Raw genomic sequence first — 144179 nt, 5'->3', positions numbered from 1 at the left:
CATCTTTGACAAGAGTAGGCACGTATAACCCTGATGATCTTTTTGGGTAATTGTATTCTGTCTACCTACATTTTCCCTGTAGTTCATCTAAATACTGTAGTCCAGATACTGAACTTCAGCTGAGCTGTGCTCAGCAGCACAGCTCAGGAGTGGGATAAAGATGGATTTTTGTCTGCCAGATTAGTCCTAGGGGCAGCTACACTGGCTGTCTGTGGTTCTAAGGAGCCATTCTGGCAACTGGGAGTCACTAGGGCTTGAGGACCACCTGACTAAGCCTCCCCGCTCCCCACATCAGGAGCTGAGAGGGGGTTGGCATCGGAACCACTACCGTACTTCTGAGCCACCCAGAGATTCCCCTACACACGTGGCAGGATCTGCCAGTTTTAATATTGCTTTACGCTGCTGGAGCACTGTAATACAGCCTGCTAGGATCAGAGGATCCAGCCCTGTATTCTTCCTCCGCTAAACTGTTGTGTGGTGTTACTCTGCACTGTTGAATAACTTCTGTGTTCCATTCAAGACACAGCTGCATTTCATATATTGGGTAATTTGTATAAAACACAGGTATTCTTTGGGATGAAAGGTGCTATGCTACAGCTGTGGTGCTAATGACAGCTACAGTTAAGGTTGCCTAAAGATGTACTCTCTAAGCTCCAGTTTTGAGTTTCTCATAACTTTGTGAAATTTCCATCTGTTGGACAGAAGGTCTCCAGGCCTGGTGTCTGCCGGAAGAGAAAGTAGCGAGAACAAGAAAGATGTATTGGTTAAGTGCTCAAAAGTCAGGCCATATGCAGCCTGAAGCTTGCCCCCAGTAGGTATGCAAAATAAATATACAGCTTTAGTTAAATGGTCACATTCTATATTTCAAGTAATACAACATATCAGACAATTCTTTCTGCAGCCAGCTGTATCCTGTAAAAAGCTTGCCTCATTCACTGTGAATACGGCAAAGGCTCAGTATTCACTGCATATCTTGTATGTAAAACATTTTCATAATCTCTTTTGTTTGACATATATACTATACTAGAAAAATGCTATGTGTATCTTAAGGCTATAGAAAAATGTGTGCTATTATAGTACTTGAAAATAGTATGTGATCAGGTATTTAAAGACTATCAAAATGAACACATGCAGAGGGAAAGAGTTCTGATTGCACATGCAACCTTAACTTTGGCACTGTCTGAGTGCTTAATCTTGTGGCTTCTTAATGTTCTCTTATTAACTTAGCTTTTTAATTAATGGAGTAAATATAATAATGACAACATGGAATACATTATCTTGCTCCATTAATTTTGTATTTTTTCTTAATTACCTTAATTGTTTAAGAACACAATATATGAGAGAACACCTTGTTTGTAGATAATAATGCAATAAATAGCTGTCAGGTATATTATGTGACTAGAGTATGTTTATTTTGGGTTCCAAAGGCATTATTAGAATCCAAGAAACAGTAATATTTATGCCTGATCTTGCATTTTCTTGTAGGAGATATATTGCCTCCAAAGAATTACTGAGGATGTGTGGATATACAGAATCTTTGGTTCCTTATAGTTCTTGAAAATTGCTTTTTACATTTCTCTCAAAAAACATACTAAGCCTGATTTTCAGGTGTGCTGAGCAACCACAACTCCAGTTGAAGTAAATGGGAGCTGCAAGTGCTCACGCAGCACCTCTGTAAATCAGGCCCATTACGTGCTGGCCTTCAGCTGTTATTTGGCAGGAGAAATAGCACTGAATGTCTTGCTAACTAAAAACACCACTATCTAAATGATAATTTAGCTGAAACACTAGACTCCCAAAAGCTAGCATTAAACCTTGTTACGTGACTGAGAATCCTGCAGAAGGTAATATTAATCTTATTTACAACATCTGACATTTATTGTAACTATTGTTTAGAGAGGTTGGTCAAAGAATTTGGTTTATGATCAGCTGTTCCCAACATAAATTACTCATCAGATAATGCTATTCACAGTTACTAAAAGAGTAGATGCGGATGCAGGTAAATTAATAGGAAGCTCACTGTGTGAATTGTCACCCTCATCTACCTTTGTAATGGTGGGTTTACCAAAAAGCAGACAATCATTCAATAAGAACTTGTGCTAGGTACAGACCTTTAGGAAAATTCACAAGTATGCAAGTGGTTCCTCAGAAGGGCACTATAGGTCCTTTTGGGTTTTGTACTTTTTAATTATAATACTTTGTACTGGTGTCTGTAATGTGCTGGAGGGGGGGTGGGTTCTGGTGGCTCATGCAAGCACCTTGAAAAATATTCTGGACCACCAAACTGAAAAGAAGGTTGGATGATTTCCTTGTGTTAGAGGTGCCCATCCCTTCTCTGGACTTTGCTAACACATCTCGGTGGGCTTGTAAAACTACTCCTGGAAAGCACTTTTTTTTTTTTTTTTAATGTGGAACAGACCAGGCTTCACCAAATGGCAGGTACTATTAAAACACTTCCCAGGGAGGGGTAGACTCATGCCACCCCTAAACTTCTTCATCCCCACACCCTACATCAAATTGTTGTGCAAACTGGACACCGTTTTATAATCAATATACGATCAAAATATTTCAGGAGCGATGCATAAACGTTCCCATCAAAGTGCTGCCTACTGTTTGTTTGGCAAGTGGCATTGCCTCCTTCCTCGGCTCAAGTTAAAAGAAAGCATTTTTGTTTGTGAGATAACAAATGAATAGATGCCTGTTCCCTCACATTTCCTTTCTGTAAGCACATGCATCCTTGGTGCACAGCCTCTAGGGGACATTTTTGTGGGAGCTCTTTGTTAAAACATTGGGATCACAACATGACTATATGAATCACTTTTCAAGCAATATTAAACATATGAGTGAAACCGCACCACATTCCTGTGGGATAATACTCATTTAACAGTGTCTTTATTTGGAGTTCTGGGTGCTCAGAACTTTTGAAGATCAGGCTTCAAGTTGGTCACTGAAAATCTTTGGCACCCAAAATTCTGGCCACTGAAAATTTGTGGCTCGTGACTTGCCCAAAGTCATACAGCAAATCATTGGCAGAGTTGTAAACAACATCCAGTACTTCTGAGTCCCAGGGCCAGCTCCTCAGCTGGTGTCAATCAGAGTAGCTCTATGAACCTTAATTGAGCTATGTGGATTTACATCAGGGGAGCAGCTGAGCCCCTGTTCTTTTCTCGGACCACTATCTTTAATTCCTTTATTTCTGTATCTATACCTGTACCACATTAATCGCTCTTATTGATCTAGTCTAGCATTTTGTTCTGTCTTGTTCCTTTTGTCATAAATATTTCTCTTAGTCATCTGTGAATTATATTCAAGATGGGCACTAAACAAGCTCATCTTATTTCTAAATAAAGCAATTTGACCAAGGTCTCTCAAGTATATTTAGTTCTGTTGCATAATTCTTGAGGTCATTTATTCACACTGTCCTTTTTAAATAATTCTTTTTAATTTTTAGTGGAGTTAGTAATTATCTGTCTCCCTATAAATATTGCATTGAGCTGGCATTTAAATTGCTCATTACAATCACTGAATCTTAAAGTGCTTTGCAAAGCAATAATTTATATACTCCACATTAGCTAAATGCCTTTTCCACACCAACTTTATAACAGGAGAAGAGAGAGAAAGGGGAGAGAGGAGGCACGGTTTAAATTAATACCTTGCTCTGGGTCTCTTAGCATGCTCTGTATTTACCCTGGAAATGAAAAGTATTCACATTGGCATTCAATTAATGGAGCTAAGGTTGATGCAGAAGTACTCTTGAGTTGGAATCAGAAGAATGTCAATGAGAGAAAATTTTACTTAGCTACATACTTCCCAGCAATGGACCAGATCAATCTATTGATCTTTCTAATCTAGACAAGGACAAAGACTGTACATTCCATGGGGCAGAGGCTCCTTATCTGGGTCCTGTACAGGGCCAAATACACTGTTGGTACTTAAGTAATAATATGAGTAATTTTAAAAATATTTTGGGGGAGTAGCATATGGCTTGAGGCCTGGTAACTGAACAAAGACTTTAATCTCTAGGTCACAGGTTAGAATTCAGCCTAGTACTGTCGTGACCAAAAACTGTTAACAGTTACTGGTTTATGGGAAATGAGTCAATGTTTACAATCCATTCCCTAATGGATAGATGTCCACATCACCAAAACCTCACTCCTGAGTGGGCCACTAACCCACTTGTTGGTAGTTTCAGCAAATAAGTCAAAGATTACCTGGACATGATACAATTAGGTACATCCCCTGACAGGGAGGGGGCACATTAGCACTGTCAAGGAAACTTGCATTGCTAATTTCTGTGATCTCCTTCTTTTGTGGTTACAGAGGATTTCACGCTAGGGCACAGAATCTGGGACAGTTCACCAGAGCTAAATTCACAAAAGAGAAAACTTTAGAGAAGTGTGTGCACTTCAGGGTGATGTTACTGCCCAGCTGTGAGCGGATGTATCATGTACACCGTGCTCATTGCTGTGCTCTCTGAGCCTTCGTGCAGCAACGTCATTGCTGACAGTGTTACTTCCGAAAAGTGATTGTTCTGGGAATTATGTTGCTGAATCAGCCAAGCTGCAGCAGCATCCTTTTCAGAAGTAACCTGCTGGAAGTAGTACTTCTAAAGTGAAAAGGACAAGCAATGCCGAAGGCAGGAGTGGCATTTGTAGTAAAAGAGCCTCTTTCAGTCTCTGAATGTTTCCCTGTTTTGACTGACCTGTTCGCCCTATACCAAGTTTCTATTAATTGTTTAATTTCGTGGATCTATATTCTGTGCTTTAATGAAATGAGAGGACAAGAACCACTGACGTTGCACTACTGTCTTTTATTTATTAAAATGCTTTGTGTGTAGGTCAACTTTCAGTATATACAGGTGTGTGTGTGTGTGTGTGTGTGTGTGTGTGAGAGAGAGAGAGAGAGAGAGAGAGAGAGAGAGAATTTTAGTGCTCCTGGACAGAACTGTATCAGTCTTAAGTTCTTTATTTTGCATAGATACAGTATGGCACAAATAGACAGTAACAGTGCAAGCTTCCCCAGCAATGCATTGTACTTCAAACCTGAGCTGGAGGGACTGCCCTGCAAATGAATTTGAAACTCATTTCACATAGGCTGCCAAGCACCCATCAGACGGGGGGCTTCATTCAAACCATTTATTATTATTTTTAACCTGCCTTTAAATGTAGATTGCAAGCTCTTGGGCAGGGATGGTCTCTCATTCCTTATACATCTGTACAGAGCAGAGAACAATGGGGACCCAAGCTTGGTTGAGGCCTGTAGGTGCTATAAAAATGCATTGAAAAAAGGTTCCGCAGCTTTCATTGTAAGTTTGTTTGTACCATCTACTGAAGTCTTGGTTTATCATTTCTTAGAGAAGCCCTCTCAGCAAATTACACGCTCCCTGTGTCCTGCGAGCAGCAGAGCAGCAGAGGAGCTATGTATTTCAGTCTCCAGTTGTGGAAGCACAACACTGTAACTAGAGGTTGTAGTCTACATCTGCAGTCTCGCTTTTCTAATACTGAGATAAACAGAGCCTGAACATTTGGCTTTGAGCAGGTCTACACTACCACTTATGTTGATATAACTTACGTTGCTCAGGAGTGTGAAAAAGCCACCACCTGAGCTATGCAAGTTACACCGACCTAAGTACCGGTGTGGACAGTGCCATGTCGGCGCGGTGGGAGACACTCTCCCATGTCCCACCGACATAGCTACTGTCTCTTGCGAAGGTAGAGTAATTTACGCCAATGGGAGAACTCTCTCCCGTCAGCATAGAGTGTCTTCACTAGATGTGCTACAGCTTCTAGCATAGACTAGCCCTGTGTCTTCACTGCAAAAGAAGGTGTATGTTTTACACTGAGATAACTAATCTGAGATAGCTATCAGTGTAAAATCCTAGTGGAGCCAAGACACTATCATTAATTTGATGTAGCTAGTGGATGTTAATCCCAGATGGGGCGAGTATAGTGTTGACCCTGACTAACTACATCAGGGGGGAAAAATCCTCTTTGCAATGAATACATAGCCATAGCGGCCACATTTAAGATGGTTAAAAATATCAAATGTAATAAAATCACAAGTAACCAAGTGAAAACATTGTACTTAGCTAACTGGAACTTGTCGTCTGAGCACAGGACTGTGACCTAGGAACTCAGCTCTGACACTGGCTTTCTCTGTGACCTTTGTCACGTCATTTAATTGCTGTCTCCATTTCCCCATTAATGAAACAAGGACACACAGTAATGCTTCCTCTCCAATAGAAGTGTTATGAGGATTAATTATAGTTAATGTGTGCAAAGCAGCTTGAAAATGAAAAGCATTAAGCATTATCATTAACAAAGATCCAGTAACTGGGTAATTGGTCTTTTAGGTGCATCTAGTTCTATAAATTGCAAATTAATTTCTCTTTAAACGCTCAACTTGCTTGCTAATTTCAATATGTACAAGATTCGCCAAAGTAAATGAATTCTCTCTGGCTGTTTTAGCCATATCAGCCAGACTTTGTAGCTCTACAGTTTAGATGTTAGACAGGGTCAAATCAGAGAAGCGAGCACCTCAGCAAACTTTCAAAAAAAAATACTATGGCAAAATTCATGTTATTTGCCTTTGCCATCAGATTTTCAAAAGCATTTTTACAGTGAATCAGTTCTGGGTTCATTTTGACACTGATATTCACACAAATTAGAATGAATAACATTGTCTATGGCATTTACATACTGCCCAGGTTGGCATCTTTCAATTGCTATGTTTTGTATCTGGATCTTCTTCTGGTTCACAACCCAAAAATCATTTTTAGTTTTTTGTAAGTCATGCAAACAGACAGAGTTGTGGATAATCTAAGGCCTCGTCTACACTGGTAAGTTTCTGCGCAGTAAAGCAACTTTCTGTGCTGTAACTCCCGAGGTGTACACACTGCAAGCACTTAGTGCGCAGAAACTGCGCAGTTGCAGTGCTGTAAAAAACCCACCTTGACGAGAGGTGTAGAGCGTTCTGCGCCGGGGATACAGCACTGCGGTGCCAGTGTAGAGACCCTGGTTGATTACAGTGCTGCGATTGGCCTCTGGGAGGTGCCCCACAATGCCTGTTCTTGCCTCTCTGGTCATTGGTTTGAACTCTACTGCCCTGCTGCAGGGGACCATCCAACATCCCCATCCTGTAAATTCCTTTCAAATTTTGAAAGCCCCCTTCCTGTTTGCTCAGTGACATGTGCAGTGGTCTCAGCACATATTTCCAGGTGACTATGCCTGCTCCACACACCCTGGTGATCCTCCACTAGGAGCAGTGCGAGCTGCTGGACCTCATCAGCATTTGGGAAAAGGAGGCTGTCCAGTACTAGCTGTGCTCCAGACGTAGGAATTATGAAACCTACGGACAGATTTCAAGATGCATGACAGAAATGGGCCATAACCGGGACACACTGCAGTGCAGAGTCAAAGTGAAGGAGCTGTGGAATGCCTACCACAAGGCGCTGGAAACAAACCACTGCTCTGGTGCTGCGCCCACGAGCTGCCGGTTCTACAAAGAGCTGGATGCAATACTCGGTGGAAATCCCACCTCCACTGCGAAGAGCATTGTGGATACTTTGGTGGCTTGCGTGCCAGTCGAGAGTGGACCGAGCCAGGAGGAGGAAATCTTGGACGAGGATGTGGAGGGGGTGGGGGACCCAGAGGCAGAGGATGACTTGGAGGTCAGAGATGCATGCAGCCAGGAACTCTTTTCTACGCCGGAGTAGGCTAGCCAGTCACAGTTGTCAGATGTTGGCGAAGCACAAACAGGAGAGGAGGCCCCTGCTAAGTGGATTTCATGTTGGGAATCGCTGAAGCGAGTTTTTGTGGGCAGGAGGGTTGCAGAAAGCAGGTTTGTGTCTGTATGATGCACGTACCACCACATGCCTAGTCTGACCAGCGGAACAGGGTGTTGATTGACTCCCTCACTTCCCAGGAATCTGCCTCAGATCTCCACGAAACTCTCATGGAGATACTGGGCAATCCACTGCCACAGGTTCTTTGGCAGAGCTGCTTTGTTTCTTGCCCCATTAACGGTAACTTTCCCACACCACTACGCCGGCACTGGGTGGGGAGGGGTAACCATTGCTGCATACAGGTGAGCTATTTAAAGGCCAGGGCGGAAGCCGCAGTCTTGGAGAAGACCTTCCTTTGATTCCCTGCTCACCCTCAGCAGTGAGATATATTCTATAATAAACACAGCCTGTGGAAAATGTGGAGACAGGAATGATTATAAATTGCTGGCTCTCCCCACGTGCTCAGTAGACAGTACAGTCCTGAAACACTGATTTCCCCTGCCCCTGCAGTGTCTCACCATTTTGGGGGTCTTGTGGCTCATGTGTGCTTGCCTGGGGTCAGCCAGTTAGTGACAGGTGTGTGAATACTGGCTGTGTTTTAAATCACTGAATCAGTGGTCTGTGTGTTGCAACCAGTACTGCTTCTGCAAAATGTTGCATTTTGGCTTCACAGATATGACCTTGGGAGCCCAGCCTCCCTCTTTGTTATCGCCGGCTGAGTGGCTGCACAGAATTAGAAAGTGGCAACAAAAACCAAAGAGGACTTCCTGCATGATGTCAGGCCGCGGCCGAAAAACAAGAATTGAAGGAGTGGCAGGACAGTGAGAAGAGGGACCAAAAGGAGAATGCAGGGCGCCAGAACGAAGCCATGGAGCGGCTCTTAAAAGTTATGGAGCTCCAAGTGGACATGCTCCAGGTGCTACTAGCACTACAAACTGAGCAGCTGCATGCCTGTTCTCCCCTGCAGCCACTGTCACAAAACTCTTTCCCATGCGCCCCCCACACACTGCCAACACACTCTTGTCAACCTCCTGGCTTGTCAGTACCCGCTGCATTCCACTCCTGCCCTGTCACAGTCCAGCCTTGCGGACTCCCAGTACCACTGCACTCAACACCCGTACCTCTGCAGTTTAGCCCTACTGAAATACAGTACCTGCTGCACTGTACTCCAAAGGACAAGGTTGTATGTGATACCTGGACATACACAAATCTTTAACCATCCCGGGACCCCACCTCCTCCTGGGACCCTCTATTCCCCCATCCCCCACAGTGCTGATGTGTTTTTTTTGTTTTTCTTTCTCCTCCGGTTTATGTTTTTTAATAAAATAATTGTTTTGGTTGGAAAGCAATCTTTATTCCACTAATTGAAAGCAAACAGGGCCCTGCAAAGCGATAGGCAATTTTCTCAAACCTTCATAGTGCATCATCTGCACCAATCACAATCACTTCCTAGCATTATAAGTGCTTCACTCCCGAGCATAGCAACAAATATTAGTGGATTGCAGCTTCAAATTGTTGCCTCAAGGCCTCCCTAATCCTTATGGCCTCATGCTGCGCCCCTCTAATAGCCCTGGTCACTGGTTGTTCAAATTCAGCCTCCAGGCGCTGAGCCTCAGCAGTGCAGCTATCAGTGAAGCTTTCACCCTTCCTTTCACAAATATTATAAAGCATACAGCATGCAACTATAAGCATAGGAATATTCTCATTGGCCAGGTCCAGCCTCCCATATAGGCAGCGCCAGCGGGCCTTTAAGAGCCAAAAGCACACTCAACAGTCATTCTGCACTTGCTCAGCCTATTGTTGAACCACTCCTTGTGCTGTCAAGATGCCCCATGTATGGCTTTATAAGCCATGGCATTAAGGGGTAGGCAGGGTCTCCCAGGATCACAATAGGCATTTTGACTTCCCCTACTGTGATCTTTTGGTCCGGGAAGAAAGTCCCTGCTTGCAGCTTCCTGAACAGGCCAATGTTCTGAAAGATGTGTGCATCATGCACCTTTCAGGACCAGCTTGCGTTAGTGTCCGTGAAACGCCCACAGTGATCCACAAGCGCCTGGAGACCCATAAAGAAATACCCCTTCCGATTAATGTACTTGGTGGTTAGATGGTCTGGTGCCAGAATTGGAATATGCGTGCCATCTGTCGCCCCTCTATAGTTAGGGAAGCCCATTTGTGCAAACCATTCACAATGTCACACACGTTGCCCAGAGTAACGGTCTTTCAGAGCAGGATGTGATTAATGGCCCTGCACACTCTGTCAACACGCATCCAACGGTCAACTTTCTCATTCCGAACTGGTTAGCGACTGATCAGTAGCAGTCTGGAGTATCCAGCTTCCACAGTGCAATCGCCACACGCTTCTCCAATGACAAGGCAGCTCTCATTCTAGTGCCCTTGCACCGCAGTGCTGGGATGAGCTCATCACACAGTCCCATGAATGTGGCTCTCCTCATCTGAAAGTTCTGCAGCCACTGCTCGTCATCCCAGATGTGCATGACGATGTGATCCCACCACTCAGTGCTTGTTTCCTGAGCCCCAAAACAGCGTTCCACTGTGGTCAGCACCACCGTGAATGCCACAAGCAATCTCGTGTCGTAGCTAGTACGCATGGCGAGATCAATGTCGCCCTCCTCTTGCCTTTGTAGTTTAAGGAATAACTCCACTGCCACTCGTGACGTGTTAGTGAGAGCGAGCAGCATATTGGTCAGCAGTGCGGGATCCATTCCTACAGACTGAAGAGGCAGAGCGCGCAGTACATATACCATCCGGGCCGGTGCAAGGATGTTTTGCGCCCTAGGCAAAACTTCCATCTTGCGCCCTCCCGCCCCCCGGACTCCCGCCCTGAGGCGCCTTCCCTGCGGCGCCTTCCCTGCGGCAGCTCCGCCCTGAGGCACCTTCCCCCCGCAGCAGCTTCCCCCCTCCGCCCTGAGGCACCCCCCCGTCCCAGCTCACCCCTGCTCCGTCTCCACCCTGAGCACGCCGTCACTGCTTCATTTCTCCCGCCTCCTAGGCTTGGGGCACCAATCAGCTTAGGCGCCGCAAGCCTGGGAGGCGGGAGAAGTGAAGCAGCCACGGTATGCTCGGGGAGGAGGCGGGGCAGGGGTGAGCTGGGGCAGGGAGTTCCCCTGCGTGCCGCCCCCTCCCTTACTTGCTGCAGGCTGCCCTCCCCGCGCTCCCCTGCCACAGCTCCCTCCACCTAAATGCTGGCGGCGACCGGGGTGGCCGAAGATATGGCCGCCACGGTCGCTGCTGAAGAAAATGGCGCTACCCCAAATCCTAGCATCGGCGGTCGCCTAAATGGTTGCACCGGCCCTGTATACCGTTGAAAAATGGCGCCAAATGCGGACAGAAGCACAGGGATTGCCGGGATGTGAAGCAATGCATCACAGGACATTGGGACAAGACCCAGGATGCCCTGCAACCCCCTCTACCTTCCCACAACTCTTAGCAGCAGAAGAGGAAGAGATGCTCTGTGGTATAGCTGCCTAGAGTGCACCGCTTCGAATATCAATGCAAGCGCCACAAGTGTGAACATGCTGTTGCGCAGGCAGCTGACAGTGTGAACACACAACAACACTTTCCCTTCAGCGCTCTCTGAGCGGCGATGTAACTGCTGGCGATGTAACTCTGCCAGTGTAGACATATCCTAAATGTCCTCTGCGCTGCTAAAACTCCCTGCTACCTTGGCTAAGTGCCTTGTCCATTTAGGATACAAAGTTATAGCATTGTTCAAATGGATGGGGGAATTTCCAGCCTGATTCCACCTTTTTTTTTTTTCCTGGCCTCTCCTCTCTGGACCTTGACCTCTCTTCCTCAGACCCTTCCCCTGTTTTCAACCAGCAGCAATGAATAAGTGTGGCTATAACATAGCCCTCGGCACCCAGCACCGACCAGTTCAAGCACTGGATTAAAAAAAAAAAGTAGCTGGTGGTCAAGACTGAGACAACTAACAAGCAAGGAGAAAAAAATCACTCTTGAGTGCGGTTGTATGCTTCCCATGCCATATAGTCACAGTGAGACAAAGACATTTAGGGGCACATCCATCCCTTATGTAATTCCACTGACTTTGAGCTACACCAGGGATGAATTTGGCCCTTATAGTCTCTGCAGCCAGACAAAAAATTTGCTAATAACAATTGGAGAGGTCATGGCCCATTTGTGCATGCTAGTGTCACAGTGGTGGATGAGCAGATTTAATCCCTTTATCAGATGTCTCATTGTTCTGGCTAAAATTAGAATAAAAACGTGCAGTTTTGCAGTGTTCAAAAACCCAGATTGTTTTTATTTCTGCCACTTTTTTTTTAAGAGTGCAAAGAGTCCTCTTATTTCCACCCCCTTACTTCTTCGCCTCATCTGACGTGTATAGTTTACTAAGCCAAGAAACGATGATATCATGGCAGACAAGTACTTCCAGCACTTTTGATGCTGAAAATATACATCACATTTGCGCCTCTCTTCTCTCTAGCGTATTTTTGCGCTCTTGATGAAAACAATGAATGGTCCCTAATGCACAAGGAAAATGCCTAGCTTATCAATCTAAACATGCACTTGTTATGGGGATGCACCTGTGAACTTTGCAGGGAGATGAGTTGTGGAAATTGCTGTCCGCCAACCAATGTATTTTTCTTGTGGAGGGTGCTCTGCCCTTACCTTCTTTGATCAATGGCACAGGCTGAGACTAAGGGCCCCCTCAGTTCTAGCTAGCTCAGGGACACATTGGCAGCTTATCAATACTCTGAAGGTCTGCATCTAAGGCCTTGTCTACACTACAAGACTATTTCGAATCAACTTAGTTCGAATTTGTGGATTCGACCTTATGAAGTCGAATTTGTGTATCCATACTAAATACACTAATTCGAATTTCTGAGTCCACATTCACGGGGCCAGCGTCGACTTTGGAAGCGGTGCACTGTGGGAAGCTATCCCACAGTTCCCGCAGTCCCCGCTGCCCATTGGAATGCTGGGTAGAGCCCCCAATGCCTGCTGGGGGGAGAAATGTGTCGAGGGTGGTTTTGGGTAAGTGTCGTCATTGAACCGTCAATCACAACCTCCCTCCCTCCCTCCTTGAAAGCGCCTGCGGGCAATCTGTTCGTGCACTTTTCTGGTCAGTGACAGCGCGGACGCCACAGCACTGCAAGCATGGAGCCCGCTGCGATCATCGCCGTTTTCTCCTCCTCGCACTTTATCGTCCACCTCTTCCACAGTCAGCTGATGAGAAATTGGGCTACTTTTCAATGGTGCTGCAAGCACTAGGGACGTTTTACAAACATCAACGTCGGGTGGCCGGGCAAGGTTCATGATGCGTGTGTTTTCAGGAACTGTGGGCTGCTCAGACGCCTGCAGGAAGGTAGTTTCTTCCCGGACCACGAAATAACTGTTGTGGATGTGCAGATGCCTATAGTCATCCTCGGGGACCCAGCCTGCCCGCTAATGCACTTGCTCATGAAGCCCTATACAGGCGCCTGGGACAGCGACAAGGAACTCTTCAAATACCAGCGAGCAGCGAGCAGCGTGACCTGTGACTGTTCAGTTTCTTTACAGAGAAGCTGAACCTGCCCCTGTTTCTTTACCCAGTTACTGTTGACTCTCCTCTTCGGTTACATACCCCGTTCACCCCGTTACCCCCACTTCCAGCACACGTGTAAAAATAAAATACATGTCCCATTATTACTTAACAAAGGTTTCTTTATTCATGACTTTTCGTGAAAGGGTTGAAACTGGGACGCAGACTGTGCTGGGTAGGGTGTGCGGTGATGTAAAGACCGCCTCTAAACTCAAGGAATGACAGGCTTCTGCTCCTAGAGCGGTCCGCAGTGCCGGAATGCTTCTTTCAACGGAGCCTGCCATCCCTCTTTATGGAATTCTGTGTGCGGGCGGATATGTGACCTTGTGGTGGAGGAGGACGGATACAGATTCCTCAGCTGCGTGACTCAGCGGTCCAGGACAAGGACCGCTGTATAAGATCTGTAACCGCCCTCCCCCGCTGCAAAGTCACATCTCCCCCGCCCACACAGATCCTGGAAAACACCTCCCATACCGACCAGGGTGCCTACTGACTGCACCGTGTGTGTGACTCGCTGCTGATCCTGCCCCCGTGTCTGTACCCTGGGAAAGGTGACTGTCCTATGCAATTAACCACCCCCTTCCCCACGCCCCCCATTCAAACACAGTCTTCTTTGAAAAAACATAACGGAAACAGTAATTAACAGCAAAGCATTTTTATTAATTAAGTAGACAGTTAGGGGATGGGACTGGGATTGGGACTACTGTGAGTCTGGAAGTGAAGGACTTTGGCAAATGTAGGGTATGAGAGCTTTTGGGTACTTGAGCACTGTGCTGTGGTGCAGTGACAGTATTCACGTCCCTGGCCGCCCCTCCTCCTGATTATTTTCGGTGAGGGGGGTATGGGACTTTGTGGCGGGGGAGTGCAGTTGCAGATACACTGCAGGGTGTCTCTGTCCTCCTGCGGTCCTGCAGAACATCCACAAGGCGCCTGAGCATGTCCGTTTGCTCCCTCACTAGTCCAAGCAGCGTTTCAGTCGCCTGCTTGTCTTCCTCACGCCACCTCTCCTCCCGTTCGCTGTGTGAGCGCTGGCACAGAGAGACGGTCTCCCTCCACTGGCTCTGCTGGTCTGCCTCTGCTAGGTAGCAGCCCATACGTTCCTCGAACATCTTGTCCCTTGTCTTTTTCTTTCGCCGCCTAATCTTTGCCAGCCTCTGCAAGGGGGATGCTGTGTCAGGTCTGGAGACAGTGGAAGCTGTGAGATGGGAAACAGGGAGTGAATTCCTTGCAAAGATACATTTTTGCGAACAATTAACTGAGTCTAGGCTGTCTCTGTGAATTCTGGGTTGAGACCCCTGTGCCTGCTGGGGCACAAATCATTTTCGCGGTGGATTCTGGGTAAATGTCGCCAGTCATTACTTCCTCCGGGAAAGCAACGGCAGACAATCATTTCAAGCCCGTTTTCCCAGAATTGCCCTGGCATACGCCATAGCGTGGCAACCATGGACACTGTTTTGCCTTTTGTGTATGTCACCGTATGTGTACTAGATGCCGCTGACAGAGGCGGGCCAGCAGCGCTACACAGCAGCATGCTTTTGCTTTTGCATGACAGCAGAGATGGTTACCAGCCATATTGTACCATCTACCATACCATAAATTGGTAATAAGATGGTAATAAGATGGACATGGTTACCTGTCCTTTTGCACTGCACCATTTGGTGCTGTCATAAGTGCCCCTGGCCAAGCAGCCAGGGGCGCAAAAGCAAAAATTGGGAATGACTCCCTGAGTCAATCCCTCCTTTTTGGTATCTAAAAATAGAATCAGTCCTGCCTAGATTATGGGCAAGTGTACTAGAGAACCACTGTATCATAGAACCAGAGAGCACAGCTGCTCTGTGTCCAATCCTGCATAAATTTGGAGCTGTATGCTATTCACAGGGGATGCTCCTGCAACAACACCACCTGTTCATTCCGGCCTTCCCACAGCCTTCCTGGGCTACCATACCATTGTCCCACCACTTGTGTGATGAAGTAATAAAGAATGCAGGAATAAGACACAGTGACTTGTTTGTGAGAAATGAGTGGAAGGAAGCCTCCAGCTGCAATGATAGTCCAGGCAGGACATTAATTACTGTGGATGAAGGAGCCCATCATCCCTCTGCTAGTCCAGGGGCAATTCAATCTTTTCTTTACACAGGAAGGGTGGGGGCTGATGGAGCTCAGCCCCCTGTTGCAATGATGAGGACGGTTACCAGCCATACTGCACCATCTACCATGAAAAATTAGGGCCAGGCGCCCTTGATCGACCTCACAGATGCTAGTACGCATGGTTACCAGTCCTTTTGCACTGCCCCATGTGCCAATAGGCTGATGATGAGGACGGATACCAGTCTTTTTGTACCATCAGCCATCCATAGCGTGGGGGGAGCAAGGATGTTGGTGTTGAGTGCTGAACCATCGCGTCTATCTGCAGCATTCAGTAAAGATAGGGTGACATGTAAAAGAGTCAACAGAGGATTGTTTTCACTTCTGGTGGTGGGTGGGGTGTGTGCGCAAATTGCCGAACTATGCCCTGACCCACCGCAGACACTGTGTTTGACCCTAGAAGCATTTGGAGCTTATCCAAGAATGCAAATACTTTTTGGAGACAGCAGGAACTGTGGGATACCTTGCGTCCTCATTCCCCCCTCCCTCCATGAGCGTCCATTATATTCTTTGGCTTTCCGTTACGCTCGTCACGCAGCTGCGTGCTGAGTCTGTGCTATGCCGTCTGTCCGTAGATTTTTTAAAAATACTTTGGACCAGGCGTAAAATTACAGTAATTACCCTAATTAGATGCAGGAGTCTCCGAGCGAGATCACCCTGAGGAGGGTCACTGAAGGAGATAGAGAGCGCATGCTGCGTGAAAGCTAGCACGAACCAGGGCCCAATGCAGCTGTGCTCGGGGAGGCAGTGCTCCCTGAGTACCTCATGAAAGCCTTGCGCGGAAAAGTGTGCTACCACGGAGCACCCAATAAGGCAGCTCTCCCCAGGAACCTACTGCTGATGCTTTTCGATTAACGCAAGGAGAGCTTCGTGGAGATCTCCAAGGATGATTTCTGTTCTATCCCCATATATAGAGAGCCCTCCTTTTCACACAGTTAAGATTCCTGTTATATTAAGAATAAAAGTTAACATGGTTAAAGCACTTACCGACTGCTCCTTCCCCTGATTCAGGATCCGGGTTCATGGCCGGGGAGGGTTGGTAGGGGATCTCCGTGACGGTGATGAATAGATCCTGGCTGTCGGGGAAACCAGCGTTGTAAGCGCTCTCGCCTGCCTCGTCCTCCACAAACCCTTCCTCATCTTCCCCGTCCGCGAACATCGCCAAGGAACTGGCCGTCGACACTGTCCCATCGTCAGAGTCCACGGTCACTGGTGGGGCAGTGGTGGCAGGCTCCGTAGCGTCCGTTTGCTGCTTTGATTTTTTGGTAGCCTTGTCTGGGGTCCTTGATTTTCACGCGGCGCTGCGTTGCATCCCGCCTGTATCCTCTGTCTCTCATGGCTTTGGAGACCTTCTCGTAGGTCTTTGCATTCCGTGTTTTGGAGCGCAGCTCCGAAAGCACAGACTCCTCGCCCCACACACCGATCAGATCGAAGAGTTCCCAGTCAGTCTATGCTGGGTCCCTCTTTCTATTCACAGATAACATGAACTCCTCTGCTGGAGAGCTCTGCATCGTTGCAGGTGCTGCGGAGCTCGCCCCGATGTCCAGCCAGGACGTCAGATTCAAAGTGCCCAGACAGGAAAATGAATTCAAATTTTCCCGGGTCATTTCCTGTGTGACTGGTCAGAGAATCCAAGCTCCGACTGCTGCCCAGAGCGTCAACAGAGTGGTGCACTGTGGGATAGCTCCCGGAGCTACTAAGTTCGATTTGCATCCACACCTAGCCTAATTCGAGCTAGCCATGTCGAATTTAGCATTACTCCACCTGTCAGGGTGGAGTACCGAATTCGAACTAAAGAGCCCTCTAGTTCGAATTAAATGGCTTCCTGGTGTGGACGGTTGAGCGGTTAGTTCGAATTAACGCTGCTAAATTCGAATTAAAGTCCTAGTGTAGACCAGGCCTAATAGTCATCAAATAGAACAGAATATAACTACCCCCATGTTTAACGGAGAGGTGGATCTCACAAAGACAGTGCAATACCCTCCCTTATTTTGAGCAGATTTCCATTCACATCAAGGAGAATGCCAGAGGTTGGAGCTTCTAGGGTCACCCCTCCTTATTAAAGAGGGGGACAGCCATATTCTAGCACTGTAATGGTCTTATTTATTAATTTCAACAGAAAAACTGCAATATGAAAATACTGAGGGGCAGATGGTGCCTTCCCCTTGCATAAGTGTGAGTAGAGGCTGAGTGTAAGGAACCTTCCCCCTACTTGTGCTCCCACCTACCCAAGGCCCTGCCCCAACTGTAGTGCTGGAGCACCCCAGAACACACAGGGACCTTCCTCTGCTAGTACCTGCTGGGTATCTAGCCACAGAACCACTGTCTCAGCACCAGATACGTGGGGGAGAGCATACTGTGCTGTCCTAAAGGGTGACACAGCATGCACACTCCCCTTGCACACTGATGACAAAAGATACCTGACATACAAGGACTCACGGCTCTCACCCTGGAACTGGGTGCCCTTAAAGACACAATCTGGCCATAAGATTGCACAGTTAAATGGTCAAAAGTCAGGAAATGACAAAGTGAAGGTGACAGACAGATTTGGCCTGGCTGCCCCATGCTTTGTGTGTAATCTTGCCAGTGGCAGCTCTAATGCACATAGCTGCAACTGGTCTGAATTGCTCACAATAATGGTCTGCTAGCCAATGTCAAAGTTACAAGTGATTAGAGCCTGAATTATGCCCCACGTATTTTTATTTATGGTGAGTGTCAGTTTCTGCCTGGTAACAAGCCTTTATTTTACATGACAACTGAATTCAATGTCGGCAGTATTGTGGCTGAGTTGGTCCCAGGATATTAGAGAGACAAGATGGGTGAGGTAATATTTTTTATTAGATCAACTTCTGTTGCTGAAAGAGACAAGCTTTCAAGCTACACAGAGCTCTTCTCCAGCTCTGGGAATTCAATGAATTCAGTGGGAGTTTTGCCAAGTAAGGAAAGCAGAATCAGGCTTTTTATTATTTTGTGTTCAAAGAGGATTGGTTTCACAAATAAGAGTTCCTGAATGCTTTTAGCAGGAGGCTATTTCAGGATATTAAATATGGTTTCAAAGACTTTAAATCATATTTGAGGCCATGTGTTACTGCAGAGATGGGCATTTCCTAGGTTCAAGCAGAGAGGCAGCTTTACCTCACTTTACACCATTCACCCATAGTAATTGCTAGCACACTGTGCCTATGGGGTCTGACTGTAAGGCTGAACTCTGAACTTGATGTATGTACAACTGAAAAAATACCTGTAAGAAAGCAAGAATCGGAGGGATTCAGACTTCTGCAGTTCCTCCTTTGGGCAGCTGACTTCCAAAGATGCAGAAGTTTCATTTTAAATGGCTGTAATACTTATATTTTTATCATGTACCAGAGTTCCATCTCCTTCTGGTTGTCAGTATCAGTTCTGAATGTGAAGTCTATTGAGTATGTACTCCTGTATAGTCCAGGAGTTACAGTAATGTACATAAAGTACATAACATTACATTTTCTAGGAAAATATTCCCCAATGACTTTTTGTTTCGAGGTATACTACTAGCTAATTCAGATACTAGAGAATGTGTATATGTTATAGTGCCATACATGACAGTAATGTAATATGTAAGCTTTAGGGAAGAATGTTAGGAATCATTAAAAGATAGATAAGACAGAAAATATCATATTGCCTCTCTATAAATCCATGGTACGACCACATTTTGAATACTGTGTGCAGATGTGGTCGCCCCATCTCAAAAGATTTATATTGGAATTGGAAAAGGTTCAGACAAGGGCAACAAAAATGATTAGGGGTATGGAACAGCTTCCATATGAGGAGAGATTAATAAGACTGGGACTTTTCAGCTTGGAAAAGAGAGGACAAAGGGGGGATACGATAGAGGTCTATAAAATCATGAAAGTAAATAAGGAAGTATTATTTTCTCCTCATAACACAAGAACTAGGGTCACCAAATGAAATTAATAGGCAGCAGGTTTAAAACAAACAAAAGGAAGTATTTCTTCACACAACAACATAGTCAACCTGTGGAATTCTTTGCCAGAGGATGTTGTGAAGGCCAAGACTATAACAGGGTTCAAAAAAAAACTAGATAAATTCATGGAGGATAGGTCCATCAATGGCTACTAGCCAGGATGGGCAGGGATGGTGTCTCTAGCCTCTGTTTGCCAGAAGCTGGGAATGAGCGATAGGGGATGGATCATTTGATGATTACCTGTTCTGTTTATTCCCTCTGGGTCACCTGGCATTGGCCACTGTCAGAAGACAGGATACGGTGCTAGATGGACCTTTGGTCTGACCCAGTATGTTCTTATGCATGAAGTCTTGTATGAATACTGGTGTTCAGTAGGTTCACTGTATTTTTAAAATCCATTGCAACACACTTAAATGAAGTAAAATATTTCACGGGGTTAATAGCAATATTGTTTAATCTGTATAAGGGACAAGTTACACTTCAGCAACATCATGTTTTCTGATATTTGCTAATATTTCCAAAGATGTTCAATTAAAAAAAAGCTTGACTAACCACAAAAAGAAACACACACACATACACACACACACAGATTATATCTAGGGCTTGTCTTCATGGGGAAATTTACCAGCATAACTATACTGATACAATTATACTGCTATAGTTACACTGGTATAATTCCCCATGTGGACACCAGTGTGGGTGAGGTAAAAATTTTTTATTGGACTAATTTTCTGGTTAGTTTGTTCTGGAATAGGAGTGTCCACACAAATTTATACTGGTATAACTATATCAGTAAGTTTCCCTGTGTAGGGACAGATATAATGGTGTGTTTACAGATGCTCCCCGACTTATTCAAGCGTTCCATTCTGGAACGCCTTGTGTAACTCAAATTATGCATAAGTCGGAAACATATACCCGACCATTACTAAAAAAAAAAAAAAACAACCCCCCCCTCCTATTTCTAGCTTATGGAACTTTTTCTGTAAGTGCGGATTTGCGTAAATCGGGTTTGCATAACCCAGGGGCGTCTGTATATGAGGGAGATGATAGAGGGCACTTGCTAATGAACTGCACCATTAGTTACAAAAACCACTGTAGGCATCATATTAATGCCTACTGTTTGGAAAATGATAGGTTTCATTTACTGAAACAACCTAACTGGTGGAATATAAATAAATGGATTGCATTAAAAATACAAAGTTCACCAATTCATTCGATTTACTATGTGAAAATAATGAGGTCTGTTTTAAACTACACAAACATGGTATCTGCTTACAAGCAATCTGCTTTGCATACAAGGTTCCCATACTGTTGTGTGTTTGAAGTCTGCACTTTGGATGGCTGGAGTTTGGATTCCCACTATAATTTCAGCTGGATGTGGCCTTGTCTTCACTCACTGGATTCTAATATTGCATAGGGTAGATGTGCATTTTACACAATTGTGGATATTGTAATTCAGTGGTGGGTGAAATGATTACTATATATGTCTGTGCTTTCAGTTAGTTGTGTGGGAGTTATCTGGATGGCAGACAGTACTTTACATATTATGTGAATTACATGGTGGTGTGAAACAGGACTATAAGGAAAAATATATAGTGACCATTTCATACAATAATATGCCTGTACCCAACACACTTTGCAGAGCTAAATCATACAAGCACTGAGTGATCATTGGGCTACTATAAATTATGGGAAGATGTTCCTGTATGATAATAAATGAAAGCATCCAACCATCTGAGCAATAACAGGGGGAAAAGAGAAACTGAAGTAACATAGGCAAAGGAGCAAAGATCTCCTCTAATTCAAGATCAATAATGAGTCTGAGGCCCTGTCTACACTGGCAACTTTCTGCACAGTAAAGCAACTTTCTGCATTGTAACTCCCGAGGTGTGCCACTTAGTGCACAGAAACTGTGCAGTTGCAGCACTGTAAAAAAAACCACCTCAGCGAGAGGGATACAGCTTTCTGCACCAGGGCTACAGCGCCGCAGTGCCAGTGTAGAGACCCTGGTTGATTACAGCGCTGCAATTGGCCTCTGGGAGGTGTCCCATAATGCCTGTTCTTGCCCCTCTGGTCATCGATTTGAACTCTACTGCCCTGCCCTCAGGTGACTAACCGTCATCCCCACCCCGTAAATTCCTTTGGAATTTTGAAAGTCCCCTTCCTGTTTGCTCAGTGATGCGTGCAGTGGTCTCAGCACATCTTTCCAGGTGGCCAGGTCTGCTCCATGCACCAGGTGATTCCCCACTTAATAATTGGAGATATACCAATCTCCTAGAACTGGAAGGGACCTCGAAAGATCATCAAGTCCAGCCCCCTGCCTTCACTAGCAGGACCAATTTTTGCCCCAGATCCCTAAGTGGCCCCCTCAAGGATTGAACTCACAACCCTGGGTTTAGCAGACCAATGCTCAAACCACTAAGCTATCCCTCCCTGGAGCAGTGCCGAGCTGCTTGACATCATCAGCATTTCGGGAGAGGAAGCTGTCCAGTCCCAGCTGTGCTGCAGCCGTAGGAATTATGATATCCACAGACAGATTTCATGATGCATGACAGAAAGGGGCCATGACTGACGTGCAGGGCCAAAGGGAAGGAGGAATGCTTACCACAAGGTGTGGGAGGCAAGCCGCCACTCCGGTGTTGCACCCACAAGCTGCTGGTTCTACAAAGAGCTGAACGTGATACTTGGTGGTGACCCCACCTCCACTGCAAAGGCCACTGTGGATGCTTCAGTGGCTTGCGTGCCAGTCGAGAATGGACTGAGTCAGGAGGAGAAAATCTTGGATGGGAATGTGGATGGGGAGTGGGATCCAGCAGCAAAGGATGACTCTGACATCAGAGATGCATGCAGCCAGGAGCTCTTTTCTATGCCAGAGGAGGCTAGCCAGTCACAGCTGTCAGAACTTCACGAAATGCAAACATGAGAGGAGCCCCCTGGTAAGTGGATTTGATTATGGGAATCGCTGAAGCGAGTTGTTGTGGGCAGGAGGGTTGCAGAAAGATGTTTGTGTCTGTATGATGCGTGTACCAGCACATGCCTAGTCTGAGTGGTGGAACAGGTGTTGATTGACTCCCTCACTTCATGGAAATCTGCCTCAGATCTCCAGGAAACTCTCATAGAGATACTGGGTAACCTGCTGCTGCAGATTCTTTGGCAGAGCTGCTTTGTTTCTTGCCCCATTAACGGTAACTTTTCCGTGCCACTCTGGCATCACTGTGGGGGGGGACGGGACCATTGCTGCACACAGGCAAGCTGTGTAAGGGCCTGGGTGGAAACTGCAGTCTTGGAGAAGACCCTCCCCTTGATTCCCTGCTTACTCTCAGCAGCGAGGTATAATGATCACATCCTGTGGAAAATATGGGGACAGGAATGATTATCAGCTCCTCCCTATCTCTACAATGCTGGCTCTCCCCAAGAGCCACATGCCCAGTGTACAGTAGGGACGAGGAATACTGATTTCCTCTGCCCCTTCCACAAGTCCCTGGAGAACCATTGAGAAATACCCCTTGCAATTAATGTACTCAGTGGCTAGGTGGTCTGGTGCCAGAACTGGAATATGCTGCCATCTATCGTCCCTCCGCAGTTAGGGAAGCTCATTTGTGCAAAGCCATCCACAATGTCATGCATGTTGCCCAGAGTAATGGTCTTTTGGAGCAGGATGCAATTAATGGCCCTGAACACTTCCATCAACACGAGTCCAACGGTCGACTTTCCCACTCCGAACTGGTTAGTGACCGATCGGTAGCAGTCTGGAGTAGCCAGCTTCCACAGTGCAATCGCCATGCGCTTCTCCAGTGGCAGGGCAGCTCTCATTCTTGGGTCCTTCCGCTGCATGGCTGGGGCGAACTCATCACACAGTCCCATGAATGTGGCTTTCCTCATCTGAAAGTTCTGCAGCCACTGCTCCTCATCCCAGATGTGCAGGATGATGTGATCCCACCACTTGGTGCTTGTTTCCTGAGCCCAAAAGCAGCATTCCGCTGTGGTCAGCACCTCTGTGAATGCCACAAGCAATTTCATGTTGTAGCTACTACACATGGCAAGATCAAGGTCACACTCCTCTTGCCTTTGTAGGTTAAGGAATAACTCCACTGCCACTCGTGACGTGTTAGTGAGAGCAAACAGCATATTGGTCAACAGTTTGGGATCCGCTCCTGCAGACCGAAGAGGCAGAGCGCGCAGTACACAAACCGTTGAAAGATGGTGCCAAATGTGGACAGAAGCACAGGGATTGCTGGGATGCGAAGCAATGCATCACGGGGCATTGGGACAGGACCCAGGATGCCCAGTGACCCCCTCTGCCTTTCTACAACTCTTAGCGGCAGAAGAGGAAGAGATGCTCTGTGGGATAGCTGCCCAGAGTGTACCATTCTGGATACCGCTCCAAGTGCCGCAAGTGTAAACATGCTATTGTGCAGGCAGCTGACAGTGTGAACACACAACAGTGGTTTCCCTTCAGCGCTCTCTGCCAGTGTAGACCTACCCTGAGATGGAGAATGAATGATTTAAGAATCAACATCGAAGGAAAAAACACTCTGTAACCTGAATGTAATCAATCATTGCAAAATCCTCTGCTCCAGACACAAACACACAAGCAATTATTGTAAAAGCAGCAAAGAGGGTTTTTTGCTGCAGGATGGCCACCTTAAGATCTGCTATTGTGTGGCCAGAGAGGCTGAAGTGTTCTCCTACAGGTTTTTGTATATTGCCATTCCTAATATCTAATTTGTGTCCATTTATCCTTTTCCGTAGAGACTGTCCAGTTTGGCCGATGTACATAGCAGAGGGGCATTGCTGGCATATGATGGCGTATATTACATTGGTGGACGTACAGGTGAATGAACCGGTGATGGTGTGGCTGATCTGGTTAGGTCCTGTGATGGTATCGCTGGTGTAGATATGTGAGCAGAGTTGGTATCGAAATTTGTTGCATGGATTGGTTCCTGAGTTAGAGTTACTATGGTGCGGTGTGCAGTTACTGGTGAGAATATGCTTCAGGTTGGCAGGTTGTCTGTGGGCGAGGACTGGCCTACCACCCAAGGCCTGTGAAAGTGTGGGGTCATTGTCCAGGATAGGTTGTAGATCCCTGATGATGCATTGGAGGGGTTTTAGCTGGGGACTGTATGTGATGGCCAGTGGAGACCTGTTGGTTTCTTTCTTGGGTTTGTCTTGCAGTAGGAGGCTTCTTGGTACACGTCTGGCTCTGTTGATCTGTTTCCTTATTTCCTCGTGCGGGTATTGTAGTTTTGAGAATGCTTGGTGAAGATTTTGTAGGTGTTGGTCTCTGTCTGAGGGGCTAGAGCAGATGAGACAGAGACCAACACCTACAAATCTCCACCAAGCATTCTCAAAACTACAATACCCGCACGAGGAAATAAGGAAACAGATCAATATAAATTAGGAAACACACAATAGCAGATCTTAAGGCGGCCATCCTGCAGCAAAAAAACTTCAGGACCAGACTTCAAAGAGAAACTGCTAAACTTCAGTTTATCTGCAAATTAGACACCATCAGCTCAGGATTAAACAAAGACTGTGAATGGCTTGCCAACTACAAAACCAGTTTCTCCTCCCTTGGTTTTCACACCTCAACTGCTAGAAAAGGGCCTCATCCTCCCTGATTGAACTAACCTTGTTATCTCTAGCCTGCTTCTTGCTTGCATATATATTCCTGCCCCTGGAAATTTCCACTACATGCATCCGACGAAGTGGGTATTCACCCACGAAAGCTCATTCTCCAAAACGTCTGTTAGTCTATAAGGTGCCACAGGACTCTTTGCTGCTTTTACAGATCCAGACTAACACGGCTACCCCTCTGATACTTTAAGCAATTATTGGTTAGTTATATCTTTTGTATAACATATAAGAGGTGTTTGGGATGGCCATTCAGTTGCATTATGCTATGAAATTACTGCCATTGGGACTATCTGGCATCTCTCTGCTGGAGACAGATGAGAATTTGATATCTCAGAAGGTTAGGTTTATTTTAGGACTGACAGAAGTGCTGATCATAGATAGTGGCTGCAGAGAAAAACTGCATTCTCTAGCAAGTTCCTGTGAGTGACTTTTTTCATAGAGATCACACCTCGCAATAGGGTGATCACTTTTTTAGAGTCCAGATCATGATTGAATGCCCTGTTAACACCATCACTTGGCATTGACACCACAGGCTGGTGTAATGCACACCTCACCTTAATGGTGTCAGGTCAAATTTGACCCATCATTTAGGTTTTGTAAAATTAAGCTTTACCAAAACTTAAATCCAATGGAAACATGTCTGAGAACATTTACATTTTAATTGCAATAGAAATCACATCGTTAGGATTTTTGTAAATAAATGTTCTGTAATTTTTGTGACCGACATTAGCACTGCATGTCATGTCAGACTGTGGAACTGATTAGAAATCAAAGTGGAACTCATCTATTTGTATTGTCCAAGCTCAGATATTGTATAAAAAATAAACAAACAGCATAAGCAGGAAAAGCAAAATATATTGTTAAAAGTACAAAACAAAATTGAAAACTGAACATTCTGGTACATTTAAGGAATATTTTTTAATATATGGGCCAAATCCTGAGGTCTTTTCTCAGGAAAAACTCCAACTGATTTCAATAGGAGTTTTGGCTGTGTAAGAACTGAATAAAAAGAGAGTAAACACCTCAGAATTTGGCCCAGAGATTTTTTTTTTTAATCAGGCAGTGTCTCTTTAAACAAACTTTTATCAACTGAACTGCTCTCTAGTTGCAAACATAAAAAGAACACACTTTGCAACTGCCTCAGAAATAGCTATAAATGACTGAAATGCCTAAAAATACAATTGCATTCTACAATGATTTAATACACTGTTGTAGGCTGTAGAATACTATAGTACTTTTAATAAGGGAATGAAATATGTTCTGTTTATCTCATGGATCAGAGCTCAGTCCAGGTTTGTGTGAGCTGCTTCAATTGCTCTCCTCTGATATAGTGAAATTCTATTTCCCCATGGCATGAATTCACTGTAAGATGGTTTCGTGGTGCTCAGGGTTTTCCACTTAGGGCTTGGCTACACTTACAAATTTGCAGCGCTGCAGCAGGGTGTGAAAACACACCCTCTCCAGCGCGGCAAATTGCGGCGCTGCAAAGCGCCAGTGTAGTCAAAGCCCCAGCGCTGGGAGCGCGGCTCCCAGCGCTGTCCGTTATTCCCCACAGGGAGGTGGAGTACGGACAGCGCTGGGAGAAAGCTCTCCCAGCGCTGGTGCTTTGACTACACTTAGCGCTTCAAAGCGCTGCCGTGGCAGCGCTGCCGCGGCAGCGCTTTGAAGTGTAAGTGTAGCCAAAGCCTTAGAGTAAAATCAGGTTAAGCAACTGACCCATTCTTGGTTTGGCACTGGTAGCCCACATAAGTATTACTAATTAATTTAGATTAAAGCTCAAAAATCTCTTGTCATGTCAATAGGGAGATTTTTAATGATAATTTCACCATGGCCTTGCTGTTTCTACAATAAACTCAATTTGATTCTAATTTCCGAAGTCGTCCAACGTGAGTCAGATCTGGTCAAGCCAAATTAAGATCTGGACTCGTTCCCAAAGGATGGAAAAAATGAGTCAGTTTACAGACTCTTAAGCAAGTAGAGATAGCTGTCATAGGCTCAATGGAACCATATAAAGCTCCATGGTTGCTGGAGAGAGAAGGCCTATCCCCTGAGTCAAGGTCAAGTGTAAGAGGATGACAAGGCTCTTTATGACTCGCTTTGTTAGCAGGCATTGGAGGTCTTGGAGGGAAACTCTAGTTGTCACAATGAGTTTGGTCCCTTTTAGAGGGATCAGGTCAAAGTCCCCTCAGCAAAACCCATCCCCCACTCAGAAACTCCTCCTAGACGGGTTAACATAATCCTTTTTTTTAAGGTCAGGGCTTGTGATTAATTTATCCTTACAGTTATGTAAATTGAAGAATGACTTCACAGCCACCAATCTCAGAAAGGTTTTAACTTGACCCATAACAAAGTTTCACCCAGCTTTCCACTCAGCATAACAACACCCCCCACCTCAGCTTTGCCCATCATCTCAATGAAGCCTAAAATGGTAACAACTGGTACGACCCAGTTAAAAGTAACAAATTAAATATGATACAAGGTTAACTATACATAGGTACAGTGTCCTTCTGTCAAGATATTTTCACAGCACAAACCCAAATTGAGTTTTTTACTTCCACCCCAAACCTCTGTAGGATTTTTCACTCCCTGATGGACTTTCTTTCAACCAGCAGGGAAGGGCCCTTTTCAATCAGCTCCTGAGCAATGCCTATTGTTTCTGTGCAATTTAGTGTTTGAAAAAGCAGACCCTGCACATTCTGTTTGAATGGGGGATGATTCAGCTCCATAACAACTTTTCCAGCCTCAATTTACACAGCTACATTCTCAGATTGGGTGGGGCGGAGAGATGTCAGAAACATTCAGCAAAGAAACAGAGATCAGTTCTTCAGATCCACAAGAGCTTTAGCAGCTAAGAGTCCCCCAAGACCTAGATCTCAAAACAGGATTCCACCACTCCATATCTTTTCCTTGCTGAAAAGCTACCATAGCATGTAGCGGTTAAATGGTTCCTGCCCCTGGAGGCAGGACAACTCATTCATTGCAAACAAATTGCCTATAAACCATGTGTTTCACCTGGGCCATATCTTTGAAGGGAATTTCTACAGACTGAATTTGTAAGACACCTTTCCTGGCATTGATTACACCGTTGTTATTATTAGCCATAATGAAATCCAAGCCAATTATGAACTCATCCACTATTTCAACCAACCCAATTTCTTCCTCAAGTTCCAGAGATCCAATTTTCAAATCCAATTTTCGGACAGGTGCCCTTGTCAGTCACTATCTCAATCTGAGATCAATTAGGTGGTTCAGTTCTGAATCCTTGATTCCCTAGCCTTTTTAGCATGCCTGGTTTAATAAATGTTATATTTGAGCCAGTGTCAATCACTGCTGTGCATTTCAAAGACCCTATTACACACTCAATAGCCAAACTCCCGTTACTGTCCAGATCAAAATGAAACCTGTGGGGCTGATTCTTGTACCGCCAAGATATGCTCCTTCAGCTTGGTGTTTCCCCGTTTCCCAAACTAGCTTTTACTAGACCCTTATGACAGTCTGTCTTGGCCTGTCTTAAATATATAAAAATCCTTTTTGTGGCCAGTTTTGTCACAGGACTGGCATTTAATTGAACTGTTTCCTTTAATATTTGCATTATTGCCAATTTCCCTTGTTTTACAAACCAAATTTATCTGCTTTTCTAATCATTCAGTATGCTCAGGAACCAGATTAGCATGCTCTATTTCATCATACATACCAGGGGCAGCTCTAGGAATTGCGCCGCCCCAAGCAGGACGGCACGCTGCGGGGGGCGTTCTGGCGGTCGCCGGTCCCGCGGCTCCGGTGGACCTCCCGCAGGCACGCCTGCGGATGCTCCACCGAAGTCGCGGGACCAACGGACCCTCCGCAGGCACATCTGCGGGAGGTCCACCGGAGCCGCCTGCCGCCCTCCCGTGGCACGCCACCCCAAGCGCGCGCTTGGCGCGCTGGGGTCTGGAGCCGGCCCTGATACATACAGTATTAGATGCAGAGCTGTACTTATGGGGCTCATGGTGATCAGCTTTCATCTTCCTCCCTAGCAGCTGCTTCCTTTTCTGGTGCACTGCTGCAAGAAAAAGATTCAAGTTCTGTGGCAAATTGCACAGCCTCTTGGAGTGTCTTTCCCATCCATTTGCTGATTATTCATATGCAAGTCCAAGTCTAGCTGAACATCTATAAATTGGTCCATTGGCAGTTTACCCTGGAAGGCCTTGTTGGCATCTGACTATACCAGGAACATAACTCTCTGCAGGTCCTCTACCAGTTCGGGTAGGGTTTCGTCCTTCCCCTCCTTCCAGCTCTTAGCAGTGTCGTGGCCAGCTCAGATTGATGGCTAGCTCCAAACCGCATGTCAAGGGCTTGTACCATGTCTGGATAACTCAGTCTCTTCTCTGGGATTAAATTCTGCAACACCATCAGACCTGCTAATAACTCCCCTTTCTGTCCATCATACCAGCCATTCATTTGAGCTATGATGTTGAACTGATGTTGAAATAAGCCTTCTGAGGAGTTTTTGCCTCAAGACACTGGGCTTTTCATCATTTGACCTGGGGTAGGCCAACCTTTCCCCTCTTGGCTTCTATGGGTTAACAACAGGAGAGAAAACTCTTGCAAGTGTCTAGTCTTACCCACGTCCACTGACTGGTCTAATTCCAGCTGCTTTCCACTGTGGCCTGTGACCCTTTGATTTCCTTCTGCAGCTGAATTTTTAGCTCCATAAGTCCTTGCTGCAGCTCATCTCAGTTAGCAAGTTCTAAACTGGTCAAAGTCTGTTTAGTGTCTGCTGTTTCATAGGAGAACTTCTGGTCTGTGGCAGTCAGTTTGCTGGTTACCTTTTAACCATACCAGCCTGGGTGTTTTGCAGCTGGGTTTCTCAATCCCTCTGGGCACTTCATTGTTGCCGCTCTAAAATGGTAAGTCTACACTGCAGTTAGACGTTCACGGTCATGGCTGAACTATGCCAAGTGAATTGGACTCTCGGGGCTAGGGCTAAGGGGCCATTTAACTGCAGTGTAGACTTTCAGGCTCGGGGTGGAGCCCAGGCTGTAGGACCCTGTGAGGTAGGAGGGTCCCAGAGCTCAGGCTGCAGCCTGAGCCAGAACAGCAACACTGCAATTAAACAGCCCGTTAGCCCGAGCCCCCACAAGCCAAAGTCAGCTGGCACAGGCCAGCTGTGGGTTTTTAATTGCAGTTTAGGCATACCCAAAGGGATCTCATCTCAACCTGCAAGTCACCGCTGAGCCCTTTCTGGGAAACCTCCAGCTCGTGTTTTATATCTTGACTTAATTCCTTTTGCAAAGTCTCCAGTGCCTGTTTTAGATTCTTTTTTAATTCCTGCTGGCCATTTCTGATTTCTGCAAGGACCCCCATTGTTTGTTCCATCTTGGTTCAACAGGAGTGCCAGGCTCACAATCTCTTTTCCGGGAAACTGGGTCCCACCGCTAACACAATTGTTGCCCCTTTTCAATCTGAGCAGCTAGTGCAATTTTGGGGCCTGGAGCATGTTCCAGTTGGAAGTAGAAATTGATAAGAGCCTGGTATTTTCTTTGATGCAATCTTATTTCTTTACCAGGAATGTTCAAAGTCCTGCTTCTCCAGAAACAGGGGAACCAAGAAAAAAAACAAAGAGCAATTTCTTAGCCTACAGCCCCCAAAGCTCTCTTTAGCTTTTTCCAGGTTCACACTGTCCTTATAAGCAACTGCTTGGCTTTCTCGCTTTCTGCCTCTCTCTGGGTGCTTGTCTGTTCTCAGTTTTTTGTGTTCTGCCTGCACATATTCACATCCATCAATCTCAGCGAGGTCTTAACTTGACCCATAACAAGGTTTCACCCAGCTCATAACTAGTATAATGGGCTATGGGAGATCCGCCGACAAAGAGACCTAGGAGGACTTGCTAATGCAGTGACACAGCAGAACCTTGTTAGAACCTGCCTAGTACCTGACAACCAGCCCTATTTACCAGACATTTCAAAACAGAGCATACTCACTCACAGCACTGAGTGTTGTATGTGGAGTCAGCTGTGTTACAGTCTGATTACAACATTTGGTAGAAATCTATAATGCAAAGACAGATCCTCAATTATAACTTTAATTTTCAATCTGGTTTATTCTAAAACAAAATCTATTGCTTGTAGCACTCTTCACCTCACTTATATCCATCCCATTGTTGCCACATCATTACTTACTGCTATTCTTCACTAATGCAATAAATCTGATGACATAACAGTACATAAATCCCTTTGAGGATGGCATTGACTTTTTAAATATTCATTTCTATGCAGATCAGGGACATCCCAGTCTGGCTGTAATCAAAGGAGGAGGAACAGAGACAAATAATCTCAGAACATGACTGTTCAGGGAGCAATTTCTGTTAGAGAAATAATCAAGAGTGGGTCTTAGGAACACTCGGTACTATCAGCAGCACAGTGGGTACAAGCTTCAGGGACAGGGGCACCCTAGCACAAGTGAGAATGATGTGGGCTTCTATTCCCACAATTGTATAACCACTCCCTGCCATCTCTTCATCTTCCAAACAGCGGCTTCTCCCCTGCAATGCTGAAATGCCAGTTGTTTCTCCCTGCTAACTGCTGAGTAATGTAGTGTGAAAGGTGCCAGACTGACAGCACTGGGAAATGCACTTGTCTGTTTATACTCACAGCACAGGTACAGCACAAGCTCCTTGTCAGCAATATGCTTTAGCCCTGACCTGCAGGGACAGACCCCAGGGGTGGGAACTTCCAGGGCTATTATTCAGTACTTGGCTGCTCTGCCGGGTGTCAATTAGTGCCAGCCATGGTGGTGAGTTTTGAAATGTCGAAAAGCAATATGTACCTGGGCTTCCAGCTGACAGTCAGAGCAAGGTCAATCACGTAGCCTAGTTTTTACTCAGAATAGAAAAGACCTATGTATGTACAATGCAATCTTCTCCCAGTGAATCCATGCCCCTCAGAATTGGACTGATACTACCAAACTTTTCTCATCCTGGCTACTGAAGAGCCATCTGCTAGTAAAGTCTCTATCACCCTGGATTCAAAGGTAACTTATAGCTGGATGAAAGGTTCTGTATCCCTTTAGCAACTCCCTGAGCCATTCAACCCTCCTCAAAGGATCTATGCTGTATTCACACAGAGGCAGGAAACTGAAGCCCAGAGTTCTTTGCTTGCCTGACAATGATGCTAATAAAGTTGCTGTCAATCAATGCCACCTCCGAAGTGTGAGCTTCCATTCTTCTTAGCTTAAGAGCAACATGCATCAGGTGGCAAACAACCAGGATTCATCACCGAATTTGGTCTGCTGGCGGGATCATTAGCTTCCCAGGCTTGGGCCGGGTACTGACAGGGAGTGCGACATGACCATGCCCTCCCTCAGCTCCCATTGGTCTGTTTGAAGAGAAACACTTAAAGCATTCATTTTGTTAGTGAAGGGGAGAAATAAAAACGAACAACCCAACCCTTCGCTAAACGCAGGTCTGACCCTATGAGGGGACATGAGAGAGAGGCCAGAAAAGCTCTAAAAAGCTGGCCCTGACAAGCAATGTCACATGAAAGATTAAGGAGAAAAAGAGTGTTGCTTGGATCACATCTGTATGTACGTTACAGTGACTTAAAGCAGGCAAGGCACTGACTAGGCAAAAATAAACCTCTTCAAACGCGCCACATATGTAAGTCAGGAGTTCCATCTCAGGCAGAGAGCTCAAAATATACTTCTGAGAGGACTCATTGTATAGTGCAGCTTCACTAGCTTGGTGCTTCCCTGATGTGACAAGAGCCTGAGCAGTGCAGGCAGCAGCAGTGAAGCTTTGCACATTTGTGGGCTGTCCTACCAATGTCTGCCTATGAAAACTTACTACCCATTTTCCAACAGCAGAGCAGCTCCACTGGTCCTATGCTGCTACCTGAGCTGATCATCTGAATCCTCTGTAGGAGGCAGGGAAGGAATTTTCCAGCATCCAATGCACAGAGGCTGTCCAGTTTATGGAGGATCATACTGCGGCCAGGGTGATGTGCGTAGAGCCCAGGGGTAAGATCAGATGGAGCCTCAGAACTTAGCTGCCTGGCTCAGCCTGCCTCTCTCTCTCTCTCTCTCTCTCTCACACACACACACACACACACACACACCACCCCATTCCCTCAAGTGCAAGGCAAGGAAAGAGCACAAAGCTGGCTTTAAGCAATTCCTCTCTGCCTGGCTGCTTGGGCTTTGCCTGCCTCCATATCGGCCAGGTCCAACTTAGGCCTGGTCAACACTAAAAAGTTAGGTTGACCCAGCAACGTCACTCAGGGTGTGAAAAATTCACTCCCCAGAGTGACATAGGTAAGCTGACCTAACCCTCAGTGTAGACAGCGCTAAGTCAATGAAAGAATTCTTCCATCGACCTAGCTATTGCCTCTTGGGGAGTCGACACTGAAGCACTACAGGTACTGTAGTATCTACATTGAAGTGCTACAGAGGTGTAGCTGCAGCTGTGCCATTTCACATGTAGGTGTTGGAGTGAATTCTGTTTGCTATGGTTTCCCCATTAGCCATCTTGAATTTGTGAAAGGACAATTAGTCCTCCATATCGAGAGCCCCTCCTTCATGGAGCGTTGAGGCCTTTTCCCTCAACGAGCGGGAAAAGTAGGGACACGTGACAGCCTTAATGTGCCTGACAACAGCAGGCTATTTAAGGGTGGTGCAGCTGTCACTCAGGGCGGTCAGTCTCCCACAAAACCAGCCAGCTGGTTAGGCCCAGCCAAACCAGGACTCGTGAGAACCATTCAGGATCCATCTAGTTCCCCAGGACTTACCTGCATGCACCTGTATCAATACCTTAAAGCAATTGTCCACATACCACATGAAGGACAAAGAGAAACACGGCCACTTACCTGAACTGTATCCTGTGCTACTGTTTCTGGTTTCTTGTCCTGTGTTCCTGCTCCCTGTCATTGTCCATACCTGTGCCATCAAGATATGGTACCGTGACTACCATTGTTATTCCCGTTTCTCCTAATGTTTGTAAGGGCTTTGGGTTTTACGCCCCTGACAATCTGTTAACATCCAAACCATTACTTACAGTTGTGTATTTTAGTATTTTAGTTTGGGGTCCTTGCTTGTTATACCTGCTGTATAATAAACCTGTTTTGATTGCATCTTATCCTGCTTATGTTTTAATCACTACTAAATACCACTGATAGATGCAGATAGGGGGCAGAGCTTGCAGATAGCCCATCTTCTAACCAGCCATTCTAGTTTAAATCTGTCTTGGGCTAACATAGGCTTGCCCATAGACTCCTCTGCTTGTGGAAAGAAAGGAAAGAGCTTTGAGCCAATTTTATGTGCTTCTTTTTCCAACTCCCCATGCTTGCCTACATGTCTGGCATCTCTCACTCCCAACCTGCAAGACCAGCAATATTCTCCAGCGAGATTTCAGTTCTTTATGAACTCTGCTTACTGCTCACTCAGTTTGGCAAACCCAAGTTTCCCTGCAATAGCTGCTGCCTATAGAAAAGTGCAGCCACCTGCACACCTTTTAAGAGAAAGTGGAGTGATGTGTCCACCATTCCTCTTTTTGAGGAGGCTGAAGAGGATGGAAAGCAAATCTTCTCTCTGACCCTTTGTCTGCCTTGATGCAGGTGGCAGGATGGGAGCATGCACAAATAATCCAATAAACTCTCCTTTAAGGGGAAGCTGAAGACAAAGATGCAGCTACACACAGGCAGCGACAGAGGTCTAATAAATGCTTCTGGCCATGGGAGCCTTGTCTACGCTAGGGCTACAACCAGTGGTGCTGCACAAGCGACAGCAATGGAAAGAAATTTTTTTAATTAAAAAAAAAACAACCCCACAAATGTGGACAAGGCCTGAGACTGTAAATCACTTGTAGAAAAGCGACATTGTCCTACACAGGAAAAATGCAGATTGCTTCCCCTGAATTTAACAACAGAAGCCCCTGGATTCCCCTTTAGCTTTTGCTTGAAAATCCTTATTGTGTGCTTAGGGTTACACATCACTCTCAATGCAAAGCTATTTGTATGACAAACAGAATGTCAATTGTTTCTAGGCCAATGCCTGGAGATAGCAGTGACTTTAAAGGTTAGCATAACAAGAGAGGTAGAGTATATATGTTTGCTGAAACATTTTTCAGATTCCTTTCCTTCTTTCTTTCCTTCTTTCTTTTTCTTTTTTTGCTAGATTTACTTCTGTTTATGATTGTTTTGTATAATGAGATACAATAAATTATGGATTTAAAATTTCAGGTTATAATAATACAGTGTTCTCAAAGCATAGCCATCCTGTATATAAGAGAGGGTTTTCAAAAGCTTTTGTAGTTGAAAAATAGCCTCTCTCTCTAAAAAGGAAACTTTTTTTGCAAAAATAAAAAATTTTAAAAATTGACAGCACTGAAATTTTCAGTATTTTTGTGAAATTTTCCACAATATTTTAGCACAATTTTTAGTCAACATTTTCAGTCAAGTCATTTTCAAAACCATTATTTAAAATTTTCTCTTTCCAAAAACCTGAAGGTAAATGAACATTTTCAGAAACAATTCAGATAAAACATTACTGCTTTTTAACTCTGCAAAATGGTAACAAATTTGAAATGCCAACATTTTTGCACATTGGTTTTTGGAGTGTATTACTGTTCCTTCTGTTGATAGAGGGACAGGGCAGAAAAGAAGAATCTATTGGTGTCACAGTTTCGGGATAACTGCACCCATACTCCCGCTCTATGGTCCACTCCAGGAGTGCCGTGTCAGGTCAGGTCTCCAGATGTCACCTGTCTGGATAGGGATCCTTGCCCCACTACCTTCTGGCCATGGGTTTTAAGGCTGCCCAGCCCTCTGCCATGATCCGAAGAAGAGTTCTGTGTAAGAGCAAAAGCTTGTCTCTCTCACCAACAAAAGTTGGTCCAATAAAAATTATTACCTCACCCACCTTGTCTCTCTAGTATCCTGGGGACGACCCGGCTAAAATCACACTGCATATTCCCTGCAAGCATAGGTGCCGACTCTGTGGGTGCTCAGGGGCTGGAGCACCCATGGGGAAAATGTGGTGGGTGCTGAGCACCCACCAGCAGCCCCCCTATCAGCTCACCCCCACTCCCCAGTGCCTCCCGCCCACCTGCGTGCCCCATGGAACAGCATCCCACCCTTCCAACACCTCCTGCCCGCCACGAACAGCTGTTTCATGGCATGCAGGAGGCTGGAAGGGAGGGGGGAGGAGTGAGGACACTGTGCTCAGGGGAGGGGGCGGAACTGGGTGGGAAGAGGTGGGGTGGGGTGGGGTGGGGCCTTGGGGGAAGGGGTGAAGTGGGGGGAGGGGCCTGGGTCAGAGCCAGGGACTGAGCACTCCCCAATGCTTTCGAAAGTTGGTGCCTGTCCCTACAAGGGAGTCTGCCTAACTGCTAGTGCCTGTTCATTGCTTTCTCTCTGAGAACAATCAATTACAGTATTTTTACCAGCAGTTACAGGTCACCACACAACTCTCAGTAAGCAAGCATATTTATTCTTAATGTAAAAACATTGCAGAGGAAACCTAATAAAAACAGAGTTAAACATACACTAAACATACTAGGACACACCCATTAGCGTTATGGGGCCCCAGCAGGCCAAGGTATTTCCAACCATTCTGCAAGGATTGGGGGCCCCTTGAACAGAAGGTCCTGTCTATTTGCTGGATCAGAAAGAAAGCCCTTTGTCAGTTCAAGCTCAGCTTTTTATACCAAAAGGCCTTTCTTTGCCTGAATCTCTGGCAAACCCGTCCTGAACCAGTATATGCAACCTCTCCTCACCCACCAGGGGGGTTGTGCTTCTCTGGAGTTACACTCCCTGGGGTAATAACCCCCCACTGGTTTTAGTTCCTGTAGGTGAGGTGGTAACCCTCCCCCATGGAGTAGGACACAATCATACATAAACCAGTCATAAATTCAATGTAATGGTCCCCAGAGATACCACACAGGGTTATAATATTTCTCACAATTGTCTCCTTGTATCTTCCACCCATGCAGGTGTCAGTCATTCTGTGGATGAGGCCATTTTTATGGTGGTTCATGGGCTCAGGTATAAATAGGGTTGCCAGTTCTGGTTGGACGAATTCCTGGAGGTTCCATCACATGACATAATCTTTAATTAAAGATTAATCTTTAATTCGTGGAAACTCCAGGACAATCCTGGAGGATTGGCAACCCTAGGTATAAAGGTAGGACTCCATGTACCCCCCAGTGCAGAGTGAGTACCACTCCCATGTATGACAATGGGGCTCTTGCATAAAAATCAAGGGCAGAAAAGGGCTATAATGGAGTAACTAAAGTCTGAGTTATTGTCATTGTCTAATGCTTCTGTGTTTTGTCAGTAACACTCAGTGGGAAATATGCTCCCGTATAGGAACACCTCTATTTCTGCCCTGTGTGTCCCTTCCTTTCCCATCCTCTTTTCTCTGTCCCACTTCTCCTTGGAGCATCTCCCAATCCCCCTCCCGTAGGCTTCATTTCCTTTCCCTGTTCCATCTGTTAAAATGATCAGCAACGAAATACTTAATGGTGATAATTAAAGTGTCATCATTAGGCTTGAGAAATCAGGATCATAACAGCCCAGAGAGATGAATGGTGAGGGGAGTCAGGGTGGGTTTTCACACTGCCTACAGCCTGTATGTTTCCAGACTAAAGCGCTTGTCTACATATACACAGCTGCAGCAGCTCAGTGAAGATGCCACCTATGCTAATGGTAGCTACATTGATGGGAGAAGCCCTCCTGTTGACATAGGGCTATTGACACCAGGAGTTTGGTTGGTATAGCTGCACCCCCACACTCCCGAGCAATTATACCAATGTAAGTCTGCAGTGTAGACCAAGCCTAAGGCACACAACATGGCATGGGTGTATACTTTTGAAAGGTTATCTTCACAGCCATGAGGGCTGGAAATGCAAGGGCCTAACTTCCAGAGGTGCGAGTACCAGCAGCTCCAAATGACTTTACTGTTTGCCCTTGGTGCATAGAACTAGCCTTAACTTCCCTGTGCTTCAGTTTACAAATCTGCAATGTGACATTGTGAGGCTTCATGAATTCATATTTTGTAAAGGGCTTTGAGACCCTCAGATAAAAGGTGCTTTTGAACAGGGCCACCCAGAGGATTCAGGGGGCCCGGGACAAAGTGGGGGAGCTGCGGCGCTTGTACTCACCTGGAGGTGGTCCGGGTCTTCGGTGGCATTTCGGCGGCAGGGGGCCCTTCAGTCACTCCATGTTTTCGGCAACACTGAAGCCCCCCCGCTGCTGAAATGCTGGCCGAAGACCCGGACTGCCGCCGGGCCAGGGCTCGCGGGGACCCTGCAGGGCCCGGGGCAAATTGCCTCACTTGCCCCCCCGTCTGGGCAGCCCTGGTTTTGAACTACTATTAGATTTATAGGCTGAGAACCCCTTCCTGAGATGTGACTCCAGAAAGAGGAATCCAAAGAGCAAATCTCTGCGAGGATGCCCTTTCAAACATCTCTCCCATGTTATCCAATTGAGGAGGGGTACCAGTTTGTCCCCTCCAAATCTGGCAGATCCTCAGGCATCTGTGGTAGAGCAGGGTATATGTGTGGAGGAGGCCCTGTGTCCCACCCAGAAGAAACCTCTGAGATGGATGTGAGGCGGATTGTTCTTTGGTAAGGGAGCACTATAATATTATAAATCAATGTATTTAAACCAGAACTTCTGTTGTGAGCTAACAAAACTGCAGCATTGCGCAAGGACAGACCTCACAGTCTTTTGGCCCACTTTAAACCCCAAGAGCCGCAGCACTGTGATACACATGGCAAAGTAAGTAACCTGAATCCACCTTCCCAGTGGCAAACTCGGGCACAACGGTAAAGCTGTAGGGTATTTGAATGTTGTTTGTTAACATGTAGAGTTATGGTTTTACCACTAGATGACACTATTGCCTATAACACACATTCCCAGTCTGATTTTCAGAGCAGCTATTCCTGAGGCCTTAGCCACCCTGAAGAAATCCCCCCTCCCTACTCACCCCCATCCAAACTGGTTTTAAATCTGCTTCACAAGCTTTAACTAAACCACTTAGAAGGACAGTTCTGGCCATGTGAGCCCCATCTATATCGGGCTCCAACCCATTTTAAAACCAGCTTGAATTCAGTGTAAATGTAGCCGGTGAAGATTAAGGGACAGATTTTCAAAAAAGCACAGCACCCATCTAGGCATCAAAATAAGTGGCCAGTTTTTTAACAGAGCTCAGGATGTCAGTGCTACTCCAGTATTGCCAAACCTGAGCACCCACATCTCATGAGATTGGCATAAAGTCAGGAGATTTTAAAAAAGGAACAAATATCAGGTGCTTTTTATTTGCTTTCTGAGGATTAGGGTGTGCTTAGGTCACATTTTCAAGCTTTTCTTTGAAACCATGATGGCTTAAAATCTTTTTTAACGTAAGCTGAGATTCTCATGCAGTTTCCTGATTCCAGCAGCAGCTTTAAGAAAAACATCACTTACCAGAAAACTTGCAATGAAATTGCAATACCTGGCAACACCTCTCACTTAGACCAGTTTAGCACCAGCATTGTTCCATTCACATCAATGGAGTTACTCCTAACGTACACCAGAGTAATGAGAGCAGGATATGTCTCTCTGAAGCAGTATGCCATGAACAAGACATACGGCCAATGATTAACAACATGAGCAGATAGCATTGCCTTCTGGCTTGCAGTAGGTAGGGAAAAGAAGAATTACATGTGGTGTATGTATTCTCCTCACTACAGAAGCACATGCATAACTCCCATTAAAACTTGTACACTGGGGGCAAATATAAAGAAACTGGAGATAACATGTGGACATATGCACAAACACAGCTTAAGACAATGTTTAGAAGGAAAGGATAGTTCATTTGGTTCTACTACAGAACAAAATAGGAATAGATCACCTTTTGCATCACATATTTTCAAACTCTTTTCCCTCCTGAGTAATTTGTGTTGATATTTTATCATTATGTCCATAACTAAGTTATGTACCTGTAAATATGCTCTCTCTTGTCTGCTGTTGAGGTTTGTTGTCATTCAAAGGCAAAACCCTTTTTGCCTGGCTTCTCAAGCTAGCACACCGGTCGGCAGCCTTTCAGAAGTGGTGTGCCGAGTCTTCATTTATTCACTCTAATTTAAGGTTTTGCGTGCCAGTAATACATTTTAATGTTTTCAGAGGATCTCTTTCTATAAGTCTATAATATATAAATAAATAAGATTTTTAAAATGTTTAAGAAACTTCATTTAAAATTAAATTAAAATGCAGAGCCCCCTGGGCCGGTGGCCAGGACCCAGGCACCTGCGTGCCTGTGTGAGTGCCACTGAAAATCAGCTCCCGTGCATAGGTTGCCTACCCTTGAGCTAGCAAATGGCTTATTGCCACCAGCAGGTAGCTGTCTGCTTGACCCCCCACTTTGAATGAGCTGTGGGCGGTGAGGGTAGTGAATGGCTCAGGAGAGAGTAAAGAATATGGTTCAGAAGTAGGATATGGTGCAATCAAATGAAGTAAAAGAGATAAATAGACAAAGATTTTTAGATACGATAACGCTGATTGCAAAAGAGATATTTCTTCAAAAGAAGACTAACAAACATGATGTAAAACTTTAATGTTCCTCCTTAATGGGATGCAGTAAAGTGCAATATAAGGAAAAACTGCCACACTAGGGAAGTTAATACTGGACAGAGTTTATATGCACACATAAAACACCAGGCTTTCCAAATGCAATAGGTGTAGGTTACTATGCCTCACTGTAGAAAAGTCAGTGCAGATACAGGGCAATATGTTGGAGACACTGTTATATTATGGGAAGAAATATTATCAAGCAATTAGAGCAGGCAGCTGTGCATCCGGGTTTCTGGGTCATATTCTGGTCTGAGTAAATCACATAACCTGTATTTAAAATACAGAGCCATCCCTTTAATAATGAAGTGCTGGGGCAGAGCACTCTGGAAAGCATTATGTAAATATGTTACGTCATTCATAATGAACTCTGAGTAACCTTTACATTAGTGTGAGTTCCCCTTACATGCTGAGTGGAGAAGCTTTTCCGTAGCTTTGTGTACTTGCTCCAGTAACTCTGGGTGACCTGTTTGTAGAGATATTGAAAATGCATCTCAAACGATGTGAGCACATCCAAATATAGAAACAAAACTGAATGAAATTCAGAATTTCCCTGCTGCAGAAAATTCTGCAATTTCAACATTTGTTTTCATCCCATGAATGGGACAAAATTGAAAGTTCAAAATTTCCTACAAAGTGGACAGTCTGAAATTTCATTTTGGAAATGTAAAAGTGTTTCATTTTGTATTGAATGAAAACACTGCAATATTCCTGAAAATGAAATGTTTTGGTTGGTTGAAGTGATCGAGAATGCTTCCTTCGGAGTTACTTCAACATTAAACTGCACTTCTCCGTCGCACACTGTGTCAGTGACGGAGATGTGGGTGGTCATGCCTCATGGCTAGAGCAGGAGTCAGTAATCAAGAATCGGAGCTCAGAGACAGAAGCCAGATGGCTGAGCCAAGGGTCAGAGGTGAAGTCAGAAATTGGAGGCAAGGCTCAGGACCAGGTTATCTGAGTGTGGTGAGGCAAGGCTAGGTTCAGGGCAGGAGCAAAGCTGGGAACAAGCAGGTACAGGTGCTATCACAGCCATGGGCAAATGCTTTGAGCAACCACTGAACAACTGCTGCTGCTGTTGGCCTTAAAAACCAGTCTGCTCCCTCTTCAAACCCAACAGGCAGTGTAGCCAATCAGACAGCCTACTACTGGACATCCATGCTCGTTAGGATGTCCAAGACTGGCTCTGCTGTAGGCCCTGATTCCTGACACATTGCCTTATGGAAGTTGGCATTTGGGCTCCCACTCTCTTCTATGGGCAAGATCAGGTGCCAGGCTGGTATTCTTCAATCAAAGTAGGTGATTTAACAGTCAGCACTGTAAATCCTTGATTACCCTCTGCGTACTAGTAGCCAGTAGGTAGTAATGCAAATAATAAACTTGAACACTAAGAAAGAAGGGTAGAAGACCCATAACTTGTTCCTGATAATTTTTAAAACCTCTTAATCTGCAGTGTACACTGTAGTGTTGGGGGCTTTGGAAACAGTTGACTTTTATACAGCTGGTAGCATTTTTTGTTACATTTTAAAAATCTGATTAGCATGACTCTAATGTGAATAATATAGTTCCCCTTAATGACATTCCTATAGCTAGAGCAAGTTAAAGGACACAGTTATCTACTGTTCTTCCTGTCAATAAGGTCAGTTCAAGAGTGGCTCTGTGTATACGTGCCTCTGTACTGTACAGCATTTCTCCAAAAAAGCATCAAGCTACCACAACACAACATCATGCAAAGTGAACCATTGGTGTAATGCAATTAAACGTGTGAGTGAATTTCATGCCCATCAAAATGCAGAACTCATAAGGCTGGCTTCAGGGAGGTGTCATATAATCAGGAAGGCCCTAATTCTGCTGCTGCTGAAGTACATGCACTGTAAGGTAGGCACGCTTTGGGCCCAATACATCATAATCCTGACCTGTAATTTATCCCACTACCCCAGTCATAGGCCTCTTTCAGACACAGGCTACTGAGATGATTGTGATACATTTCTAGATGCATGTTGCTGAAGAAAGGTGGGAATTAGAGAGACAGCACCAAGCACATTGCAACCAAGACTGAATTTGAATCTGTTAGATGTTTAGAGGTGGCGGACTAATCCTCTGCACTCCATAATCCCTAGCCACAGAGGCACCTAACAGTAGCTGAAGTGCAATGCACGCTAACCCAAGTGACTGTTCAGTTCCTGTAGTCATACTGTCTTTAGTTCTTTTGGTGATAACTGAACCTTGCCAAAAGCCCAAGGCCTCACATCAGAAGTGTCTGAGCAAAACGAGATTACACTGAAGATTAACCCCCATTTGTAGTTGATTTATTCTGATGTATCAGCAAGTAACATTATAAAGATATGATCAAGTAATAAAATCTTTACAACACATCACATGCACTACAAAGATAAAGAGGGAAGGAGATTGCTATCATGCCTTATTTATGGCAGGAGGAATGGGTCATAATGTGTTATCTTAAATAATCTCATATGTTAACTTCATCTGATTTGAGAATTTTGGTTACTTTCCATTAGGAACCTCAGATGTTCTGGTATAACAGTTTGTGGAACAAAATAAAAATATCCAGAAGTTGCATCTCTTACCTTATTTGCTAGTGCGAATAGAAACCACTATAGTTATGATTAAATTTCATCTTCTGTAATCTAGACAACCTTTTTCAGTTAATATAATTTTATCAAACTAATTCCTTTTGAGTTGAAATGAATTATTAGTTATCAGATCAAAGATAGATTTGTCAGAGCAATCTACATAACTTAATTTCTGGCTGTTCCTGTAACCAGGGCTGGATTAACCTTTTGTGGGCCTGGCACCAAACATATTTGTGGGCTGCCATGGAGGCAGTGGAGCATGGCGTGGGGAGGTCAGTCTCCGGAGCAAGGGGCCAGCCAAAGGCAATGGGGCTTGGCATGGCAGGGGAAGCCCCGCTCCGCCCAATGTGAGTGCACTATTTACAAACTGGCAGTTGCCAGATGCACAGTGGCCTGCCTGGCCCTGTGCTGCCAGCATGCCCCTTCCCTCGGGGGCAGGCCCATGTCACATCACACTGCCCCCCTGCCCAACGCCCCCCGACTCCCTATGGCCAGAGGCCCCCTGGACCCACTATGTCCAGTGCCCCCCCAGACCCACCCACAAATGCATAGCGCCCTGCACACCACCACCCCTGCCCACAGCCCCACCACAACTGTCCCCACCCCACACACAGAACCCCCACTCCCTAGTGCCCCAACACACACAGATCCTCCCTGCCCCTTCACAGCCCAGCACCCCCCATACTCCCAACAGACCCACTCCCCCAAGCCCTGCCTCCCAGCCACACTCACCAGCCCTGCTGGGAGGCAACTGTGTCTGCTGGGTTGAGCAGCCAGGGCTGGTCCCAGGGCCAGGAATTGCTCCATCCCCTCGGGAGTGGCACGATCAGCCAGGCCAGGACCTGCCCCAGCTGGGTTCCCTCAAGACGCACTTGCCTGGAGGGGTCCAGCCAAGCCCGCCACAGTCTCCCCCCCTCACCCTCACCTGGCTGAGACTGGCCAGGCTTCTGCACCAGTCCCAGTTGGCTCAGCTCCAGGGAGACAGGCAGGGTCCCACAGGTAGTGAGAAGCAGAGACTGCCCAGAGCCGGAGGTGCACTGGGGTCCGACCAGGGGGCTGAGAGGAGCAGGGGGGTGGGGCCAGGGAGCGGAGAGGAGCCCCCGGCCAGTCAGCGGGCAGGCCGGGAGGAGCAAGCGGTGAGCAAGAGGAGCCAGCGGGGTCTCGGGGTGCAGTACAAGCGAAGCAGGTCGGGGCCCCTTCTTGGCATGAGCCCAGCTCCATGGAGCCACTGGAGCCATTGTAAACCCGGCACTGCCCGTAACTCACATTCAGGGCCAGCTCCAGTGTTTTTGCCACCCCAAGCAGCAAAAAGAAAGGAAAAAAAAATCGGCAGTGGCTGTACCACCACCACTTCATTCTTCGGCGGCAGGTCCTTCTCTCCAAGAGGGACTGAGGGACCCGCCGCCGAGTTGCTGCCAAAGAGCTAGACGTGCCGCTCCCCTTACAGGGGCCGCCCCAGGCACCTGCTTGCTGCGCTGGTGCCTGGAGCCGGCCCTGCTCACATTTATACTCCTATTTGGCGTTTTCTGGTTACATTACTCAAAAATGGTATGGGCTAGAAACTGCAAGTCTGCTTGTGCTGTAATTCTCACTGAAACTTAACAATTAAGCCCATTAAGGGCCCATTCCTGCTTTCCATGAACACCTATTGGTTTGAATGGATGTTTTGAGTGTTCAAGAATTGCAGACTTGAGCCCCCAGGGCCAATCCAATTCCCAAAGAAGTCGAGAGGATTTATTTCTTTGATTTTAGGAGACTTGGACTGGGCCCTAAATTTGTACAAAATTGGATCAGTAGACCTAAAAAATAGGCACATTATTAGTTCAGTTTACCAATACTCCTGCCTATCAATTCCAGAGACCTGTTTATATCTGGCAGTTATCAAGGGGACATTAGACTTTTTCTACTCTTTTGGTCTAGTTAGACCTATTAAACATGCCTCCATTAACGCTGCACTGCTAAAGTGATTTTGCAGCCCAAAGAAGGCTTTAAAGATCTTTAGCAACTTTGAGACACATCTAAACACTGAGATCCAGACCATCCCCCTTGATGGAACCTACCTCCGAGAGGGCTAGAAACAATAGGAGGTTCCCTTAGTTTCAGAGGCTTTGTCTACACCAGCACTTTTGTCAGTCAGGGGTGTGAAAAAACCACCCCTGCCTAACATAGGTTTCACTGACAAAAGCGCCAGTGTGGATAGCACTACCGTCATTCAATGGGGGTGGTTTAACTATTCTCCTGCTGAAATAGAGCGGCTACATAGGAGAATTTACAGCGGTGCAGCTGCAGCAGTAGAGCTGTACCACTGTATGGTCCATAGTGTAGATGTAGCCAGAGTGTGGTAAAGAATGAGGCACATTTTCCGCTAACCCTCAGGGAGCAAGCAGGGGCTTGGTTTCTTGGGAGATCTGTGCCCTGAGTCTCTTAATTGGCTCCCATTTCCTCCTAACTTCCTTTTCCAGCTGCTTCCTTTGGACACACCCCTCCCCTCAGAGAGCCACATCATGGAAGAGAATGGTAGGTAAGTAGACGCTTACTTTGTCATTATTAACTTACCCACAAGAATCCTGCAGAACTGGCTGAAGTATTTTGTTAAAATGCACAAACTTTGCACAAACCATAGCTCTTAGTAATTTAACCACATCGCCCCGATAATTACTTTTCTACCGCTTATGAATTTAGAATAAGAGCTAGCACTAAATTGATACTTAATAAGGCAAAATTATAATGGGACTCCCATGGAATTACACATTACATTAACACCAAATGAGTTCATTCTGAATTCATTATGAATTAGTACTCTGAATACGAAAGGAATTAATAATCATTAGCCGTTGACGAGAAAGGGTTGTTGAACTGCAAGATACAGTTGTATTAAGAATTTACAAGTCTTACTGATCAGACGCCATGCTGAAAGAATCATTTAAGAGTAACATTTTGTTTTCACTGGAGATTTCCCAATTTTATTCTGAATGTGTCCTCCTTTGTTCAATTGCCTTTCAGTTCTAAAAGCACCTCAAAAAACAATCACACACCCTCCTTCACTTACTAATGGAACAGCTTTTCTTATCTTTGTTCTGTCTCTAAGCTGGCTATAAAACACATCTGAAAGGTTAATAAACTCTTAAAACACACAGGGAGACATTCAAGGGCGGGGTGACTCCGACACAAAATAAGAATGCAGACGTTATTTTTATGACTTTGTGGCAAATAAATTCTGAAAGTGAAGATATGTCAGGTCTTTGATTCACTTGCTGAAAGTTTTGTGAGTTCCCAATGGAATTTAGATTCTCAGCTGTTTTGAATATCATAGGGAGCTGTGTTGGAAACAGTGGAAACCAACTGCTTGCTTCGTTTCTTTAGGCACAGACTTCCACAGCAATGTTACTTCTGAATTCCCATTCCCTTCATTGTCCACATAATTTTGAGTCAGATGCTTCCTTTTGATGACAAACTCAAGCATAATGCCTAGTCTTTCTGCCTATGTCACACTTATGAAAATTTTAAAAAGCATAGGCCAAGATTTCCAGGTGAAATAATTTACACATCCACACACAGATCACCTAATTGATTAATCAAATCCACCCTTTGCAGAGAGACAGGGCCAGGCCTATCCACCACTTAAATCCCTTTTAAACCCCTTTGGTCTTAATCCCACTTAAGCCTGGTGCTGTCTGCACAGAATGGATTTCAGACTGACATATCCATGCATATCAGTATTTGAGTTCCCACATGACCAACCAGACTGTGAACTGGACATGAGTGTCACAAGCCCCTGACTCACATATACAGATTAGGTACCTGCACATATAATTTAGGTTAATCTAATTGTTCATGCTTCACATTAAAAATCTGGGGCGAAATCCTCACTCAACTGAAGCCAGTGGTAAAATTCCTATTGACTTCAGGATTTTACTCCTAACCCATAACATTTGATTAAATCTCCATGAAATTGCCACATTTCCTTTCCTGTCATTGCTGACCCCCAAGGTATTTGATTAGTACATCAATTGAAATATTGCCAATTTAAACAAGGGATCGTTCTACTTGATGCTTAGTGATGTGCTCACCCAATGTTGTGACATCACAATTACCAGGGGAACAACTGTCACCTTGGAAATATTCTCCACCTAGCTTCTATGTGAGACAGGCAAAAAGCAACATCCTTCTGAGAGACTCATGAGTTTAACATGGCTCCTAACATCTCGGCCAGAGGAAGACGCTATTTGACTCAGCTGGGAATGTTGCTACCACTGGACAATGATGATCCCACTTTGAGACTCAGCTATGGTACTTTGCCCAATGCAAACACACTATGACAAATTAATTCCTGACATCAGTCCCTTGGAAGTCAATGGTGGTATAACTGGGATGAATTTGACTCAGAGAGTGTGAATTCACAGGATGCAAGATTATGCTAATTGGTTCAGTCTTCTCTGGTAGTTGGCCACCAGATGGCAGACACAATCTCTTACATGAGAATTATATTCTCCTCTGACCTACCTAAACAACAACTATATCTTCTGGGCCTATTAGAAAGGTATCTAAAGCCAAGGGCAAATGGAAAATAACCACCAAATGCTGGAGACCAATCTTCAGGTCTTACAACAAGCCAACAAGTTGATAGAACACTCTGCCTAGCTCCAGTCTCACAGGTCATACAGCACGTCACTCTTCCTTAGGGTGACCAGATAGCAAGTGTAAAAAATCGGGATGGGGGCGAGGGGTAATAGGCACCTATATAAGAAAAAGCCCCAAAAATCAGGGCTGTCCCTATAAAAATCAGGACATCTGGTCACCCTACTCTCCCTCCACGGAAATCACTCTTATCTTTCAGTTGGTCTAATAGCAAATTATAGGCATTTAATTCAATTGGATTTGGATGGAGTTCTTACAATGTGAAACAAGAACATTTTTATCAGATTGTACAAAGGCCTAGCTTCTGAGGACTGGGAGTGCAAACTGCCTATATTCCTGAATAAACAGCTCAATACATGCAGGGTAACTGATGTGTGTTCCAATAGAAGCAATAAAACATGAGGAATGTTACTTTAAGAAATATTTTTTATGTCATGATTATTTCTGCATCTCTTGTGCCGTTTAGTAGAGTGATTGGTGGGATTATTGTTTAATCCCACTCCCACCATTATGGCTGCAGGTTCCAGTCCCACTGCAGGGCTCTACCATTTAGCTGTGTGTTCATCTTTACAAGGGTGAAACTGTTCCCTGCACAGGCATGCCAGAACAAAGCTTATGCAGCATTTAAGGGCACGGCTATACTTGCAGATGTAGAGCGCTTTGAGTTAAACCAGCCTTTGTAGAGCGCAGTAGGGAAAGTGCTGTAGTCTGTCCACACTGACAGCACACTGGCGTGGCCACATTAGCAGCTCTTGCAATGGCCACACAGAGCAGTGCATTGTGGTAGCTATCCCAGCATGCAAGTGGCTGCAAATGTGGAGGGTGGGGTGGAGTGTGACAGGGGTGTATTGTGTGTATGTGGGGGGAGAGAGAGTGGGTTTTTGCGGGGCTGAGAGGAGGTCAGCATGCTGTCTTGTAAGTTCAGACAGCAGCAGACCTCTCCCTCCCTCTCTCACACACAGCATTCCACAGTAATGGTTGCTTTGTCTCGGAGCAGATAAGCATGCTGGCCATCAAACGGAGCTTTCAAAGGGCATATCCAAAACAAGTCAAGTGGCCACTCTTGTCATTAAAGGGATAATGGGATGTTTCTGGAGGCTGATCAGAGTGCAGTAATGCAACAGTTCATTCACACTGATGCTGGGGCGCTCCAGCGGGGGTGCATCAAACATTATTCTACTCGCTGAGGTGGAATACCAGGAGTACTCTAGCCATGGAGTCAGAGTGCTTTACGCGCCTTGCCAGTGGGATGGGTAGTGAGCTAGTGCGCCCAGGGCTGCTTTAATGCACTGTAACTTGGAAGTGTAGCCAAGCCTTTTAAGTCCCACTAATAGTCTTGAAGGTGGGGGAAATCAAGAGCATTGTACACTGTCAAAATCTAAAATTGTTACCTGAAACTAAAGGGTTGGAAACGTGGATGACTAAATGTAGCAATGGTGTGAGCATATAGCTGTGATGCTGACAGAGCAGGTGCCAGCTCATAGGGCCTAGGCCTCCCTGAACACTGACAAATGTGTAGGTGTAAACCAGTCTGGCTCACTTGTGTATTAGCATTGTTAAAACAGAGATTAGAGTTATAATTGGGCCCTACCAAATTCATGGTCCATTTGGGTCAATATCACATTCACAGGATTTAAAAAATCATAAATTTCATGATTTCAGCTATTTAAATCAGTGTTGTAACTAGGGATCCTGACCCCAAAAGGAGCAGAGTGTGTGTGGGGCGGGGGGTCACAAGGTTATTGTAGGGGGTTTTGCGGTACTATTACCCTTACTTCTGTGCTGTCTTCAGAGCTGGGCAGCTGGAGAGCGGTGGCTGTTGGCTGGCACCCAGTTTTGGAGGCGGTGCCCCATCAGCAGCAGTGCAGAAGTAAGGGTGGCATGGTATGGTGGTGTCACTCTTACTCCGGCGATGCTGTGGACGGGGCACCGCCTTCAGAGCTAGGCGCCTGACCAACAGCCACTGCTTTCTGGCCAGCCAGCTCTGAAGGCAGCACAGAAGTAAGGGTGCAACGTCCTTTTGGGTCAGGACCCCCAATTTGAGAAACACTGGTCTCGCCTGTGAAATCTGTCTAGTATAGGGCAAAAGCACACAGAAGACCAGATTTCATGGGGGGAGAGGGGGATTTCACGGTCCACAACGCATTTTTCATGGCCGTGAATTTGGTAGGGCCCTAGTTATAAGAATGCGCTTAGTGTTTAGACTTTCTGAAATGCTTGTAGGATGTTGCATGTATTAATCTCACTTATTACATCTATACCGCATGTTATTAGGTAACATTTAAGTGTTTGAGAGAAGCATTACCAAGTATGAAATACTAGTATACCACAAGGGATGTCATCTCCTCTCCAACAAAAGGCGGCCCATAGACACCAGACAAGCCATTGTGGAACATCAGTGGACAAAAGACTTTGCTGATTGCTTCTCCTGTACCGATCAAGCAGAGACCTGCACAAACACTCATCCCATCAGCTTGAGCTCTGAGAGAAGAGAATAAAAGTCCCGTTCAAGAAGACATTGTTATCCCTATGCTGCATGGACTTCAGGGAGAGGGCAAGATTTCTAAGCATAAGCAAAGGATCCCTCATTCTTTAGCTTGGGTTATTGCCCTAAAGGACATATACAGCACATTACATCCGCTTCTATTCCTTTTTGAAACCTAAGACTGTAGCTCATTAGTGTGTGTATGTTTACCTGCATTAACCATGTAAATAACATTTCTTTTTCCTAGTTAATACATCTTTAGTTAGTTTATTATAGGATTGGCTACAAGCATTGCCTTTCATGTGAGATCTAGGGTACAATTCACCTGGTCCTTTGGGACTGGGAGCAACCTGACTATTGATGTGATTTTTAGTGAAAGGAACCATCTATCACAATTGCAGGTTTGCCTGGGTGGCAAGATGGACTGGGGTGCCCAAGGGGACTGTCTGTGACTCCATGTTAATGCTTGAGGAGTTCACACTTGATACTTGGTTGGTGAATCTAATTACAGAACATACAACCACTTTGGGGTTTGTGGCCTGATTTGCAACAGTCTGCCCTGAGGCTGGCGGTCATATTTGTGAGCTGCTCTAAACAGCTTGACAATAGCATCATTGAATCAAGAGTCCTATGCCCTTTTAATCTAGCACTAAACAGGGGCATGACTTAGTATTTGGGAAAATATTCTTTTCTTAAATGCTTCATTCTCAAATGCAACTGCATTTGTTTTGTTGCTTTGTAGAAATGAATAAAGACTTAATAAAAAGAAGAAATGCAAGGACATACAGTACAGTAAATCCTGTGCAGTTATGTGGATGTCAGCATTTTTATACAGCATGCCAAGAGTTGAAGAAAGCTAATGATATAATTCAAGTAGAGACAGTTACTCAAGGAAGTCATGTACTATACAGTTTGGTTATCTTTCCCAGCAGTTTCCTAGAGCTGCAGTGCTTTTCTTTATCTGTCAATTGATCTGACTTCCAAGGTCCTTTATAGTATTACTACACTAGTGAGATTGCTCTCAAGTTTTGTGTAAACAGAAAAAGTTCATGACTTAAGTTCATTTACCTCACCCTTGGCTCATCCAGGGGAGACTTCCATATAGAACATGCAAGATGGAAGTCTGAATGCTCAGCTGTGTCACTGAATTGCATTGTAGAAACCAGCTCTGGGACAGTCTCACTAATTGGATTTTTGGGGGAGACGGCTCCTGATCCATAACTATTTTCAAAATATTTTTTCCTTTACAGAGAATACAAGACATAAGCAGAAGACAAGAGCCTTTATTGAGGATTTTGCAACTAAGTTCCTCTTGACAATAATGCAGAAGGTCACTGAGGCTAGTGCAAATTCTCTACGTATCCATTTGAAAGCAGCAGTTTCTCCAATGGTCTCATTGTCATTTTCCATCACATTAAGGCCTTGTTTACATCAAAGAAATTTGCGCTGGTGCTGCTGTGCTAGCCTGGGCACTGGACTCAGGCTCAGGAGATCTGTGTTTGATTCTTGGCTCTGCTACTAGGCTGCTATATGAAACTTTGGCCCAAATCACTTCACCTCTCTCTCTGCCTCTGTTGTACCAAAGCTAATTTCCTTAACATGGACTGGGCCTAAGAGCCGTGGCCCAGCTGGTAAAGAAAAGATCCTCTCCAGTGGTCTGATCCTATTCAATGGACAACAAGGGGAACTTTGCCAAGGACTTCAGCAGGCTCAGAATCAGACCTGAAGTGTCAGAATTAGAATTACCCTGAACTGGGGCAGTGAACAGTTGCAGCCATCTCACAGTTCCTATTTTTTTGGACTAGAAGGGCAAGGGGAGCCCTGGCTCTGAAGCAGAGCTTCCCCATTACTTCCCTGTGAGCAGGTCTTACAAATTATATGGAAGCATCCAGTCACTGAGACCTTGTCTAACTGGCAAGTTTCTGTGCAGTAAAGCAGCTTTCTGCACTGTAACTCCTGTACAGACTCCCAAGCCACTTAGTGCGCAGAAACTGCACAGCTGTAGCGCTTTGAAAAAAAAAAACCCCAATGAGAGGTGCAGAGCTTTCTGCACCGCGGCTACAGCGCTGTGGTAGACACCTTGGTGATTACAGCATTGCGACTGGCCTCTGGGAGGTGTCCCATAATGCCTGTTCTCACTTCTCTGGTCATCGGATTGAACTCTACTGCCCTGCCCTCAGGTGACCAACCGTCATCCCCACCCCATAAATTCCTTTGGAATTCTGAAAGTCCCCTTCCTGTTTGCTCAGTGATGCGTGCAGTGAAACTTTCCAGGTGGCCATGCCTGCTCCACGCACCAGGCGATCCCCTGCTTGGAGCAGTGCCGAGCTGCTGGACCTCATCAGCATTTGAGAAGAGGAGGCTGTCCAGTCCCAGCAGCGCTCCAGCTGTAGGAATTATGATACTTACGGACAGATTTCACAATGCATGATAGAAAGGGGCCATGACTGAGACACACTGCAGTGCAGGGTCAAAGTGAATGAGCTGCGGGACGCCTATCACAAGGCGTGGGAGGCAAACCGCGGCTCTGATGCTGCACCCATGAGCTGCCAGTTCTACAAATAGCTGGATGCGATACTCAGCTGGTACCCCACCTCCACTGTGAAGACCACTGTGGATACTTTGTGGCCTCACCTGAGTCGAGAGTGGCCGAGCCAGGAGGAGGAAACCTTGGATGAGGATGTGGAGGGGGAGGGGGACCCAGAGGCAGAGGATGACTTGGAGGTCAGAGATGCATGCAGCCAGGAGCTCTTTTCTACCCCGGAGGAGGCTAGCCAGTCACAGCTGTTGGAGCTTGACGAAACCCAAACAGGAGAGGATGCCCCTGGTAAGTGGATCTGATTTTGGGAATCGCTGAAGCAAGTTGTTGGGGGCAGGAGGGTTGTAGAAAGCAGGCTTATGTCAGTATGATGTGTATACCAGCACATGCCTAGTCTGAGCGGTGGAACAGGCTGTTGATTGTCTCCCTCACTTCACGGGAATCTCCCTCAGAAATATCCAGGAAAGTCTTGTGGAGATAGTGGGCAATCCACTGCCACAGGTTCTTCAGCAGAGCTGCTTTGTTTCTTGCCCCATTAACAGTAACTTTCCTGCACCATTGTGCCATCATGTTGGGAGAAACCATTGCTGCACACAGGTGGGCCACATAGAGGCCAGGGCGGAAGCTGCAGGCTTGGAGAAGATCCTCCCTTGATTTCCTGCTTACCCTCAGCAGTGGGATATCTTCCATAATGATCACATCCTGTGAAATGTGGGGACAGGAATGATTATCGGGGCCCACACTACAGTGCTGGCTCTCCCCAAGAGCCACATGCCCAGTTCACAGTAGGGTCCTCGAAGAGTGATTTCCCCTGCCCTTGTGGCTACTCACCATTTTGGGGGTCTTGTGGCTCTTGTGTACTTGCCTGGGGTCAGGCAGTTAGTGACAGGTGTGTGAGTACTGGCTGTGTTTTAAAGCACAGAATCAGTGTTGTCTGTGTTGCAAACAATACTGCTTCTGTAAAATGTTGCATTTAAAACTTCACAGAGATGACCTTGGGAGCCCAGCCTCCCTTTTTGTTATCAGCGGCTGAACAGCGGTGCAGAATTAGAAAGTGGCCAAGAAGGACTTTCTGCATGAGGTTATGATGCACTCCGCCACCGAGAAACAGGAATTGAAGGATTGGCAGGACAGAAAGGACAATGCGGTATGCCAGAAAGGTTATGGAGAGCCAAGCAGACACACTCCAGGCAATACTAGCTCTTCAAACTGAGCAGCTTCGTGCGCACCCCACCCTGCAGCCGCTGTTACAAAACTCTTTCCCATGCGCCCCCCAAGACACCATCAACACACACTTATCAACCTCCTGGCTCCAGTCTATACCTGTGGCATTCCATTCCTCCCCTCTCACAGTCCAGCACTGTGGACTCCTACTACCCACAGCACTCAACACTCGTCCCTCTGCAGTTTGGCCCTGCTGAAGTACAGTACCTGCTGAATTGTACTCCAAAGGAGAGGGTTAGATATGATCCCTGAACATACACAAATCTTTAGCCATCCCAGGACCCCATTTGAAAGCAAAAAGAGCACTGTAAAGCAACATACAATTATGTTAAACCCCCTTCTTGCATCATGTGCACCAATCACCTCCCAGCATTACATGCACTGCAATCCCGAACATAGCAACAAATATTAGCGTCTTTCAGCTTCAAATTGCTGCCACAAGGCATCCCTGATCCTTATGGCCCTGCACTGTGCCCCTCTAACAGCTCTGATCTCTGGCTGTTCAAACTCAGCCTCCAGGCACTAAGCCTCTGCAGTCTAGTCCTGAGTGAAGCTTTTACCCTTCCCTTCACATATATTATGGAGCATACAGCACGTGGCTATAAGCATAGGAATATTGTCATGGGCCAGGTTCAGCTTCCCATAGAGGCAGCACCAGCGGGCTTTTAAATGGCCAAAAGCACACTCAACAGTCATTCTGCACTTGCTCAGCCTGATGTTGAACCACTCCTTTGCTGCTGTCAAATTGCCCCATGTATGGCTTCATAGGCCATGGAATTAATGGGTAGGCTGGGTCTCCCAGGATCACAATGGGCATTTCAACTTCCCCTATGGTGATCTTCCAGTCCGGGAAGAAAGTCCCTGCTTGCAGCTTCCTGAACAGGCCAGTGTTCTCAAAGATGCATGTGTCATGCACCTTTTTGGACCAGCCTGCCTTAGTGTTCGTGAAACGCCCACAGTGATCCTCAAGTGATCTACAAGTGCCTGGAGAACCATCACGAAATACCCCTTGAGATTAATGTACTCAGTGGCTAGGTGCTCTGGTGCCAGAATTGAAATATGCGTGTCCCTCTATAGTTAGGGAAGCCCATTTGTGCAAAGCCATCTACAATGTCACACACATTCCCCAGAGTCACAGTCTTTTGGAGCAGGATGCGATTAATGGCCCTGAACTCTTCCATCAACACGAGTCCAACGGTCGACTTTGCCACTCCAAACAGGTTAGTGACCAATCGGTAGCAGTATGGAGTAGCCAGCTTCCACAGTGCAATCGCCACGCGCGTCTCCAATGACAGGGCTGGGGCGAGCTCATCATACAGTCCCATGAATGTGGCCTTCCTCATCCGAAAGTTCTGCAGCCACTGCTCATCATCCCAGACGTGCATGATGATGTGATTCCAACACTCAGTGTTTGTTTCCCCGAGCCCAAAAGCTGCATTCCACTATGGTCACCACCTCCGTGAATGCCACAAGCAATCTCATATCATAGCTACTACGCATGGTGAGATCAATGTCGCCCTCCTCTTGCCGTTGTAGTTTAAGGAATAACTACACTGCAAGCAGCATGCTGGTCAACAGTTCGGGATTCATTCCTGCAGACCGAAGAGGCAGAGCACGCAGTACACAAACCATTGAAAGATGGTGCCAAATGTGATGGAAGAACAGGGATTTCTGGGATGCGAAGCAATGCATCACGGGTCACTGGGACAGGACCCAGGATGCCACACTACCCCCTCTGCCGTCAAACAACTCTTAGGGGCAGAAGAGAAAGAGGTTCTTCATGGGATAGCTGCCCAGTGTGCTCTGCTCTGAATACTGCTGCAAGTGCCGCAGGTGTGAGCACGCTATTGCGCAGGCAGCTGACAGTGTGAACACACAACAGTGGTTTCCCTTCAGTGGTCTCTGAGCGGTGCTGTAAATTTGCCAGTGTAGACGTGCCTTGAGTGTTCTCATATGTCTCTGTGTTTTGAATGGTAGCCACAGAATGTGGAGAAAATTCACAGAGAAGTACATAGACCTCTTCCCTTTCTCATACAGAGACAATTTAAAAAAAATTACCCTCAGACAGCAGGTGGCACATCTTTTGTCATGACAAGCACTCTACCAGCCCGTCACTACCCAGCATGGTGCACTTTGAAGCTGAGTGAATAGTGAGGAGAAGTGCGTGTGGAAGAATTGGTAAAATACTTGTTTGATTTTTTTTATTTTGTTTATGCCACTCTCATGTTCACTTTCTGCATCTATTCTAGTAAATTACTTTACCAGTAGGAACATCCACCAAAGTCACATTTCCATCTGAAAGATTTGTACCTTACATTGTTATTAGTAATACTTAACATTACTCTCCATCAGACTTTAGAGAAGGAAATAGGTTGTTGTTTGATCATCTAAGTTTCCAACTAAAAAGCTTGTTTATCTGCAGTGTAGATAGTTATTGCATGTTCTATATTCCACTTGATGTCTGTAATTCATAAAGAACAAAGGCAGACCCCTCCAACAGGGACTGAAGAGGATAATTTTGTTCTCAAAGGGTACAGGCCCTTAAAATACAAATAGCAAATATATTTAAGGAACAGGACCTGATCCAGGAGGCCTTACATTAACCAAAACATTTTAAAAGACTCTAATGTATAGTTTCTGTGTGACGGGTTGGATCACAGAAACCCCTTTGGGACTGCCACCTGATGTGCCTAGACTACCTCTGAGCCTGTTTTCCCTGCCAGCCTGGGACTTCAGAACCTTGCCTTGTTTGAGCCAGACACGCTTGCCTGCTTCAAACACAGATTCAAGTCTGAACCACGACCCCCACAAGCTGCAGGCTTAACTGAAAACAGCTTAAGAAGTGCTCCTGTCTCCAGCACCCAGATACCCAATCCCAGTGGGGTCCAAACCACAAATAATTCCGTTTTACCCTGCATAAAGCTTATACAGGGTAAGCTCATAAATTGTTCACCCTCTATAACACTGATAGAGAGCTATGCACAGCTGTTAGTGCCCGCCCCCCAGGTATTAATACATACTCTGGGTTAATTAATAAGTTAAAAAGTGATTTTATTAAATACAAAAAGTAGAATTTAAGTGGTTCCAAGTAATAACAGACAGAACAAAGTGAATTACCAAGCAAAATAAAATAAAACACACAAGTCTAAGCCTAATACAGTAAAAAAACTAAATGCAGGTAAATCTCACTCTCAGAGATGTTCCAATAAGTCTCTTTTACAGACTAGCCTCCTTCTAGTCTGGGTCCAGCAATCACTCATACCCCTGTAGTTACTGTCCCTTGTTCCAGTTTCTTTCAGGCATCCTTTGGAGGCAAAGAGGCTCTCTCTTGAACCAGCTGAAGACAAAATGGAAGGGTTTCCAGGGGCTTAAATAGACTCTCTCTTGTGGGTGGAAACCCCTTCTCCTCTCCTGTGCAGAATCCAGCTGAAAGATGGAGTTTTGGAGTCACATGGGCAAATCACATATCTATGAATGACTCAGAACTTTACAGGCCGCCACATTCCCAGGAAAGCTCAGATGTGGATTGGCATCTCTCATAGTTCATTGTTAGCTTAAGTGTTTCTTGACTGGGCACTTACTGATAATAGTCTTTTCTCAAGAAGCTGACCAACTGCTTCACTGAGGCTACTTAAAATCAAACAAGTACATAGCCAATATTCATAACTTCAAATACAAAAATGATACATGCATGCAAATAGGATGCATATATCCAGTAGATCATAACCTTTGCAGAGATGTGTTACATGGCATATTTAGCATAAAACATATTCCAGTTATGTCATATTCACACTCAAGCATATTTCTATAAAGCATTATCGGGTGCAACGTCACATTCTGCCACTGGCAAATTAGGATTTGTGAATTACTTGGGGTAATAGGAGGTTATGGGTTGTCAAATTATTGTATTGTAGTAGTATTGCCAACTCTTGCAATTTTAAAACTAATCTCATATTTGATGTTTTTCTTAAAGCTTCAGCTCCCAGAGTTATGAAATTACATTATAATCTGTTTTATTCTTAAAAAAATCTAGAATACATGCTTGGGGAGCAAAGTGGGAAAACATGATTCGAGTGCAACCTAAAAGCTCTGAAACCAGAAGGTAAATAATAAGAACCCAAGACTTACTTTTTACAGTCTCATGACTTTGAGAAGACCTGTCTCATGACTTCTGAATGCTTGAGGTGGCATTACAGTTGTCCAACCAGGATCAAATCTTGCCCTGGCTGGACAGAGCCTCAAAGAGGAGAAGCAGCATTGCTTACTTCTGCTCCTGGGATGCTGCCACTCAGGGCTGGATTCTAGGAGGAAGGCTTAGGGGATGAGGGAGATGTAGCCCCCTGAGATAACAGGCATCTCTCACTGCAGCATGCACTCTAATGGGACAAGATCTTTGGGGGACAAACATTATAATTCTTTCTCCTTGGCAGAATCCATGATACTAAGAGTCAATAAGAAGCATTTTTCTTCTTAGGATCTTGAAGCCCTTCATACAGGCAGGTACTGTATTATCATCCCTTTTCCGAAGAGGGAACTCATAACAAAGAAATCAAGTGACTTGCTTATGGACACACACTGAATCCGAAGCAGTCAAAACCAGATATTTTGCAAATAAATCCATTATTTTGCAGATGATGTATTTCAAACAAATTAATTTGCGGTTCTCTTTTTTTAAAATAAATTCCAGCAGCAAGGGACAGCACTTGCATTTGAAAAAAAACCAACCAAACAAAAACCGACTGATCCTTTCAGCCATATGAACCAAGGACAAGGAGTCATCATAGAATTATAAACGGGCACTTTCATGAGGGTCAATAACACCCAGGCTAGTGACTCAGAGACACTATTTCAGTCAGAGGAGTGTGGTGGACAGGTGGAATGATCAGGGGGTGGGGTTGAGCAGCTTGGGAAGGTTTATAAAGTGAGAGCTTTGAGCCTGTTTACACCCAGCCAAGCTTCTTCATCGCAACAGCAGCTCTAGTGCACCAGCCACATCTCTAAGGTAACATGGCTTTCACGGGCAGATATGAAGTGGAAAGTGAAGACAACTATGATGCCTTTGTGAAGTGTATTGGTGAGTATATACTGGAGATTTTTCTCAATGAATCTTAACGAGTTTTAATAAACTTCTAGATAAACAATGCAAAGGTTTGAGGCTTGCTCCTGCCAGACGCTGAAGGTGTTTTATAACTATCAGAAAGTGCTGAGCACCTTATCTGCCAGCCCCTGGTTGGCAAGTGGGTTATACCTTCATTGATTCATTTTCTTCCATGCAGCTTTTAATCACATCTTCAGAATAGCATCTTCGACAGCAAAGCTCAGGCCTGCTCCTACTAAAGTCTGAGTTTAGTGGGAGCAGAATTAGGCCCAAAGGTACTTTGTAATACAATGAATTAGGGGGCCCAATATTCAATCCTCATGCTCCACTTGTGCTGGTACAAACTTGTGACTGGAATAGGGGCCTGAGTGTACCCTAATATGAACTTTTAAAAAGCCGTGGCCGGTGCAGGCACCTGTAAAATTCATGGAAGTAACTTGGTTCTGTAAGTGTAAATGTTTGTATTCAGGCAAGTGTTCAACTATTTAAATGGCATATGCAAATATTAGAATGGAATAGGTGTTTTTTCCTACAAAGTACAGAAAAAAACTTTGTGCACATGTAACTTCATCTGCGTACACGTGTATAGACTGGATAGATACAGCTGAAAAATTTACCCCCCTGACCATGGACACTTTCCAAACAATCTTTCACAGTCTTGAACTACATCTAGCTACAGGGTTGAGGTCTCGCTGCTTCCAAAATGTGCTTTAGCATTTTGAACTACAACACCAACGTAAAAGAGTGGGGATCCATGTAATCAGTCATGTAATTCTCAATAAAGAAAACCAGACCATTGTTTTGCTTAAATACAAAAGAAAATATGATTGATGGAATATTAGCTTTAAAAACCTGTGTTTCCATTGGGTAGGTATTCCCAGTGATATCATTGAAAAGGGAAGGAATTTCAAGATTGTCACAGAAGTGGCACAGAATGGAAATGACTTTGTCTGGACCCAGATCTACCCCACAGGCCAGTCCATGACCAACAAATTCACCATTGGCAAGGAAGCCGACATGGAAACAATGGGAGGTAAAAAGTTCAAGGTAAATTAATTTAATCCTATGGTTTAATGTTGTTTCAATAGTTGCCTAGTCCATTCCATAATTTAGGGGACAATGGTCCATAGCGTCTGGTACTCCACCTGAGGGATTTTGTCAGTGCTGTAGTCCCGACACATATGAAGAGATGCCCTGTATTGTTTTTAATCTACCCACTATATTTTTGAACATAAATCTATTTCTAAATATGCCCATATTGCTGGGGTGGGCAAACTTTTTGGCCTGAGGGCCACATTAGGGTTCCGAAAGTGTATGGAGGGTGGGAGTAGTGTATTACATTGCTCCCCCTAGGAATGTGCTACTAACGGTGTGCTACTTACGGCTGCCAGTCCGGATGCTTTGAGTGGCATGGTAAGGGGGCGGGGAGCAGAGGATTTGGATAAGGGGCAGGGGGTCCCAGAGGGCAGTCAGGGGACAGGAAACAGGGGCAGTTGGATAGGCTTGGGAGTCCCAGGGGGCCTGTCAGAGGGCAGGGGTGTGGATAGGGGTCAGGACAGTCAGGGGACAGAGGGCAGTTGGATAGGGAGTGGGGTCTGGGGAAGGGGTGTTCAGGGGACAAGGAGCAGAGGGAGTTGGATGGGTCAGGGGCTCTGAGGGGAGGCAGTCAGAGGGTGGGAAATGGGAGGGGGTCAGGCTGTTTGGAGAGGCACAGCCTTCCCTATCTGGGTGTAGTGTATTAAATTGCTCCCCGTAGGAATGTGCTGCTAAATTCGACAAACTCCTAGTGTAGGCCAGGCCTTAGGGTGTACTACTTACAGCTGCCAGTCCTGGTGCTCCGTAAGTAGCACATTCCTACAGGGAGCAATTTAATACATGACACCCAGCGGTTCTTGCAGCTCAGCCGCCCAGAGCGCTGGCGGCATGGTGAGCCGAGGCTGTGCGGGAGGGGCTGGGTGTTAGCCTCCCTGGCCAGGAGCTCAAGGGCTGAGCAGGACAGTCCTGCGGGCCGTAGTTTGCCCACCTCTGCTATAGAGACTTCGAAATCTCTTGATTTTCAGGCCAATAGGCAGCCAGTTCAAAGAGTTTAGTTAGGACTTGATTATTACATTAAAAAAACGGGCGGGGGGGGGGGGAGGAGAAAGGAAAAAAGGTAGAATGACAGCCCCAGAAGGTGTTGTGCCTCAAGCAGGTACACTGGCTCTCAGAACTCATAGGAACAACAACTGCCACCCCATCCATAACAGGAGTTCATTACCTTCTGCCTTCCATGGCAGATTCCCTTCAGTGACTGGTGTAGAGACTGGGGAAAAGTCATATCCCTGCCTCCTTTCCACTACCTAGTGCTGACAAAATGCTAGCTCTGTGGAGACCAGGCACACTCTCAGCACCAGGACTCCCATTGTGCTTGGGCCTTGACCCATGCAAGGGTGCTCTCATTTCCTCCTTTGTAAATCCATGGAATATATAGGGCCAGGTTGCAATGTATTTCAATATATAGACCATTACTATAATAATGATTCTTTCTATTTCCCATCAAAATTTACAAGAGGCATGAAGCAAGCCCAGGGGCGGCTCCAGGCACCAGCACGCCAAGCGCGTGCTTGGCGTGGCATGCCATGGGGGGCGCTCTGTCGGTCGCCGGGAGGGCGGCAGGCAGGCTGCCTTTGGCGGCATGCCTGCGGGAGGTCCACCGGAGCCGCGGGACCGGCGACCAGCAGAGTGCCCCCCGCAGCATGCTGCCGTGCTTGGGGCAGCGAAATGTCTAGAGCCGCCCCTGAGTAAGCCTCACATTTCTTAGCTATGAGGAAGGTTGGCCTGGTCTTCCAGGCACTGCCTAGAGACTCGGAAGACAGATTTAATATCTGGCTTTGCCTCAATCTTCCTAAATGACCTGGAACAAATCACTTGCTCTATTCTCCATCTATAAAATGGGGATAATACTTCCCTATCTCAGGGAGGTATTGAAAGAATAAACTCGTAATATCTGAGCATCTCAAAAATAATGATGTAAGTACCAAATAGAAGCATTATTCATTTTTAACAATGGGAAATGTGTGACCAAACTGGGACCCGAACCATATTTCCTGATTTCTAGATTGGTTTGTCAATCATAACATTGTTTCCTCTACATTTTGACTGGAGTTGTGCAAAAAGCCAAACATTTTTGGCTTTACAAAACCCTTGAGACTTAACATACATACAATTACAAGGAGAGTTACTTTCATATACTGCAAACTTTTCATCCAAAGTTGTAATGTTACAAACTCTACCCTTCCCCTTTCTCTGTCCCAGAGACACTTTAACATGTGGATCCTTTTGGGCTGCCAAAGGTATGAGTGGTGTAGTTAAGACAAAAAATGGTTCTCATGTGAGAAATGCTTCCTTCAATATAACACAAAATGTAAAGCTGACGGGGGTTCCCTCTCGCCTGTGAAAAGTCAGCTCATATTTTACCTTGAAAACCACTATTTTTCTAATTATGGCTGATTGGTCTTAAGTCATTTTTGCCTGACAAGCTTGGACAAGCCTAGTTATCTGAGAGAAACCAACACTATGAGGACTGGCTATGAAAAGGGTACTCTACAGCCCTTCTGCCTCTGTATACTGTGTACTGTTTCAGTGACTAGCCCAAAGAGAAGATCCTGTTACTTGCTACTACTGCTAGATTAAGCTGTGAGAATTTATATGCAAGTACTAGGATTCTGGTTTTGTTAGTGTCTGAGAATATATAATAGTGCCTGTAGCACATGGGTTCACTCACATCTTATTTTCTTTAGAGGCTGTTGAAAAGCAGTCATGCATGATAAAGCCCAAGAAATCAAGACAATGATAAACAAATTTCTATTACAGGCAACTGTTAAAATGGAAGGTGGGAAAGTGGTTGTTGATTTCCCTAACTACCATCATACTGCAGAGATTGCTGGTGGAAAACTAGTAGAGGTAAGTCTCTAACCATCCTCCAGGGGCACTCCATGAAGCATGGAACATTGGGCTTTATCTTTACAAAACCTAAGGGACCACTAGAAATATTTTCATTACATTTTAGATTTTTTTTTTTTTGGTAAATGGTAGTATTTTAAAGCAAGCCTTCCCCCTACTATTTTTGTAGCATAATTATCAGATGTGAAATAGGCAAGTGTTTCATTGTTCCATCCGAATGCAAAACACGTTTAAAAATGGCTTTCATAGTGAATTAGATTTTTTAAGTGTCATAAGTACATGAAACCCAGATAATTGTTAAACACAATTTAGTATTTATATTTTTGATTTTTTTAACCTGACTTCTCTCAAGTTGCCCAGAATGTCCTTGACTGACTTAGCTGACGACATAAAGTACATGTGCTTCAAGAGTTGAAATGGAACCACCACCACTTACTGAAGTCTTCTATAATAGTGAAACTTTCTGTATATTTTTTTAAGGCTACCTCTGACCCACTATATCTGGGCTATAATTTTCTATATTTCTGGCATAGTGTTCCATAGGATGGTTTAAAAGTTCTACAGAAAAAAGTTTACAATTTACTTTTAAATTCTGTAGGGTTGTTGAGTAATTTCTATAAAACTATTTGTTTTGCATCCCTATCAAATTCCATGGAAGTGTGTTATAAAAAGAAGAAATAGTTTCATCCAGTTTGGAAAAACGGACACTGGTGAACCAACAAGAAATCCAGATAGTGATGGGAAATATGGATTTTGGATAATCTGGACTGATACTTACTAAAACCTAGAGCAGTGACCAGTTTTCTCAGATAGGCCCCTCTTCAACAAAGTATGTGAGCACATGCCAAACGTTAAGCATAAGGGCTTCAATGCATGAGGGGCGTAAGAAGTCAGGACTTGACTTCAGATGGGGACTACTTAGTTGCCTAGAGTTACATACATGCTTAACCACCTTGCTGAATTGGGCCTATAGTCACTCCCTGGCAATATAGCTACGCACATTGAAACTGATAATTTCCATCCACTTATTGCTTTTGTAGAACACCCATCACAGCATATTGTCTCAGGTATCATCTCAGGGTCAGGTATTCTAGGGTGGAATCCCTTAAAAAAACATGTTTAGGGATGTTTTATGTAAAATGTATTTCTATAGAGTATCCCAGGATGAAGTGTATTAATTTAGTTTCAGGGACCAAATCTTTTACCAGCAAGGGCATAATCCAAGAGCTAACAAATCGTTTCCATAAGTCACTCTGCAGTTCTAGTTACCATGTTCAGAGTTTTTGGTTTGTTCTTTATTCCAGATCTCTACAGCTGGTGGTATAACCTACAAGAGAGTCAGCAAAAAGCTGGCTTAAGAAGAACTCATCTTCCAGTGCACTGAGAAATGAATATCAAGACACTCAATAAATCAGTTTTAGAAACTCCATCTCTTTCTGTGTCTCTGTTGCAAACAAAATGAGGGAACAGTTGTTTCAAAAGGAGACAACTTCAATTTTTCCATGTTAATATTTTTACCCTTTGTGTAACTAAGGGTTCTGGCGCACACCCCTAGTCAAAAAACACGAGATTTAAATCAAAGCACTCACACGCGTATAGTGACTGTGCTGCAGTCTAATTCTTTCAGGATTCATTTTGTACATGGCATAGGTGAGTGGTGTCTATAACCACTTGGTAGTTTTCTTATTTGGCCTCTGACTATGCACGATAGGCAGTACTCTGTCCAAAGCAGCTATCATGGTAAAAGCAGGGGAAAGGGGTTTACCTTTGTCTTTGGCTAAAGAGCAGAAATTTTACAGCATTGAAAAGCTGCATTTGTGCATCCTCGTTATCAAACCCTTCAGTATCAAAAGAAGGGTATTTTGGTTATATACGTGGCAGCGATAAATCTGCTAGCATTGCTACTGTGGTTACATGATTATTGTTACCCCTCTTTAGCCAAGTGGTTAGCTACTAATTGTGGGCTTGTGGGTTTTTTGGAGGATGTTTAGATTCCCTCCCAGATCTTTTCCACTTGGCTTACCCAGAACACCTTGTTCAGTTCTGGGAAAACACTTCATCCAGTTGTCTGGTGTCCAAAAAACTTAGTTTGACTCCAGATTTGGTAACTCAGCTTCCTTGATTTGGCATATAGCAAAACTATGCTGAGTTGATCAGACTCAAGCATAGGGAGTGGGTATAAGGCGTACCACACATCCAAAGTTACACACAACTTCATAAACATTTACTCATCTCATTGCATTTACTATACATTATATCACATTTTTGGCTTGGTCACTTTTCAGGAACCAATCCCTGTGCTGCATTCTGTCCATGTGTGACCCACTCTTTACATTCCTAACTGATCTTGTCCATTGTTACTAAATGGTTCCCTGGGTGTTCTCCCTTTTTTCTTAGCTAGCTCAGACATTCTGCCTTTTTAGCTTACTGGCCTATTTACTTCACCCTAATGATCTGTTTATCTCCCTATTCTAGCCTTCAAGAAATGAGGCCTCCCTCCATGTGTTAATTACTCTGCTCAGGCCAGGCCTCAGCTGGGTCAGGCATTTTTCAAGAACTAAGTAGGAATTAAAGACAAGGCAGGTTCTTTAGTCACAGTTTCAGCTACTGCTCTGCCCAAAATGCCCTCTCTTGGCTTTCTCTCAGGGTTGCACCGCAAGTGCTTCTGCTGCCATCTCCGTGGCTTTCTGGCTCCATTTCTGCTCACAGATACACACACCTCCCAATAATATCCAGTCCCCTGAGTCTGCATTCAGCCCTCAGTGAAACCCCTATACCCACAGAGTTCAGCTTCTGGCCATACTCACCTGTGGCTCTGTTTCAGCTCTCTTACTGCAAAAAGCTAAACTACTACTTACATTTGTCCTGAAGAGTGTGTAACACCTCCATCAGCTTCAACAAGGTTTCACCCACCTCTATCATAACACTGTCTTCAGGAGAGCCACAAATGTACATGTGGCCTATGTCCAGGTTTGCTCATGTGCATTACCTCTTCTGTTTCCAAGACTAAAGTACACCTTGTTAGAAAAGATGCTGAACTTTAACTGGTGAAACTGGAGTCAGATCTGAAAGCTGTGCATGGTTGGAACTGTCTTCTGCTGCTTACAACAAATAGATTTTCTGATCCACACGCTTCTGTTGAAATTCAACCTCAATCACATTGTTAAATGATGGCAGGGCATTGATTTTTCCTACCCCCCTCACCGAGAATGCTCCTCCATATCCTCACTATCCTCCACCTCCAGACTGCAGACCTGATTTTTTGAAAGCAGCTCGTCAGTTTCTGAGCATGACTGTCAACAATGGGGACGTAAATCACTGGCATGGAAACAATCACAATTTCCCACGGCTGAGGGGCTCAGCCCTCTAGTGCAGGTCCCCTGGAGCATTCACTCAGACACTCTGCCAGCTATACTAAATGTTACTTAATAGATTGCTGTATGAAAACTTGTAACACTGCTGTAAACCCCTGTGGAAAGTCCTTCTCTAGCCCATGAATAATGATTTCCGTTTTTAGGCATTTCAACATCAACTAGGTATTAACTTGCACAGTGAAACAAAAGTTAAAGGTCATATGATCCACACACTAAAACAAGTTTTAAAGCTGTTTAAGAGTGAGAATAGCTCACATTATTACTGGAAAAGAATGGTGCATGAGCATATAGGAAATACATTATGTAAACATGAAATTTTGTCACACAACATACCTTAGAGGCTTGGATATGGATCACATAGAAATACAGTTATAGAGAGGTGGGAGTTAAATAGAGAGAGCTCAGAGCCACATTAGGCATTCAGACCTTCATGGAAAGTTAGAATCCAAGGGCCATGTTACCCTCACACTGGCTAAATCAGGTCCATTTATGTCAATGCTGTTTTATCAGGGTAAAATTGATGTGAGAGGGTAAAGGTGGGTACCTAGCTCTCGCTTTTCTCTTATTTAATTTGGAGATAGTTTGACTAGGTAGTGTTTGTATTTTCCAAGGTGTTATACACCTGATACCAAAGAACAGATGAAAAGATGCCCAAGTGAAATTAATTTTTTCATCCAACTTAAGTTGGATGAATTTGAACTCTGGTCAGGAATATTTGGCCAAAATTCCAGTACTGGCAACAAGAAAGTGTTATGTCAAGCTAATTATAATTTCACTCACCCTAACCACAAATTCTGCAAATGCCACTATTAAAAACAGATTAATTTAGAATCATGAAACCAGGAAGAAAATATACTTACAGAACAAAAGTAATTAGAAATTCTATTTTACACATTAGACAGGCTGCAGCCAACTGAATGGAAAGATAATCACTGTTCTACCCTCTACATTCAAAGATGCTTTTATATTTTTAATTTTGATGTTTTATTAGCCTTGTGAAGGCTCCTACTATTGAAGGAATGTTAACATGCTGTGATGCAATTATGGAAGGGATAGGGAAAATCCCTGCAGGCACTTGATCAAAGTCTGTATGGGAGAAAACTACCTCTGAGAAATGTTACACCATGGGAAATCCACTTTCATTCTGAACACTAACTTGGTGGGGAGGTGTGGGAGAGGAATACTTGTTCCATGCCAGTGGCCAGGGGATTCAGATTTTACCAGCATTCTGAATAATGGAATTAGAAACACTGATAGGTAAACTAAGCCCAAATATTGAGCGTCTAAATTAAAACTTTGAACAAGTTACAATTATATAAAAATTTATTCTGACCAATAGAAATATACTAAAGTGCATTTATCAGCAGGAACACAATGCATTTCACAAACATTACGTTTCACAACATGCCTCTTGAACTTGAGTAATTATCTCCAGTTTACAGATAGGGAAACTGAGGCACAGTGTAGCAATTTGCAAGAAGGCATATAGCACGATATGCCAGGTGTCTCAGTCTCTGTCCTTAAGTATGACCCAAGTCAACTAGCCAACATTCTCAAATCTGAGATAATAGGCATTTGGCAAATTATGGTCTCACTGTAGTGAGTGTGTTACAATTGCATCTTTTTTTCTGTTTTACATGATCTGTACCTCAGTGTCCCACCTTTTTTGGAATGCTTTTGTTTTGTAAACATGCCAATTTTCAAACAAATTTCAGCCATTAATTAATGGTGTGTGTGTGTGTAACAGGGTACACTCACCTCTCATGGAGTGCCCCCTTGGCCAAGTGCATGTGCCTGCACACTCTCGCTCGGATTGTCCCTGCTCTGGGAGAGCAGTGCCCCAGGGCTCCCTCCCCGGAGACAATGTCTTTGCCCTCTTGGGCTTCCTGGCTACAGCACTCTAGCTGGGCCACTGTAGTTCAGTTCCCCCTCTGGGGTGCCTCAGTGTCCAGGCCACTTCCCCCAGTGGCTAAAGGGGGGTGGGACGGACCCGCGCCTGCCCATTCATACTCCACGTCCCAGCAACCAGCTCAAGGCTCCTTCTCACTCCCCCTGGCTTCTGACAGCGCAGCCCTGTCTGAAATTCCCTCTAGCCCTGCTGGTCTTCTTATACTATGCTGCTGGGCCACGATTGGCTGTATGGGACACAGCCACTCTAGGCAGCTTGGAGGACCCTCTCCACTGCCCTTTTTTGGGGTTGGTCATGGCAGGGCCATGAGGCCTCCACAGCAGCGGGCCTCAGAAGGTCTGGTATACCCTGTCAGTGTAGAACCACCTCCAATTTGTACATTGCTGGGTTATTAGGAAGGTTGGGAAAACCAAAAAATTGGAAAAGCCTAATTTCTCCTCCTCACTCCCCTCAAACAGTACAAATTTGTGACTATGTGCTGCTGCTGCCTGAGCTGAAACATTACAACACCAGAGATAATCAGCCACTCCCTCCCTCCAAGTCATTTGAAGGACTTAGAGAAAGTCACTCTTGACCTGGTTGTCTTGGCAACAGCTGCCTATGGTAACCAATTTCCCCTCAGACTACCATAACATTAAGAAGAAGGGTCACAGGAGGAGCTGTAATCATAAAAATGTAGGTCTGGAAGGGGTCTCAAAAAGTCATCATCAAGTCCAGCCTCCTGAGCTGTGGCAGGATCAGTTAACCACAGGTGCTAACTACTTATGCTAAACAATCTGTTCCATCTTGCATTTTGCTGTGATTCTGGGTGTACCTTTCTCAGACCTGAAAGAGAGCTCCATGTAGCTCAAAAGCTTGTCTCTCTCACTAACAGAAGCTGGTCCAATAGAAGATATTTCCTCACTCACTTCGTCTCTCTAACATCCTGGGACCGACACGGTTACAACTATACTGCATACTAGACCATCACTGACAAGTGTTTGTCTAACTGGTCTTTAAAAAACTTCCAATCATGGGGATGCCACAACCTCCCTGGAAGCCTATTCCAGAGCTTAACTACTGTTCTAGTTAGAAAGCTTTTCTAAATATCTAAGCTAAATCTGCCTTGCTGTAGATTAAGACTATTACTTCTTGTCCTACCTTCAGTGGACATGGAGAACAATTTATCACCATGCTCTTCATAACAGCCCTTAACATATTTGAAAACTATCAGGTCTCCCCTCAGTCTTCTCTCAGGACTAAATTGTGCCCAATTTTTTTTTTTAAACCTTTCCTCATAGGTCAGATTTTTAATAATTTTTGTTGCTCTCTTCTGGACTCTCCAATTTGTCCACATCTTTCCTAAAGTGTGGCACCCAGAACTGGACACAGCATTCCAGGTAGGCCTCACCATTGCCAGTTAGACAGGACAATTGCCTCATATGTCTTAGATATGACACTCCTGTTATTACGATATGTAATTACGATTATGATAGTAGCCTTTTTTCATCGCTGAAGCACATTGTTGACATATATTCAATTGTGATCCACTGTAACCTCCAGATCTTTTTCAGCAGTACACCCTCATTTTGTAGTTGTACATTTGATTTTTCCGTCCTAAGTATTTTGCACTTCTTTATTTAAATTCATCTTGTTGAATTCATACCAATTCCTCAATTTGTCAATGGCCTTTTGGATTCTAATCCTGTCCTCTGAAGTGCTTGCAACCCCTTTCAGGTTGGTGTCATCTGTAAGTTTTATAAGCACACTCTCCACTCCATTATCCAAATCATTAATGAAAATATTGAATAGCACCAGACCCAAGACTGACCACTCCAGGACTCCACTAAGTAGCGCCTCCAGTTTGACAGGAAACCCTTGATAACTACTGCGAGCAGGGCCGGCTCCAGACCCCAGCGTGCCAAGCAGGCGCGTGGGGCGGCATTGTCCGGGCAGGGCAGCATTTGGCTCTGGCGGACCTTCCGCAGTCATGCCTGCGGGAGGTCCACCGGAGCCCGGGATGAGCGGATCTGCCGCAGGCATGACTGCGGAGGGTCCCCTCTTCCCGCGGTTCCGCTTGATCTCCCGCAGGCATGACTGTGGCGGGTGCGCTGGTCCCGCGGCTCGGACGGAGCTCCCGCAGGCATGCCTGCGGATGCTCCACCGGAGCCGTGAACCAGCGCACCCGCCGCAGACACTTCTGCCCCGGCCGCGGGACCGGGGAAGGGCGGCGCAGTGCGCCGCCCTGCTTGGGGTGCCGTAATTTATAGAGCCGCCCCTGACTACGAGTATGGTCTTTCAACCAGCTATGCACCTACCTTATGATGACGACAGCGGATGGATTGGATAAGCTTCTGCTCCACTCTTTTGGGGTTGTACTGTGATAGGTTACATTGTTTCTTTTCAAAGAGTAATTGTTTGGTATTTCCCCCAAAAAAGTGTTTCATGAAAAGTTACATGAAGAGCAGCTATACTATTGAATATTGCTGCCTGGTGCAACACCATCAACTGTGGTCATCAGTAAACTATGACTGTTTGAGGAGGATATTGTTCATGTACGTTGTTTATGGCTTTTTACCAATCGAAATTGCTTAGTTATCTTTAAAAAGAGCAGGACATTATAGATATGAAACCCTATTTAACTTTGAGGGTTTTTTAAAATATCATTTAGAAGTGGAAGTAAAACTGAATTTGCATAAAAAATCATGTTTTGTTTAGTACAGTTTAATTACTTTCAATATACTGGTCAGCATGGCACCATCACAAAGATAATGGCAATAATACACATTTGTTGTCTTCATTGTATAAGTGCTTTATTTAAATAGCACTCAAATAAGAGATTTTCTATTTAAAAACTAAGGACATTCACAAACAAAAAACTTCAGTGAACATTAGTTAAGGTTGCTCACATGAATGAACTGTAAAAAAAAAACCAAACCCCCCCCCCCCCCCAAAAACAGGAAATACGAAGTTAAGGATTAAAAGGTTGCAAAGTCAAGAATTCTCCAGCTAGGAAATGCCAAGATGTATGTTAAGGTTGCTCTCGTCAAAAACCTAAACTATTAAGTTTTTGTTTGTGAATCTAAAATAGGATTTAAATTATACTGTGCCTGTCAGACCCAAGACATAAGTGATGGCCCAAGACTCAGTGTGGCAACTGCAGGTAAAGTGTATTTTGTGCAGAATAAGGCCTCAGGGCCTTGGACACTGCAACTTGTTATTCTTGAAAGAAGAGTATGCTGGCTAGGACAGTGGAGTTATCTATCCCCTACTCATTCCCCAAAGTGCCATTAGATCTATACGCTTCCTAGAAAGCTGACAGATTATGGTCACATTTATAGGAGGACAGTTAACAATATAGCTGGCTCCCCACTTCCACACTTACCACTGTAAAGTGAGGGCAATAGTAGCTGTGAACACAGGTTGTATTGTATTGCTTGAACCTATAAGCTGCTTCAGCAGAGAGAAAGGAAGAATGCACCTACTTTGTCATTAGTGGTCTGAGCACAGGACAGGCATACACCAGCAAAACTCCATTCCAGTTCCAGCTCTCTTTGGCCTTGGGCAAGTTACGTAACCACTTTACCTTAGTTTCCGTATGTGCAAGATGGGGTTAACACTCTTGCACCTCACAGGGTCACTACGACGAGGGAAAATTTAAGTCTGAAATGAACTGAGCATTTTATACTCCAGTGCAAGACAAATTCCACAGCTCTCAAGAACGAAAATTAGGGGACACTGTAACAGACAACAGCAACTCATTCTTGGAAGGGTTGGGCCATTAATACGTTCTATTGTCCAGCAAAGCCCTAAGGACAAGAAACTGTTTTTCCAAAGCTGCCCCTGGCCTGTTGTAGGAAGCAATATGCTGGTGGTGCATGCACACTCAGCTATGCTAGTCACTTGGCACTCATGCTTGGGGGTGGGGGGGTTCTGTTGCTAAGAAATGACTATGTGCATTATGGATAATGAACTTTTTCAGTTCTTGTGCAGATGCTTTCACATTTCCATCTGGAGCCAGATGGTTAGCCCCATCGCATCTAGTCATGCGACTAAGCACAGAGGTTTGTTTTGTCCTGTATTTACATAAGCTTCTTCTCTTCCTATTTTCCCCTTGGTTACTGCCAATTTGACATTGCACAAAAGTGGGAAGTGGAAACGGCTAATACTGCAGGAGCCTAGTGCTCACTGTCCAGTCATGTCCTCAGAGGCTTAAAGCAGTTCCAAACTATGTGTGGTTCCAAAGGCCCAGCTCACCACTCCTGGTCTCCCTTCCCTGCAGTCCCTTCTGCTTTTATGACAGCAGGCTGTGGCAGAGGTTGTATTCCTTAACTGCTTCCACGCTTGACAAATTAGCCTTTAACTCCAGCTCTTCGTTTTCCTGGCCACGTAGAAGGGTCACCAGAGGCTGCAAAGCCCCAGAAATAGGCTTGTCCCATAATCCAGAGGTGAGGAAGTAGGGTCACAGATACAGAGGAAGGTGCTGGGGGAGGGGTTTAGGCAGTAGCCTCTACTAAAGAAGGTTTGCCAATATAGCTATTCTGGCAAACCCTTCTAGTATTGACACAGCTCGATGTGCTTTTGCCAGTATGGCTTATATCAGTTCCCTGAACAAACTAAGCTATGCAACAACAAATAATCACTTGTTTTCCAGTGTAAATGTATCCGCAGTAGGGCTTTTGCTGGCATAAAAATATCACAAAAAGCCTCCACTTCTCTAACCGACATTGCTATCCGGCAAAAAATTTTAAGATCAGATACATCTATATTAATCCTGTCCTGCCCAGGCCACTCAACACTATTTAGAAGGTGTTTGGAGAGTTGATTTTCATTTAAAGCAGAACATTTGCTTATGCTGAGGAATAGTACAAGCAAAAGCAAGTTAAAGTTTAGTCTTAGGAATTGATTTTTGGGATCCATTTAGGAATGTGGTAAGGTTTGAATTTGATTTCTTGGGGACCTGACTACAACATGGTTACCCGCCTCCCACTCTGGTTCAAAAACAAAGCTCTGTCTCAGAATGGAGATGGAACCAAATGGTGTCGTTGTAGTCACAATTCTGATGATGGAACCCTGCCATGCCGGTGTGTGTGTGGTGGTGGTGGTGGGGGGAGGGGCAGGGGAGAGACCTGCTTTGAAACGAGTCCCAACAGCTGGATATAAAGGACCTTAAAAAGATGCAAAGAACTGATGTTTCAGAAAAAGAGTTGGGAGACTGGGGTTTGGAAGTTTAAACACCAGCAAGATAATTCCAAACAATGATCCTTGCTAGCTTTACAATGTGTCTCATGAAGACAGAGCTGCTTGGGAACTCTCACAGAGCATTTCAACCCCCACAGAATTAAAGCTACATTTTCAAAAGTTGTGGTTTTGAAGGAAGTGCATGTCCTGCCCAAGGTCAGGGAGCAAAAAACTTACGCCTGTTGACAAAAGATCAGACACTCAGACCAATCTGCAAGGCAGTCTGATTTGCCAGGCAAATTAGGCAGATTTTTGAGGATTTATTGAAGTGATTTTTAAAGCAGGACACTCTTTTACATTAAGGAGACATTTGACACCTGCAGTAGTACTCACAGTAATTCAGTGCTACTACCTAACCTCAAAAGAATATATGGACAGGTAAGGAGGCAGTAGAAGGAGATGTTCCTTAGAGGGGGACAGAAGTTAATTCAGGGAAAAAGTAGTTTCTTGATTATGTCTCCTGCTGTGTCTTAAGATGCCATGCAAGATTGTGCACACTATATTCTACTGCCTTGTACGTGGAGGGTGATCAAGAGTGATTTTCACCTGTCCAAAAAAAAAATAAAAATTACTTACCCTGAGTGAGGGGCAGTGAAAATGTTCAAAGGATGTTTTAAAATGACCACATTTGAAATATTCCAACTTCAACAAGTTGTTTAAAGACTTGACTATGTTTAAAAGGGTGATTGACAATGAATGAAATATCTTCATTTCCTTTTGCCTTCACAGTGCTGTCAATAAGCAGTGAGGAACAGATTGTGACATTTATAAGAATTAAAAAACAAAAACAAAACACAGACCAAAGACTACCTATTAAGCAAAAATGCCATCATGTTCAAGCTCACAATAAAGCAATAGCCCTTAATATCTGCTGGTAATGTTCATCAAACCCTCAGCATTAATTTATCTTTGATCAAGGAGTACTAACCAACTTTTAACTGTCAATAATTTTATTTGAAGTATTTTGGACAGTGGCTAGAACAGAGATCAAGCTCTGGGTAGTAGTCAAAGCCATTATATCTCAAAACATTTGATATTATAGACATTCCTTATTTAGTTTTCTATATTAGCTCCAAAGCATAAAGATCTAGATTAGCGAACTCATTGTAGTCTTCCATGCTTGCTAATCACTGGAACGCTTTCCTCCATATACACCATATCAAGACTCAAGTGTTGAGAAAAAATAGCTTTTGCATTTTCTCAGCTAATTTTGCAATCCACTTCTATCTTTTAAAAATTTACCAGTGAAATTTTTATTTGTTTTGTGACCCAAGTTATCTCTTTCTATTCATATCCAAAGCCCTTTTGAGTTTGCATTTACAGCAAGTTTAGTTGCTACCTTTTATGTGATATATGCTTGGAAGTTACGACTTTATCCGCTTGTGTGAGTATTTTAGTGCTTGGATAGGCTGTGACTGACTGCAGTAAATGGCACAAGTGTGGGCTTTGAAAGAGGTATTGCATCCATTAAGCTTTAAAAACTCACCCAGCTTTTTGTGCACCTATGTAAGTCCCTTTAAGTGCCATGATGATAGAATCAGGTTTACAGTTACATTACAGTTGTCTGAGCTTTCCTACTTTAGCTACTCCCAGAGGTGGCATATTTTCATTAAAGACTAAAGGAAATTCACACATAAAATTAGGTGCGTCTTAAATGTACACTAGCCAGGAAATTAAAGTGGAACTCCTGCCAGCATTCAGAGGCATTGCAGAAGATATGTTCTCCCAAAACAAGAAGCAACGTTGGGCTTTTTAGCTCATCTGTTCCGACAAACCTCTATATGCTTCTTTCAGAGATTTGTTTTGGTGCTCATCCTATGCACAGGACACAAACAGCAGAACTGAGAGAACCCAGGGAAAGGACATGTATAGAGAAAAGTGACCACGAAGGAAAGTAAGAAATTGCAGAGGCATTCTCTCCGATTCAGAATTAAAATCACATAAGCAGTGTGATAGGATGCCCAAGAAATATATTGATCACATCACATCATAAGCTGTCATTTCATCACATGCCCTCAGTCCCGCAGCATCGTTTCTAATTGCTCCTTAGACTGCTTCCCTGATTCACTTCTTGCTTCCTTGTATGCTGCCACATCTTACACATGGAATAGTTCCTCACTTCCCAAGCAGTGAGTAGCACCTCCCTGATCCTTTACAATTCCTTTTTTGCAAAGCCTTCCTGCATAGGTTTCCTAAACCATGGAAATAACATTTGTTAATTCATCCTGTGTATCACACTTGTCAAGAGTACTTTTCTGTTGTGTTCCAGGAAACACTGTCGACAACTATAGCTTCTATACAAAGTAATCCCTTGACCAGGGGATTACTTTGTGCAAGGTGGGGGCAAAAGTTCACTGGCTCTTTTTCAGAGAAATATACTGGGAGAACACAGACAGTATTAACAATTAAGTATGTCAGATGCAGGTCTTTTGTTTATTGGACAATCTTCATCAAGCTAGCAGTGGAAATGGTCACTAAAGAGTGACTGCAGACTGCCAAACACAAGGCTTCACATGACCTGTTCTACAGAACTTAAGGAAAAAAAACATGGATTCCACAGTCAGAAATGCCCTAGTACCACAATATTCCCCACATGTTTAAGAGGTTCTTTACAATCTGCTGAATGGCTGAATGACTATAACAGTCATTAAAAGATACACTAAAACCTTGTGGAAATAAGTTCCATATAAATACACAAACAGAATAAAAAAAGGGAACTAAATTTTCTAAGTTGCTAAACTAATTTCTGTAAGGCATTGCCTCTTCAGTTTTGTTAGGATTTGTAGTTTAAAAAAAAATGAAATAGATTTTAAACTTTCCTAGCCTGTTCTGCTAAGGACATGGTCATCTTAATGTGTGACACGAAATTACAATATGCAATATTTTTTTAAGGAGATCCTCATCGTTAAAACAAATGTTAGCAGACAGGTTATTAGAGAGATTTTTCCCGCCACCCCAACACATCCCTTAAAAACTAAATTCTCTAAAAATATAACTTAAACAGCACTGCCTAACGTGATATTTAAAAAAACAAAACACAGCATTTGCCACAAAGAGTAAAAGCATATTGCACATTGTCTAGACTGCTGTCCTGAGAACCTTTAAAAAAAAAAACAACAACAACAATAATACTGGCTTCCAGCAACTATGGAATGGTGGTTGCATAGCAAGTGAGTGTTCTACACCCAAGTAAAAGTCTCCATGTTACTTGTAACTATCTACATTAGTACACAAATCCTACATAGAGTTTTTGACCAAACACAGGAAGTTCCATCTCAAAATGGATTTTAAAAACATAACCCATTTGGATACATGGTAGCGGGTATTCTCATTTCAGTTAAATTACTAGTACCCTTAACCCAGTTTTGCTATAATGCTCCAAGATGGAATTTAAAGACCAAAGTTCTGTGCAGCCTAACATTGCAGTCTTAGAATAAAGGCATAACCATTACTAATTTCCATGGTAGAATTAACTGGTTCCCCTTCTCCACCTCCTCCTCATTAGTACAAGTTCTTCAGTCCTAAACTTCACTTTGACCACAAGACATTAATCCTCAAAAATAACTGAAGGCAGTGAACCCCTTCAGTGTATATATAATAATTTTCTTCCAAGGGGTTTTCTTCAAGTAATATTAGATCCCTGATGTAGCTTGTAAACATTTTTACTAAACAAATTATATCCAGTCACATAAGGCAGCAGCATCTTAAAAACCCTAAAGGTGATTTAAGATTGAGGTTTTTTTACATGAAGGCAGAGAGAGGTTTTGTTCAGTGGCACAGCACCCAAATCCAAGAGGACTTTTAAGGCAAAGAGGATTTGATGGTCGTCTGGGTTGCTTTCACTCCAGGTCAAGGAAAAGGAAAGCAACATTTACAGAGAGATTTTCCACAGCCTGGGATTGTTCATCCAGATAGCATCAAGAAGTTTCTGTATCATCATTTTTAGTGGTAGTTTCCAGTGGAATAAGCTGCCGTCAGAGAGCGCTTTGGATAAATGCCACTTTCAACAATCTCCTCCAACAAGAATGTTATTTGACCAGAAGTCCCTCAGGCATTCCTGCTTGAAATAACCCTTTAAATCACAAGTGTTCGCATTTGTGATTTGTTAGAGCCTGCTGTATGGAAGACTAAGCTAGTAAGCCCAGAGGGTGTAACTTCTTACACAAGATGCTTTTCAAAGTGACAACCTAAAGTGATGTATGTTATTGCATTTCTGGTTTTCTCAGTCTCATTAAAAGAAAACACCCCAATCCTTGCAGGAATGGCACCCACATTAAAAAGGGTCTCAAGAGCAAACGTCTTCGGAATCAACCAGTTGTAAAGATTCTGCTCCTTTGTGTGTTTTTCGCTGCAAATACACAATTGGCTCACATCCCATGGGGCCCTTTATTCAGACTTTACTCACATCACCATTTTTCTAGAGAGAGTCATCTGTCAAAACACCTGGGTGTGTAGGTGTGATGTCCACTGAAATAGCTGCTGCCATAGGCCATGGAGATGCAGTGTCTAGGTTCTGTTGCTATAGCTACCTGCATGGTGATAGGTCCTTGGATGGGCAGAGTCTGCACAGAAGGTTGAAGGCTGGCCTGCAGAGCAGAGTAAGAATGCAGTGAGGTGCTAGCACTCCCAGAGAGTAAGCTGCTGCGCCTGGGGGCCTGCAAGGAGTCCCGGTAAGCAGAGCACAAATCCTGCACTGGAGACTGGAACTGGGAAAGGGCAGTTGAATGCTGGGCTAATGGGTGATAACTGGATTGCGGAAAGAGGACCTGAGTTGTGGTTTGGTGGTTCACACTTCCCACTACTTGCTGCTGCAATGTTATTTGTTTTTTCACCTTGCTGGCTTCTTTGACATCATTCTCATAGTATCTAGAGAAAACAAAAATTAAAGCACAGCATTGTCAAGCAAATGCAACTTATCAGAACGGGTGTAACTATCTGAGGAGTTTCTACAAATTGATTTTCAATTGTCCCCTTGTCAGCCTGTTCCTACATGGTCAGTACAAGTTTTCCCATTGACCCTAATGGGCATAGGATTTGGGTGCTCGTTAGCCTGCACAGGTCAGAGATAAAAAGAACTTACTGTGCTCAATAATGTTCATATTTCACCTGTCGGCACTTAGAAATGGTAAATTTATTCAATCTACTAACGGCCATTCTGCACCATTAAAACATTCAGTGGGCATTTTGGGGTACACTTGGTCTACAGCATGAAGAAATCTTAAAACGTGCAGCCGTATTGTGTATCAAGACCCCATAAATGCATAGAACCAATAAGGGAATCCTTTCCAGTCTCTGCTAGCAGGACTTGCCTGCATCCACATAGATCATGACAGCGGCCCAGCCTATCACAACAGGACAAGCAACCTCCTCTACTGGGGGTAGGGGTAAGGGGTGAGAGAGAGAATGAATAGTTCTGGAATGTCTTTGCTGTAAGGGGAATATTGCTATCACTTTACAGCAATACTTCATAAACTAAAAGTGTTATAACATCGCACACAGAAGCTATAGTGGAAGTCAAGTTTTGTGCAGCCTAACCACCCAATTGCATGAATAAATTACCATTCTGGTTGATGCAATGGATTCATATGCTACCACTGCACCACTATTTAGAAAAATTGCCAATCCCCAACTTTGCTGATATGGGCTGAGATGTACTAATCTCATGTGATCTTGATTACTGCTAAACTAAATGCCATTTGGAGTCTTTTCAGCTCTGCGTTTTTGGAGAGTAATAGAAAGTCTATTAAGAGTTTGAGGAATAGGTTACTTTGGTCCAGCAGTCTTACATTAGCATCATTTCGATACATTGGGCAAGATGCTCCCAGGAATAACACGTTAGCAGCTGGAGCTGTGTAGTCCAAGAGGGAGAAATCTGCATACAGATGCGTGAGGCGCACACACAAGCAGCAGCAATCAGAGATGGTCGAAAGTTGAGGAAAGCATAATCTAAAGAAATTTTAAAAATAGTATTACGCTCTGATCGATCACCATTCACTCGGCGTTCCATTTACTCTGTGCACATGCAGCAAGGTGGAAAAATAGTATTACGCTCTGATCGATCACCATTCACTCGGCGTTCCATTTACTCTGTGCACATGCAGCAAGGTGGATCAAGTTAAACTTATAGGCCAAATGCCCACAGAGGTGGAACCTTATATTTGATACAGAGGCCTAAGAGTGGCATTTTGTGCCCAGCAAAAGCCTCCACAAATCAGTATGGAATATTTCAAACTATGACCCTGCTGTGAGCTTCTATCCCCTGCAAGCCATTCTGATCTGTTCCATTTCATGCAAGTTGAATGAATCCTCAGACTCCTAATCAAGTTTTAGGAAGGGTCTCAACTGGAACTAGGTTGGGCCACTTAAACCTTAACCTAATTTTTCAGGAATCAAAAATACACTTTAGTTCAAATCTTGCCGCAGCTGATATGGTGAGCCCCTTTGGCTTTTTAGCAGCTCTCCAAAACATCTCATCCTCAGAAAGGAAGTAAAAATCCACAGCCCCCATTTCTAGTGACTCTTACTCAGGGGCATTGCAGAAAAGTTCTAGGGCTGGGTAATTCCAACCTGCTTTCAGATGCTTGCAAAGAGGGCCATAAGGACTCTTCTAGGTGAAGGGTTCTTCCCCCAGAAGTGCCTTTGATAATTTGCACCATTTGCAGTCCATAGCAATACAGAGGAAAGATATTGCTTTTCGCAGGTATTTGTATTGCACCTACATTGTGCCAGTTTTAAAAGCATTTGTCTGCTATGGATTTTTGCCATTAGCTCACTGGAAGACTACCCGAGAGTAAATCTCTACATACCCCACCTCTCACAGTTGGACTGAGATATTACCTTGCACTGAGAAATCAAGGAAGTAGTAAGCATATTTCTCCATGAAAGCTTTGACTTTGGTCAGGGACGTGATGGGCCAGCCATTGTGAAGGTCCTTCTCGCCAACAGAGGCGAAGAGGTAGTAGTCAATATAGTGTGCTGGAGTCGGCAGGCAGAGATTCCAGTTGAAGTTTTCCAAGAGTAGTAGTTCCATCTTGAGCAGGTCTTTTTTGTTTAGCACCACATTCACGTTGCACATGTAAGCCAAGTTATTTAACTGCTCCAGCTTTGGAACGTGATCCTCCTTTTCTTCAAATTTGCCTTAAAATAAATAAATAAATAAAAAATTAAAGATGGATTTCAAAATTGACACACACACACACAAAAAAACACTCAGCCCAAGGTCACCTAGATTCAAAGGATCCTGGTGTTAGTTGTACATTAGTAAGCATGTAGAATTCACAGATTCATCATGCAGCATGGGGAACCTGCTCTTCTAGCGGGTCTAGCCAGAGTTTTGTGGACTTAAACCCAAAACTCATCAGGGGGTGTATATGCAGACGTGCCAGGGTCTGTGCAAACACTGTATTTGATCTATCTGTGCAAGACAAAGGTGTGCAGCTCTGGTGAACTATGAGCTCCAGAAGTACTTACTGGGGCAAGGGCAAAAGGAAGGAAAGTGAGGTCTGATCAAGTCTTGCCCTGTGAATATAAGGTATCTTTCAATCTAAGCTTCCTTGTCTTTAAGAGCGACTCTAATATGCCAAATACCAACACTAGATACATGCAAGTCGAGGAGGCCCACACAACTTAGGACAATAGCAAACTTTACAGAGATGGGTACATGCTCGCACTATTATGAAGTTGTATCACCAATGTTGTCTTTCCTTAAAGATTTAGTGAAGCTTGACCCAGCCAAAGGCTATTGGAATCCTAAACGAACCTCCCAAAGGATAAGCCCACCTCCCCATGAGAACTTATATCACACTCTAAGGTTTAGGAACAGAGTCAGACAAACAAAAAGGGACGTTGATTTACAATTGAGTAATATTTTCCCTGCAAGGATCTCAAAAGGAGCTTGTTTCCATAGCACAGAACATTTATAAGATTCTGCTACGTGGTATTAAGATAAATTTACAAAATAAAAATCTGTCCAATTTATTTTTAATTAGTGCATCTCAGTAAAATGCCTAGCATAATGGGACCCAAATCCCTGGGTGGGTCCTTTGGGTGCTACTTCAGTAGAGATGACTGTGGCAGATAAATAATAAAAGTGCTTTAAAAATCAGCAAGAAATTTGAAAGGGAGGGATTGAAAGGGAGGGAGAAAAAGCCTGAGTAAATTCCTCTTCCCCCAAATCCATTCAAATAAACCCAAGCAGATTTTAAGCATGTTTTTTTAGAACAATACTGAACACTACTGGCCCTTGTATATCCTTGCTGCTGTTATCCCATATTCAGCTCACCCAGTGCAGAGTCTTTGCAGTGCAGCTCAGGCTCAGATGGTTGTAAATGTTTAAATACAAAAACCCGACCTAAAAAATCAGTCACCATAAACATAAAGAGGTTTGTAAAAAGAAGAGCCTATAAAATATAATGCAAAATAAGAAGATACAAAGTGCAGTGAGAAATGGGAAAGAACAAGACCTCTCTATTTGTTCTCCTATCTTCCCTCTGATAAATCCCTACATTTTTATTCTAGTATTCAAATAGCTATCAGTAGCTAAAGGAGTGCACATCAAACCCATGATCAGGAAAGTCTTAGAATATGGTTAGACAAGAGATTTAAAATTTGGTTCGGAGACCAAATATCAGCAAGACCCACAACTTGGTTCTTCCTTTGGATACACAATGGCAGCTCCCTGATGCACAAGTGCAGATAAATTAAGAACGCTAATACACTTCCAGGGAAGTCTCAAGACACCAGGGACCTTTTTAAAAAATAAAATAAAATAAGAGTGGTCTAAATAACTTGTTCCTTGAATTTTACCATCCATCTACTTTTCTCTGATTTAGAATTTGCTTTCTGCCTTAAAACTAAGTAACCCCATCTTTGCAGCCATCTTGAATTAGATTGACTGCATCTGCTTAACAATAATTTATCTATTAAACATTTGTTCAGGATCTTATAGAAGCAGATGTTGGAATTCATTAGCATTTTTATACATAGCGGAAAGCTTGGCAGCACATCCTGGGAGATACAATTGCATTCTGCAGGAAAACTGTATTTCAATATGAAAAGAGAATCTGCTCCTATTTTAAGAGTTTTATACTGCACATGTTTTCAGAAGTGAACAAAAAATCCAAGATAAGCATGTATCTAAGCAAAACAATCTGCGAAACTATGAACTGTGACATTTAACTTTTCAGATAATAGAAATATATACTGGAAAAAACAAGCCATTTCTATAGCAAGTTATCTTTTTGGGGGAAAAACTGTTCTGAACCTAAGCATTTGCTATTTAAATAGAGAGAACAGGGCAGCAGCTATAGTGCTAACTCAAAATGTAACTGCTTTAAATAATAGTCTAATTTAAAATATATACTCCTAATGATTGGGTATATAATGGAGTCCACAGAAAAACTGTAACCTATTAAAAATACACGCTTCACTTATCTATTGACAAATGCCTTTCTGGTAATGTTGGGGTTTTAGCCAACACTGACATCAATTTATTCAATATCTTTGTTTAAAAACCTTAGATTCTCCCAGATTTCTCATGGAAAGGGACAGGAAAACACCTCAATTTCTGAGCATGCTATAGTATATAGACAGACATATCAGGAAAATCACGTTACTGTCAAGTAAAAACTGGCTTCAAGAAATCAACTAACACATGCACTTAACCCATTATTTTCATGAATGAGGTGTTGAAGATGAGTGCCTGTATATCATTTTAGCCAGAATTTCAGCTCTTTCTAGTGCAAATATATCCCTCTTGTTTTCTTTTCCAGCAGCATAGACTTGGTCTTTAACCAAGTAGGTACCAAAGTATTCTTAGTCCCTTCTGCAATGCTGGCCACCTAAATGAGAGCAGCTCAATACTCCAACTGCTAGTTAGGTCAAATTACAAGCTTAAAAGACAAGACCATAATACCCTTCCTCAACCTCTGTCATATGCCTTGCAAGGCGCCCCCGTCACGGTAATGATTCAATAGACCCTAGTAGAACTAAAATGGGAGCAATGAAGAGATTAACACCACCAATTTCACTGGATTGGGCAAGTGGAGATTTAAAATGACAAATATTCAGTAATGTTATACAAGTGCCCAAAACAGAAAAATCTTACTGTGCTACCAAGACTATCAACACTACTATGCACATGCCCTTGTGGTTTTTTTGGTTTTGTTTTTAAATATGCACACACAATATGTTGGGTTGCGTGTGGCGGGGGAGAAATACACCTTAAAAAGTATAAATTGCTTCAGTGGTACTTTTGAAGTTGTGTTGCCTAGTGATTAGAGCAAATACTTGCATCACCAAAGTCTCACGGCCAACAAGACCTCAATTACTAATGCCAATTTAATTTACTTGTTTTAAAAAGAAAAATCACTCCTTTTCAGGCTTTCACAAGGGCTAAAGAAGTTTTAAAAAACATTGTCATTTCCCTTTTACACACCAACTTTTAAGGTATGTTTTCACTTCAGAGTTACCTCTGGCTCTCACTCACGTTTTATCGTTAATTCCCCTACCCTTCAAATACAAATCCCCCCTCTCTCACATTTCAGCCAGGGCTGATGGCTCATCTGGGGGTATAGTCTAAAGCTTGGGCAACAACGAGGACACAAAACTCAGGTATTGCTTTGCGGTATTGAGTGGCGGCTCGCACCTAGGCTATACTAACCCAGATACCAATGAGCCCAATTAACTCTGCAGTAGAGAAATGTCCTAAAATAATTTATCACAAAAGGTTAGTCACTGCTAGATTTAGGTCTGGTTCACGCTTGGAAACCTGAATCAATTGAAAAGATTTAAAATCAGAGGTTTGCGCCAATATAAATTAGATCAATTTTAAACAGATTTTGTTATCCTGGTGAAAGTTTTCCCAACATATATATAGAAGCCCTAAATTACTCACATGGATGCATGCATTCTCTTTCAATATGGAACTAGTCAGCTGTGATTAAAGTGACTTCCCTTCAACATCGTGCACTAGAAATATTTTTCAACACTCAAACTGGTTTAATCAAAGTATAAACATTTTTCAGTTATTTTATACTGCATTCAGGTTGCCTTCGGAAAGGCCTACTTTTCATCCTTCACAACTCCCCCGTGGGGAGGGGAAAAAAAAAAAAAAAAGGTCTTTCTATCTGAAGCTAGACATGAAAGGTCTGGATCCCAGAAACAAGCTGGCAAGTTGAAGCTTATACCATGTTCTTAGGCTTTTCCTTCCAATGGAGAGTTCCTCTGCTGCTAGTATTCTTGTATTTGTTTACATACCTATCCATGGGGGAAAAAAAATTGTAAATACAGTATGTCAGGGGTAGGCAACCTGCGGCACGCAAGCTGATTTTCAGTGGCACTCACACTGCCCGGGTCCTGGTCACTGGTCCGGGAGGCTCTGCATTTTAATTTAATTTTAAATGAAGCTTCTTAAACATTTTATAACCTTATTTACTTTACAGACAATAGTTTAGTTATATATTACAGACTTATAGAAAGAGACCTTCTAAAAACATTAAAACGTATTACTGGCACGCAAAACCTTAGATCAGAGTGAATAAATGAAGCCTCGGCACACCACTTCTGAAAGGTTGTCGACCCCTGCAGTAGGTTTTCAAACTCATATGGTGTAAAACACACATGCAAATAGCTCTATACATGCTACATTCAATATGCAGCACTCCCAACGCAGAGCCAAATTGTTCCTCTAAACATTCTATCTGGTGGGTAAATATTACCTTCTTGGTTGAATGGAAACATACTTCAATAACTATATGGCCTGCAGCAGTATGAGGCCTACAATAAAATTGGAGAAGTGCTCTGGGCAAAGGGAGAAATGAGGCAGATTAAGAAATACTGAAGAGTTTCTGACCTTTGTTCTGCCATTCCAAGCATTGCTTATAGCTCTGTTCAACCCAGTTCTGTGGAATCTAGCTGCATATCAAGCCTCTATAGCCATTCATGTTTAGTATTTTTCTTTAGGTTTCTATCATTGCTACCCAAGTGCTGTTGTTTTAACCAATAGCGTCCATTGCCATAGTATTTCAGCACTCGCAGTCTTCTTCCTTTCAGACACCCCTGTTGTGACAGGAAAGTGCTACTATCCCCATTTTACAGATGAGGAATGGAGGCACAGAGAAACTAAGACCTGGCCTACACTTAACAATTAGATGGACATAGCTACATCGCTCAGGACTGTGAAGAGAAACTGTGCTCTGAGTGCCACTGTTAGGGTGACCTAATCCCTGGTGCAGGTGCAGTAATGCCTCTCAGAGAGGTAGATGAACTGCATTAATAGGAACGACCCTTCCGTTGACATAGGGTCTATACCAGTGGAGGGCAACCTACGGCCTGTGAGGGTAATCCGCTGGTGGGCCGCAAGACAGTTTGTTTACACTGAATGTCTGCAGGCACAGCTCCCAGTGGCCGCGGTTTGCCGTTCCCAGCCAATGGGAACTGCAGGAAGTGGCGTGGGTCGCAGGTTGCCCAGGGCCGCCCGGGGTGGGGGGGCGCAAACTGGGCAAATTTGCCCCAGGCCCCAGACCCCACAATGGCCCCACAAGCCCTGGCCTGGTGGCGGTCCGGGTCGTCAGCAGCATTTCGGTGGCGGGGGGCCCTTCAGTGCTGCCGAAGACGCGGAGCGACTGAAGGGCCCCCCGCCACTGAAATGCCGCCGAAGACCTGGACCGCCACTGGGTGAGTGCAAGCGCCACAGCTCCCCCGCTTTGCCTCAGGCCTCCTGAATCCTCTGGGCAGCCCTGAGGTTGTCGACCACTGGCCCACTCCTGTGGCACAGCTGCATTGCCATAGCAGCATAAACGTGCCTTAAAAGACTTACTCAAGGTCACATACAAAATCTGGTAGAGCAGGAACTTAACGAATGTCTCGCAAATGCTAGGCTAGCGCCCTAACCACTGGCCTTTCCTCTCTTGACAAGACTACCTTTCCTCTTGAGTCTACACAAGTGCTGCCTGCCACCCCTTTGCTACCACCCTTAGGAAATGTGATAAAAGCTTATCCAGAAATGGGTCTTTCTATTGTAGTGAGACCTGCTTTCACTTCAGAACAGACGAGATTCAGGGGCCAAAATTTCTAACAACTAAAATTAGTCTCCTAAATCCACCCTAGGCACCTGGATAAGTTGCTTATTTTTAAAGATGTCTGGCACTTGGAAGTTCCCCTCTTTGTCCAGGATTGTCTTAAAGACAAATGCACACATTTTACAACAGTTCTCTCCCCACCCTCAAAAGTGAGCTCTGAGTTACCTGGTAAAGATCTAATGACATACACTAATTTAATGTGCCAAACTGCAATGCAATAGGTAATCACTCAAGTACCCATAAAATATGGAATGCCCAATAGCTGTACTCAGATTCAAAACTCTTTCAACACCTACAAATATGCCAGCTTGTGTTTTAATCAGCATTAAGGCCTGTTCTACTGTAGGAAGAGGTGTGTGAGCTAGCCATTTTTTTTTTTTTAAAAAGGCCTTTTCCCTAGTGTAGGCATCCCTAAAGGGCTTTTCTGTAACGTTAAACTAACTTTATGAAGCTAACCTGATTGAAAGCCATATCTCCCCTTGTTCATAGAATATCAGGGTTGGAAGGGACCTCAGGAGGTCATCTAGTCCAACCCCCTGCTCAAAGCAGGACCAATCCCCAACTAAATCATCCCAGCCAGGGCTTTGTGAAGCCTAACCTTAAAAACCTCTAAGGAAGGAGATTCCACCACCTCCCTAGGTACCCCATTCCAGTGCTTTGCCACCCTCCTAGTGAAAAAGTTTTTCCTAATATCCAACCTAAACCTCCCCCACTGCAACTTGAGACCATTACTCCTTGTTCTGTCATCTGCTACCACTGAGAACAGTCTAGATCCATCCCCTTTGGAATCTCCCCTCATTCTTCTCTTCTGCAGACTAAACAATCCCAGTTCCCTCCGCCTCTCCTCATAAGTCATGTGCTATAGCCCCCTAATAATTTGTGTTGCCCTCCGCTGGACTCTTTCCAATTTTTCCACATCCTTCTTGTAGTATGGACTGGACACAGTACTCCAGATGAGGCCTCACCAATATCAAATAGAAGGGAATGATCATGTCCCTCCATCTGCTGGCAATATACCAGATGTCCCAGTTTTATAGGGACAGTCCCAATTTTGGGGTCTTTTTCTTATATAGGCTCCTATTACACCTCATCCCCTGTCCCGATTTTTCACATTTGCTGTCTGGTCACCCTACAGCCTAAAATACCGTTAGCCTTCTGGGCAACAAGGGCACACTGTTGACTCATATCCAGCTTCTCAGCCACTGTAACCCCTAGGTCCTTTTCTGCAGAACTGCTGCCTAGCCATTCAGTCCCTAGTCTGTAGCAGTGCATGGGATTCTTCCGTCCTAAGTGCACTTGTCCTTGTTGAACCTCAGATTTCTTTTCACCCAATCCTCTAATTTGTCTAGGTCCCTCTGTATCCTATCCCTACCCTCCAGCATATCTACCCATTGACCCATCAAGATTGGACCATAGTGACTTTCACGTGAAGTGAGGCTTCGGAGCCAGGACTACAGTGTAGTAGCCCCAAATCCCAGTCCTTTATTTCCAGTAGCCCCTAATTTATACCACCCCTCTGTAAATCATTTAACGACCATTTATTCTGACCATTTGAAAGGGGCTTGGTGAAAGGCCTGCAGTCAAGTGTGGAGAAACAACATGATTTGGGGAAACTCAGCAGCTAAAGATTGATATTCAGAAAGAAAACTCATTCAGATATGTTATTTGAAAGCTAAAATGCACATGCTACAAGAGGGAAGACACAAAGCCCTCAGGCAGCTCCAACTTTGCCCTGCTTTTGCAGAATTTCTTTTTCTTCCTGTCTAGCAGGGCCTCATTAAGATCAGGTCATTGAAAGGTTAGGAAAAGTATACAGTAACCAAGTAATTAACATAAATAATTCCTATGGGATTAGGAGACAGTATACATTTTCACAGAGCCAGGATGGCTGTGCTGCACTCAACTTCTTTAGGTTACATTTACCACTGTACTGGACTGTGGCTTTCCCCTGAATGAGTCATCTACTTCTCAAAAGAAGGTATAAAGAGCATTGCCACTAGAAAAGCAGTGCGTACAGGTCTCCATTCACCTTTCCTGAATGGAAGCCGTGTCACACACGTTTGATTCCCAGTATGTGACCAATCGAGAGATAATGGAATAATGAGAGGGTTAGTTTGGTGTGAAGTTAAGAATGTAGTAATTAATGCCTTCTGCACTGCAAAATTTTCAACATAGTTCAAAGGCAGCAATAAAACAGATTCACTAAAAAGAGTTTCTCGCTTTAAATTATTTGTTTGCTGCAAATTCAAACTAACTACTTTGATGTATGGTTACACGAGTGACACAGGTTATCATTCCTTTTTGCTTCTGCAGTGATCAGTGCTATTACACACCCTTAGAATCTTCCCTTCATCAATCCATTTTTCAAACTAACAGGAAGAGCCTTTAAAGATCAGAGCTATCTACTGTACAAATTTGATTGTTATTGTTAAGTCTAAAATATGAAAGTAAAAAAAAATCAGTAAGATCTTGCTGTTCAAGGTGATGTTTTCTTTTGTTCATCTTTGACACTCATCAGCGGATTAAAAAGGTGACACTACAAATTTTAATTCTACACATTATGTTTCAAAAAACGTGTCTAACTTTCAGAAAATGACAACATCCTCCATATTATTTGAGTTTCTTCAGGTATTGCCACAGAGCAATATTTTATAGCCAAAGGATGTGTTCTACACTATTTTATGAACACCTTAGGAATGTCTATAGAGCAGCAGCCATTGTGCCGAAAAGCATGTTATTTATTAAAAACAAAATTCAGCCTTAAAATTCCAACAGTGAAGCAGGAGAGAAATAGTGACACAGTCAATGAACCAAAAAGAAACTAAGATTCAAGAGTGAATTAGGGCACAGAGCAACAAAGAGTCCTGCGGCACCTTACAGACTAACAGAAGTATTGGAGCATAAGCTTTCGTGTGTGAATACCCACTTCGTCAGATGCATAAGGTGCTGCAGGACTCTGTCACTTTTTACAGATCCAGACTAACATGGCTACTCCTCTGATATTAGGGCACAGAGTTCATGCATTAGTCTCTCACTTTTAGAGGTCATTTTGAAACAGTTTTTAAAGTTCCCCCTCTGGACTTTATGACTCACCTAAAGCTATCCTAGCCCTTGGCACAGAAATTTCAGAAGAGCGCACTGGCGGATCTCTGTGAGAAACTCTGTGTTCTTCTGTAACTAAGGACTAGCTAAACAAACAATCAGTTCCATAAATTCTAAATCACTCCTTCTTCCCACTCAGTCACAGATGTCTTCAAAAAGCTTTTTGCAGTTTGGAAAACAATCCATGACTGTACAACCTGGAAAGTATCAAGAAAACAACGTTCTGTCCTGTTTGGCTTTAATCAAGATGATTTATTACATGCTTTAAATTTAAACAATGACAGCTAAGTTCAGTTGTGGTGTTCAAATTTCAGCTGTTTTGAATGCTCTCAGAACTACTTTTAACTTTTGCTCCTTAGCACTGGTAGTTTCTAAGTTGGATGTTAAATAAAAATTAGCAACCAGAAGAAATCCATGACCTACAATATGGATTTTAGCTGGAGGAGTTGAAGCAAAATTCTATACAAAGCAGCCCTTCAAATTGTCACATTGCAGATAGATAATATTGCAGGAAGTTGAAGAAGTCCTATGGCAAACAATATTCTGTAATATTAAGTTACTTGAGCTACTTTCCAATACAACTTTCCAGCGATCGTATCAAGTTATATATGGACATGTTTTCTCTTACCCTAATTCCAGCCTGACCTATCAATGTTGCTTCTCAATTCATTGAGCACATGGTGCAGTTTACTTCCACTCCGCACTTTAAAATTACTTGAATTTGAAAACAGGAAGAGTTGTTACATCAGATCTGTTAAGTCACAATTAGGGTGCAAAGTCATTTTAAAAAAATCACAATTTATATTGTAAATTGTTAATGCTATTTCCCCCCTCCCCAGCCTTAATTGTCAAAGTAGATGTTTTGTGCTTGTTCCTTTAGTTTCACAGTAGAACCACAAGCTCAAAATACAACATTTATAGGTAAACAGCCTGTGCCAGATTTGCAACCAATGCTATTTTCCGACACGTTCTATAGCTACAAATCAAGAAAGCTGAAAATGTTTCAGCCAGGCTATACTCCATCAGTATGAAGTCACTTAGGTCTGTATAACTATGTCACTCGGTATGAAAATCCACACCCCTGAACGACAATTAAACCGACCTAACCTGCCCCCAGCGTAAACAGCACTGGGTTGATGGGAGAATTCTCCCGTCGACGTAGCTACCACCTCTCGGAGAGGTGGGTTACCTATGCTGACAGGAGAAGTCCTCCCACTGCTGTATGTAATATCTACACTGAAGTGCTGCAGCATTTTAAGCATAGACAAGTTCTTAGATGCTTTTGAAAATCCCACTCTGAGGTGCCTAAATTTTCCTAGAATCCTGATTGTAGGGTCCTATTTTTGAAACTGTTGGCCTGTGTGTAAAGAGTTCCAATTCCTTTGTTAATGCATTGAAAAACCTAAACATATCATTAAATACTGAAGCAGTTTTGTTTTCAAGTGATGCCTCTAAAGAAAAGAATAATAAAAAATACAGTAGCCTCTGATGCTGCAAACACTTATGCACATGCTTAACTTTAAGCACATGAGCAGAACTAATGAATTCAATGGAACTACTTGGGTGAGTGAAGTTACATACCTGCTTAAGTGTGTGCAGGATCTGAGCTTTAATTTTCAATGTTTTGTTCTCTGCCTATAGCAGTTTTGTAAAATACAAATAAGATGTTCTTCCAGTAGCGTTCTTCTTAAGAAGCAGCATGTGTAACTAAATTTTAATCTAAAGTTACAACAGCAAAAGTTGTAAATTAGGTGTATTCAGATTTAAATCACTCCACTCTGGTCACAATCAAGGGCTTTTCCCAGGGTGAAAAACTTGCTTTCTTTAAAAAGAAATATGTTTGGCTAGTTAGAGTGAAAGCCTGAAACAGTGTTGCCAAGAGGAACAGATTTAAGTCAAAGAGAAAAGAACATTTCATTAGCTCATCCGTCTGCCAGAAAGGATTAAAACGGCCTACTCATGCTGGCTTTTAACTAGGAAAAAAGATAAAGGTTTAAAAAGGGGCACCACAGCTGTCAAACGGTACCTGAAGCAACAGTTGCTATGCAATCCTAGCTACAGTGCGCAGCTCAGAGTGTTTACCTGGGGGCTTGAGGGGGAGAGGACAAGGAAGGTCTTCCAGGGGGGTTTCACAGTGACGAAAATAAAAGACATGCAATTCGTTTTATTAGAGTTTCAGAGTCCAACAGAGGAGTGAGGTAAAAAGGAATACTGATTGTCAGTTTAAAGAGTCATTAAAATGTAAGTGCTTTTCATCCCATAAATACCCAATTCAATCAAACCAAGTGGGGGAGACACAGATCAAGTACATCCAGCCAGGCTGAAGGAAACACTCATTCAATGCTACGAAGTGGTGTGCAGTTGAATACTGACAGACTACATTTTTCTTTACTTCTTAATCCACTAGATGACAATAGACATCTGAATGGAAGTTTTCCCAACTAGTTTGTCTTACTGGCAAGACAGAGGCACTAGCAGCTCACAATGAGATCTCTAGTTAGTGTAAGATAACTGGCTCAATTAAGGCTAGGTCTACACTGGCAACTGAAATGACTAAATTTTTGTCTTTCAGAGGTATTACCCCCCCGCCTCCCAAAAAGACACTAGTTTTGCCATGACAAGTGCCAGTGTGAACAATAACACAAACGCTGCTCGCTGGGGGTAGAAGTTTTTTTGTTGGCAGGAGAGCCGACAAACAGTGGCTACACTGCACGACTTTTAGCGGCATAGCTGTGGCGACACAGCCATGTCGCTAAAAGTGGTGTAGTGTAGACACAGCCTTAATGATCCCTCCTCTTCCTCCCCCAGCCCCTTGTCTCTCATCCTCCTGCTGCATCTTGTGATAACCTAGATGGAGAGCTCTTTGGGACAGGGATTCTTTCCTGCCTCTCTGTACAGCATATATCACAATGGGTCCCTGATCCTTGCCTGGTGCCCCTAGGAGCTAGTGAAATACAAATAAGACAACAACACTTTAGCTCTATGCAGGGACAGCGCTGCTCCTTTTATGGCATCAGGGAGATTTCAAGTTTATAAATATGCGCTGACTTAGAAAGGTGAGTAAGAAATCACATCTGGCTGATTTTTGCTGTAAGAAATTAAATGTGGAGATCCCCCTGTACCTTTGTTTTATCATGTGCTTCTTGCTAACTCACCCTTCTAAGCGAAGATACTTCAGTGCCATTAACATGCAGTATTTCCAACTCACATGATTTTTATCTTGATTCTCACATTTGATCTCTTTCTTAGAGCTCCAAGCTCCTGGAGTCAGGTGAAAACATTACGAAGTCTGTTCTTTGTTGTTTTTTTTTTAAATGACTGTCAAAAAAGCTTGAAAAGTTGAGCCCTTGAGGTTCAAAAAACAGAAAGCATATAAAAAGAAGCCAAAAGGTTTGTGTAGGGGGGTGGGGGTAGGGGTTAAATTTCAAAAATTTTAAGCCAATCTAAGAATGTTTGGGGGCCTGACTCATGATCTTTGAATGCCTGAAACTGGCAGTAGCCCCTATCAGATACAAGCCTCCAACTTATTGGGGTCCGCAGAAGTCAGGGCAGGCAAGAGCTCTTACCCCCTGTGAGATGTTCTTCCTCTGAGCTATAGCCATAAATCCACCCATTGTTTTCATCTTTCTTCAAATGCCTAGTACCTTCTTCTAATTTTAGTAATCAGCTCCAGGCACCTGGTGTTGATTATAAACACCGAACAGCCCTTCAGGCTCACACACACAGGTGCTGGCCAGGTAGTCTAACAATTTTCTAATTCATTTTCTGGAGATGTGACCCCACTCAGCCACCTCAGCTCACATCACTGCTGGTTTTAAGACTGTCAGTGTCTTGTTCCTGAAAATCATTCAACTGCCTGCATTTCCTTTTGACACTTTGGGGTATGGAGCTGTTAAGTGATAAATTAGAGGCAATGCACTCCATCCCCCCCATCTCCTGAAGATGTGTCATCTTGGGAAAAAAATAGGAACACAGTTGAAACATGACATAGAAATTTGATTTGAGGCGGGAGGAGGGGGGGATTAATATTTGGAATTTATCAAAGTTCTGTAGGGTCCCCTTATAACCTAGCTCATAGATAGCACTTTTCATTTGATCTCAATGTTCTTTGTGCATTAGGTCAGCATCATCCCCATTTTAAAGATGGGAAAATGGAAGCACAGAGGGGAAGTGGTTTGCCCACGGTCACACAATGAGCCAATGGCAGAGCTGAAAGTACAACCCACATCTCTGGAGTCCTGCTCCAGTGCTCTATCCACTAGGCCACATGGTATAGGAGGAGGGGGATACAGCGTAACTTTAAAATGGAAAACCAACACTTGGGTCAGCCTGGGCCTAACTTGTAAAATATTAAAATTTATTCAAGTTGTTAGCAAACAGGAACATGACAAGCATCGCTCATTAAGGAAGAGTAATATTTACAGCTGCTGTCTTGTCATTCAGCCCAACTGCTCCTGCTTTAGGGCTCTTCCTTCTCAAACTATGCCGTAATGACGCCAGCCAGGGAACCAGGAGTGGCCAGCACCAGTTACAAGTCACCCACCCACTGTCTCCCAGCCCTGAATAAGAGCAGCAGCAGCAGCAGCCTGTTGATAACATGGGGAGGAAAGGATGCACACAAAGGCAGCCTGGTGGTGAAAGAAGGCTGAAGTGTGCAGAGGGTTGAGGAAGAACAGATGATCAGGAGCGTGACAAAGAACTGTGTAGAGAAAGGAGAGGGATTGGAAACGGAGAAACAGGGAAGTGAGCGAAAACACTGAACCGATGGTGGTGAAAGGAAGGCTGAATCAACAGCAGTAGCATGTTTATAAAAAAACAGAGTTACATAAGACTTGGCAGCGATGGAAAGCTGGCCCCAATACTGATGCCCAGCTAAGGGAGGTTAATTCAAAATAAGCCTCAGGTACCTCTGAGACTCTCTCCTTCAGAGAGAGAGTCTCACTCCTGGGAAGGATTTTAAAGCCTGGCAGTTGTAGGGTAAGCTTCAGTAAAGTAAGGGCAACCAGGTTGTACTTACCCCAGAAAGGAGCATTTGGCATTACCAAGGCATTTAGTCAGCATTTTCCAGCTGGGCAGTGAAGCTAAAGCTTCATAAGAATGGAATGTTTATGGGGAGATAAATTGAAGACAGGGGAGAGAGTCAGGCACAGAGGACACCAAATGAACTTCATTTACCTGTGTTTATCAAAAACTCTGCTGTTCTGGGCCTGTAACAGTCTGAATATAACAAGGCTGGATGACTTACTGTCAACACAAATTGTTTCCCACTCAAGGAGGTAGCTAGAATTCTCCACACACAAGTCACTGACATGCAGAAGACACCTGGGGAAAACAATTTTCTGGACCCATTGCAAGGCCTAGAACTCTCCAACCCTGTGGCCAGACAGAAGCTTTGTCTTCTCTGACCAAAGGTGTTGGGGGGGGAGAATAGGATTGGTTTTTCCCCGCAGAGAGATTAGCATGCCATAGTTATCTCACTGTAAAATCTGCAGTGGAGACAAGGCACCTGTAGTTTATACTTTGGGGTAGCTAGGCAAAGTCAGCTCTATTACTCCCCCCCCGCCCCCCACCAGTCGCTGACCTAGCCTAGTTTACCTCATGGTAAGTCCTGCCTCCACTATGTTTTACAGCAGGATAGTCAACACAAGTTAGTCATCCTGTAGCGAACACACAACTTTTTTTGGTCAGTGGAGACATATCCAGAGTGGTACAGTTAGGAGTTGTCTATATGGGAAAATTACACTAATATAACCAATATCTGCATAACTCGTATAACAGTCTTATCTTTCAGCATAAAAGGAAAGGGTTTACGCTAAACAAACAAACAAAAAAACCGAACACAAGTGACAAGCTAAATCAAAAAGCGACCACTTATACAAGAGGGAGAGATTAAATGTACAGTGAAATCTTATGTGCCATCCTACCTGACTTAATTTCTAACATTGACCAGGAAACAATTTACTGTGCTTCTGTTATTTATATTGCACTAGCACCTACATGTGCTAATCAAGAAATGGGTCCTCGTTGTCAGTGGTGAGCTGGAGCAGGTTCCCACAAGTTCCCAAGAACCGGTTGCTAAAATTAGACCTCCATGGAGAACCGGTTGTTAAAGGGCCAGGAGGTGGGTAAAGAACTCCAGTCCACGGGCTGGACCATCTTGCTCCCAGGATTCCCAGCAGGGGAGGCTGAAGCTCCCCCCGCCCTTCCCACGCTTCCCCCCAGCTGCAGCGTGGCCAGCCGCCGGCACCAGCTGGGCAGCTCAGCTGAGCTCTGGAGTTGCTCTGAGCTGCCAGCAAGGTAAGGGGAGAGGGGGCTGCAAGCTCTAGGGCTGCTGGGGAGGCAAGTGGGGCAATTTGCCTCCGGCCCCACAAGTATGTCTCCGCCTGCCCCGGCCCCTCCCCTGCTCCCCCCCTTAAATCAGAACTTTTTTATAGGGAACCGGTTGTTAAAATTTTGGCAGCTCATCACTGCTCGTTGTGATAGGTACTGTACAAACAGAGATGATACTCACCCCCAGAGAATTACTGTAAGTGAAAGGAAAACCCACAACACCAAACTTGTTAGAAGCCAAACTAACAGGCTGCCTGCCCATGTGTCAATGAAGCAGTTTTGCCAACTGGACTGAATAAGGCCTGTGGAAGCTTTTCTTTAGCTCACCAACAACATATGTCAGGTGCCCTGAAAAGCGAGCCTCGCTGCCTTAGAGCACACTCATGAGCAATGCGCTCTCTCAGCCTTTCAGTCAGAAAGCAGCTCTCTCTCCCACCCACCCCTCCTTCTAGTCTCAACAAAGGAGTTTGCAAATGCATCTTCTTTCAGACAGCTGAGACTTGCACTGCTCTAGCTTTTGGAAGGCAGCCCACAATCCTCCTTGCTGAAAGCAAGCAGCTGAGCTGCCCCCATGAAGGCACAGGGCACTTACGCATTCATGCTGGTTGGTTGCTGTGCTGTCACTAATGACTTTCTCCAACTGTGCATAGCAAGGGCATCACAAAGCAGAATCCACCGGATGAGCTGGAAGCCGCTCTACATGCTCAGCGGGAGAACAGGGTGGGGAGAGATTGCCCGTACCTGACCTCAGCTCAGGTAGTGTTAATGTGTTCTCCTTTCGCTCCAGTTCCCTCTATTTTTTAAACTCAGCTCTTGGAAAGCACACAGGAGGATTAAGAAGTTGTGTAAACTCTGTAATATGGTAACACCTTTTTAAACAGAGAGATTTGATGACTATAATCCTGTATCATGTCGCCTTAAACAAAAGCTCACTGTTGTAATGATTGTGTTGTTTCTGATATGTACATGGCAAGAATCTGTGAACCTGTTAATACTTTTTTTTTTATTACTATTTATTTAGGGAGTTGGGTAAAAACCCTCTGAGAAATTAGAATGTTCTGGAAGCAACACGGGAATGAGTATAGAGAAGCAGCTAACAGATTGCTCATGGAGTTTGGCTAAACAAAATAAATTACTACATTGCAATAAAAGCAGAACCCTCAAGAGGAGAAAGGAACAATAACTAAAAATTGTGAGAGCATTCAAAGTTGCCCTGTGTTAACTCATGGAAGGAGATGGGGCACGGGTCACTTTCTGGAGGATTCTCTGCAGCTTGAGGTCTTCAAACCGCAATTTGGGGACTTCGATAACTCAGACATAGGCTAGGGGTTTGTTATAGAAGTGGATGGGTGGGATTCTGTGGCCTGCATTGTGCAGGAGGTCAGACTAGATATCATAATGGTCCCTTCTGACCTTAAAGTCTATGAGTCTATGAGATCTGTTGCCTAAAGCCAGCTGTTGAGGGTTAGCTCTTCAGGGAAGAAAGGAGAGCAGGATTTTATACTGATAAAAGCAGAGTTCTCTTTAGGGATAGTCTAAACACAAAAAACGGTACTGCTTTAACGCTACAGGTATAGTTGAAGCTGTGCATCCTCCTTCCCCCTTAGTGCACTGGTAATTATACCAATATAGCACCTTTATGGCAGAACAACTATGTCCACACAATGGGTTGTGCTGGTATAATTAATTTTAAAAAATAATTACACTCCTAATCAAAATAGTTATATTGGTATAGAAATCAGTGTCTGTAAGCCAGGCCTTAGTATATTACTGGATGATAGGTTTTAAATTATGGTATGGTTCTGCAGAGCATTAACTAGTGGTTTCCTTTACTTCAGTCAAGACTAGGTAAGCAATTTAGAGATAAGATTCCCCTCTGCCTCAGAGGGAATTTTACAGAGAAAAATCTTCCAGTCTTGCATTCTTTCCCGAGAATAAGGACCACCGCAATGCTGTCTGAATGGGCACCCAGACAGCCTGATTCAGGAATCAAATGCCTTTCATCTCCATAAACTGATAACTCTGGGAGGTGTGTTAATCTCTGTAGCCTTCCTGACCTATGGTATTTAACTGCTTCTGAAAGCCATTTTCCAGCAACAGACTCCCTGTGAACCAGTATTGAAGGAGTCTCAAATCACATTTTCTAAAACAACCGTGAAGGTTTTGTCCTATCTGCACTAGCATTCGTTCATTTTCAATTAGTGTGCACAGGGCTTTAATATTAATCCCCTCAAAACTGCAGAAACCTCCTCCACCCCTCCCATTTTGCATGCATTTGAAGCAGTAGTGGCAAGCAGGTTACAACTACTCAATGGTTTTTCAAGGGACACACACACCTTGGTTATAGTGATTTCAAGTTCCAATATGATTTGCCTGGCCAGCACAAATGGACCCAGGTTGTTCTGGAACTGCAAGAGCCTTCCCATTTGTCAAACATTTTGTAACTAATAAGTTACTTTACCTGCTAACAAACGCAAAGATATAGGCAAGTGTGCATGGTCTTCAGAGTTTTTTTTTAAAATGCACCTGTGGTGTTCCCCTAGACCGGTGAGCTGTTAGGTCACTCCAATCCTTAACTCTGGGAGCCAGCGTTACCCTGCTGTGAGAACCCCCAATCCTGGGCTGTTCACGCACAGCCTCTGGCATGTAAGCTGCTCCCAGCTACTTGCAACCGAATGACACTAGCCAATATCTCCGGTCCCAGACGCAACCCTAGGAACCTCCGTCTTGCAGTGTTCAGTTATGCCCACTGGAAGCTTATATGAGTTTATCAATTTAACAAAGAAATTGATATGTACCAGGCTTGTTATCTCACAGGGAGTCTCTGACAAGCTTCAAACCAAATGCACTGCTTCAGGTAGAACAAACAAATGTATTAACTATAAAGATAGATTTTAAGTGATTACAAGTCAAAACAAGTTAGATTTGGTCAAATGAAATAAAAGGAAAACGCATTCTAAGCTGATCTTAACACTTTCAATGTCCTTAGAAACTTAGATGCTTCTCACCACAGGCTGGCTCTTCAGCCAGGCTCTCCTCTTTGATCAGTGCTTCAGTCACTTGGTGTTGGTGGTGTCTGTAGGTGTAGGTGGGAGAGAGAGAGCATGGCAAAATGTCTCTCCCTTTTATCATGTCCTTTCTTTCCTCTTGGCTTTGCTGCCCCTTCCTCCCCCCCGCCCTTTCAGAGTCAGGTGAGCATTACCTCATCACAGTTCCAGACTGACCAAAGGAAGGGGGTGACTCATTTGAAGGTCTAACAGATTCTTTTGTTGCTGCCTAAGCCAGTGTCCTTAGGCGCCGACTCCATGGGTGCTCTGGGGCTGGAGCACCCACGGGGAAAAATTGACCAAGCTCCCTGCCCCGACTCACCACCTCCTCCACCACCGCTGCCTCCTCCGAGCGCACTGCGTCCCAGTTTCTCTGCCTACCTCCCGCCGCCGAACAGCTGTAGCAAGCTCGGGATGGAGGGGAGAGGAGCGAGAATGTGGCACGCTCAAGGGAGGAGGTGGGGAAGAGGCGGGGCCCGGGCAGGGGGTTGGGGAAGGGGTTGGAATGGGGACAGGAGGGGGCAGGACAGGGGTGGAGTCAGGGCAGGGCCGGAGGCAGAGAACCCACCCACCGGCACCAGTAGAAGTCGGCGCCTATGCCAGCGTCCATTGTTCCTGTGAGGCTGGGCTGGGTTTGTCCCATTCATGCCCTGACGAGGTGTGAACTGCCTCTCTGTCCTTGGCAAGATTTTGCATGGGCTTGCTTTAAGCCATGAGGGTACATTTTCAACATCATAACCATATACAGGAAATTATAACATTACAGTAATGATTACTATAACATCACTATAACAACCATGCTCAGTGCATCATGAGCCTTCCAATGACACCCAACATGACAAACTTTGTATTGGATACCACACAATCATTTTATAAAGATTTACATGGGGGTGTAGGGTGATTCTCTGATGTACAGAGTGTCACAGCACCACAAAGTGCTTTTCATTAAAGCTGGTAGGGAATTTTTTATTATTATTATTATTTCTTCACAAAACATTAAAGAAAAAAATATCAAAAATGTTCAGGTTTTTAAAATAAGTAACAGAAACCCAGTAGGTTTTCTGTTTATGTCAGCCTAAAAACTCAGTCAAAACTAGACACTTCCCCTAGAATGTCCATTTTGATGAAAAAAAGAAAAAAAAATCAAAAACACATTTCAAACGAAAAAAAGTTTTGACCAGCTCTACTTTTCACTCAGATTAATTCTCTTTGCTTCATGTAGTAATTTAGTCTCACTTGTTTTTAAACTACAACAAATGTTTCACCAGATGGACTGAAAAATCATCTTATCTCGTTTTTTGAAGAGACTCTGTTCTCTGCTGAAAAGCTATACAGCTTCTTATAGAAATGCTCTGCTGGTGAGACTCTCCTAAGCACTTCAGGCAAGATTCGTGAGGGTCTCCAACCGGCATCGGCTTCTGGCAGGCTGAGCACGGCTTAAACCCCGGTGCCTTGAGCATGAGCCCGCACCGGGTCGGGGGGAAAAAAGGGGGCTAGTCCCCCAATTCCCCTGTAAACTATACACTAACTACAACTAAACTAGTAAACTAACTCTAACTACACTAAAGTGGAACTATATACACAACGAGGTAGAGACAAGAGCGAGAAGCTAGGGTTCTGGAGGACAGCGATGCCGCACTCCACTGTTCCAACAACCGTCACAGGCGGAAAGAAGGAACTGAGGAGCGGATGGGTCGGCTGGGGTATATATCTGGCGCTATAGCGGCACCACTCCAGGGGGCGCCCAGCCGACCCACCGAGTGTGGCTAGGGTAAACATCTTCCGACGAGCGTGCACGTGGCACGCGCACACCTAACTGGAATGCATATGAGCAATCACTCGAAGAAGAACAGTTTTCTTTCCTCCTTGCTACAGTGGAAGAAGCTTGTCAGAAGTCTAGATGTACCTATACAGATATTCAGGGAAACCACACTTACAGGGTGGTTCAGTAGATCAAAGTTTCCTGAGACTGGTAGAGAACTCTCTCAAACTGATGCTTCTCAAGGCTTGTCCACAGAGGAAAGTTTCCTGGCATATCTCCCCACATGGGCACTCATTGAGGACTAAGAGTACCTTTTCCTGGTTTAGCTTGTGCTACTTTGACAATGATACAATATAAACCAGAAAAAAACAAACAATCAAAAAAAAACTTTTATTCTAGAAGAGCAGAATATCCAGATGGGGAGTTATGCCAATATAATTATATGGGTAAATATCCCCTTGTATGCAAGCTTAAGACTTCAGTCATTTAAGGCCTCATCTACATGCAGATTTTGTTCCACTCTTAACTATTTTATTTTTGTAAAAATCGTGGTGTAGACACAGTTATAAAGGTGATGCACAGGAATAAGCTATTATGGTGCAACCATGCTGACACTGGGAAGGGGCAAGGGGGAGGGTTGTACTGCTTTCCAGGGGCAAATTAGGGTGTTATGGGGCCACCTCACCCCTTCCGCCTGCAGTCCCCCTGTGCTCCAGCTGGGGAGCAGGGTTGGGACACGGGGGGCTTGCCCCACTCCACTCTGCCCGCCTGGCGCTCCAGCAAGACCCTGTGCCCCGAGCCTGCTCCCTCATTGGAGCACCAGGTGTGTGGGGGGGGGGCACAGAGCGGGGAAAGCCCTCAGGCCCTAACACCACTCCCCAGCAGGACCAACGGGCAGAGTGGGGCACACCCATTTTTGGGGGCCCCTCCAGTTGGCCAGGCCCCTGGGCCAGGGCCGGCTCCAGACCCCAGCGCGCCAAGCAGGCGCATGGGGCGGCATTGTCCTGGCAGGGTGGCATTTGGCTCCCGCGGACCTTCCGCAGTCATGCCTGCAGGAGGTCCACCGGAGCCCCGGGACGAGCGGACCTGCCGCAGGCATAACTGCGGAGAGTCCCCTCTTCCCGCGGCTCCGCTTGAGCACCCGCAGGCATGACTGCGGCGGGTGCGCTGGTCCCGCGGCTCGGACGGAGCTCCCGCAAGCATGCCTGCGGATGCTTCACTGGAGCCGCGGGACCACGGCACCGTCCGCAGGCACTTCTGCCCCGGCCGCAGGACCGGGGAAGGGCGGTGCGAGCGGCGCAACGCCACACCCTGCTTGGGGCGGTGGAATTTCTAGAGCCGCCACTGCCCTGGGCATAGGCCCCATTGGCCCAGTGCCTAATCTGACACGGACTGCTTTACCTGTACCAATATAACTGTTGTATTTAGAAAAAGCCCTTACTTATATTTAGGTTATCACACATTTTAGAAGTTACTCCCTCCTTACAATGCTCAGAGAAGTTGCAAAATAATTTTCCTCTACTGCTGTCATAAGGCAGCTTGCAAGTTCCCTTTTGCCTTATTACACCTGAGGCGACCTGCAAAAGATTTCCTCCTCCTCCCAGTTAGGGGAGGGTTTTTTTGCTTCTTTATATAAAGGGCAGCCTGAAAAGTTTCTCTGCTTGTTTTTAACCTAGAAGTTGGGAGGACTATATAGTCTAATCTTTCCTGATTGGAGGAGGAAATGAGGTAGGGGTCCTTGCAAGGTATACGTTAGCAGTCATACCTTGAGTGAAGGGGTGAGTATGTCAAATCCCTTCATCCTCTCTCTATAATGAAAGTCACTGAAGTTAAATGCGTAAAGTCCTTCCCCTAAATCTGACTGAAGAACTATTGGAATGATACCTTAACAGCACTCTTCCAGGCTAGACAGTTTAAAAAAAAAAAAAAAGGGAGGGGGAGGGGGCAGAGAAGACCAAAAGCTTTGAGACCTCCTTCATCCATTATAAACAGAAGGACAACTACTATATTCTCTTAGATTAAAGTGACCTGGAAAGTAAGTGCTTTGAACTGGCATTACTTCAGCAGTTGGAAGCCCCTCTCTTGCAACGTAATGAAGTTATGCAGTGCTGGAGATTTTAAAAGATGAGCTGCAAGTTGTGAAGTTCAGTTCTGAGCTTGCAAAAGGGTACGTCTACACTGGAAACTTCCAAGCGCTGCCGCAGGAACGCTCCCACGGCAGCACTCTGAAGTGCGAGTGTGGTCACGCACGAGCACTGAGACAGAGCTCTCCTGGTAATCCACCTCCAAGAGAGGATTAGCGCAGCTCCCAGTGCTCGAAGCCTGTCTACACTAGCGCTTTAAAGCACTCAGACTTGCTGCACTCAGGGAGGTGATTTTTCACACCCCTGAGCCAGCAAGTTAGAGTGCTATAAAATGTAAGTGTAGACAAACCCTTAGTGTTTAGGGATATTTAAATCTGGTATTTTGTTTAAAAAAAGTGAGACTGAACCAAAATACCAGGCTCAAAGAAAAGATTGAACTAATTCCAGCCAATGCCATTATTTTGGTTTCTTCTCCATTCCAACTTTAATCAGCTTTTACTGCAAGGTAAGTCAGCAACTAAATGATCATTCACCAATCCTAGCTCCTCTATCTTTCAAAGATGATACAATAACCTCCACCTTTTTCAGAGCTAGGAAAAAAGGGCAACACTTCTCTAGTTTTAGAAACATACCAAAATCTTTTGTCTGTTCCACCATAGCGTTACGCTGCCTTAAGTGTCCTTTGTATGGTAGAATTATCCTAGCACAACCCATTTCGGGAGAGACCATGAGTAGGATCCTTGTGGCTGCATCAGTGCCATCCACCATTTGCATAGCCTTGAGTGCAGAGGTGGTGCTGAACAAATAAAGCTATCTTTGTCACAGGCTCATTTTCAAGACAGACCAAGAAACCTGAACAAGTATGACAGCGTCACTTTACTCAAATGGACATTAGTTGCTGTGTAACATTTTAGTACATATTCTGTACTTATAAATTTTCTAGCCAGGTTCTCACTCAAGTCATAGATGCATTGATGTAGAAGACATCACTGTGAGCAAAAGTTCTCCAGTGGTACAAATGTTTAGGGGTTTATGTAGAGCTACTGGCTGGGAACCCTGAACTTCTTTGCCAAGTTAAAAATCCCATTCTTTAAGATAGCTTCTTAAAAACTCCCCTGAAATGCAAGAGTTTAACAATTCAACTTGTTTTCAGTTTGGTTACTAAACAAAGCTACTTTAAAACCACGTAATGCTGGTTCAGAGGTATATTGGCAAGCACATACAGCTGCCGCAGTGTGCTTTGGTAACTGCCTTCAGCTCAGATATTAGGAGGTCCTATTCTCCAATGTACTGAGTGATCCCAGCTCCCTATGGAAGCCAAGCACTGCACAATTTCAAGCCCAAATTGATGAATTCTAGGAGAAGCTATATCTTGCATTAAAATGATCTCCTGTTGAATGGAGAATAGCAGCTTGTGTGTTACATAAACAAAGCAACCATCTGCTTGATTAGGGAAAAAACAAATATGTTAATAGGCAGCAGTTAACTTACTTGCTAGGAGAAGGCAGGCAATCGAAATGACATGCAGTTGCTTCACAGTAATATCGTAGTGATCCATAAAGAGGTCCAGTAAGTAGACAGCAAGATGCCGTGCCGTAGGGCAGAGATTGCAGCGGCTGCTGAGGACAGTCAAGAGGTCAGTAAAGTAGCGGCGCATCCCAATCTGTGGTGAATGGGCCTTATAGACAGGCAGTTTCAGTTCCTACAAGAACACAACAGGAGGGGAGAGAGGTATTAAAAGGAGTATTTGTTTCAATGGCTAGAATGCCCAAACCAACACCCGCCATCTACTATGGTAAGTGCTTAGCAACTACAGCAATAAGATTTACTCGGAACACAGAGCTGGGTTAGTGCCAACATGTTTTGAAAGTCAATTCACTTCTAATATGTTCGAGTCATTCATTCATTCTCCTTAGGAGATTTAAGGTGCTTGGTTGTGCATTGTAAATTCTGATTTAACCCAGCAATAACTAGTTATTGCTTTCCATAAAGACAGCTCCAACACTATCCAGACTTAGAGACAAATGATCATGAAGAATAATTGAAAAGGGACATTGTCAGGTCAAATTTTGCACCAAAGTCAGGTCCTGTACTATATTTCTTAAGACATAGGGGTTCATTTTTATGCACAAACATTCCATAGAGAGCACCTAAACTTTGCTTTTTAATTTGTAGAACAAGGACAAAGTTTTGTTTTTTAAAGGAGCTAGCATTCTTTTATTGCGTTAAGAACCCAAATATTGCAGAATACCGGTAGGCTACAAAAAGAACATTGATTAGAAAGGAAGCAGTTTATTTCCATTGTCCAAGGAGAGAAAAATGCAGAGACAAGTAGCATAATGAGGAGTGGTTAGAATTTAAATCTTTTCAGTTTTAACTATTTGGGGTGTTTTTGTACGAGAGAAGTTTAAGAGAGCCCACTATATTTTATTTGACTAATGTTTTCTGTGTCACATCTCATGTGTGAACTTTTTATATTACTCAAAGATCAAGGCCTCACATGTAGTTCTGCCTTTATCTGGAGAAGGGAATGCCATACTGCAAAGTAAAAAGTAAAATCACATGCTCAGTCTATACTAGTAAAATAGATCAAGTTTGAACTAACAAGATTTTAAATAGGCTTCTGCACCCAGAGTGTACAGGGGAAGTATGGTGAACCCCAGGGTTACCCATGACCAGCCAAACACATTTTTTAAACATGACCTTTTTCCTAGTTTAGATGTGGCCACAAGGTAAGAAGGAGGAATTTGCTGTGCTCAAATCAGACTGGAATACATGTTCCATGGATGGGAAACTGCCATGTCAAAAAGAGTGTACATCTCGCGGTATCAGCTTGTTTGCCCAGTTTGTGCCACTTAATGTCTGCTTAGAAACTGATGTATTACCCCTTAAGTGCTGAGACAGTTATACTGGTATAAAAAGATGCTTGTAATGGGATAGTTTATTCCCCTAAATTAAAGCATGTAAACTAGGTCTTAGAGAAGCATTTGTAAGAAATGCACACTAGGGTGCAACTATTAACAACTAGGGTAGGTCTACACTAGAAATGCTGCAGCTTTGTAGCACACACACTTACTACAGTGACGGAAGGGTTCGTTTACTGCTGTAGTAAATCCATCTCTACAAGAAATAGCATCTAGGTCACCACAAGAATTCTTCTATGGACTCAGCAGTGTCTACCCCAGGGCTTAGGTCAATTTAACAGGGTGTGAAGATTTTCACAGTCCCGAATAACATAAATAAATAGATCTAACTTTGTAGCAGAGACCAGGCTTTAGTCATTGTACAAGCTCTCTCCTCAATTAACACTTGGCTGAACACTGGTTTATAGGAACCAGTGGCTTGCTGAAAACATGTAATGAAATCGCTTGGTACTTTATTAACCCCCATTGCCTAACTGCCAACATGCAGACTTACCTGCCATAACTATCCTACCGCCATGAAATTGCTTTACAATCTTTACTTGACAGCACTAAAATAGGGACTAAGAGACACCACCCTCCAAACCCAGGGTAGTGACTGCCCAACATTGCTTTCTTCCTTACTGAAAGGAGACATTCCACGAGGAGCTTCAGCTTATCAGAAGAAAATGTCATGACACAATTAGCCTTAGGGGGGTGCTTATAACCTTGGGGTGGGGGGGGAGTGCAAGAAGACTCCATACCTAAAAAGCAGCTTACAAAGACAGCGAGCAGAGTACTGTTACGGATGATCAAGTCTCAGGCCTTTTTAAAAAGAGGCAGCGACAAACCACATTCCGGACTAAATAGCCACATGCTGTGGACAGGGAAGCAGCCCTTTGAAACCTGGGGCAGCCTTCACTGAAGGATTATAAAAATATCCCCCACAAGTAACGATTTATAAAAAAAGAGAGAGAATGAAACATTTTCCCCATTGTTTTATATCAATTAAAAAACCCACCCATTTGAGTCTGCAATTTTTTTTATCCTGGGATTTAAGGTAATCTATACAACCTACACCTGGGTCCAGGAGACAATCCAATACACTTACAGACCAAATGTTTGAGTCTATGGCTATTGAAACCAATTTTAAAACTAAAGAGTAGTTCATCCTTTCAGAGAGAGACACACACACACACAAAACAATGTGGGTGAGGTAATATCTTTAATCTACAGAGTTGTCCAATAAAAGAAAAGCCCTCCTCCCCCATTTTTTTTAAGTCAGTCATAATCCATTATTCCAACCCAAGTAATTTATAGAAAGCCTGGCTGCCTTTCTAGCCTTTTATTCCCTTAGACAGCTATCAAAATTTTCCAGTGTTTTTCTTCATATAAAGAAAACTCAGTTTCCTAGCAAATTTTTTGACTATGCATATTGAAGTTTTACTTTCTTTACATTGATTTTCAGTAGAATAGAAGAGCAATGGATGTAAGAGACAACATATGAGCAGTTGGGATTACCAAAGCATTTACCAGAAAGTTATTGGCAAAACTTTCCAGTGTAGACGAGGCCTTAGGTCTTCACTACAGAAGGAAGGGCAGGTCTCCACTACAAAGTTACGTCAACACATGGTGACCTATGTATGCGTCTATACTCAAATTAATCTCCAGCTGACGTAAATGCCTCATTACAGTGACAGTTAAACCACCTCCCTAAATGGCGTGGAACCATGGGTGACCTATTCAGGTTGATATAGGTCAACCGCAGACACTGTGTGACCTGTATCAGTCCAAACTGTCCTCCAGCACCTGTCCCACAATGCCCCATTCTTCACTACAGAACTGGTGCTGAGCCACAGACCTGCTGCTTTTACAACAGGCTGCATCCCATACTTGGTGAAGACCTCACCAGCACCCCACAGACCATAGTTACCGCCAAGGAGCCTGAGACAGAGACCCCTGCTGTGAACAGTGAGGAGGAAAAAGATGCAGCCACATCTGGGTGCGGAAACTGCATGCACGGCCATCAATGTAGGGCTGGAGCAGGGGGTTGGGGTGCAGGAGAGAGTGCAGGGTGCGGTGTGCCGGAAGGGGCTCAGGACAAGGGATTGGAGCGCAGGAGGGGTGTGGGGTGTACAAGGGGGCTCAGGGCAGGGTGTTGGGGTGCCGGGGGGGTGCCAAGTGCAGGAGGAGGCTCAGGGCAGTGGGTTGGGTTGCAGGAGGGGTGCAGCAAGGGGCTCAGGGCAGGGGGCTGAGGTGCAGGCTCCAGCCCGGTGCCACTTACCTAGAGCGGCTCCAGGGTGGCAGCAGCATGCAGCAGGGCTAAGACAGGCTCCCTGCCTGCCCTGGCCCCATGCCGCTTCCAGAAGGAGAGTGGGGTTAGAGGGCTCCGCGTGTTCCCAGCCAATGGGAGCTGCAGGGGGCGGTGCCTGCAGGCGAGGGCAGCACACAAAGCCCTCTGCCCCCTTTCTCCCAGGGGCCGCAGGGACATGGAGCCGGCCGCTTCTGGGAGTGGTGTGGGGCCCGCGGCACCACAGGGTTGGCAAGCCCGCAGGCCAGATCCAAAGCCCTGGTGGGCCGGAACCAGCCCATGGGCCGTAGTTTGCCCACCCCTGGTCTAGCTTGTCCTGCCAGGTGAACACAGACAAGCCTGATGAAGAGGAAGGAATCTCGTGTAAGCGTGTGCATACATTTTTTCTTACAATGTTCAAACCCAGCCCCAAGCTCATGAGACATAGGTATTGACTTTTCATTGTTTTGCTCATATCAAGAGAGGTACTGGTACAACAAACAGAGGGAGAGTTGGTATGTGCTTTTCATTCCCCTATTGGGTTAAGCAGAACAGTTTGTTTATGTGAACAGGGACACCCTTTTTATCCTCCTGAGAGAGCTTGATGAAAACCTTTCATGGAAATACTCTGCGATCCTCCTGTAGGTTTCTAGGGATGACAGCCTTATTTCTTCCTCCACGATAGGACACTCATGTCACTCTGCGAGGAGTCTAGCTGGCATCATCACAGCAAACAGGCTGACTTTGGGACACCAGTAAGAACTGGGCTCTCTGTGCCTTTGTGACCCTTAGGAGTGAGATGTCAGCTAAAAATCACAACTCTTGGGCTGCCAGTATTCACTGCCATTGCCCTATACTCATAGCCATGGAATTGGGGGCCGAATTTTATAGCTTCATACAACAGAAAGTCTCCTCCACCAGGCTGTACTCACCAGGAGCTCAAGACTGGTGCTATCCCAAGGCGCTCCAAAGCTGAAGTGTCAATAAGCAACTCTAATTAGAAGTTTTTATGAGAGTAAAGGAAGGGAGTTTTTAAACTTTTCCCTTCCCATTGTCACTGTAAATCCAATGGTATGTCTGTTTTTATTAGCAACTTCTGGCATGGTGAGCTTAAGGGATGCACCCTTAACACCTGACCTGATGAGAAGGAGAGAGAAGACAAGCTAGAAATTTTTTGAGAGCTCTTTCAAGCCAGTGCTGCATCAGACTGTGGACAAGGCACTTGTAGGAACAATCTGATTGAAAACATGGAAAAAATACAAAACAAAAGGTCAGGCAAAAGGCCCAGGAGTCCCAGCAGAACAAGGAGAGGGAAATGCACCAGGATAATAATGGGTCTTTTCAGGCAGCAAATCCAAACACTGCAGACCTTGGTTGACTGACAGGACCAAACATCAGAATCAGCCTTTGCAGTCGCTGGAAAACTGCATGGTCACTGCTCCCCAACGTATCACTTGGCATTATGAACCGCATCCTTACCCCTACGACTGCACACTGGAGGAAAGCAAGGGAAACCACAGCTTCACATACACCAATCTATGGTTTTCTCAGCCACAACAGACTACACTGGACTAACAGCCACTTGTGAAAACAAAAAGGAAGTGTTTACTTCCTTTTCAGGAGTAATTTTAAAAGGTTTCACTCATGTTAAATTGTGTTAGAAATTTGTATGAGATTGTATGCGTTTGTCTGCACTTTGATTTTGTGCATGAAACTTTGAGTCTCCAAACACAGGATTTTAAAGTTGCTTAATTGCTACAGAACACCCACCAGCAGTCAAGAAATCAAACAATACTTATAAATGCCCATCAGGCACCACAGAATTCCTAGTCTCAGGAAAACACCCAACCATGTCTATAAGGCCTGGTCTACACTAGGCGTTTAAACCGGTTTTAGGAGTGTAAAACCGATTTAACGCCACACCCGTCCACACTAGGCGGCACCTTATATCGATTTTAATGGCTCTTTAAATCGGTTTCTGTACTCCTCCCCGACGAGAGGAGTAGCACTAATATCGGGATTAACATATCGGAATAGGGTTAGTGTGGCCGCAAATCGACGGTATTGGCCTCCGGGCGGTATCCCACAGTGCACCACTGTGACCGCTCTGGACAGCATTCTGAACTCGGATGCACTGGCCAGGTAGACAGGAAAAGCCCCGCGAACTTTTGAAATTCATTTCCTGCTTCCCCAGCGTGGAGAGCTCATCAGCACAGGTGACCACGCACAGCTCATCAGCACAGGTAACAATGCAGTCTCCTGAGAATCGAAAAAGAGCCCCAGCATGGACTGCACGGGAGGTACTGGATCTGATCGCTATATGGGGAGAGGATTCAGTGCTAACAGAACTGCGTTCCAAAAGACGAAATGAAAAAGTATTTGAAAGAATTTCTAAGGCTATGACGGATAAAGGCCACAGCAGGGACTCAGTGCAGTGCAGAGTGAAAGTTAAGGAGCTCAGACAAGCCTACCAGAAAACCAAAGAAGCAAACGGAAGGTCCGGGGCAGGTCGAAAAACATGCCGCTTCTATGCTGAGCTGCATGCAATTTTAGGGGGCTGCGCCACAATTACCCCACCCCTGACCGTGGATTCCGAGGTGGGGGTTGTAATCTCTGCCATGTCTGAGGATTATGTGGACGGGGAAGATGAAGAAGAGGAGGAAGACCTAGCAAAGAGCACACAGCACTCCGTGAGCCCCAGCAGCCAGGAGCTTTTTCTCACCCTGACGGAATTACCCTCCTCCCAGCCCTCCCAAGCAACTATCCCAGACAATGACGCCATGGAAGGGACCTCTGGTGAGTGTACCTTTGCAAATAGCAAGCATTGTTTTTTAAGCAAGCGTTTTTTAATGATTGATTTGCCCTGAGGACTTGGGATGCATTCGCAGACAGTATAGTTACTTAGAAAAGTTTGTTAACATGTCCGGGGATTGAGAGGAAATCCTCCAGGGACATCTCGATGAAGCGCTCCTGTAGGTACTCCAGAAGCCTTTGCAGAAGGTTTCTGGGCAAGACAGCCTTGTTCCGCTCACCATGGTAGGACACTTTACCACGCCATGCATGTAGCAAGTAATCAGGTATCATTGCATGGCAAAGCATAGCAGCGTATGGTCCCGGTGATTGCTGGCATTCAAGAAGCATCCGTTCTTTATCTCGCTGTGTGATCCTCAGCAAAGTGATATCGTTCAGGATAACCTGGTTAAAAATCAGGAATTTAAGTAAGGGGGATGGCCATTTTCCTACTGGGTTCGTGGACTGCAGCAGCTTAAAAAAAAACCTTTCCTGCACGTAGCCAAGCGGGGGGAGGGGAGGAGTGAAATGCCGATGATCTTTTTTGTGTTTGGTCACCGGCGATCTTCCCCAAGCTACCAGCCACGCAGTGGGTGGGGGGGTGGGAAGGGTGTTGATTAACAGGGAGCTAGCGTGGTATTAGCCATGCATTGGGGGGAGGGGTAAATCACTGCAGAAGCCGAAAGACAGTGGCTTACCATGGCCGCATGCAAACTGAATTCTGATGCCTGGACCTGTGTCTGTGAGATCTGTAACTCCAGAGCTGCAGGCACTCACTATTAAGATGAAAAATGTGACCTTGTAGGGAAATCACATGTGCTATGTAAGGTGAATAGTGCTGTTCACTGTGAAAGAGTATAACCATTATTCTGTAAAATGTATCTTTTTAAATATTTCTCTCCCTCATGCAGCTGCAAAGTTTTCAAGCGTGCCTCCTCCATCCCAAAGGCTAGCACAGATAAGGCGGAGGAAAAAGAAGACGAGAGATGAAATGTTCTCGGATATTATGGAAGTTACACGCAATGAAAGAGCTCATCTGAATGAGTGGAAGGACGTGGTATCAAATTACAGGAAAGATGCCAGTGAACGTGAGGACAGGAGAGACACCCGAGATGAGAGGTGGCGGCAAGAAGACCGGCAGGAAAATCAGAGGTGGAGGCAGGAAGATCAGCGGTGGCGGGATGCAACTCTAGGGCTGCTGCGTGATCAAACTGACATGCTCCGGCGTCTGGTGGAGCTTCAGGAACGGCAGCAGGATCACAGAGTGCCGCTGCAGCCCCTGTATAACCACCCTCTACCCTCACCATGTTCCATATCCCCCTCACCCAGACGTGTAAGAACGCGTGGGGGGAGGCTCCGTGCACCCGCCAACTCCACCCCCGTGGACAGCCCAACCAGAAGGCTGTCGTTACTGTGAAATTTTTTTAATGGCCTTCTCCATCCTTCCTATCCTCCTCCCAAACCACACCCTTACTTCTCTCCCTGTTTTTATAATGAATTAATAAAGAATTCATGATTTTTAAACGAGAGTGACTTTATTTGAATAAGTAAGCTGTACTCGAAGGGGGAGGGTGAGTTGATTACAGGGACTGAGTCAATCAAGGGGGTTGGGTGTTCATCAACAAACACAGCAGTCACACTGTACCCTGGCCATTGATGAAGCTCGTTTTCAAAGCTTCTCTGATGCGCACCGCTTCCTGGTGTGCTCTTCTAATCTCCCTGGTGTCTGGCTGCGTGTAATCAGCGGCCAGATGATTTGCCTCAGCCTCCCACCCCGCCATAAAGGTCTCCCCCTTACTCTCACAGAGATTGTGGAGAATACAGCAAGCAGCAATAACATAGGGGACATTGGTTTGGCTGAGGTCTGAGCGAGTCAGTAATGTCCGCCAGCGCGCCTTTAAACGGCCAAATGCACATTCCACCACCATTCTGCACTTGCTCAGCCTGTAATTGAACAGATCCTGACCACTGTCCAGGCTGCCTGTGTATGGCTTCATGAGCCATGGCATCAAGGGGTAGGCTGGGTCTCCCAGGATAACGACAGGCATTTCAACATCCCCAACTATTAATTTCTGGTCTGGGAAGTAATTCCCTTGCTGCAGCCGTTTAAACAGAGTAGTGCTTCTGAAAACGCGAGCGTCATGAACCCTCCCTGGCCATCCCACGTGGATGTTTGTGAAACGTCCCTTGTGATCCACCAGTGCTTGCAGCACCATTGAAAAGTACCCCTTCTGGTTTACGTACTGGGTGCCCTGGCGCTCCGGTGCCAAGATAGGGATATGGGTTCCATCTATCGCCCCCCCACAGTTAGGGAATCCCAGTGCAGCAAAGCCATCCACTATGGCCTGCATGTTTCCCAGAGCCACAACCTTTCGTAGCAGCAGCTTAGTGATTGCTTTGGCTACTTGCATCACAGCAGCCCCCACAGTAGATTTTCCAACTCCAAATTGATTCCCGACTGACCGGTAGCTGTCTGGCATTGCAAGCTTCCACAGGGCTATCGCCACTCGCTTCTCTACTGTGAGGGCTGCTCTCATCTTGGTATTATGGCGTTTCAGGGCAGGGGCAAGCAAGTCACAAAGTTCCATGAAAGTGCCCTTACGCATGCGAAAGTTTCGCAGCCACTGGGAATCGTCCCACACCTGCAACACAATGCGGTCCCACCAGTCAGTGCTTGTTTCCCGGGCCCAAAATCGGCGTTCAAGGGATAGAATCTGCCCCATTACCATCAGGATCTCCAAAGCGCAGGGGCCCGGGATTTGAGATAATTCTGTGTCCACGTCCTCATCACTGTCATCGCCGCGCTGCCGTATCCGCCTCTTACTCGCCTCGGTTTGAAGGTCCTGGTTCACCATATACTGCACGAGAGTGCGCGAGGTGTTTAAAACATCCACGATTGCGGTATTGAGCTGAGCAGGGTCCATGCTTGCTGTGCTATGGCGTCTGCACAGTTCACCAAGCAAAAAAGGCGCGAAACAGTTGTCTGCTGCTTTCAGGGAGGGAGCGGTGAGGCTGTACCCAGAACCACCCGAGACAATGATTTTTGCCCCATCAGGCACTGGGATCTCAACCCGGAAATTCCAAGGGGCGGGGGAGGCTGCGGGAACTATGGGATAGCTACGGAATAGCTACCCACAGTGCAATGCTCCAGTAATCGATGCTAGCCTCGGACCGTGGACGCACACCACCGAATTAATGTGTTTAGTGTGGCCGCGTGCACTCGATTTTATACAATCTGTTTTGCTAAACCGGTTTATGTAAAATCGGAATAATCCCGTAGTGTAGATGTACCCCAAGTGTACAGCAAGCACCACAGTTCAGAGCAGCAGGCAAAGCTGCTTTTTCACACCCCTGAGATGTAGCTATGCCGATATAAGTTCCCAGTGGAGGCCAGCCCTTAGTTAAATAGGAGTCCAGTGAAGTCTTGCCTATCACAGCTCTAAGGATGGAATTCAAACCGGTCTGGGCTCAGGCACATCTTTATTTCTGCAATCAGTTCTGGAGCTAGTGCCTGAGTGGTTAATAAAATGAGAAATACAGTAGGAAGTTTGTCTCCAGAGCTCTGGAACCACCGTGTCAAATTTAGTAGTAAGGGGGTAATACTGACTCACTTTGCACCAGTGTTAGCCACATGCTTATTAAATTTATTTAATTGTGAAGATCCATCTATATAATGGCATCAAAATGCATTTCTGTGGTGAACTGGCCCCATACAGTTTGGTCAGTGGTGACAACATTAACAGAATAAGAGCAGAGCAAGGTACTTTTCCCTCTTCTTCAAGAGAAGGAGCATGTGGATTTGTAGTCAATAAAAAGCCTGATAAACAGTGAGGGATTTATTCCAGTGGAGGTATCTGCTTCTTAGACTTTCCCCACATATCAAATATCCAAGATTTCCAATGCTTAATTTCCAATGCTTAGTTCCTTTGCCTCCTCTTCCACCCTTCCTTCGCCATGTTCCTCTTCCACCCTTTCTCCCAATACTAGAAGTATTAATGAAATATCCAGCAACTGACTCAATACGAGCAGAAGATTTAGTGGATTATGTGACGGTTGAGGTAGTAAACCACTGCTCAAGAAAATAAAATGGAATTCATCAGGCTGGCTTGTTTAAAAAAAAATTGACAAATATTTCCAAGAAAAACTCCTATCATTTCTCAACAAATGTACCAACAACCTGGGATGCTTGCTCTCATAACAGAATTTGTTTTTCTATAGCATTAAATCAATGTAACTGTCAAAGCAGTCAATTTAGATACCAACAGGACACTGATCATTAACATATGAATAGCTATTTTACACATATACAAAATGGTTTTAGTGTGGACAAAGTTTGCAGTAGTATTCTCGGGATCCCTCTATCGTTTTGTGACAGGCAGAAATAATTCAAGGATAGCACCTCTCACTTACCATTTGCTGATGACAGTCAGATTAAGAAAACCGATACCTGAAAGAAGACTGTTTCAACACTATGTTTCTAAAACGTAGTTGTGAAAGAAACTGCAACTATATTCATAGGCGCCGACTTATATGGGGCTCTGGGGCTTTAGCCCCATGAATAAATCCCAAGCAGGGGCTCTGCCCCACCAATATTTTTTCTCCCCTGCTTGGAGCGCCCCCCGCCGCTGCCGCCGCCGCCGCCGGGGCTGCCCAGAGCCCTTTAAATCCCAGCCGCGGCCGGGAATCAGAGGGCTCTGGGCTGCCTGCTGCAGCGGGAAGCCCAGAGCCCTCTGATTCCCGGCGCGGCTGGGAATTAAAAAGGCTCTGGGCTCCCCGCGGTTGCAGGCAGCCCAGAGCCCTTTAAATCCCAGCAGCGGCTGAGATTTAAAAGGCTCTGGGCTCCCCGCGGTTGCAGCAGCCCAGAGCCCTCTGATTCCCAGCGGCGGCTGGGATTTTAAAACGGCTCTGGGCTGCCCGCCGCAGCAGACAGCCCAGAGCCCTCTGATTCCCGGCCGGCGGGCTGGGATTTAAAGGGCTCTGGGCTCCCCGCCGCAGACAGCCCAGAGCCCTCTGATTCCCGGCTGCGGCTGGATTTAAAAAGGGCTCTGGGCTCCCCGCGTTTGCAGGACAGCCCAGAGCCCTTTAAATTCCCAGCCGCGGCTGGGATTTAAAAGGCTCTGGCGCTCCCCGCGGTTTGCAGGCAGCAGCCAGAGCCCTTTAAATCCCAGCGCGGCTGGGATTTAAAAGGCTCTGGGCTAGCGGGGGCAGGCAGCCAGAGCCCTTTGATTCCCAGCCGCGGCCGGGAGAGGGCTCTGGGCTGCCTGCTGCAGCGGAAGCCCAGAGCCCTCTGATTCCCGGCTGCGGCTGGAGATTTAAAAGGCTCTGGGCTCCCCGCGGTTGCAGGCAGCCCAGAGCCCTCTGATTCCCGGCGGCGGCTGGGATTTAAAGGCTCTCTGGGCCTGCCCGCGCAGCAGACAGCCCAGAGCCCTCTGATTCCCGGCCGCGGCTGGGATTCAAAGGGCTCTGGGCTCCCCGCCGCAGCAGACAGCCCAGAGCCCTCTGATTTCCCGGCTGCGGGCTGGGATTTAAAAGGCTCTGGGCTCCCCGCGTTTGCAGGCAGCCCAGAGCCCTTTAAATCCCAGCCGCGGCTGGGATTTAAAAGGCTCTGCGCTCCCCGCGGTTGCAGGCAGCCCAGAGCCTTTAAATCCCAGCCGTCGGCCGGGAATCAGAGGGCTCTGGGCTGCCTGCTGCAGCGGGAAGCCCAGAGCCCTCTGATTCCCGGCCGCGGCTGGGATTTAAAGGGCTCTGGGCTCCCCGCCGCAGCAGACAGCCCAGAGCCCTCTGATTCCCGGCTGCGGCTGGGATTTAAAAGGCTCTGCGCTCCCCGCGGTTGCAGGCAGCCCAGAGCCCTTTAAATCCCAGCCGCGGCCGGGAATCAGAGGGCTCTGGGCTGCCTGCTGCAGCGGGAAGCCCAGAGCCCTTGATTCCCGGCTGCGGCTGGGATTTAAAAGGCTCTGGGCTCCCCGCGGTTTGCAGGCAGCCCAGAGCCCTTTAAATCCAGCAGCGGCTGAGATTTAAAAGGCTCTGGGCTCCCCGCAGTTGCAGGCAGCCCAGAGCCCTCTGATTCCCGGCCGCGGCTGGGATTTAAGGGCTCTGGGCTCCCCGCCGCAGCGGGGAAGCCCAGAGCCCTCTGATTCCCGGCTGTAGCTGGGATTTAAAAGGCTCTGGGCTCCCCGCGGTTGCAGGCAGCCCAGAGCCTCTGATTCCCCCAAGCCGCGGCTGAGATTTAAAGGGTTCTGGGCTCCCCGCCGCAGCGGGCAGCCCAGAGCCCTCTGATTCCCGGCCCCGGCTGGGATTTAAAAGGCTCTGGGCTCCCTGCGGTTGCAGGCAGCCCAGAGTCCTCTGACTCCCAGCCGGGGCAGGGAGTTAAAGGGCTCTTGGATCACCGCGGCGGCCAGCAGCCCCCCGCCCGATGGATCCCAGCCGCAGTCCGCTGCTTGCCCTCCCCCCAGACCCCTGCCCCAACTGCCCCCCAGAACCTCCACCCCCTATCTAAGCCCCACTGGTCCTTGTTCCCCAATTACCCCCTCCCAAGACCCCTGCCCCTAACTGCCCCTTGGGACCTCAGCCCCTATCTAAGCCTCCCTTCTCCTTGTCCCCAACTGCCCCCTCCTGAGACCCCACCCAAACTTCCCCCCCCAGGACCGCACCCTACCTGTCCCCCTGATTAAACCTTAGACTCCCATTGCCTATCCAATTGCTGCCTGTCCCTGACTGCCCCTTCGAATCCTCTGCCCCATCCAACTCCCCCTGCTCCTTGTCCCTTGACTGCCCCCCGGAACTCCCTACCTCTTCACCAACCCCCAAACCGCTTACTGTGCCACTCAGACCAAGCGTATCTGGCTCCCATGCAGCAGACTAGACAGTTTGCTGCCCTATGCTCCCCCATGGAGCCCACAGCCCTCTCCCACCCCCCAGCACCTGCCTTCCAGATTTGAACACCTCAAAATTCAGGAGTGCTCAAGCTCGGTTTGGGCAGCTTTTACTTCATTTCTCCAAATCAGTTTCCCCTGCAAGGTGCCAACTGAAGGTGTTGGAGAACAGAGAGATTCAGGTGGCCTCCTAATGCTGGCTGGAAAAGAGACAAAGGCCGGAGGAGGGAGTGTCAGTGCCTGTGCGGACTTCTGGGAAGTGCCACGGTGTGGAAGGGGATGCTGTGATGCTTTGGAACATCTCCATACAAAGCCAGTCAGGACTCTGGGGGAGCCTCCTCTCTCGGAAGCATACTGTCTCCAGGGCAAGAAGTTTACACCTTCCTGGGTTCTGACCTCGGAGCATTCAGCATGCCCTTCCACATCATGCACTTTCCAAAGTGAGTCTGCCCAGGCTGGTCCTGGGGCAACCAGAGGTCGCTGCACCCCAACTCTGCAGTCAGATGTGACTCTCAGCCAGACAGTAAAACAGAAGGTTTATTAGATGACGGGAACACAGTTTAAACAGAGCTTGTTGGTACAGAAAACAGAACCCCTCTGTTCAGGTCCATCTTGGGGGTAGGTTGGGAGCCCAGAACCAAGTTCTGGGTCTCTCCCCATTTCCCCAGCCAGCTCCAAACTGACACTCCCTCCTCTGGCCTCTGTGTCTCTTCTGGACAAGGAGGCCACCTGATCTCTTTGTCCCCCAACACCTTCAGTTGGCATCTTGCAGGGGAAACTGAGGCACCCACACAGTAGTCAGAGAAAATATTAAGAACATTCCCACTTCATCACAACAGATGCAACAAAATATAATACTGTATATTGAAGTAGGCAAGTGCTGCTTCTGACTTTCCACTTTTAATTGACCCTTGTAATCTTGTGGCACTGACGCGTTGTAGCTTCATTTTATATCGGCTTACAGGGCGGGAGCGGGGGGGCACCACCATTTTGGGCCCCACCAAAAATTATACAAACCTGCCGCCTATGACTATATTTGAAGGATACTATTTAATCCAGTGGAAAGTTGCGTAAGCCTACATAGGGCCAAAGCCAGGTCTGAAAACCAATAATAAAAATTCCTATAGTTTATTCAAATCAGAGAGTCAGCAACAACCAACAAGTCTTCAATTTTTTTTAGTTCTCTGTATGCTGGCTTTTCCTTTGCACAGTATGTCTCCGTAAATACCCTATTGCACTGGATTCTCAGTTTTCTTATAACAAGAATCTCTGTCATAAGAAATACTGTAAGATTGTTGCCAATTAAGAAGCAGCAGAAATGCCTATAGTTTACAGGTAAGGGGAAAAAAAATCCTAGATACGGTTACCTTAAAAGTTCACCCTCACAACAATTCAACTTCTTCCTGTTTTCTATCTTACTCAGCTGGGAGAGATGTTCTCATTTTCTCTCCTCGAATTCAATTTCTGCATAGAGCATTAGCACAAAAAGTCAGGGGTGAAAAGTTAACTCCTTTGTAACTGACACTATTTAAATAAACAATCCTCTTGTCAGGAAGTGTTTGGAGAATAGCACAAAGACCTCAAAGAGTTAGGGATCTTTTGTTTCTGTTCTTTTTAAGGGGGGACGCACATATTCCTTAAATTTAACCTAAGCTACCTGTCTTCCAAACTAACTTTCCATTTTTGGCCAGTATTTCAATATTAAGTGAAGTCTGAATGCTTAGTTACAAAGGGCTATCAAACTCAAGAGGGGACTCTACAACTGATGGCATGCTATTTCCTACTGAAACGAACTTTAGCTTCTGCACAAACTGCAGTGTTGTGCCTTTAAGTTACAAAAACATTTACAGAAGTGTTCTGGTAAGTGTTTCTACGATTAGACAGTTGGCAGTAGTTTAGTGAACAGGTCATTAAAGGTTAAGAGTCAGATACTATGTTTATGAAAGCTTGTTAGTGGGTTACAGTTGAAGCTTTTGGACTTTGCTGGTCACAATTCAGAGATTATGCAAACCACCCACCCACCGGGAGGAGGTAGAGATAACTGACAGATCAATGACACTTCAGAAGGAACTAGCACCATGGTGAACAATCTGCAGCTCACAAGCCAAAAGCAGCCCATCAGGGTAATCCGCTGGTGGGCCACGAGACAGTTTGTTTACATTAACCATCCACAGGCACGGCCCTTCGCAGCTCCCAGTTGCTGCGGATCATCATTCCCGGCCAATGGGAGCTGCAGGAAGCAGCGGTCAGCATATCACTGTGGCCTGCACCACTTCCTGCAGCTCCCATTGGCCGGAAACGGTGAACTGCGGCCACTGGGAGCTGCGGGGGGCCGTGCCTGTGGATGGTCAATGTAAACAAACTGTCTCGCGGCCCACCAGCGGATTACCCTGACGGGCCACAGGTTGCCCACCACTGAACTAGCAGGATGTGTTTGGTCAGAGGACAGGAATGTACACGAAAATCCCTCCAAAAGACCATGTTTTGCCCTTGTCTGCATCAGACTCCAACTACGCTACTGCTATATCACTTCAAAGCTGTAGTGTAGATGGGTTCTAACCATGTTAGGGGGACAGTCCGGGTTTTAACCTTGTTATGGGGCCACAATTAGATACACTCTACACTAACTTTTAGCTATAACTTTTATAACTAGGTCACCTATTTGTTATAGAATAGATGGGGCTTAAGTGGCAGTGAAACATTATTAATATAACTTAAAACTTAAATAAGAGTCTTCCAGTTTCATTAAGCAAATTTTATTAGTATTCCCCCCACCCCCCATTTCTAACTAAGCAAAGTTCTAGAAGACTGTGGGGTTAGAGTTCAATAACAGACCTGGGTTCATCCCCATTACCCTCATTTAAGCACAAGACTGGGAGAGACACTAAGCTATTAGTGTTATCCTTTAAACAGGATGTCAAAATGCAGCTCTCTTGAAATTTAAGATCCCATGGCACTTTTTGACAAGTATACGGGCCAACATTCTCCCTCCTTCAACAAAGTCTAATAATGGATAAGGTTGTGTGCAAGATATTGTTCAAACTACCCTTGGTGATTTGTGAAGTGTGCCACTCAAATGTCAATAGAGCTATATAAAAATATGATTCTAAGCAGCACCACCAACACTCTCCTACAATTAAAAGAGATGGCAGAGACTTCCTTTTGAAGAGTACACAACTTGTTCTAAGGGCACATCCAGACTACCTGCTGGATCGGCGGGCAGCGATCGATCTATTGGGGATCGATCTATCGTGTCTCGTCTAGACACGATCTATTGATCCCCGAACGTGCCCCCCCCCTCGACTCCAAAACTCCACCCAAGAGAGCGGTGGTGTCGACGGGGGAGCCGCAGCCATCGATCCCGCGCTGTGAGGACCGGAGGTAAGTCGAAATAAGATAGGTCGACTTCAGCTACGCTATTCCTGTAGATGAAGTTGCGTATCTTACATCGACCCCCGCCCCCCCCCCCACAGCGTAGACCAGGCCTAAGCGGAGTACACCAGAACTTCCCGTACCCAGTAAGCAATGACAAATATTACTGCATGCACCTACCAGTTTTAAAAATAGGTCAGACAAGCTCTATTTATTTAAAAGCTACCTAGAAGACAAACTTAGAAGAACCTCAAAAAAAAAAAACCAAAAAACAAACAAACAAAAACTTTACTCATGCAAACACGTGGTTCTTGTCAACTGACTTCAAATGGCATTATTGGAAGAGGGATGTTCCATGTTTATGTCTGTAAATCAGGGCTTAATTTGTGCCAGGGCTAGCCAGGGTTGAGCCCCGGGCACCTCTGGTTGCTGCATCAACTCTGAATGTAAAAAAATTGCTTGAGCCCCGGCATCTTTTTCATTACAAATTAAGCACTGCTCTCAACTCCACATCAGACTTACAGATTAAGCTATTTTCCTAATTGAAAGTCCTTCAGGGTATGTCGTCTACACTAGAAAATTAGGTCGATTTTATACATTCGATTGCGTATGTCCCCACTAAGCACATTAAGTCAGTGGAGTGCGTCCTAACTACCGTGGCTAGCATCAACTTACACAGCGGTACACTGTGGGTAGCTATCCCACAGTTCCTGCAGTCTCCACCACCCACTGGAATTCTGGGTTAAGCTCCCAGTGCCTGATGGGGCAAAAACATTGTTGCGGGTGGTTTTGGGTATGTTGTCAGTCGCCCCTCCCTCCATGAAAGCAACGGCAGACAATCGTTTCGCGTCAGACAACAGGGCGATTAGAAGAGCACAGCAAGGCGCACTGCACATCAGAGAGGCTGTGAAAACCAGTTTCATGACTGGCCAGGCTTTGGTGTGACCGTTGTTTGCATCAAGGAGAAACACACACCCGCCGCCTTTGCTGATTTTAGTTCTCTGTAAGACAACCACCCTCCCCACTTCGAAATAAAGTAACTATTGTTTTGAAACCAGGCGTTCTCTCTTTTTTTTTTTTAATTAATAAATAAAAAGAGATAACAGACAAGGTGGGGTGGGGTGGGGGAGGAGGGACGGACAAGGCTACATTGCTTATTGTAGCCACACTAAAAATCAAACTGTTTGAATGACAGCCTTCTGTTGCTTAGGCCATCCTCTGGAGTGGAGTGGCTGGGTGCCCGGAGCCTCCTTCCCGTGTTCTTGGGCGTCTGGGTGAGGAGGCTATGGAACATGGGGAGGAGGGTAGGCGGTTATACAGTGGATGCAGTGAGGGGTCTGTGCTCTTGTTGGCTTTCTTTCAGCTCCAACAGATGCTTCATCATGTCCATTTGCTCTCCACTAGCCTCAGCTCTTCGTGCTCACTTAATTCTTTCCCGGCCTCTGCCACCAAATGCCTCCATGCAATAAGCTGTGCCCTATCAGTGAGGGAGGACTGCATGAGTTTGGAAAACATGTCATCGTGAGTGCGGTTTTTTTGCCTTCTAATCTGCGATAAACTCAGGGATGGAGATGATAGGAGGACCGTAGAAACATTCTACACTCTACGATTCTGGGGGCACTGCATGGTCACCTGTGCTGCTGAGTTCACCACACTGACCAAACAGGAAATGAAATTCAGAAGTTCCCAGGGCTTTTCCTGCATACCTGGCTAGTGCATCAAAGTTCAAAGTGCTGTCCAGAGCGGTCACAATTGAGCACTCTGGGATAGCTCCCGGAGGCCAATACCGTCGATTTGCATCCGCACTACCCCAAATTCAACCCTATATCATGTTTTTCACTTCATATTTGTACTGTACTGCCAGATTTCTGCCCTCTGACAATGCCTTTCAATATACGCAGTTAAAACTGCAGACTCCACTGCTCAGACATTCAAAAAATTATTTTTTTGCAGCCTACTAAAGACGACAGACAGGCGTTAGCACACTCTTCTTATGTAAGAGGAGGTATTTGTGCTTGAATGCACTCCACAGCAGGCATTTTTAATCACAGTATTACCAAACATTCTAATTTCAAAGGACAGTTTAATTGCTACTGTGTTTAAAAATCCACTACTTCATGTGTTCCACTTTGGTATTTTAGAGAGTGTTTCATTAAATTCTCCTTCCTCGGTTTAAATTATTCAAATGCTCAGCAGCTAATCTGAGGCAGGATCAGAGAAAGGAGTGTGAAAACTGAAATTCCAACTTTGAGGAAAGATGAAAGAAGAGAGATCATGAATAACCATGTACTTTATTAGGACACCTGTTCCTTTCAGCTACATACACATGGTGCCATCTATACTATAAGCAAACTAAAGCTAGCAACCAGTAATGCTATTGTTACAACTTTCAAAAGCTGGAGTTTTTAAAGTGGACAGATTACATTTTTGTTGCTGGGCTGACAATCCCTTTAGAGGCCTTAACGCAATGAGTTGCTCGCTGCTGGTTATGCCTACTTTTATTTTACAACTGATTTAAACTAGAAAGGCACGTTAAAAGCAAATGTTAACATTTTTTCAGTTCATCAAGATGAACAGAAGAGATAAATTGCGTCTCAGAGACATGCTGGATCCCGGAAATCATCCTCTAGATTTTGCTTTCAAGATCTGGAAAAGTTACATTGCTTTTTGCAATGTCCCACTACCCGCTTGGACCAAAAAAAAAAAAAAAAGGAAAAAAAGAAAAAGAAAAGAAAAAAAAAAGAAAATGCAATTGCCTGATTTACTTAGTTGTGATGTTTGTACAATGCTGAAGTCAATTATCTGTGCCAAGCACCTGTAATTTATTGAAAAAGCACCTATCAAATAACATTAGGTAAGGAGTAAAAAGTACAATAGTGGATTTAAGAGGATACAGAATTGAAATGATGAAATTACCGTGGCCTCATTTTTAGTAAAATCTTGCTTAATTAATAGAACAGGGAAGCCAAGTGTTTAAGGGATGCAGAGAATGCATGTAAAGAACACAGGGAAACATTCCCCCCTATTCAGTGGGAGAAAGGTGGGGGTGGGTTGTTTTTACTGAAGAATGGGGACCATAAACCTGTTGCTTGTTGTACTTCTGACAACTTGTTTTATTACTATCAGGGTTATCTGTTAGCTGGGGGAGTAACTTTTACCTAGAGGAAATATCTATCCCCCCAGACACTGTAAAAATGTAGAGGCACAGAACTGTTTGTTTTCAGCAGAAGGCACCAGCTCTGTTCAACTATCCACCTGGCTGGAAAGCCCACAGACCACTCATTGGCAAAGCAATTAAGACGGCCTTTGAAGGATTAAGTTACAATACAAACTCTTAAAGCTTGCACGCTCAATGGGCTTTGTGAAATTCAGCCCTGCTCTTACTCACATTGCTTTGAGAAGCCATGTAAGAGGTGAATAAAGGAGGAAATACAAGCAGATCTACTGAGTACTTTTAAATTGTAGGAAATGTGCATATCCTGGAAGGAAGAAAGCCAACATACCACAAACACTGGGGGCTGGAGGACAATTCAGAACTCTGTTTCCAAAACAATCTCAGACCATGTTCTAAATATTTTTTTTTCTCTTTTTTAGCACTTGTATGCAAGAAAAAATGCTGACTTGCTATTTAAACTCTCTTTGTTTCTAGAGTACTTATTCCTGCTAAAGCAGAGGTACACGTTTACATAGAACTGAAGCGTCAGAAGGCCAATTTCTATGACATTGTATCCATTTGGTAGGTCCCAAAAACCTCTTGAAAGCTGAATGACTTAAAATGCAAGTCAGCCTGCTAGCAGGATGTCCCTCCACCACTGACGACCACTGCACAGGCTCTAGGCTACCTAAAGGTCATCATGGGCATCAACCCTCCTGTTACAATACTGCTGATGAACAGGGTAGAAGAGAACACTGAAGACTGCAAGGCAGGCTCTGCCTTCTACTCCACTAGTGCCCTTCCACCTCATAGACTTTTAAGGTCAGAAGGGACCTCCTCGAGCAGTCCTCCATGGCACAATCCTGCAAGACTTAAATATTCTGACCCAATCAGAGAAGCCATTAAACTTGTACTGTACTTTGAATTCAGACTAGTCATGTGCTTACAAGTGTTCTGGATCTGGCCAGAACACTCAACACCTGCGTAGCCTAGCGAGATATATCAGAAGCTACCTCCATAGCAACCACAATACTGCTTCTTGACCAGCCAACCAACGTAGAATGCCAATTTAAGGGATTTATTTCCTTTGATTTATGAGCACCCCATCTCTTCAGCAAAAAGCTTCCCAGCGCCTTTAAACACAATTTACACTAGCACACCTGAAGTCTTCTATGTACATTAGGTGCCTGCCCTCAAGCACACCGCATTCATTATGTACAGCTAACAAACATACAGCATGGACTGGACTCCTTCATGCAGTAACACCAGCTTTCAGAGGCCCTAATTATCCTCAGAGTACAGTAATTTCAGGTTTTTGCACATTATGTATAGTATGGACACAGATATATTATGCCACCACCCTTACAAATGTTTATGGTTTTATACCCATACCCTCCAAAGGAAGGCTCAGTTAGGTTTAATATTAAAATGATCTCCACATGTCTTGTTTTAAAACAAGTTAAAAAATTTCAGAAACTTTCCTTCAGAAATCCTTATGTTGCTGAAATGGGAAATTTCTTCTCTGCATTAAATACAAACTTTAAGTATGTTCTTCTGAAGAGGGGACAGTCTGCCAAGAAATTTGCACTGCAAGTCATGGGCTACATAAAGTGTATTTTTCCCTAGTGCCAAATACAACCTTTACTATAGTTTGTTTGTGTTTCAGACTCACCTGCTTAGACCAAGACTAATCTGTTGGTGTGTTCTTCCCTCCCCTACACCCCATCCATGACCAGATTAATATGCTGGGCCAGACGACAGCACTGAAAGTGTTTAGAAAACCCCTCAGTAGAGATCAAGGGAAAAAGAAAAAAAAAGCTTTGTTTTGTGGGCAACACCATCTGCTTTACCATTTTCTACAGCACAGCACCATAATATACCACTAGGACTCTCAGCAATCTTCTAGACAGAGAAAAGCAGAACAATATTTATGCTTTTTTTTGTTCTGTGCTGCTGTTGCAGATTTCCCCATCACTGAAAGCTAATTAGTTAAATGGACATCTGATTTTGTTCTGGAAGAATACTGTGCTTCTATTTGACTAGAAACATGCTAAATCTAATTACTTTTATTTATTTATTTTTATTAAAAAGGAAGGTTTTCTTCCAAACTCCCACCTCAAAAGCATGAGCAGGCGACATCACATCCTCAATACTGCAGGGTTTACGAATCCCGCATTTAGATTTCTCTTTAAGGGAAATTTGCAATTTAAAAAAGAAAAAAGCCCGGGCTTGCATTCTCTTTTTTGCTTCTTTACTATGTATAAGGAAAGCCTGAAGGATTTTGGGGGGAGGGGTTTATGGGTATTTTTTCCACTTTAATATCATATATCTCAACTCTCATCTTGCTGGTTATGCTGAACGACAGTGTTTTACTGTCTCTCATTTGTTTCAAGGATTCATTTTTCTAAAACGTTAAAGGCATTAACAAAAAGACAACACATTGTACACCGTGACAGTCCTTTTCTTTCTCAATACACTCATACTCTGAGCTCTTAAATATCATTTCATTCTTTAACCAGAATCTTCCAAGCTAGGCAGGACTTGAACTTCTAATGCAAGAACATAAATACGCACAGTTCCGGCCTTTCTTATTAATAAAGTAGCAAAAAGAAAAGTACAAGCCAATTTTCCCTCTTTTCAGCTTCACCTGAAAATTCAAACAACCAGGCCTATTCCTGTCATAGCAACTGGCATCTATGTGTGCACATGAACAAGATTCTAGCATTGTAGGATAGTCCAATGTAACCATGTCCCAAAAGTAGGCTGAAGTATGCACTTGCTAAAGACAAATTCTAAGCCACATATACAAGAGGTAAAACATGGCAAAGAAATTATGCAGGCCTCAGAAGAAATTGACGAGGCAAATAGTGTTGGTTTCAGGTAAAAAAAAAAAAAAATCTTTCTGACCAAATAGAATTCAGTGGTCATCGAAGTCTTTTGGCATGAAAATTAATGTGGTAAAACTCAATTGCCTAATAAGAGCCTATTATTTACTTTGTCAATTTCATAAGGAACTAGATGGCTGATACAAGAAAATTAGTTTTAAGTAACTTCATAAACAAGTTCAGTATTTTCTTTTGCAAGAAAAGAAACAGCTGTTGATCTAGATTTACTTGCATCAATTATCGCCCCCACCCCATTTCAGAATCAGAAGGACCTGTCCCTAAATAATAATAGCATGAGAACAAACTAACTTGCCAAGACCTGATAATGATTAAGTCACCTGATGTAATTTATTGTTGAATGCCTGCTGGAGAGACAAGAGTAGTAGAATATCCAAAGTGTTAATTTTGTTAAGGGTAACTTGAAAAGGAGTAAAGTGCAGATAGTTAATCTTTGCTGTGATCTCTCTTTCATGTTACCCAGCTAAATGTATTTAGCAATTCTTTAATGTTTGAAGCATACCTAAGGAAATGCAACATGTAAATAGACAATGCTGCTATTTCTAGCGGCTCAAAGCAAGAGCTTTTTTAAATTAAGAGGACAAGACAAAGCACAGCAATAAATTCCTTCAAATACTGCCCAAATATTGCTCATTTAGGTATTTTAATATCAAATATTTTTCTTCTTCTTTAGGAGCACACATGTAGATGCAGTACTAGCTTTATCAAAGCAGACAATTACAGCCAGCATTTGTACTGTTATTTCACAACTCCTCTGCAGTCTGCCAAGAAACAAGTGTCTGTAGTAAAATTGCCTCTCAAGCTGTTTTTGTTTGAAAACAAGTAGAGTTACTTCTTCAGACCTTAAGATCTTTTGATTGCATGCAGCACAGCAACAGTACCCACTTTTTATTTAACACACTGTATCATCACCAGCTTGCCTGAATTAAAACTGCTGAACAAAAGCCAGCAGATATTTTTAGCCTGTAAATAGGTTTTTGTAGACTGTAAATTATGATTAAAGTATTTTTATAGGACAGAGTTCAGTGTAGGTTCTTCTTTGATTAACTGAATTGGTGAAGACAGTTACTCCTGAGGTCCCTTCCAACCCTGATATTCTGATTCTATGACAATTTAGAGCTTTAACATTTGTTTTCCTTATAATACTTGAGGGGGTGCCAAAGCATTTTTGCTGAATCGAAAACAAACAGGGGAAGGTGAGAAAAGGGAATTAAAGTCCAACCTTCATTCTCAGAGTTTGATGAATGTCTGCTGCCAGCTCCCCTTTCCACCACTGCTCTTCCATCCTCATTCTTCCCATCCAAAGGTGTGGAAGAGAGGGATTTTGTAACTCTGCTGGAAAGGAAACAAACCAAATAAATCAAGCAGCTCATACAAATCAATCCAGTGCCATCAGTTTTTCCTAGATGTTTTAGTGTTAGTTACTTGCCGTCAGATTGACAACACTCTCTAGAAATAAACCACTTGAAAACAATCACTGTTCAGCTTGTTTCAAAGAGACAAAAATACAAGTTATTCAGGGTCATCATAAGGCCACCAAACTTCTGATCAGATTGTGACCTGTAGGTTTTGCCAGTTGTAGGACTCTACCAAATCCTTCCAAAGGGGTTTTGCTCCAAAAACATCTCGGTGCAGCATTGTCCTCGGGATCACTTAAAAATTCAGAGAGCTTCTCCAATAGCAGAAGTGTTTCTTACACTGTTGCTTCCTTCCCATAAAACAAACCAGTGGTGCCTCTACTCTCAGACACCCTTATTTTCCCATTTTTAGGCTACCAAAGGCTTCCTCCTAACTGCCTTTCCCAGATAAAGGGTTTTTTTTGTTTTGTTTTTTTTAAATGGGGGGCGGAAGACAGGATGAGAGGACGGGAGGAGAGACAGAGAACGGGAGGAATGAGTCCCAGCTAGAGAAATCCTGGGGGGCTTTTTACCCTGATTTCATCAGGTGGGAAGAAGTGCCCTGTAATTGATTTTACATCAACTGGATCTAGCCCTTCCCCCAGCTGGTTGTGTAACGCAGTCACACTGGGGTTTTTAATACCCTTCCAATGTGCAATTCCATGGCATGCAGATTCTGGGTTTTTTTCCTTTTAATTAACAACGCTACACAACTTCAGGACCCTGAAAAATGCAACGTGTGTTACCTTCGCTGGCTGCCTCCTCTTTGCCTCACACACTCTGATCAGCAGCCTTTGTCCTACTCCAACATCCTGCGGGTGCTGCTACAGCAGCAGTGCGAACACTGCAGCCAAGAGGGAAAAAATCAGACCCCGGCAGCCCCTGGCGCTAAAAGTCGGAGGGAAAGACGGGAGCTGGATGCACACATCCCCCACCCCACCCCAGGGTGCACCACGCATGGAAAATAGACACTGGTGCCACCCCCACCCCCCCTTTTAGAGCACCCAACCCCTCCAGCCTCCCCCGTTGTTCTCTTGCACCCACTCCCCGCAGCAGGCTACCGCTGCCGACACTCTATGGGAGCGCAGGAGCGCCCGCGGGGGATTACCACACCGGCCGCGCACCACGCAGGCGCCATGCCTCCGCCCCGAAGGAGTCTGGGGACTGTAGTTTCCTCCCCCCTGCGCGGTGAGGCTAGGGGAAGGGGCAGGTGAGGCGTGGCTTGGCTCGGGCGGCGGGCGCCCCGGGCAGAGGGTGTCCCGCGGGAAGGCGGCGCGTGCTGCTGGGGCTCAGGAACCGGGGGTCCACGTGCTTGCAGCAGTGCTCTCCGCACCAGGGTCACCAAGCCCCTTGCCTGGGGGTGTGTGTGTGTATACATGTCTTATGCAAATCATGTGATGACCTAATGTACATATTTGCAATTAATTTGCATCTAATCATACATTTTATGAAGGCATTAGCTTGACCGTCTGGGGAGTAAAGTGGGCAGCAGGACAAGCTTCTGCCATGCCACTCTTTTGCCAGCCACAACCATTCAGAAGCCAGGGTTAGCCCCTCTCCCCATTATGAAGTTGGCTTTAAATTCATGAAATTTTTATCATATAAATCAGGGGTAAGCAACCTATGGCACGTGTGCCGCCTTTTTCAGTGGCACTCAACGCTGTCCGGGTCCTGGCTACCGGTCCGGGGGGCTCTGCATTTTAATTTAATTTTCAATGAAGCTTCTTAAACATTTTTAAACCTTATTTACTTTACATACAACAATAGTTTAGTTATATATTATAGACATAGAAAGAGACCTTCTAAAAACGTTACAATGTATGACTGGCATGCAAAACCTTAAATTAGAGTGAATAAATGAAGCCTCGGCACACCGCTTCTGAAAAGTTGCCGACCCCTGTAATAAATGTTGGGCTCTTTATATGCCTTCTGGTTTTTGAGACTTTAGGGCTCATGTTTTGGTGCTTTTTTGGGATGCATGAAGGCTAGAAACTTTCCTTCCACACACAATGAAAGCTCAGTATGCAAGCAGGCATCCACTGGGAGACATACAATGCCCCATACACACATGACCAGGCAGGGAGATAAGCATCTGTTACCCCCTGTTTGAAAGGAACCTGTCTACGACATGTCACCTCCTGGTTACCTGCCTTAAGAACATAATTTTCAGTATAGATACACAGTACAGATAGTACTCCTTAGGTCAGTGGTGGGCAACCCCACATGGCCCATCAGGGTAATCTGTTGGCAGGCTGTGAGGCAGTGTTTACATTGACCGTCCTCAGGCATGGCCGCCCGCAGCTACCAGTGGCCGTGGTTCGCCGTTCCCGGCCAATGGGAGCTGCAGGGAGCAGCACAGGCCGTATGGATGTGCTGGCCGCTGCTTCCCACAGCTGCCATTGGCCTGGAATGGTGAACCATGGCCACTGGGAGATGCGGGGAGCCGTGTCTACAGACGATCAATGTAAACAAACTGTCTCATGGCCCGCCAGTGGATTACCCTGACGGGCTGCGTGCGACCCACGGGCCACAGATTGCCCACCACTGCATTACGTACTACCCATCCATACATTTCCCAGTGATTATGACCACTAATGGTGTACTGGCTCTTGGTAGAGACCCCCCATGCCACCCTTTAGTGAAATATTATGAATATATACAACTCGGAAGATCCCTGTAAAACTCTATCCATCCCCTCTCCCAGGTGGTACCAAAAGGTTCATGGGTCACACAGCTGATTAGTGCAAAGCATAGTGGTCAGTTTGTGATGTGAGAACTGGGACTGAGATCCTTCAAATTCAGCTCATATAAGGGCCACTAAATATCCATTAGATTAGAACATATTTTAGTCCCTGCTGACCGGGACTGGGTTTAAACTTGTAACCTCCAGGTTAAGAGCTCTGCAGTGCATAAATGTTAATTTAAGAGGGAAGCATAGATATAGATTAAAAAAAAAAAAGCCCAGTATCTGTGTATCTATCTATGTTAACAGAATATGAAGGTTGCAACGTCAAGCACTCAAAATGGAGATATTAGAATTAATGTTACATATGGCAGCCTTAATTAATCATTCTCCTTCTCAATAGGTCTTTAATTATATGATTAACTATTATTTTTCTCACATGATTCATCAGTTTGGTTTAAACCCAGGACCTTCAAAATCACAGCATTAGACACCTACTAATTAAGCTAAATGAGCAACTGACAGCAGAAGTAGGTTATTAGACACTATAGGGGTCAGCTGATATGGTTGTTGTGTCATCCTTTTCCAGTGTGTTACAAAACTGTTTGCTAGACCAGGCATTCCTAAACTGTGCTGTGGTATGTGAGCTTGATATTTCATCAATTCACTTCACAACAATTTTTGAAGAAGATGGTACATGAACCAATATAGTTTGGGAGCTGCTGTGCTAGATAAGAGTAGAATGTTGGGTGTCATGATTCCCAGTTGCCATTTCTGGTTCAGGGAAGGTAGCATAGGATGAGAGTGGTGGTCAAAGACCAGATAATCACCCTATAGCTTCTTTCTGGAGCAGTGTGGCTAGGGATCTAGGTTCTAATCCCAGCTCTATCTGATGTTACCTTGACCTGGATCCTCAAAAGTGTTTAGGAGCCTAGTTCCCACTGAAATAAATGGGAGTTATGTGTCGCAATACCTTTGAGAATCTGGGCCTTATCTGAAAGTGGAGAGACTAGAAATTGTTTAAGAGGGGAGTATAATGGGTTGTATAGTTCCTGTACTGCAACAGCTACTTAATGGATTGACTCAGAGCAACTATTTTTCCAACTGTGGCTAATTATTTGACTAACAAGCTGCAAGGTTGGGATAAAAGGCTGCAGCTCAGCCAGAGGTAAATTGGTATTAGGTAACCTGAGAAGGATTTGGTACTAGGTACAGTTTGGAAGGAAATAGTGTAAGTACCTGGAACCTCTAAGAATAAGCACTAGAATGAGATGGTCTTTGAGAGGAGCCTGGAGGTATGTGAAGGTAAGAAGTTAAAGAAGCCAAAGGATGTAGCAGTACATCTGAGGGAGCAGACCTTAGCATAGTCCTTGGGCTGAAACCCAGAGTGGGAGGGCCTGGGTTCCCCTACCTGCCCCCAGGGAAAGGGATGGGAAGCTCTCCTGATGCAGAATGTGGTTGAAGACCTGGCATAAAATGTTGAGCAGTTGGATTTACTTTTTAATTCATCTGGAAGGGGTGGGAATACAAGTGACCTAGTAGGGGTGGCCGAGTGGTGAGAAGGAACAAACTGCATGCTCTGAGTGGCTGTTGCTAGAGGGTGCTAGAGCTGAAGAGACCCTACACCTGGCCATGAAGGGGTTCTCTAGTTGGTCAGTGTCTCCTCTGCAAAAGAGGAATCCCTGACCAAGAAGGCTTGCTCAATAATAAGGGTTATGAAGTATATGAAAAATATCAACAGAAGTGGTGAGCTTTGAATTATGGTTCCTAACTTGGGGAAGTTTTCCATAGGCTGCAGGATAGAGACAGAGAGAGAGAGATTTTCCCTTACAAGCTCTATCTCCAGCCTGGATTTGTCTGTTTTCCCATCTGTAAAATAGGAATAGTTGTACTTGGCTCCATTATAATGTGCTTTGAAATCTCCTGATGAAAATTGTTATATATGAGGTGGGTGGTATTATACAGTTTTTTTTGTGTTTTTAATAATGCCAAACACACAGGGGTCCTGATTACATGTGGGCACCTTCGGTGCTAATAGAGCAATAACATAAGGATTTTGGCTCTCTTTGAGCTTGGAGAGGTGGGATTGTTCCACATTTCAGAGAGATGGTGGGTGAGGTAATATCTCTTATTGGACCTACTTCTGTTGGTGAGATAGACAAGCTTTTGAATGTAAGCAGAGCTCTTACACAGAGCTGACCTGAAGAAGTGCCAGAGCTTATCTCTCTTACCAACAGAAGTTGGTCCCTTTTTGTCTCTCTGATCTTGTGACCAATACAGCTACAACAACACTGTACATCATACAGATGGCAACCACAGTTGAGGCCTGGGTTTATAGCCCTAGTGCAATGTTCCCTATCCAAGGGAATGGGGTTCTATCCATAGGACCTAGAGTTCCATATTCAGGCAGCTGGGATCTATTCCTCAGACCCCACATCTAGGGAGCTGTGATTTTATTTATACCCTAATAGAAATTGCAATTGATTGCATTATAATCCTTCAACTTTATTAGCTTTCTACCCTACTGGTCTTCAGCCAGTAGTTCCTGCAACCAATAAATCAATGCATCCATTAGTTTATTCCCAAATCTAGTTCCCAATCAAAACCATATGAAATTTTTTTATTTCCAAGTAGGAATTCTAATAGGTGAGGCTGTGAATTCTTACACTTGAGGAACTGGGCTTCCATTCTTACAGTGAGGGCTGGCAGGGAAAACTCCAGTTTTTCATAGGAAATATACCAACCCCCCCCCTTGATTTCCTATCAATGTTTTGGCTTTTCCACTGGAAAAATAAGGTGTGTGGTTGGTTGGTTGTTTGGTTTTTTTTTCCAAGTTAACAAATGAGCTTTCCATAAAAACTCAATTTTTGAAAACAAAACACTTTATTGAAGAATTTTCAGTTTCCAGTTTGACATGCAGAAACATTCAACCAGAATGAAAACATATGAATATTCATTTTGGTTGAAAAGCATTTTTGTTTTTTTACAAGATGTTTCAGTGGAGAAGTTTTAAACAGAACTGGTCAAGACAAAGGCCCCAGCTGTTCTTATGCTAAAAGTTGAGCATGCTTTGGCTGCTTCATTTATTAACTTGCTCTGCAAAAAAACAACAAAAAAACCCAAGGAATCCTACTAATGTTCAGTGAAGTTGACTGTTAATGGCCTGTTAAAGCTCAGCTGAGAGTTGGCTGCTAACTACCCATCAGAAACTCCCCCCTATTTTCTTTTCAGTATCTCTAAGCAGTCTGCTTAAATGGGTACCAAAATACTACAACACTTGCCTAAAATGAAGCCTCTGAGTAGTTCTATTGTCACTGGCTTAAAATTCAGCACATTGAGGGCCATGTTGAATCAGTACCTGAGCTATTAGTCCTGCCCTAGTGGTACACATGTGAGAACTATTAAAGTATCAATAGACCTATTTTTCTTCATCTGTACTTCATCAATACAGCTATGGGGTGTCTTTTACATCAATGCCATTCTCCTACCTTTTTAAAATCCAGGTTTATATAGCGGTAAAGGTAAATGACTAGAAGGGTCTAAACAATAAAAACTGTTCATAAAATGTTTGTAATTTTCAGTCCAAAATACTATTCCTCCTCCCCCCACCACCATAGGGGCAACTGAAGGGATTTAGGTGCCCAGACAGGTGCCAAGCCTACCACATAGGCACCTCTGACACTTTCCAAGCTGCAGCTCAGGAGCCTCCTACCCCCTGAGATGCTGGCATTTCTGCTGGCTGGCACTTTCAAAACAACCCACACACTATCACCCCCCACTCACAAGCTGCTTAGAGCCCTAGTTCAAGTCAATGCCCTGGAGGCCCTTAAGTGGGAGTTTTAAACTAGGTGAAGCTAGCTTGCCAGTGAGCCTAGTCTTACAGGCATGTTCTGAGCACACTTAAGATCTTATGCCAGGCAGACCCCAAAACAGGAGAGCTGGACACAAGTTTCCAGTATGTGGAGAGGCAGCACATCACCTACACACAAAACAATCAGAGGCAACAGGAGTGAGAAAGCATGAGAGAAGTACTGAGCATGAGTAAGCAGCTGATCTGGCTCAGGTACCTAATTCTAGAGAGTGTTTTGCAGCTGAAGCTCCTGAGTGGAGGGAGGCACACCTCCCTCTGGGCCCGTCAACAGGCACACCAGGCCAGCTGCTTAGTTGCCTAAGTCCCTAGCCCCTCTCCTTCTTGGCATTGCTCTTGGCTAGTTTAGGTAGCTCCCTACCCAGCTGGCCAATTTTTGAACATCTGTTTTTTAGGTGTTCAACTATTTCCATGTCTTAGGGAGTTTAGGTGGCATAGAGCTGCTTAGCTTGAGGCTGACAATTCCAATGGGTTGTGGGCCACCTATGGATTAGGCATTGTTCTAGTCGGTGCTGAGCAGCACATTGATTATGGAATAGACTTTGAAAGAGATTAATGTGTTTCACTCATTGCATTTGGAATGGAATGAAATGTGATGCACAGCAAGACCGTCCCTGCAAAATTAATTTCAGCAAAGTAGGCAACAGACAAGGAAACAACTGTTCTTATTAATATAGGATTCTTTGTACTTGTTAAAGGATCATCAAGGTGATTCTCAGCTCCATAATATGAGTTAAATTACTGTTGAAATAGAAGAGCACAACTTGGCTTTAAATATTGTCTGGTGTTTCAGAGTGTTTACAAATTCGAGCCATTGTTTGCTTGATACTAGTTCATGCCATTGCCTCGTCTTAAATGCCACAGCTGTTTTCTTGAAAAAGACAAGGGGCACTTGGGTAAAATAACAGATAATTTGCTTTCAAATATTGAGCAAACGCAGCAGTTAATTTCCATATGATAGTAGTTTAGCCAGTCAAATAATATCACACATAGTATTTTGGTTCAAGTTTTTGATACATGTACTGCAGTTATGGGATTATATTTTCCATCAGAGTGCTTAAGTGAAAGAGTCAACTTTTTGTGTGCGGTCTAAATAACATAAGACAATATGAATAGTTTGGGTTAAACAAAGGCATTTTTTATATTCAAAGTTGTACTAGTTTAACTTTAAATCAACTTGATTAAATTGGTGCAAAACCCTGTGTGGACACGCATAAATGGATTTAAACCTGGATTTTATTAATGTGTATTGCAGTGGTGTCTAGAAACAGAATCATTGTATGCAAGTCAGTATAAACCAGGTGTAAATTGAATGAGTAGTGCCCACGCTATCTTCAACAAATTTAACTAAATCATTTTAAAAAAAAATTCTAGTTTAACCAGTGCAACTGAGAGTATAGACAAAGCCAGCATTTTATATGGTGCTCTGGAAAGCCCTTTACAGCAAAACTTTTCCAAAGTTATTCTGACACTTCCTACAGTTCCCACTCTGAGAAATACAGGGTGCATCCACACTACAGTCTCCTGATCTTGCTTTCCCAGATCCCAACTTCCTTATTCTTTCCTGTAAATGCTTCTCCTCAGACCTTCGATTTTTTTTTTTACTGAAGTTGACTGACAAATCATATTTTTACCATTGAAACAACACTTTTTATTTAAAGTCAATGTGTTAGATTCCTGATATATACATTGCTTTGCAAAGGTATTACAGGAAAACTTGTACTCAAAATGTGCTGAAAGCAGCAGAGAAAGCAGAGATGGAAAGAATGCTCATCCCTTGAGAATGGAGTACTGGACTGGGACTTTATTCTTGGCTTAGCAACTAGCCTTTTGAGTGGCCTTGGTCAAATCACTTCACCTCCATGTGCCTCAGTTACACCATGTGTAAAAGGAGAACAATACTGGCCTTGGTAAAAGGCTGTGGATGCAAAGCACTCTATAACAGCTAAGTGCAATCATTAAGAAAAGACATGGGTTAGGCTGCAGATTCCCCATTGAATGAGCATACTTAATGTTTGGAACAAAAAAATAACGAATATAATAGAACTGGCAGAATACTGCAAAATAACAAGAACATAAAAATCAGTTTGGACATATGAGTCTTATTAGCACAAATATTTATAGAAAGTGATTTTGCTTTCCCTGGACACTTGCATCAGAAACCTGATTCTAAGGCTATGTCTACTCTGCACTGTTGTCGGTAAAACTTTTGTCGGTCGGGGTGTTGAAAAAACACATCCCTGATCGACAAAAGTTTTACCGACAAAAAGCACCGGCGTGGATAGCACTATGTCAGTGGGAGATGCTCTCCCATTGACAAAGCTACTGCCCCTTGCTGGGGGTGGTTTTATTTTGTCAGCAAGAGAGTGGCTACACTGCATGCTTTACAGAAGTCTGGCTGTAGTGGCACAGTTGTGCCACTGTAAGGTGTGCAGTGTAGACATAGCACTAGAGAGCTTACAGAGACACCGCTGTACCGATGCAGCAGCGCTGCTGTAAGATCTCTCGTGTAGCCGCTCTGTGCCAGTAAGAGAGAGCTCTCCCGTCGACATAATCAAACCTCTCCCATCGAGCTGCAGTAGCTATGTCGGCGAGAGAAGCTCTCTTGCCAACATAGTACTGTGCACACTACCACTTATGCCGGCATAAGTTATGTTGCTCGGGGGCTGTTTTTTTTTTTTTTGGTTGGTTTTTTTTTCCGCATCCCGGAGTGACAAAAGTTTGGCTGACATAAGTGCTAGGGTAGACATGGCCTTAGAATTAAACTCATCCAGTTTGTGGGTGGGTGGGGTGGGGTGGGGGGATACCATGGGCTTATCTGACCAATCACAGCTGAGTGACGGCTTGAATTTCACATTTCAGATCTTGAGCCAAGGAGTAAATGAATTAAAATTATTCGCTGATATTTCATTTTAATCACAAATACATATTTGAAGAAATTGCAGTCTGTTGGTGAACGTTCTGCAAAGACCGAGATGAATTTCACCTAGGAATGATTCATGATGAACTATTCACTCAGCTTTCACAGACACTTTCTGTGTCAGTTTAAACTAAATGAAACAGCATGATGTGACCGAGTTCACTATGTGTTGAGATGAACTCAAAATGGAAACCTATCAATTCAAATAGCTCTTTACAATTGCAGGGCCACTGAGAGTGGGGGGCAAGTGGGGCAATTTGCCCCAGGCCCTGGTCCCTGCAGGGGCCCCCACGAGAATATAGTGTTCTATAGTACTGCAACTTTTTTTTATGGAAGGGGCCCCTGAAATTGCTTTGCCCCAGGCCCCCTGAATCTTCTGGGTGGCCCTGTACAATTGTCCTGCCATGACCCTACTTCACAGGGAATGAGGCAGTGCTTTTCAAATGATCCTTGCTATGCCCAGAGGCAGGAAGAACAGATGAGAAGGTTTCATCTGACATGGTATATTTTCTGCACCATTTTATGGCAGAGTCTCACTTTCCAGAAGTAGAGCAGCTTGACTTCCATGTTTATATGGCTCAAAAGGTGTCTGGACTTAGACTGAGGGCTAGTTATACATCTTCTGGACACTGCTGGAGTACTGTGAAGTAGTGGATTAGCACAGGGAATGCAGTCCTCACTCTTACTTTAGGTCTGTAGACAGAATTTGTGGTGCATAGGCCTTGTGCAAACTCTTTGATGTGGGGTGGGTGAGATAATTAGCTAATAACTTGCCGGGGGAGGAATGCTACAAGTTTTAGGAGTCTGGTAAGGAGCTCTGGGTAGGATTTGAAATCTCTAGATTGGGAGTGACTGAAATGAATTAACACTGTCCTGGTAGTGTCAGGGCTGAGGCTGGTGCACCTGTGATTAACTAGCTCTCAGCTAAACTTGAGAGGGCTTCTGGGCACTAGCAAAAGAGACAGAAAAGGTGTCTGGGAGCTGCCTGAGAAGAAAAGAGACTGACCTGGTCAAACCTGCAAACTTAGGTTGATGCAAGGAGACTTGCATTGCCCTATTTGTTCATGTGCCTACACCCAAATCTGTCTCTGGGGCATTTGTGTCAGCCATTACGGCGGGGAAATAAAATTACCTCCCCGAATGGCCTGGAGACATGGTCAACCTACTGAGGTTAACACAGTTCATGCGTAGACACTGCATGACTTGTCATTTCTATTGCTAGAATCTCCTGAAAGGCACTGTACCAGGTGGCAGTGTGCGGCACACTGGGATACCTGCACCACACTTTGCACTGATGCAAGCTGTCCTGGTGAGTATGCTGAGCACTGATGCAAGCAGCCAACTATGCATGCACCCCAGAGAGAGTCACATTCTGGCAGCTGTGCACTGACAAAACTTGCATTGACCAAAGGTTGTAGTGTAGACATGGGCACAGAAAGCAGCAGCAGCAGGATAGAGCGACGAGAGAGAGGGAGAACTGGCATGTTTAGAGAGCTATTGAGAAGAACAGAAGCTGAAGAAAGTTGCTGGAGAGCTCTGGGGAACCCATCTGAGGCCTGGTCTATGCTACAGAGTTAGGTCGACGTAAGGCAGCTTAAGTCAACCTAATTATGTCAGTGTCTACACTACAGCCTTACTCTTGCTGACGTACGTGCTGCACTACACCCAGATAATAGCTCCACCTACACAAGAGATGTAGGGCTTATGTTGGTGTAATTAGAGTGATGCAGTATCCATGTAGACACGGCGAGTTACTTACGTTGGCTATTGGCTATCATTCTTGTCAATTTCACGGTTCCAGCAGGCAGCCATGAAATTGACAGGTAAGCCATTCACAGTTTGGGCTGTCACACTGGAGCTAGAGCCTGGTTGCCCCTGAGCTCCCTACTCTGAGCTGGGCCACTGGCCTCCCCACTCGGAATTGGGCTCCCCCCACCCCTACCTCCCCACTAAGGGTCAGCAACTTGTGGGATGGTGTCATAAAACAGTTAGTTAAGGGTTAAGGTCTCTTTTACCTGTAAAGGGTTAACAAGCAGTAACCTGATGAACACCTGACCAGAGGACCAATCAAGGGACAAAATAATTTCAAATCTCTGTGGAGGGAAGGCTTTGTCTGTGTCCTTTGTTTTGAGTTCGTTCTCTCTTTGGATTTAAGAGAGGCCAGACATATTCTTCAAGTTCTCCAAGATTTCCTGAAGTATTTTCTTCTATTCAGTCTAGTGAGTATTAGAAGGCGGTTTAGTCTTGTAATTGATTTCTACATTTGCAATTGTGTGTTTGCTGAAGAAATATCTTTATTTCTGTTTGCTGTTACTTTGATTATTCTGAGAAAGGAGGGGGGGGGGAGAGAAATAAACCTGGAGAGGCTAAGTTAGACCCTGTATTTTTGCATCCTGGTAATACAGAGATAGTGTACTTCTTTCTTTCTTTCTTTAATAAAATCTTTTCTTTTTAGAACTTGATTGATTTCTTCCCTTGTTTGGATTTTCAGGGGAAGGGGAGGGGGGAAAAGTGAATCCCTCTGTGTTTGACTCAAGGAGTTTGAATCAAGGTATCTCTCCCAAACACAAGGGGAGGGGGAAGGAGGTGGGGAGGGGGAATGGATTATTTCCCTTTGTGTTAAGATCCAAGGAAGTTGGGATCTGTGTTCCCCAGGGAAAGTTTGGGGGAACAGGGAGTGTACTAGACACTGGAATTTCTAGTTGGTGGCAGCAAGAACCAGATCTAAACTAGGATTTTAGTTTAGAGGAGCCTATGCAGGTCCCCATCTTGTGAACGCTAAAGTTCAAAGTTGGGAATAAACCTATGACAGAGGGACACTAAGGGGGGCACCAGCTAAAGGGGAGGACAGGTGACCTCCCCATGTGACTCCTCCCTGCCCTGCGCCCAGCCCGGGGCCCCTGCGCGCTCTCCGTCCCCTCCTCATTCCACATTACCGGGTGGGGGGGGCTCTGTCCTCCCGCTGCGCCAGCTCCCCCTGGCATGTTTGGCTGCTCTTCCCAGCAGCCCGGCCCTGGAGCCACTCCCCCGTGCCCGGTGCAGCACAGCAGCTGCCTGGGGAAGTGCCTGGCTGCGGTGGCAGCAGGCTGCCTTCCCCCTGGGCTTGGCTTCCAAGACCGTGGCTGAGCAAGTCAGCGTCCCCCTGCGCTCCTTGGCATGCTCAGAATCGGCTCCTGTCCTCGGAAGCTGAGCCTGGGCAGGAGGCAGCCTGCTGCTTCTGTAGCCAGGTGCTCGCTCTCCCAGTCAGCCGCTGCGCTGCACCGGGCAGCGTCCCAGGCAGAATGTCTGGAAGAGGAGAGGCTCTTGCCCTGGCCTTTCCTCTCCCTGTCTGGGCATAGGCCTGGGAACTAAGGGTGCGGGAGGTGCTGCAGCACCCCCCTGCTGCTGGCCCCACACACCTAGGCCCCTGGCTACCAGCCTCAGCTCTTGGGGGACAGGGGAGGGAGACGTGGACAGGGGTAGCAGGGGGCTGGTTCTCAGCACCCCCACTATTAAAAATATTTCAACGCCACTGTGCCAAGGCTGGCTGTTGGCACTTGACCCTTTGTGCCCCTCCCCCGAGTCGCTACTGCCAGCAGGGAGCTGCACATGTAGCTGAGCCTGGGTTTTCAGCCCCCCACACTGCCTCTCAAGTCAGTGGAAGTGCTCCTGGTAAGGACACGCACCACTGACAGAAAGAGGGTAGTGTGGACAGGAACCACCGTTACACCGTAGTAAAAGTCTGTAGTGTAGACATGCCTGCAGGAGAGCTTGTGCAGAGGCTCCTGGGCAGAAGGAAGGAAGAGCCTGGAAATGAGAGGGTGGATCCTAGGGCAGTGGAGTGAGGAGTCTTGGGGCAGTGGAGCACTGGGGGAGCCTCTTGCAGCAGACTTGAGTTGGGGGGCCCAAGCCCAGCTTTTCGCAATGAGGGATTGCACGCAGGCAGATAACTGATACAAAAGGTTCTTTAGTCAGGATTCTTAGGTTGCTCTACTGCCTGTGCTAAGCTGTCAAGTGTTAAATAATTTACACTGAAGGTGCACTGACAGAGTAGTACTGAAACCTGGTGAGTGTTAAATAATATATAAAGCATCACTCATAGGCCTTGTCTACACGGGCAAGTTACACTGCAGAAAGCTGCTTTACTGTGCAGAAACTCCCCAGGTGTGCACACTGCCAAGCTGCTTAGTGCGCAGAAACTGCAGTTGCAGTGCTGTAAAAAAAAACAAACAAAAAACAAAAAAAAAACAACCCACCCCAATGAGAGGCGTACAGCTTTCTGCGCGGGGGATACAGCACTGTGGTGCCAGTGTAGACACCCTGGTCAATTACAGTGCTGCAAATGACCTCCGGGAGGTGTCCCACAATGCCTGTTCTTGTCTCTCTAGTCATCGGTTTGAACTCTATTGCCCTGCCTGCAGGTGGCCAATCGTGAGCCCCACCCCATAAATTCCTTGGGAATTTTCAAAGTCCCCTTCCTGTTTGCTCGGTGACACATTTAATGGTCTCAGCACATCTTTCCAGGTGGCCAGGCCTGCTCCACGTACCAGGCAATCCCCTGCTTGGAGCAGTGCCGAGCTGCTGGACCTCATCAGCATTTGGGGAGAGGAGGCTGTCCAGTCTCAACTGCACTCCAGCATAGGAATCATGATACCTATGGACAGATTTCACAATGCATGACAGAAAGGGGCTGTGACCAGGACACACTGCAGTGCAGGGTCAAAGTGAAGGAGCTGCGGGACACCTATCACAAGGCGCAGGAAGTAAACTGCCGCTCCGGTGCTGCGCCCACGAGCTACTGGTTCTACAAAGAACTGGACGCAATACTTGGTGGTGACCCCACCTCCAATGCGAAGGCCACTGTGGCTACTTTAGTTGCTTGCAAGCCAGTTGAGAGTTGACTGAGCCAGGAGGAGGAAATGTTGGATGAGGATGGGGAAGGGAAGTGGAAACCAGAGGCAGAGGATGACTTGGAGGTCAGAGATGCATGCAGCCAGGAGCTCTTCTCTACCTTGGAGGAGGCTAGCCAGTCACAGCTGTTGGATGTTGGCAAAGTACAAACAGGAGAGGAGGCCCCTGGTAAGTGGCTTTGATTTTTGGGAATCACTGAAGCGAGATGTTGGGGGCAGAAGCGCTGCAGAAAGCAGGCTTGTGTGTGTCTGTATGATGCACATACCAGCACATACCACAGGGTGTTGAGTGACTCCCTCACTTCATGGGAATCTGCCTCAGATCTCCACGAAACTCTCATGGAGATACTAGGCAATCTGCTGCTGCAGGTTCTTTGGCAAAGCTGCTTTGTTTCTTGCCCTGTTAAAGGTAACTTTGCTGCCGGGGCGGCTCCAGGCACCAGTGCTCCAAGCGCGTGCCTGGGGCAGCAAGCCGCAGGGGGGCACTCTGCCGGCACCGGGGGGGCGGCAGGCAGGCTGCCTTCCGCGGCTTGCCTGCCGAGGGTCTGCTGGTCCCGGGACCAGCGGACCCTCCGTGCTTGGGGCAGCAAAATGTCTAGAGCTGCCCCTGTTTGCTGCACCACTCTGCTGTCACTGGGCGGGGGGAACGACACCAATGCTCCACACAGGTGAGCCACATAAGGGCCAGGGCAGAAGCTGCAGTTTTGGAGAAGACCCTCCCTTGACTCCCTGCTCACCCTCAGCAGCAAGATATCTTCCATAACGAACACAGCTGTGGAAAATGTGTGGACAGGAATGATTATAAGCCCCCCGCCCACCTTCCAGTGCTGGCTCTCCCCAAGAGCCATGTGCCCAGTGTACAGTATTGTCCTGGAACACGGATTTCCCCTGCCCCTGAAGTTACTCACCATTTTGGGGGTCTTGTGACTCATGTGCTTGCCTGGGGTGAGCCAGTTAGTGAGAGGTGTGTGAATAGTGGCTGTGTTTTAAATCACCAAATCTGTGTTGCAAACAATACTGCTTCTGTAAAATGTTGCATTTTGGCTT

The 144179-nt window shown here is 44.9% G+C and overlaps 2 protein-coding genes across 10 annotated transcripts; one reads left to right on the top strand and one right to left on the bottom strand.

The window, feature by feature from the left end:
• The first annotated feature begins 59013 nt into the window (after positions 1-59013).
• FABP6 (fatty acid binding protein 6) lies at positions 59014-64545 on the top strand. Its single transcript, XM_045028707.1, has 4 exons — positions 59014-59221; positions 60117-60292; positions 63098-63187; positions 64492-64545. The coding sequence occupies exons 1-4, from the start codon at positions 59155-59157 to the stop codon at positions 64543-64545; spliced, it is 387 nt and encodes a 128-aa protein (XP_044884642.1). The 5' UTR covers positions 59014-59154.
• A 9718-nt stretch (positions 64546-74263) lies between these two features.
• Positions 74264-130066, bottom strand: CCNJL (cyclin J like). 9 transcript variants are annotated; one of them, XM_045028888.1, is made up of 7 exons: positions 129519-129709; positions 128598-128710; positions 104586-104796; positions 80528-80827; positions 79477-79636; positions 78096-78556; positions 74264-75882 (listed from the first exon to the last, which is right to left on the bottom strand). In XM_045028888.1, the coding sequence occupies exons 2-6, from the start codon at positions 128673-128675 to the stop codon at positions 78118-78120; spliced, it is 1188 nt and encodes a 395-aa protein (XP_044884823.1). In that variant the 5' UTR covers positions 128676-128710; positions 129519-129709; the 3' UTR covers positions 74264-75882; positions 78096-78117. The 9 variants fall into 9 exon arrangements, with proteins under 9 accessions (XP_044884823.1, XP_044884817.1, XP_044884822.1 ...); XM_045028882.1 differs by adding an exon at positions 129881-130066 and having other exon boundaries at positions 74270-78556; positions 129519-129616; XM_045028887.1 differs by adding an exon at positions 129881-130066 and having other exon boundaries at positions 74270-78556; positions 128598-128707; positions 129519-129616.
• Between the last annotated feature and the right edge of the window lie 14113 nt (positions 130067-144179).

Source organism: Mauremys mutica, chromosome 8 (assembly GCF_020497125.1).
Source record: "Mauremys mutica isolate MM-2020 ecotype Southern chromosome 8, ASM2049712v1, whole genome shotgun sequence".
Taxonomy (NCBI): domain Eukaryota; kingdom Metazoa; phylum Chordata; order Testudines; family Geoemydidae; genus Mauremys; species Mauremys mutica.
The sequence above is the reverse complement of the archived record's forward strand: the minus strand, read 5'-3'. Positions and strand labels throughout refer to the sequence as shown.

Excerpts from the sequence above, each read along its gene's own strand:
- FABP6 (XM_045028707.1), top strand. The coding sequence starts at position 59,155 with ATGGCTTTCACGGGCAGATATGAAGTGGAAAGTGAAGACAACTATGAT. Across the intron at positions 59,222-60,116 it reads TGCCTTTGTGAAGTGTATTG|GTATTCCCAGTGATATCATT; the intron begins GTGAGTATATAC and ends TCCATTGGGTAG. Across the intron at positions 60,293-63,097 it reads TGGGAGGTAAAAAGTTCAAG|GCAACTGTTAAAATGGAAGG; the intron begins GTAAATTAATTT and ends TTTCTATTACAG.
- CCNJL (XM_045028882.1), bottom strand. The coding sequence starts at position 128,675 with ATGGGAAGAATGAGGATGGAAGAGCAGTGGTGGAAAGGGGAGCTGGCA. Across the intron at positions 104,797-128,597 it reads ATCAAACTCTGAGAATGAAG|GAACTGAAACTGCCTGTCTA; the intron begins GTTGGACTTTAA and ends GTGTTCTTGTAG. Across the intron at positions 79,637-80,527 it reads CCTTGATTTCTCAGTGCAAG|ATTATGCTTTCCTCAACTTT; the intron begins GTAATATCTCAG and ends AAATTTCTTTAG.